The following is a 144,179-nucleotide window of genomic DNA, read 5'->3' as shown; positions in this document are numbered from 1 at the left end:
AATCTCCCTGCAATACAGGAGGCCTGGGTTCAATTCCTGGCTCAGGAAGATCCCCTGGAGAAGGAAATGGCAATCCACTCCAGTATTCTTGCCTGGAGAATTCCATGCAGAGGAGCCCATTAGGCTATACTCCATGGAGTTGCAAGATTTGGATAGGATTTAGCCACCAAACTACCCAGACCCAGCTAATATGAAGTTGTTAAAAATATTAGTCTGAATAAGATTTTGTTTTCAGTGTAAACATATTTACCTGCTTCTTTTTCTCCTTTCTTCTCCCTCTTTGTTTTCTGTTTTCTTCTTACTGAAAGACTAAGCATTCCCAATGTACAGGGTAGACAGATAGGATTTCTTTTTCAATGCTTCTGTTTTTATCTTGTATCTTCTAATCTATATACTGTGGCCCAACAGTTCTCTGCTGAAGCCTATTCTGATAACTGATGTCTATGAAGTCACTACAGAAATTCAACCTATCACTTTTTAAGTCTCAGTTGCAACCTTAGTTTTTACTGTTTTTCTTTAATGTATCAGACAAGCTAAGCAATTTCATAAAATCCAACATGAGGCAAAGTGCTTTTACTTAACGTATGCTAATAAATGCTGTGGAATGAACTAATGAAATAATATTTATTATATCAGATGACCTGTTATGAAATGTACTGTGTCTTTTCAAATTAAGATCCAGTTAGACACACACACAAAAAATCCTAGTATTATAAAAGCTTTCGTTGGCTGACCTTTGCTTGCCTATTATCCTGCTTGCAAACTCCATCTTTTCATCAATTGCCACACCATATATTATGTCTGAATAGCCTTAGGTCTTAAGTATAATATTTCATTATTTGTGCACAATGTTCTTTCTGGGATAATTCTTTCACTAATAATTTATTTCAAATGATACTTTCTCCAAAAATCTGCTTAAAACATACAACTCAGGTTTTTTTTTTTTAGTAAAGTTAGAGTTGGACAACTATTGCTCTATCTAATATAGAACATTTTCATCACTCCAGTTTTAATTCTCTTAATTTCTTTGTATAAATTTGTGTTACCATCTTGCAGTATACTTTTATTCTCACTTGCCTACTTTTATATGGCTATTGTATATTTGTATTAATTGATATGATATAAAATACATGTGTATGTGTGTGTGTATATATATATACCTCCAATAACAATTACATACATATTGTTAAATTAAATTTTTAATTAGAGGAGGGAGAAGAAATATGTAATTACACTTTTATAACTACCTGCATATTTTTTTAAACTAGCACTCTTTGTTTTCTCATGTGACTTTGAATTTATGTCTGCTCTCACTTACTTTGAACCTGAAGTTTTCTTTGATTATTTTATTGATATAATAGCAATTTGTTTTTGTTTTACCTTTAGAACTTTGGATAACTTGTTCACAACTCTCTGGTCTCTACTGTTTCTGATAAGAAATCTGATGAATCTTACTTGATTTTCCTCATATGAGTTGTTTCTCTCTCAACTGAGTTGTTGATGAGTTGTTTTTCTGCTTTTAAAAAATTTTATCTTTGGCTTTCAGCATTTGACTGTGATGTATCTGCATGCGGATATCTTTGTATTATCTTACTTGAGGTTCATTATATTTTTGGATATAGAGATTAATATTTTTCATCAAATTTAGAATATTTTCAACCATTACTTCTTCAAATATTTTTTCTTCCCTTTTTTCTCTCTCTTCTCCTTTTAGCATTATTCATATATCGATGCTGTTAATGAAAGTGTTAGTCACTCAGTCATGTCTAGATCATTGGGATGGACTCCATGGACTTTAGCCCACCAGGCTCCTCTTCCCATGGAATTCTCAAGGCAATAATTCTGGAGTGGTTTGCCATTACCTTCTCCAGGGGATCTTCCTGACCCAGTGATCAAACTGGTGTCTCCTGCATTGCAGGCAGATTACTTACCATGTAAGCTGATGCCCCTCATTTTTTCTGAGGCTCTATTTATATCACTTTATTTTTATCTCTTCTTCAGATTGATAATTTCTATACTCTTTATTCAAGTTTGCTAAATCTTTTTTTTTCCTGCTTATATCTACTATTGAGCATCTAGTGATTTTTCATTTTGATTTACTCTAGAATTTCCGTGCAGTTCTTTATTATAATCTTTATCTTACTATTGATATTCACTGTTTGTTTAGATATTGTCCTCATGATTTCCTTTCATTCTTTATGCACAGTTTGCTTTGATTCTTGGAATAGATTAATCTTAGCTGCTTGGAAATCTGTTGACTTTGATAAGTTGAAAATCTGGTTCCCACAGAAAGTTTCTATTGTAGGTTTCACTTTGTTTTGCTTGTATGTGGTATGTGTTCCAGAACTTTACATGTCTTATAAATTTTTCAGTTGTAAATTATATCTCAAGATAATGTCAAATCTGTGGAGACTGATTCCCACCTGCAAACACCTATGGAGAGCTACTATGGTTGTTTGATTGGTCATTTTTTTGTTTAATGACTTTATTGACCTGAAACATGATGGTTCTTTTCCCCCAGTTGGATTTCTACTCTTTAATGTTGTATATGTGAGTAGTTTGTAAGCTATTTTACAGTTAGTTTTTAGCAAACATTCACTCAGAAATAGTTGCTTGGATGTACCCATTCTGATTACATCTAAGAGGGCCTACCCTTGATCATACACATACTCTTCCAGGTGGATGTTATTTGATTTTTAAACAAATAAAAGTCTTAGTAGTTGTACCATGGTTAGAGTAGCCTAATATTCAGCCAACATTGATCAAAGGTTGAAGTTAAGCCCGCTGTGCTAGTTGTTTTCAGTTAATAAATAAATGTGAGATACAGGGATTGTTTCCGATTGCTTCCTGTTCTGAGATTGGGTGCAGCCTAGTGAATGTGCACAGTCTTCATGATTCCAAGGGTTGAATGTAATCTCATGAGGTATCTTTTACCTTTCCCTATCACTCTCTGATATTTCTGATTGCTCTGCTGTTTCGCCTGCCTCTGTCACTATTATGGAGATACCAGTCAGTTCAGTTGCTCAGTCGTGTCCGACTCTTAGCAACCCCATGAACCGCAGCACACCAGGCCTCCCTGTCCATCACCAACTCCGGGAGTCTACCCAAACCCATGTATGTCCATTGAGTCAGTGATACCATCCAGCCATCTCATCCTCTGTTGATCCCTTCTCCTCCTGCCCTCCACCTTTCCCAGCATCAGGTTCTTTTCCAATGAGTCAGCTCTTCACATAAGGTGGCCAAAGTATTGGAGTTTCAGCTTCAACATCAGTCTTTCCAATGATCTCCTTTAGGATGGACTGGTTGGATTTCCTTGTAGTCCAAGGGACTCTCAAGAGTGTCCTCCAACACCACAGTTCAAAAGCATCAATTCTTTGGCGCTCAGCTTTCTTTATAGTCCAACTCACACATCCATACATGACTACTGGAAAAACCATAGCCTTGACTAGATGGACCTTTGTTGATAAAGTTATGTCTCTGCTTTTTAATATGCTGTCTAGGTTGGTCATAACTTTCCTTCCAAGGAGTAAGCATCTTTTAATTTCATGGCTGCAATCACAATCTGCAGTGATTTTGGAGTCCCCCAAAATAAAGTCATCCACTGTTTCCACTGTTTCCCCATCTATTTGCCATGAAATGATCGGACCGGATGCCATGATCTTAGTTTTCTGAATGTTGAGCTTTAAGCCAACTTTTTCACTCTCCTCTTTCACTTTCATCAAGAGGCTCTTTAGATCTTCTTCACTTTCTGCCATAAGGGTGCTGTTATCTGCATATCTGAGGTTATTGATATTTCTCCCTGAAATGTTAAAACTTCCTCAAAAAAATAACTTGTAAGCATAATTTGAGCTATCTACTTACTCACTTATTTCAACCGACACAATGTTAGCAACAAATCTAATGAGCAAACTCTGAAAATTTCTCCAATAAAGTCAAGGAAAAACATAAGGATATCCTTTATCACCACAATCATTTAAGAGTCTTCTATAAGTAGTTAAAATAAATGAGGAATATAAATTAGGGGGAAATAAAATTATTCTTATTTACATATCATATTGCCATTTACCTCAAATACCCAAGAGACTTAATTAAAACTGCAAGTGATATGATAGTTCAATAAAGAGGTGGGTGACAACAGCCAGTGAGGTAATAAAATTAATGAAACAAATCTATGTATACAAGCAAAAAAAAAAAATACCTAGGAATCAACAAGAAATGTACACGATCTGTTGGAGAAACAGTTTTAAATCCTACTAAAGGTCACAAAAAAGTAGTTAAACAAACAGAAAGACATGGATGTTTGGCTAAAGTAGCAAGACAGGTAGAAGTGAGTGCTAAGCAGTGGGTTATTAGTTAACCGAATAGCCAATCAGTTGGATAACCAGATATTTTCTCACAATGACTGAGTGGTTGCCTGACATCTCTACTTTATCGCACTAATGGACCACTGGAACACAGTCCTTATTTAAGCAAACAGTGAAAAAATAAGCATGTCTGCATTATGAAGACCTATTAGAATTTCAGAGGAGGACATCTCCCTAGAAACTGAGCTGTAGTTGTGGGACTGGGTAATTCTGTTTTTAAACATCATGATTGAACTCCATAGAGATGCCCTACCACCATCACCAACCCAGCCAGGAATGTAATAGTTTCTATATAATAACTCTTAGAAAAAATAAAAAATACTCTAAGCACTGCATTGTTTTCCAGTATAAGGGAGTATATATAGTCTATAATCTTATAAATGAGTTCAGTGCACTCTATTTACTGATGTTAAAAAAAAAAATTGACTTTGGCTTATAAGGTTAATTAACTATATCTTTAAAAGGTATTCATCTTTCTGTATAAATAATGTCCAAAAATAGTGCCTCCATGTTTGGGTAATGTTAATAAAGCATTTTCTTTCTCTGGAGTCCAGAATAGAAATGTTTCTGTGGTTCTGCTTTTACAGAGGAAATTTATTGTATTAGGCCACAGCTGTAAATTTTCTCCCTCCAATCCTATAAATTTCTTCTAAATGTTTAATGGTTTATAACTGTAATTATTCTTGTGTGCCAACATTAAACTTTAAAAAGTTTAATTTGGAGACTATTCGGAGAAACTCATCTTTTTTACAGCCTCATAAATAGTTCTCTGATGAAATGAGCAGAGGCTCTGTGTCTGCCCGAGGTGAATACAAATGACACCACATAGACTGTCCTTATGGAGAGGAAACAAATGCATTGATGTTGAAAGTGATCAGCTGGTGCTCAGTGGCAATGGAGAGTGATATGTTCAAAGATGGGAAATGACATGGTTCTCAAGCTTTATGTCTTTCTCCTTCTCCTCCTCCTTCTCCTTATTTTTCTGAAATTTCTCAATATTCCAAACCAGTTCTAAGAAACAGAGGGTAGGGGTAGCCACCACAGAACATAACACAGATATATAGTTTGTGGCTTCTATTTAGTAAATATGGTTCAGTGCCACTTCTGAATACTGTGTAATGGAGAATATATAGCTATATATTGTATATTGCTGAGATTATGTTTTCTTTGCAGAGTTCAGTTGCTACATCCTATCATTTCAGAAACTTGAGATCAATGAGAATTTCTTTAGTTTCAATGTAGGCCATGAACACTGAGATAAGCATTGGAAACTCTCAAGTAAATGGAAGTATATAGAATGCTTCCAAATGTGAATTTATACATAACAATACTGTAAGTTCAATTAAGATAGAATAACCAGTCAATTTTACTTTATTGAATTAAAGGGAAAAAATGGAAAACTTCTTACCTACAGGTATCTAGAAAGACATAGGAATAAATTGGAAAAGACTCAAGGTTCCATTTCCTTTTTAAATTATTATTTGTTTAAATATATATTTAAACACAAAAATACATTTTTATTTATATAATTTCTTGAGTTGAAACAATTCAAATTAATTCATGATGTATTAACTAACATACTGCCTTAACTGAGAAAACATTTAAGATGACAAATAAAATATACATCAAATAATTATATCATCTATATAGGCAATATACATATATTTGTAGCATATACATTTAAAAAAATTAAAGCTAATACACAATTAAAGAAAACTATGCAAAATTGATATAAGCACAAACAAAAAAATAATCTATTTTTCTTTCCAAAGTAGTCTATTGACATTAAACATATAATTCAAATATGATGGTAAGAATTCTGAGTTATAGAAATCTAAGATAACTTATATGTTGTGTGTAAGAAATGTATCTTAGACATAAATACACATAAATTGAAAGTTATGTATGGAAAATAGATATACTATGGTAACACTAATAATGTAACACTAGTTATGGTAACACTTTTCCTTAGAAGAAATGGAGTAGCCCTCATAGTCAACAAAATAGTCTGAAATGCAGTACTTGGATGAAATCTCAAAAATGACAGAGTGACCTCTGTTCATTTCCAAGGCAAACCATTCATATCGCAGTAATCCAAGTCTATGCTCCAACCAGTAATGCTGAAGAAGCTGAAGTTGAATGGTTCTATGAAGACCTGCAAGACCTTCTAGAACAAACACTCCAAAAAGGTATCCTTTTCATTATAGGGGACTGGAATGCAAAAGTAGGAAGTCAAGAGATACTTGGAGTAACAGGCAAATTTGGCCTTGCAGTACAAAATGGCAGAGCAAAGACTAACGGAGTTTTGCCAAGAGAACGAATTGGTCATAGCAAGCAACCTCTTCCAACAACACAAGAGAAGACTCCACACATGGACATCACCAGATGATCAGTACCAAAATCAGGTTGATTATAGTCCTTGTAGCTGAAGATTGAGAAGTCAATACTGTCAGCAAAAAAAGGACCAGGAGCTAACTATGGCTCAGATAATGAATGCTTTATTGCCAAATATAGACTTAAATTGAAGAAAGTAGGGAAAACCACTAGACCATTCAGAGATGATCTAAATCAAATTCGTTATGATTATACAGTGGAGGTAACAAGTAGATTCAAGGGATTAAATCTGATAGAGCACCTGAAGTATTATGGATGGAGGTTTGTGACATTGTACAAGAGGCAGTGATCAAGACCATCCCCAAAAAAGAAATGAAAAATGGCAAAATGGTTGTCTAAGGAGGCCTTACAAATAGCTGAGAAAAGAAGATAAGCAAAAGGCAAAGGAGAAAAGAAAAGATATACCCATTTGAATGCAGAGTTCCAAAGAAGAGCAAGGAGAGATGAGAAAGGCTTCCTCAGTGATTAATGCAAAGAAATAGAGGGAAATAATATAATGGGAAAAACTAGAGATCTCGTCAAGAAAATTAGTGATACCAAGGGAACATTTCATGCAAGATAAGCACAATAGAGGACAGAAATGGTATGGACCTAACAGAAGTAGAAGATATTAAGAAGAGGTAGCAAGAATATAGAAGAGAACTGTGCAGAAAAGATCTTCACAACCCAGATAACCATGATGGTGTGCTCACTCACATAGAGCCAGACATCCTGGAATAAGGAGTCAAATGGGCCTTAGGAAGCATCACTACAAACAAAGCTAGTGGAGGTGATGGAATTCCAGTTGAGATATTTCAAATCCTCAAAGATGATGCTGTGAAAAGCTGCACTCAATATGCCAGCAAATCTGGAAAACTCAGCAGTGGCCACAGAACTGGAAAAGGTCAGTTTTCATTCCAATCCCAAAGAAAGGCAATGCCAAAGAATACTCAAACCTACCGCACAATTGCACTCATCTCACACACTAGCAAAATAATGCTCAACATTCTCCAAGCCAGGCTTCAACAGTACGTCAACCATGAACTTCCAGATATTCAAGCAGGATATAGAAAAGGCAAAGGAACCAGAGATCAAATTGCCAACATCCACTGGATCATTGAAAAAGCAAGAGAGTTCGAGAAAAACATCTACTTCTGCTTTATTGACTATGCCAAAGCCTTTGACTGTGTAGATCACAATAAACTGTGGAAAATTCTGAAAGAGATAGGAATACCAGACCACCTTACCTGCCTCCTGAGAAACCTGTATGCAGGTCAAGAAGCAACAGTTAGAATTGAACATGGAACAACAGACTGGTTCCAAAATCTGGAAAGGAGTATGTCAAGGCTGTAAATTGTCACCCTGCTTATTTAACTTATATGCAGAATACATAATGCAAAATGCTGGGCTGGATGAAGCACAGCTGGAATCAAGATTGCCAAGAGAAATACCAGTAACCTTAGATATGCAGATGACACCAACCTTAGCACAGAAATCAAAGAGAAACTAAAGAGCTTCTTGTTGAAAGTGAAAGAGGATAGTGAAAAATCTGGCTTAAAACCCAACTTTCAGAAAACTAAGATCATGGCATCCAGTCCCATCAGTTCAGTTCAGTTCAGTTGCTCAGTTGTGTCCTACTCTTTGCGACCCTATGGACTGCAGCATGCCAGGCCTCCCTGTCCACCACCAACTCCCAGAGGTTATTCAAACTTATGTCCATTGAGTCGATGATGCCATCCAACCATCTCATCCTCTGCTGTCCCCTTTTCTTCCTGACTTCAATCTTTCCCAGCATCAGGGTCTTTTCAAACGAGTCAGCTCTTCACATCAGGTGGCCAGAGAATTGGAGTTTCAACTTCACCATCAGTCCCTCCAATGAATATTCAGGACTGATTTCCTTTAGGATGGACTGGTTGGATCTCCTTACAGTCCAAGGGACTCTCAAGAGTCTTCTCCAAACAACAGTTCAAAAGCATCAGTACTCTGGCACTCAGCTTTCTTTATAGTTCAACTCTCACATCCATATATGACTACTGGAAAAACCATAGCCTTGACTAGATGGACCTTTGTTGGCAAAGTAATATGTCTGCTTTTTAATATGCTGCCTAGGTTGTTAATAAGTTTTCTTCCAAGTAGCAAGTGTCTTCTAATTTCATGGCTTCAGTCACCATCTGCAGTTATTTTGGAGCCCTCCAAAAATAAAGTCTGTCACTGTTTCCACTGTTTCAGCATCTATTTGCCATGAAATGATGGGACCAGATGCCATGATCCTAGTTTTCTGTATGTTGAGTTTTAAGCCAAATTTTTTATTTTTTTTTTCTGGTCCCATCTCTTCATGTCAAATAAATGGGGAAACAGTGGAATCAGTGAGACACTGTTTTTTGGGGGCTCCAAAGTCACTGCAGATGGTGACTGCAGCCATGAAATTAAAAGACACTTGCTCCTTGGAAGAAAAGCTATGACCAACCTAGACAGCATATTAAAAAGCAGAGATTACTTTGCCAACAAATGTCCATCTAGTCAAACCTATGGTTTTTCCTGTTTACATGTATGGATGTGAGATTTGGACTATAAAGAAAGCTGAGTGCAGAAGAATTGATTATTTTGAACTGTGATGTTGGAGAAGACTCTTGAGAGTGCTTGAACTGCGAGGAGATCCAGCCAGTCAATCCTAGAGGAAATCAGTCCTGAATATTCATTGGAAGGACTGATGCTGAAGGTGAAACTTCAATGCTTTGGCTACCTGTGATTCGAAGAACTGACTCATTGGGAAAAAACCTGATGCTGGGAAAGATTCAATGCGGGAGTAGAAGGGGATGACAGAGGATGAAATGTTTGAATGGCATCACAGACTCGATGGACCTGAGTTTGAGTAAGCACCGGGATTTGGTGATGGATGGGGGAGCCTGATGTACTGGTTGCAAAAAGTCAGACGCAACTGAGCAACTGAACTGAACACTAATTATAAAAGATTGATCTTGGCATCACACAAAGTGATTATAAGCAAGGAATATTACCCCAAATAAAAAGATTATTTTATAATTATAATAAGTTAATTATTCCAGGGGTTATAACAATTTTAAATATTTATGCATACGACAAAAATTCAAAATATATGCATCAAAATTGTTAGAATTGAAAGGAGGAAAAGCCAAATCTACAATTATAAGGATAGATTTTAATATTCTTCTCTCAACAGTAGGCCACATAAACAAAATCAGTAAGGATATAGAAAATTTGATCAGTACTATTAACAAAATTAAACTTATTGACTTTATAGACTTTCAATCAAGCAGAATACTCACATTCTTTTCATGGATATGTGAAACTTTTACCAAAATAGATATGTTCTGGAATATAAAGCATGTTTCAATTGTTTATAAGGATTCAAGATAAAAAGATTTATGGGGTGCTTGCTGAAGCAGTACGTAGACGAAAACTAGCAGCACAGGCCTATAACAGAAAAGAAAAAATATATAATAACCTATTTTAATGTTAATATATTCTAAAGGTAAAAGAAAGTTAAATGCAGATAAGTATAAAAATAAATAATATCAGAATGGAAATACAAAATCAATGAAGTGAGAAGAGTAGAGACAGTCGCTGAAAGTGAAAGTTGTTTGAGAATATCAGTAAAAGTTCCCTAGTAGACTGACCAAAAAAAAAAAAAAGAAATGAGGAAAGATAGACATTAACAAAATCAGGAATGAGAGAGATAACATCACTATAGATTCTGCAAATAATATAAGTATAATTTAATAAATTATAACTTCTTAGGTGGCGCTAATGGTAAAGAACCTACCTACCAATGCAGGAAATTAAGAGACACGGGTTCCATCCCTGAGTCAGGAAAATCTCCTGGAGTAGATAATGGCAACCCACTACAGGATCCTTGCCTGGAGGCTCTCATAGACAGAGGAAACCAGCCAGCCAGTCCATAAGGTCACAAAGAGTCAAACAGGCTTGAAGCGACTTTTCACGCACGCATGAACAACATCATGTCAGAGATTTTAAAAACTTAGATAGACTGGCCAATTCCTTGAAAGACACCCAAAAGAAATGGATAATATAAATTTATTTTAATAATTGAATTTGTACCTAGACACCCTTTCATTAAAAAATTAAAAAAAAAAAACAAACTCCTGACCCAAATGGTTTCAGTGGTGAATTTTACCAAATATTTAAGGAAAGTATAATAGAAATTACATACAGTCTTTTCAGAGAATGGAAGAAAAGGGAATTCCTAATTAATTCTGAGGCCAGTATTAACCTGATATTACATATTAGACTATATAAGGGCAAAATTTCTAAACAAATATTTAGAAATCTAACAATATATAGAAATATATAATACTTATCAACATTTGGGATTTATCATAGGAATAAAACTTGGTTTACCATGTAAGTAATAAAAATTAATCCACCATATATGCAACTTTTTTTTTTTAAAGAAAAACCATGTACTCTAAATAGACATAGAAAAGGCATTTGGCAAAACTCAACATTCCACTCAGATGAAAATCTCCAAGTAAGAATAGTAGGAACTTTTTCAGCCTGATAAAGGGCATCTTAAAAAAAAATTGCAACCAACAGCTAACAACATGTTTAATGTTGAGAGACTGAATTCCTTCTCTCTAAAATTGATAGCAAGAAAAAATATCTGCTTTTACCATTCCTATCTATCATGGTACTAGATGTCCTACCTAGTGAAATAAGAGAAACAAAGAAAATTAAAAAGTCATATATATAGGAAAAAAAGAAATAACACCCCCTAATTGCAGACAACATGATTATGTATAAAATACCAGACAATCTACAAAAAAATATCACAGAACTAGTAAGTGAGTTTAGTAAGATCACAGAATAAGAGATCAACGTACAAAAAGTCAGTTATATTTCTATTTAGTAGCAATGGACAATTGGAAACAAACATTTTTCTTCTAAAACATCATTTGGTAACTCCTTTAATTAGTACACATATCACAACACATATCTTTGAATTCTCTCCGCCATAATTGTTTTTCCCATTGGCTGATATCTTTCAGACATAGTTGATAGAAAGAAGAGTCTTATTTAATCTCTCTGAGGATAAGAGGCTTACTCCTTGGAAGGAAAGTTATGACCAACCTAGAAAGGATACTAAAAAGCAGAGACATTACTTTGACAACAAAGGTTTGTCTGGTCAAGGCTATGGTTTTTCTGGTAGTCATGTATGGATGTGAGAGTTGGACTATAAAGAAAGCTGAGCACCAAAGAATTGATGCTTTTGAACTGTGGTGTTGGAGAAGACTCTTGAGAGTCCCTTGGACTGCAAGGAGATCCAACCAGTCCATCCTAAAGGAGATCAGTCCTGGGTGTTCATTGGAAGGACTGATGTTGAAGCTGAAACTCCAATCCTTTGGCCACCTGATGTGAAAAACTGACTTATTTGAAAAGACCCTGAGGAAGGAGGAGAAGGGGACAACAGAGGATGGGATGGTTGGATGGTATCACCAATTCGATGGACATTAGTTTGGGTAAACTCTGGGAGTTGGTGATGGACAGGGAGGCCTGGTGTGCTACAGTCCATGGGGTCACAAGAAGTCAGACCTGACTGACTGAAATGAACTGAGGATAAGAGCCCTATCCTTATTTGAACTTAGTTTAAAGTATCTTCCCTCATACTCCTTTGCTGGGTTCACTATCTAACCATTCATATAGATTTAAATCAAATCAAGAATTAGAAATCACACAGTAAGTTAAACCAGGGAAAGTGAGATTTAAAAAACTGAAAATCTGCTAAAATAGTAACTAAGTATAAGGAAACTGAAATATGTACCTGAGGGATGAGAGGTAGGACTCAAGAAAGGATAAACTTGGAAAAGATCAAGACTCTGTTAGAGAAGCTTTATTTTTTAATTTTTTATTTTATTTTGGCGTATAGTTAACTAACAGTGTTGTGTTAGTTTCAGATGTACAACAAAGTTTTTCAGTTATAATACACATGTATCTATTCATTTTTAAATTATTTTCCCATTTAGGTTATTACAGAGTATAGAGCAGTTTCCTATGCTATACTGTAGGTCCTTGTGTGTTATCTGTTTTAAAAATAACAATGTGTGCATCTCAGTCCAAACTCCCAGTCTATCCCTCCCTCCTCCCTTACCCCCTGGTAACCGTAAGTTCAGTCTCTAAATCTGTGAGTCTGAAAGAGTCTGAACCACTGAGTGACTGAGCACGCATGCATACAATTTAAAATCGTATATCCTTATACAGGTAAAATGGAGAAAGAATTATCCATTCATGTGCCGCATAGCTCTATTTCCACGAACCAATACAAACTATTCATTTCCCAGAGATAGTTCCATGAGGACCTTAACAGAACTTAAAAAAAAAAAAATTATATTCATCTCTTTTCATTAGCACAACAAATTTACTGTGATCACTACATTTGCCGCCTGCGTCCTCAGACTTCTTTCATTCCTTTTCCCGTGTCCTTAGGTTTTCCCAAACTTTATACTAATATACTAATTTCCCTTTCTGTATACAACCTCATTCCTTTTACTTTCTGGATTTCTTCATGATCTTTTATCTCTTAGTTTTTAAAGCAGACTTATTGAGGATTAATTGACATAAAATAGGCCATACATATTTAAAGTGTATAATTTAATAAATGACCAAAACTGGAAAACCATGACAATCAAGATAACAAACATAATCATCAACCCCAAAGTCTGTGCAAGCTCTGATATACTCTCATTCTTGTTCCTCCCAACCTCATTGCTCATCTGCTAGCAACCACAGATAAGCTTTCTGTCTTCATAAGATGTCATTATTATCCTTTAATTAATTCTAGAATCTTTAATGATATCACCTCTCTCATTCCTGATTTTGGCAATTCATAGGTTTTCTCATTTTCACTGATCAATCTGGCTATAGGTTTATCAGTTTAATTGATCTCCTCAAAGAACTAGGTTTTCATCTCATCAGTTTTCTTTCTTTTTTTTTTTTGCTTTCTATTTTATTGATTCCTGGTTGACTTTCACTTTCACTTACTTACACTATATTATTTTATCTGAATTTAGTTTGTTTATGTTATAAGATGAGATCGTTGATTTGAGACCTTTCTTTTCTAATATCCATTGATAATTGTGTTTAAATTATCAATTATTAATAAAACGTTCATCATTATTTTATAACTAAAGCTACATTTCACAAATTTTGTGTTACATTTTTATTTTCAATTGATTCAGTATACTCTGTAATTTCACTTTTGATTTCTTCTTTGATGTATTGTTTAAGTAATAAGTATATCATTTAGTTTCTGAGTTTGGGGAAATTTTCCTGAGTTCTTTCTATTATCAGTATATTATCTATTTATTCACGTATTTACCAGCCCCTCTCATTTATTTATGATGTTATTTTCAAATTATTCCATCCCTGTGGGCATGTCTTCATTTATTAATAATGACATAGCAGGCCATTTGAAGATAAATGAGAAGTCAAAGAAAATTATATGTGTTATAAATATAAATGGAAAATTCCAAAAGTAATTTGATTAAATTCCATATGATATTAATTTTAAAAGGAATTAATATAATATAAACTTATTATGTTTACATAATACTCATCACAGACAATTGATCAGTAATCATGCAAGTGTTTAGTTGTTGCACAGCTCAGGTCCCCCAAATACCATATCTCTATACCTTCATGAATTTAATTATATTTCTTAAATAGTATATTAATAATTTAGGTATTTGTTGAGGATTTACAACTGCATACTGGATATATTGCTTTATATACTCATAAATGTCTTTTAAGAAATCATTAAAGTATCTATTTAACCTCAATAATGATCCTGTTAAATTTCAATTTAATGCCTAGTTAAGTGTGTTTAGGGCAAATCACTTAGATTATGCCTATACAGATGAAATGAATTAAAGAATAAAAATAGTTATGTGAATAATTTCAGTCAAAAGTAAATTTTAAGATCTAAATTAACCAAGGCAAATATTTTCTTTGATCATTTATGTTAGGTACCTCTATAATTTGGGTTTTTTTTTTTTTTTGAAAGATAAAGTTTACATGTCATTAAAACAAATGTGAAAGTTCCTCAGGGTAGTAAACCTTTTTTTGTTTTCTGTTTCTTTTTTGCTGCAATATTCTTCCCATAGACCAATTGAATTAATTACGATGTATAGAATTGATGCACAATAAATCCTTAATAAAAACTACATAGCCTGAATTAGAAACACTAAATGATAGCTACATAACATCAATTTTCATGGAGTATGAAATTTTATAGTTTTTATTACGAGTTTTATAAAATATTATTATACTATAATTTTCTAAGTGTCTCTAATGTAAAACCAATTCATGAGGTTTTGTGTTTGTGTAAGAAATGAAAATTATAGCACTAAATACTTTAGACTAAAGTTGTCTCAATTATCTGGCAAAGAAAGCAGTTTTATTGATTTATTATTTGACTACCTAAAATTGTCGCTATTAAAAGATAAAGTGAGGTATATTGAAAATGTTGAGTTTATTTGAGCAGAAATCAAGTTCAATAGGGCAGTGCCAAACAGGAAGTGGTTATGAGTATTCCTCAGATAGGAGCCAAGATAAAGATTTATACAGATAAGGTACAGAAGCAAGGTAAGAAAATTGATTGGCTATAGCTTAAAGCCTAGTTGGCTATTTGTGATTGGTTGTCCTTAGGTTTCAATTTCTTAACCTTAAGGTGTTTACAGGCTTATGTTTTTGTTTGTACATTTAGACCATCAAAGCATTAGAGCCACTTCAGTCTAATGAGTGTCTTGTATAATTAATAACTTATAATGCTTATTTTTTACTTATTATATGAGTACCACTCTTCTGGATACTGAATCTTATTTGAAGATTAAAAGTGTATTAGAAATCTAACCTTTCAGTCTTCATGTTTGCTAAGTCGCTTCAGTCATACCCGACTCTCTGTGACCCCATGACACATAACTCACCGGGCTCCTCGGTCCATGGGATTCTCCAGGCAAGAATACTGGAGTGGGTTGCCATGCCCTCCTCCAGGGGATCTTCCCGACTCAGGGATCAAACTTGGGTCACTTATGTCTCCTGTGTTGCAGGCCTGTTCTTTACGACTGAGCCACCTGGGACTGCTAAGTCACCTCAGTCGTGTCCGACTCTGTGCGACCCCATAGGTGGCAGCCCAGCAGGCTCCGCCGTCCCTGGGATTCTCCAGGCAAGAACACTGGAGTGGGTTGCCATTTCCTTCTCCAGTGCATGAAAGGGAAAAGTGAAAGTGAAGTCGCTCAGTCGTGTCCAACTCTTAGTGACCCCATGGACTGCAGCCTACCAGGCTCCTCCATCCATGGGATTTTCCAGGCAAGAGTACTGGAGTGAGGTGCCATTGCCTTCTCCTGGGAAACCAGTCTAAAATGGTAATCTATATGGAAACAAAAACGTAAAGAAGTACAAATAGAATGTGATAGATACCCAAAAAAGGGATAAAGATGAAAATGTTTGAGTGTTCAGGGGAAAAGGCAATTATTTCCAAAAAATTAAGCCTTTTTTTTTAAAATAAAAAATGACATTGAATCATTTTCTTTAAAAATTGGTGAAATTTGGAAAACATCAAATATTTGAAAATCATTAAAGAACTATAAATAGCTCCAAAATGCTAAGTGGTAGGATAAAAAAGATACTTACTATGAGCCCAAGAAATAGCTCTAAGTTTGATGGAAGTACACTATATAAGAAGGACAATAGTTTAGGACTTGTTGGGGTGGTTTAGTTGCTAAGTCATGTCCGACTCTTGCAAACACATGGACTGTAGCCTGCTAGCTCTTTTGTCCATGGGATTCTACAGGGAAGAATACTGAAGTGGGTTGCCTTTTCCTTCTCCAGAGGATCTTCCCCACCCAGGAATCAAACCCAGGTCTCCTGAATTGCAGGCAGATTCTTTACTCACTGAGCTATGAGGGAAGCCCAGTTTAGAACATAGTTGTCAGCGTTGTCTGGTACAATGAATGAATTGAATGTCCAGTTAAGGAGTTCAAATATTGATGGGATTTATTAAATTGACTATCTTGAGTACAGTTTTTCAAGGAGCAAATCGCATTTATTAACCCAAGTTTTTCATTGACTCTGTATAACTGGCATATTATTTGTTTAAATAAGCTTAGGCATAGAAAAAATCTGAAAACCCTAATTACTTGTTCAGAAAATGAAACCTAAGATCAAGATGAGCCCTGAGAGCATTAATCATGTGTCAAATTTTAGTTTGTAATCTTTTAAATAACTATTGTAAAAATACCTGTTATGTTCAATCCAATGAGGGGGAAAATGCAATGCTCTGAACGTCTGTGTCCAGTTATTTTCCTATTTCCTCTTCCTACACCATATCAGATGCATCATTCACCTCAGGTCCTCACTGTTTTTACAATGCAGCAGCTCCTCTAGTTCTCATGAAAAGTGATCTATAATCGTGCTGAAATTGATGTGTTAGTGACTTAAAATGTAAATCACCACTTTAGACAAAGAGCAGGAAGGGCTAGTGTAATTCTCCATAAGAATTAAATGCTAATGCTGAACTTTTGGCATCAATAAGTTCAGTTGGTATATTAGCTAGAACTCTGGTTTGCAAGTGACATAGAATTCAAACCAAACCATCTTAAAGGGGAAATTACTGGTTGATGTCACTGTAATATTAAGTACAAGGTTACGTAAGAGGAAGTTAGATGGGAAGTATTCCAACAATGTTTCACAGCTGTGCTATTTTTTTTTTTTTATCTTACCCTGTTTCTCCCGACTCACTCCATATTCTGTGAGATTTCATTTCTTTCCTGGACTCTATTAGCAGCTTTAGATCTTACATACCTCTGTTTGAATTGGGTGGTAAAAGTCAGGTTTCTTTCCCAGAAGTTCCAACAATAATGTTACCGTGTTTCATTCATTCTGATTAATTCAAGAACTTCCTCAGTGAACAATTAATGGAATGTTCTGATGTGCTTGGTCCAGAACACCTGCTTCATACCCCATCTGAAGGTGGAAGTAGTTATAGGTAGGAGAAAGTGGTTATAGATAGGAAGTGGTTATAGGTAGAGAAAGGGTAAACTTGGTGGTGTACTTAACAGAAGTCCACGTGTAGAGTCTTCTCTTGTGTTGTTGGAATAGGGTGTTTGCTATTACCAGTGGGTTCTCGTGGCAGAACTCTATTAGCCTTTGCCCTGCTTCATTCTGTACTCCAAGGCCAAACTTGCCTGTTACGCCAGGTGTTTCTTGACTTCCTACTTTTGCATTCCAGTCCCCTGTAATGAAAAGGACATCTTTTTTGGGCGTTAGTTCTAAAAGATCTTGTAGGTCTTCATAGAATCGTTCAACTTCAGCTTCTTCGGCATTACTGGTTGGGGCATAGACTTGGATTACCATGATATTGAATGGTTTGCCTTGGAAACGAACAGAGATCATTCTGTCGTTTCTGAGATTGCATCCAAGTACTGCATTTTGGACTCTTTTGTTGACCATGATGGCTACTCCGTTTCTTCTAAGGGATTCTTGCCCACAGTAGTAGATATAATGGTCATCTGAGTTAAATTCACCCATTCCAGTCCATCTTAGTTCGCTGATTCCTAGAATGTCGACGTTCACTCTTGCCATCTCCTGTTTGACCACTTCCAATTTGCCTTGATTTGTGGACCTAACATTCCAGGTTCCTATGCAATATTGCTCTTTACAGCATCGGACTTTGCGTCTGTCACCAGTCACATCCACAGTTGGGTATCGTTTTTGCTTTGGCTCCATCCCATCATTCTTTCTGGAGTTATTTCTCCACTGATCTCCATTAGTATATTGGACACCTACTGACCTGGGGAGTTCATCTTTCAGTGTCCTATCTTTCTGCCTTTTCATACTGTTCATGGGGTTCTCAAGGCAAGAATACTGAAGTGGTTTGCCATGCCCTTCTCCAGTGGACCACATTCTGTCAGACCTCTCCACCATGACCCATCCGTCTTGGGTGGCCCCACACGGCATGGCTTAATTTCATTGAGATAGACAAGGCTGTGGTCCATGTGATCAGATTAGCTAGTTTTCCCTCTCGGCCGCCGCCCCCGGCCCGGCCTAGGCCCTGTCGGCCGCCGCCCCCAACCCCCAAATCAGATTGATTATATTCGCCCCCAAATCAGATTGATTATATACTTTGCAGCCAAAGATGGAGAAGCTCTATACAGTCAGCAAAAACAAGACTGGGAGCAGACTGTGGCTCAGATCATGAACTGCTTATTGCCAAATTCAGACTTAAATTGAAGAAAGTAGGGAAAACCACTAGACCATTCAGGTATGACCTAGATCAAATCCCTTATGAGTATACCGTGGAAGTGACAAATAGATTTAAGGGTCTAGACCTGATAGACAGAGTGCCTGATGAACTATGGACAGAGGTTCGTGACATTGTACAGGAGACAGGGATCAAGAAAATCCCCATGGAAAAGAAATGCAAAAAAGAAAAATGGCTGTCTGAGGAGGCCTTACAGATAGCTGGGAAGAGAAGAGAAGCGAAAAGCAAAGGAGAAAAGGAAAGATATTCCCATCTGAATGCAGAGTTCCAAAGAATAGCAAGGAGAGATAAGAAAGCCTTCCTAAACAATCAGTGCAAAGAAATAGAGGAAAACAACAGATTGGGAAAGACTAGAGATCTCTTCAAGAAAATTAGAGATACCAAAGGAACATTTCATGCAAAGATGAGCTCGATAAAGGACAGAAATGGTATGGACCTAACAGAAGCAGAAGATATTAAGGAGAGGTGGCAAGAATACACAGAAGAACTGTACAAAAAAGATCTTCACGACCCAGATAATCACGATGGTGTGATCACTCACCTAGAGCCAGACATCCTAGAATGTGAAGTCAAGTGGGCCTTAGAAAGCATCACTACGAACAAAGCTAGTAGAGGTGATGGAATTCCAGTTGAGCTATTTCAAATCCTCAAAGGTGATGCTGTGAAAGTGCTGCACTCGATATGCCAGGAAATTTGGAAAACTTAGCAGTGGCCACAGGACTGGAAGAGGTCAGTCTTCGTTCCAATCCCAAAGAAAGGCAATGCCAAAGAACGCTCAAACTACCACACAATTGCACTCATCTCACATGCTAGTAAAGTAATGCTCAACATTCTCCAAGCCAGGCTTCAGCAATACGTGAACCGTGAACTTCCAGATGTTCAAGCTGGTTTTAGAAAAGGCAGAGGAAGCAGAGATCAAATTGCCAATATCCGCTGGATCATCGAAAAAGGAAGAGAGTTCCAGGAAAACATCTATTTCTGCTTTATTGACTATGCCAAAGCCTTGGACTGTGTGGATCACAATAAACTGTGGAAAATTCTGAAAGAGATGGGAATACCAGACCATCTGACCTGTCTCTTGAGAAACCTGTATGCAGGTCAGGAAGCAACAGTTAGAACTGGACATGGAACAACAGACTGGTTCCAAATAGGAAAAGGAATACGTCAAGGCTGTATATTGTCACCCTGCTTATTTAACTTCTATGCAGAGTACATCATGAGAAACGCTGGGCTGGAAGAAACAGAAGCTGGAATCAAGATTGCCGGGAGAAATAACAATAACCTCAGATGTGCGGATGACACCACCCTTATGGCAGAAAGTGAAGAAGAACTAAAGAGCCTCTTGATGAAGGTGAAAGAGTAGAGTGAAAAAGTTGGCTTAAAGCTCAACGTTCAGAAAACTAAGATCATGGCATCTGGTCCCATCACTCCATGGGAAATAGATGGGGAAACAGTGGAAACAGTGTCAGACTTTATTTTTTTGGGCTCCAAAATCACTGCAGATGGTGATTGCAGCCTTGAAATTAAAAGACGCTTACTCCTTGGAAGGAACGTTATGGCCAACCTAGATAGCATATTTAAAAGCAGAGACATTACTTTGCCAACAAAGGTCCATCTAGTCAAGGCTGTGATTTTTCCAGTGGTCATGTATGGATGTGAGAGTTGGATGGTGAAGAAAGCTGAGCGCCGAAGAATTGATGCTTTTGCACTGTGGTGTTGGAGAAGAGTCTTGAGAGTCCCTTGGACTGCAAGGAGATCCAATCAATCCATCCTGGGAGAGATCAATCCTGGGTGTTCATTGGAAGGTCTGATGTTGAAGCTGAAACTCCAATACTTTGGGCACCTCATGCAAAGGGTTGACTCATTGGAATAGACCCTAATGCTGCGTAGGATTGGGGACGGGAGGAGAAGGGGACGACAGAGGATGAGATGGTTGGATGGCATCACCGACTCGATGGACATGGGTTTGGGTAGACTCCGGGAGTTGGTGATGGACAGAGAGGCCTGGCGTGCTGCAGTTCATGGGGTCGCAGAGAGTCGGACACGACTGAGCGACTGAACTGAATTTAACAGAAGAGAAGCAAATGAGAGAAAGCACATGGTAAGTAAGTAACAAACAAACCTAACTTTTAACTGACCCCCATCTGATAGGTAGAATTTTTCTTTCTGGAACTCTGTTACTTTTGCAACAACATGTAAATGGTGTTTTGTCAAAATGTAAAGTTGACTTTGATTAAAATTGTATGGCTTATGAATTGTTTGTGCATTCAGTAATAGTGTCAAGTATGGGAAATTTATGTAGCAATATGAAATATTCCTGAACTTCTCTCTCAGCCAAAAAACCCTCGTATTTTGTTCAGTGTCAACCTCAGACTTTTAGAAAGGCTATACCTGCTGTCCTACTTCATAATTCACGCAGAGTCACGTTTAATTTATCTTCCTCTTTAACTATTTCTCTGTGACTGCACTATTACATGAGGCCAGGTGGCTCTTGGTACAATTTCTGGATCCAGATACTCCCTCTCATTCTCAAAATACTTCAACTTTTGTAGCAAACATAACTTCTAAAGGTAGTCATTTTAAAAATCAAATTTTTGAAAGAATGTGAAAGTCTTGGTTGAATTTCTATAAGAAAGGGCTTTATTATATTTATTTTGAATACATTAAAAGAATCACTTCTAGTCAAAATTCTTGTACAAGGTTCTGAATCAGGTTTCCTTTCCTCTCCAGCCTCAAAACGTTTGTGACCTCTCATTACACAGAAAAATCCCACCACATTATTAGTTCAAAGATCTAGTGGCAAGAGAGTTTCACATCTTAATATGTAGAATACAGAAGGCATGGAAAGACAAGCATCCTTCTAAAGACAGTCTAAGGATGTTATTAACACTGCCTTGTCTTAATATCACAATATTGGGTGTTTTTGAACTGATTCTGTTACTGTGCTGTTTTCTCCAGATTCTACTTATATTTTAGATACACCACTATTTAGAATGTTTAGAATTAGTATGATGATTTTTTAGATAAATTTGATCTTCAAGTTGATTTCCACTGGTACCATCACCTTTTTATGTTACTCTTGTCTCCTAAATCTGCTACTTATTTCACTATTTGTTGAGAGTCTTTTCTTGCTGGAAATCCCTCTTCTCCCTACCTTCACTGTAGTTATTATAAGGACTCAGTTGATGCTTCTGTGTCTATACTCTTAATACCTTAAATAATACCTTTATGTAGGATTTTGTGACCAGGAACCTAGCAAACTCTGAATATGTCCTCTATATTGTTTGTAAAGACTTCAGGGGAAAAAGCCAAGTCTCTTCTTTCCTCTTTTCTGTCTCTCCCCATCCACACCCCACACCCCCGCCTGGGTGGGTTTTTGTCAGCTGGGAAGCTGGTCACAGGTTCCACACAAAATTTTCAAATCTTAATGTAATGAGACAAAGAAAAGTAGATCACTTATACTCTGTAAAATTTGTATCCCCTTAAAATTTCGCTTTGTTACATGGAGCCATACACATTTACATACATATTTACACAGAGACATATATTAATGTACACGTTTATATTTAGCAAAAGTACTTTTATGGAAAGTTGTACTTTTGTTCATCTATATTTTTTCTATACAGATATAAATAATTTGGGATTTATATTGAGATCATGAAATATTACCCAAAGTTCATTACTGGCCTTAAATGTTGAAAAAGGTTGAAGTCTTCAATGTTGAAAAAAGGTCAAAATTATACAATTTTTTTATTTTTTAGAGAAATTTCAAAGACGTAAAACAGAATGCTATATTCTTCCACCTGAATATTTGCTTAATTTTTTCCTAAGCAGCAAACATGGGGAAAATTATTTCAATTGAAGGGTAGTGGAATTTGTCATTTCAAAATATACTCTTTGACATAAGTATTATTTGAGGCTAAATATGTTTAAGAAGAGTTTCCTAGGTGGCTTGGTGTTAAAGAATCCACCTGCAAATCCCTGGGTGGGGAAGATCCCTTGGAGAAGGAAATGGCAACTCAGTCCAATATTCTTGACTGGGAAATCCCATGAACAAAAGAGACTGGCAGTCTATAGTCCATGGGGTCACAATGGAATCAACAGGACTTAGTTACTAAACAACAACAACAACTAATGTTTAAGAAACAAAGGACAAAGGAAAAGCCCTGAAAACTGAGCAGAAGTTGCCCTTTTGTAGAAGACATTTACATTTATAAGGATATCTCCCTCTTTGTACCAGGAAGAGGGTGGATGACCAAATCTCTGAAAACTCTTACAATAGAGAAGGTACTGACTTAAATCTTCATAACAACCTCCCCTTTGTTTATTCTGCTTTTCCAGGTAACCTACCTCAACTGGCTTACTCTTCTTTCCCCACACTTAACATCTTTATTTTGTCTTTAGCTGGAAATGGTATTTAAGGGGATGGCTTGTATCATTTCAAGGAGTTTCTCAGTTTTCCTGGATATCTCCAATGTATACAGGATATATATATATATATATATATATATATATAAACTTTGGTTTCTTTTTCCCCTGTTAATCTGTCTTTTATTTTAGAGAACTCTCAGCCAAGAACCTTGAGGGGTAGTGGGAAATTTATTTTTCCTCCCCTACCAATCCAACAAGCTAATCTCAGCTGAGGTTTCAGAGTTTGTTAGAGGAATCAGTCTCCTGTTTGTTGTTTTTTTTTTTAATTTTTCACTTTTTTGGTAGATGCTAAACTCCTCTGTTTTTTCTTTTCCTCAGCACCATATATCTAGTAAAAGATTCATTTAACTTTTCAACATGTGTGCAAGCTTCTGATTCTCCTGTGTTGTGCTTTTTGTGAAGAGCCAATGATTTCAGGAGAAAACTGGTAGTGTCAGGCTTATTTCTTAATGCTTCCACTCTCTTTGAGATTTAGGAAACCCAGTTCCTCGTTTCTTTAGCAACCTAGAACTTTATTTATTTATTTATTTATTCTGCCTGACCCTATGATATTGCCTAAAGTGTGGATCACAATAAACTGTGGAAAATCCTGAGAGATGGGAATACCAAACCACCTGACCTGCCTCTTGAGAAACCTGTATGCGGGTCAGGAAGCAACAGTTAGAACTGGACGTGGAACAACAGACTGGTTCCAAATGGGGAAAGGAGTACGTCAAGGCTGTTTATTGTCACCCTAATTACTTAACTTATACGCAGAGAACATCATGAAAAATGCTGGGCTGGATGAAGCACAAGCTGGAATCAAAATTGCTGGGAGAAATATCAATAACCTCAGATATGCGGATGACACCACCCTTATGGCAGAAAGTGAAGAAGAACTAAAGAGCCTCTTGATGAAAGTGAAAGAGGAGAGTGAAAAAGTTGGCTTAAAGTTCAACATTCAAAAAACGAAGATCATGGCATGTGGTCCCATCACTTCATGGCAAATAGATGGGGAGACAGTGGAAACATTGAGAGACTATCTTTTCGGGCTCCAAAATCACTGCTGATGGTGACTGCAGCCATGAAATTAAAAGACGTTTACTTCTTGGAAGGAAAGTTATGACCAACCTAGACAGCATATTAAAAAGCAGAGACATTACTTTGACAACAAAGGTCTGTTTTGTCAAGGCTATGGTTTTTCTGGTAGTCATGTATGGATGTGAGAGTTGGACTATAAAGAAAGCTAAGCGCCGAAGAATTGATGCTTTTGAACTGTGGTGTTGGAGAAGACTCTTGAGAGTCCCTTGGACAGCAAGGAGATCCAACCAGTCCATCCTAAAGGAGATCAGTCCTGAGTGTTCATTGGATGTTGAGGCTGAAACTCCAATACTTTGGCCACCTGATGCGAAGAGCTGACTCATTTGAAAAGACCCTGATGCTGGGAACGATTGAGGGCAGGAGGAGAAGGGGACAACAGAGGATGAGATGGTTGGATGGCATCACCAACTCAATGGAGATGAGTTTGAGTAGACTCTGGGAGTTGGTGATGGACAGGAAGGCCTGGCATACTGTGTTCCATGGGGTTGCAAAGAGTTGGACATGACTGAGTGACTGAACTGAACTGAACTGAAAGCTCTGGTAATTTTTTCCCTCTTGGTACTCACCCTCTACTGGGCATGTTCTATGGGCACTGCAGGCAGCAGAAGAATTTGCAAATACCTTGAAGGGAAAACCATCAAACGCAATTTGGATTTGGCTTAGTGATCTCTTCTTCCTATGATTTTGCTTTCTCAATTTGATTGTTTTTGAAACTCATTAATGTCTGTAAATAGATTAATTTCTGTTTACCTCATTCAGCTTTTGCAGGTCTTCTAAATCAGAGTATTAGTCTATTTAAATCTATCCCATTATAGCCAGAAGAAGCCCTCTAACATCAGTGGCCCTTAGTATTTTTGGCACCAAGGACTGTTTTCCATGGAAGACAGTTTTTCCATGGATGAAGGAGCAGGTGGGGGGATAGTTAAGGGATTCAAGTGCATTACATTTATTGTTCACTTTATTTCTATTATTATTATCATCAGCTCCACCTCAGATCATCAGGCATTAGATCCAGAGGTTGGGGACTGCTTGGTCTAACTTATTGTAAAATATGTGTGTGTCTATATATCTGTTTGGTTTTTTTTTTCCTATTTCTATCTGCTTAGTAAGTTCAGTTCAGTTCAGTCACTCAGTCGTGTCCAACTCTTTGCGACCCCATGAATTGCAGCATGCCAGGCCTCTCTGTCCATCACCAACTCCCGGAGTCTACCCAAACCCATGTCCATCAAGTCAGTGATGCCATCCAACCATCTCATCCTCTGTCGTCCCCTTCTCCTCCTGCCCCCAGTCCTACCCAGCATTAGGGTCTTTTCCAATGAGTCAACCCTTCGCATGAGGTGGCCAAAGTATTGGAGTTTCAGCTTCAACATCAGTCCTTCCAATGAACACCCAGGATTGATCTCCTTTAGGATGGATTCAGGGAGAGGGAGAAAACAACTTTTGGATTGTATAGGTAAGTAAACTATCATCTTTGGAAACACTGGCTACCTTACAAGTAAATATGAAGGTGAAAAAAAGCACAAAAACCATAATGTGGGAAACATCTTTGCTGCATATGATATCCATCTCCTCCCCAAACCCCTCCTAGTCTATGTCAGGAGAACCACAAAACCCCACTTTATTTATTTATGTATTTATTTTAATTGGAGGCTAATAACTTTAAAATATTGTGGTGGGTTTTGCCATACATTGATGTGAATCAGCCACAGGTGTACATCTGTCCCCCATTCCGAACCCTCCTCCCATCTCCCTCCACATCCCATCTTCAGGGTTGTCCCAGTGCCCTGTTTCATGCATCAAACTTGGACTATTGATCTATTTCACATATGGTAATATACATGTTTCAATGCTATTCTCTCAAATCATCCCACCCTCGCCTTCTCCCACAGAGTCCAAAAGTCTATTCTTTATATCTGTGTCTCTTTTGCTGTCTCGCATATAGGATCATTGTTACCATCTTTCTAAATTCCATATATATGAATTAATATACTGTATTGGTGTTTCTCTTTCTGACTTACTTCACTCTGTATAGTAGGCTCTAGTTTCATCCACTTCATTAGAACTGATTCAAACACATTCTTTTTAATAGCTGATGATATTCCATTGTGTATATGTACCACAGCTTTCTTATCCATTCGTCTGTGGATGACCGTATAGGTTGTTTCCATGTCCTAGCTATTTTTAACAGTGCTGCGATGAACATTGGAGTACACATGTCTCTTTCAATTCTGGTTTCCTCGGTGTGTATGCCCAGCAGTGGGATTGCTGGGTCATATGACAGGTCTATTTTTAGTGTTTTAAAGAGTCACCATACTGTTCTCTATAGGGGCTCTACTACTTTGCCTTCCCACCAACAGTGTAAGAGGGTTCCCTTTTTCTACACCCTCTCCAGCATTTATTGTTTGTAGACTTTTGGATAGCAGCCATTCTGACTGGCGTGAGATGATACCTTATTATGGTTTTGATTTGCATTTCTCTGGTAATGAGTGATGTTGATCATTTTTTCATGTGTTTCTTAACCATCTGTATGTCTTCTCTTGAGAAATGTCTTCTTAGTTCTTTGGTCTGTTTTTTCTTTGGTTCGTTTATTTTTCTGTAATTGAGCTGCATGAGCTGTTCGTATATTTTTGAGATAATTCTTTGACAGTTGCTTCATTTGCTATTATTTTCTCCCACTCTTAATGGCTGTCTTTTCACCTTGCTTATAGTTTCCTTTGTTGTGCAAAATCTTTTAAATTTAATTAGCTCCCATTTGTTTATTTTTGCTTTTATTTCCATTACTCTGGGAGGTTGGTCATAGAGGATCTTGCTGTGATTTATGTCAGAGAGTGTTTTGCCTATATTTTCCACTAGGAGGTTTATAGTTTCTGGTCTTACATTTAGATCTTTAATCCATTTTGAGTTTATTTTTGTGTATGGTGTTAGAAAGTGTTCTAGTTTCATTCTTTTACGGGTGGTTGACCAGTTTTCCCAGCACCACTTGTTAAAGAGATTGTCTTTTCACCAAGGTATATTTTTGCCTCCTTTGTAAAGATAAGGTGTCCATAAATGTGTGGGTTTATCTCTGGGCTTTCTATTTTGTTCCACTGATCTATATTTCTATCTTTGTGCCAGTACCATACTGTCTTGATGACTGTCCAGACAAAGATGCTACAAAAAAAGAAAACTATAGGCCAATGTCACTGATGAATATAGATGCAAAAATCCTCAATAAAATTCTAGCAAATAGAATCCAGAAACGTATTAAAAAGATCATACATCATGACCAAGTGGGCTTTATCCCAGGGATGCAAGGATTCTTCAATATTCACAAACCGGTCAGTATGATACACCACGTTAACAAATTGAAGGATAAAAACCAAAAGATTATCTCAATATTTGCAGAGAAAACCTTTGACAAAATTTGACACCCATTTATGATAAAAACTCTTCAGAAAGCAGGCATAGAAGGAACATACCTCAACATAATAAAAGCTATATAAGACAAACCCACAGCAAACATTATCTTCAGTGGTGAAAAATTGAAAACTTTCCCCTAAAGTCAGGAACAAGACAAAGGTGCCCACTTTCACCACTACTATTCAACATAGTTTTGGAAGTTTTAGCCACAGCAATCAGAGAAGAAAAAGAAATAAAAGGAATCCAGATTGGAAAAGAAGAAGTAAAACTCTCACTCTTTGCAGATCACATTATCCTCTACATAGAAAACCCTAAAGATACCACCAGAAAATTACTAGAGCTAATCAATGAGTATAGTAAAGTTTCAGGATATAAAATTAATACACAGAAATCCCTTGCATTCCTATACACTAACAATGAAAAAACAGAAAGAGCTATTAAGGAAGCAATCCCATTCACCATTGTGACGAAAAGAATGAAATACTTAGGAATAAATCTACCTAAAGAAACGAAAGACCTATATACAGAAAACTATAAAACACTGATGAAAGAAATCAAAGATGACACAAATAGATGGAGAAATATACCATGTTCATGGATCAGAAGAATCAATATAGTGAAAATGAGTATACTACTCAAAGCAATCTATAAATTCAGTGCAATCCCTATCAAGCTACCAATGGCATTTTTCATAGAACTAGAACAAATAATTTCACAATTTGTTATGGAAATACAAAAAACCTTGAATAGCCAAAGCAATCTTGAGAAAGAAGAAAGGAACTGGAGGAATCAACCTACCTGACTTCAGACTATACTACAAAACCCCACTTTTGATCACTTACTGAGTATTGTAAAACAAAGAATGTTGCTCCTATCCTTTTACAGGGATTAAATGATAAGCTGCTGCAGTAGCTGACACTATGCCCTGGGAGAAATTAAGGATGAAAACCAAGTGAGGCATTCTGAGCTTTGGAAAAACAGGCCCCTTAGATAGTTAGATGTTATATCTCAGGAAGAATTTTAATGAACCTAGATTATTGCATCTTCCCATACATTAAAAAAAAAATCACTAATTAACTAAGATATCTGTTCCTTTGAATAGAAGTAAACTTTAATTTAGGCATGTGTTTAATTACATGTTTTCCTTAACCAAAAAACATATATATATATATGTATATACTGGCTTTTCCTCCTACCTCTTTGGAGCAGTTCTCTCAGAAGCCACTGAGAGGATGTTTTCTGGCTATAGTCCTCAGTAAGGTCCTGAATAAAACTGATACAACTCTTATGTTGGTATGTTTCTTCCAGTTCACATTATCTATGTGTTTTTAATGGTGTCTTCAACTTGAATGGGTGAAATTCCATTAGTTTCAGCCATACTTGATAACTCTATATTCCTTGCCAATGACAGTATTACAAATAATCCTGTAATGGAATCCTAGCTATGGATATGTACTGGAAAGCCTTCTTTGTTGCTTTAGAGTAGGTCCTCTTCTTCTTCTTCTTTTTTAAAGGCATATGAAGATTAGATGCTAATCTAACCCTCTTCTGAGTTTTGGGAAATTTGATTTGAAAATATGATTTCTGGAAAATTTACAAACAGAAGCCCAGGGGTAAGGGAGAAACAGCATGCTACAAATATCAGAATGAAAAGTTGAAAGGAACCTGCATCCATGAAAAGGTAGTTGAGTTACTAAAGCAACTTGCTTGGGAGGATTCTATCACTGGGCATCTCAATGTGATAAGTGAGATAGTGTGGCTGTGTTGCATAATCCACTTTATTTATTTATTTTTAAATGTTTATTTATTTATTTGGCTACTCTGGGTGTTAGTTGCAGAACACTAGATCTTTAGTTGTAGCATGCAAACTCTTAGTTGTGGCATGTGGGACGTAGTTCCCTGACCAGGGATCAAAGCTGGGCCCCCAGCATCTGGAGATGGAATCAGTCACTGGACCACTAGGGAAGTCCCCATAATACACTTTAAATTATGTCACTTAAAGTCAAAAGTATCCTAATTTCTTCAGGGGCATCTGGGGATATATCTTGCCACCATCATATTTGTATTTCATAAAAATGGAAAACAGCATTACAAAATGCGACTGCTACCTTCAGCTCAATTCATTATTAAGGGTGAACAGTTAGTTAAGGTTGCCATTTTGTCTTTCAGCAGGCTTCTCTTTGCCCTTCATCTTGAAATTTTACCCCTTTCTAGTTCTCTGGCTATTGCTTTGTTTCTAGATGCTTTGATTCAAGATCCATACCTTATGCCTTTGCTCATGCCTCTCTCATACCTGAAGTCCTTTACCCATACCCTGTCACCTCCACACCTGTGAAAATGTGACCTTTGTTCGATGTCCATAACAAATATTTACTCCATAATGAAGTTCTTTTCTTTCCCAATAAAACTGCTTTTTATTTTTCCTGATTTTTCAAAACATTTCTTTTTGGGACTCTCCTATATCCACTCTTATATTTTACTCAGACTTTACATTTTGTAAGGTCAAAGATGGCCTCATGTATACAGTAAGGTTCTTGAAAAGGGGACAGATTTTCATTCATCATTGTATTGACAGTTCCTGGTACATAGTAGGTGTCTAAGAAGCATTTATTGAATGAATTATGTTAAAATGCCGATTTAGAAATTTTTTCTCAGAGACTGTCTCATTTCACCTCCTTACCTAGAAAAATTCACATTGCAGATGTCTGTGAGAGTAGCTACCCCTTTGGATCCAATTAATGTTTAGCTTTTGCTTGCAAGAACAATTCAGTCCTGAAAGTAGTATCAGCCATAAAAATGAGGCACAAAAATTAACTGTTTTTTTTAAACAATTCATTCTCCCTATTGGAGGCATGCAGGTAGAAAAGTAAATGAAATTAGCATTCTTATCTCCTCTCCCAGCATAGATCTTAAGGCACTCTGGATGAGTTTGCAAGATTAACGTGCCAGAATTTCACGTAAGAATTGTTCACAGTTCCATGGATGAATTTAAATGTAATTCAGAAATATCATGAAAGAATTTAATTTCCTAAAAGTGAGTGCAGACTTTGCAAGGATTTGAATGCAAAATACTACCAATTTTCAGTAAGTATTTGCTGGAAGTAACCTTGCTGTATACAACTATTCTATAATTCAGTATGCGCTGGTTACTTTTCTATCAGATGTGGTACTTAGTTTAATTTTTTTCTCTGCACACTTGAGAATGTGTGGTCTCTTAATTTAGAGAAGAACATGGTGCTGGCACCTCCCTTCTGAATAGCTTGACTCCGGAGGGGGCACATTCCATGTGCTTTGAGATCCACAATCTTAACAGCTGCTCAGCAGAAACAGATGGGATCCAAGTCTAGTAGAATCTAAAAGGAAATGAATTTAAGGAGCTTGCAAGTTATTCAGTTCAATTCCCTTGTTCTTTCCTTTAATCACAATGGAAATAGGAATTCCTAACATGTATTGAGTTTGTACTGTGTCTCAAGTAGCTTGCTTAATACTTAGCATGCATTATCTCACTGAAGATCACAGACACAGCCATAGAAAATAAGCTATGCTCCTTGCTTTTATCATTCTTGAAAATAAAGAAGACGAAAAGATCTAGGATCACTGTCTGCCTCCAATCATCCACTGACATCCATCCTTTATTACACATCATTTTGTAACTATAAAAATGAGGGCAAATTAGTTCACAGCATACATTTTATGGCTTCCCTGGTGTCTCATTGGTAAAGAAATACTCCACCAATGCAGGAGACGTGGGTTTGATCCCTGGATTGGGAAGATCCCCTGGAGAAGGAAATGGCAACCCACTCCAGGATTCTTGCCTGTGAAATCCCATGGACAGAGGAGCCTAGTGGGCTACAGATCATGGAGTTGCAAAGAGTCAGACATAACTTAGTGACTGAACAACAACAATATACATTTTACATTTTATTTTAATTGGCGTGTTCCTAATTGATGGTATTCAGTCATGAGGACTTGGAATGTGGGTAATACTCATGAATGAAACTAATTTTCTTCTGATTTATTATATTCAATATCACCAAATCTGGACTAGATTTTTTTTTATTTATATTATCCATAGGAATAACAAAATCACTAATCCTTCAGGAAATAAAAAATAAATAGAGAATGCAGGAAATAAGAATAAAACAATTTAAAATGTTTTCATAAATCAATGAAATAACTGAACAGTATGATTTAGACTTTGAAATGAAATGTATAATTGTGGGTGGCTCTGAGCTTCAGCTTCCTCATCTGTAAAATGAAAGAGATTGGATTCCATCTTCCCTTATATCCACTTAATTTAAAGTTATACATGGTACTAGGGAAGAAAAAGAAAGAAACTGTTTTTTCCTAAAACATGAACAAAGTTGAACAACTTGGTGTTGATTTCTCCTGAATATTTGACACCAGGAAGGAAAAGCAATTTATTTATTTATTTTTTTTTTCCTTCCAGTGTAACTCTGATAGTTTATACTGTAATCAAAGAGAAGTTAGTACACTTGTTCTCAAAAATGTATTGAAAATATAAAATTCAGAAATATTGAGAGAGCAAGCTATTGAATGATACATAGATTTACATTGATTCCTGTTTCTTATCATTCAAGGATAATGCTGTAATAAACACCTGAAAGGAAGTTTACTAGAGTTTTTGCAAGAGTGAGAAAACAGGGCCTTAAGTACCAAACAAATAAATTAGCCTGTTCAGTCCCTAAATCTATGAAGGTTGACATCTTGTGGGACTCACAACCTACACACTGAACCATTCACTTCTAGCATTTCTGCGTGACAGTGGTGTGGCTCAATATTAGGTTTGTCTGCTTCTCTATTCACAGCCTTGGTGGAAAATTTCTACTTTCTATAGCTCCTGGCATAAAAACTTACACACTGAAAGGAGTGGCAGGCCATTTTTCCCATTCAGTTTGGTAAATTCTTCATTTTAAAGAATAAAATGGTATAAAATCACAATATACAATTACTTTACAAACTCAGAGCTCATAAATCTGTCATTTTCAGTTATTCAAATACTGTGGGGGAAAAAAAGAGAACAATAAGTAAAATATCTTCTGAGCCACTGATACCTTGTAACATGTACACATTAATACCCAGTCTAACAAACAAAACATGGAATTTCAGTTCAGACAACATTAAAAGTAACAGCACAGAAATAAATGCTGGAGGCAGACTGTTTTATAACATTAATATATAAACACTTATTGAGCACTTGCTATTTGGCATTTATTGTCCTAAGTGCTATATCACCACCATGAGATAGAATTATTTTGTAAATGATTACCATGAATTATTATTTATTTCTATTTCATAGATAATGAACCTGAGGCTCAGAAAGATGATGTAACTTATCCCAAGTCACACAGCTATAAATGATGTTGCCAGAATTTAATTTCAGGCAATATTAGCATAGAACTCAAACTTAAAGCCATGACATTTTATTACTTTTCTGACATTGGAAGAGTGGACAATTTATGGCCTAAAAATAGAGGTGAAATAAAGAAGTAAAGAGACATTTTAAAACATCCATCAGGGAAAGACAAATTGCTAAAATATAAATAAATATTTACTATTGCATTTAATACAATTGGGTATCAATGCTTTCAGAAAATTATTTTTCTCTTAGATTTCTGTCATTTGTGAGTATTGACTGGCAGAGCGAATTTTCTTAATTTACTGACTATAGTTTTTCTCATACATAAAATTGAAATGTCTTCATTGTGGGAGATGCTGTGATACCTAAATGACTCTAAAAGGTCTAGCACAATGTCAGGCATATTTTGAACACTCCATACATGATGACTATTCAGTTCAGTTCAGTCGCTCAGTCATGTCCGACTCTTTGCGACCCCATGAATTGCAGCACGCCAGGCCTCTCTGTCCATCACCAGCTCTTGGAGTCTACCCAAACCCATGTCCATCGAGTCGGTGATGCCATCCAACCATCTCATCCTCTGTCGCCCCCTTCTCCTCCCGCCCCCAATCCTACCCAGAATTAGGGTCTTTTCCGATGAGTCACCCCTTCGCATGAAGGGGCCAAAGTATTGGAGTTTCAGCCTCAACATCAGTCCTTCCAATGAACACCCAGGACTGATCTCCTTTAGGATGGATTGATTGGATCTCCTTGCAGTCCAAGGGACTCTCAAGAGTCTTCTCCAACACCACAGTTCAAAAGCATCAATTCTTCGGCGCTCAGCTTTCTTCACCGTCCAACTCTCACATCCATACATGACCACTGGAAAAACCATAGCCTTGACCAGACCGACTTTTGTTGACAAAGTAATGTCTCTGCTTTTAAATATGCTACCTAGGTTGGCCATAACCTTCCTTCCAAGGAGTAAGCATCTTTTAATTTCATGGCTGCAATCACCATCAGCAGTGATTCTGGAGCCCAAAAAAATAAAGTCTGACACTGTTTCCAATGTTTCCCCATCTATTTCCCATGAAGTGATGGGACCAGATGCCATGATCTTAGTTTTCTGAACGTTGAGCTTTAAGCCAACTTTTTCACTCTCCTCTTTCACTTTCATCAAGAGGCTCTTTAGTTCTTCTTCACTTTCTGCCATAAGGGTGGTGTCATCCGCATATCTGAGGTTATTGATATTTCTCCCAGCAATCTTGATTCCAGCTTCTGTTTCTTCCAGCCCAGCGTTTCTCATGATGTACTCTGCATATAAGTTAAATAAGCAGGGTGACAATATACAGCCTTGACGTATTCCTTTTCCTATTTGGAACCAGTCTGTTGTTCCATGTCCAGTTCTAACTGTTGCTTCCTGATCTGCATACAGGTTTCTCAAGAGACAGGTCAGATGGTCTGGTATTCCCATCTCTTTCAGAATTGTCCACAGTTTATTGTGATCCACACAGTCCAAGGCTTTGGCATAGTCAATAAAGCAGAAATAGATGTTTTTCTGGAACTCTCTTGCTTTTTCGATGATCCAGCGGATATTGGCAATTTGATCTCTGGTTCCTCTGCCTTTTCTAAAACCAGCTTGAACATCTGGAAGTTCACGGTTCACGTATTGCTGAAGCCTGGCTTGGAGAATTTTGAGCATTACTTTACTAGCATGTGAGATGAGTGCAGTTGTGTGGTAGTTTGAGCATTCTTTGGCATTGCCTTTCTTTGGGATTGGAACGAAAACTGACCTTTTCCAGTCCTGTGGCCACTGCTGAGTTTTCCAAATTTGCTGGCATATCGAGTGCAGCACTTTCACAGCATCACCTTTGACTATTAGTCATTAGTTAATAACAGTGTAACATAGAGTGTGCTCAGATTCTAATATTGATTCAAACAGATCATATCACATTTATTTGACTGATGCATCATACCCAATTGCCTGATGCTTATGCTTATATATGTATTATTATATATAATTGGAGAAGGAAATAGCAACCCACTCCAGTATTCTTGCCTGGAGAATCCCATGGACAGAGGAGCCTGGCGGGCTACAATCCATGGGGTCACAAGAGTTGGACACGACTTAGTGACTAAACCACCACCATATATATATAATACATCAATAGTAATACAAGAAAAAACTGAAAGCAATACTCTTTTAGAAAAAGTTTGGAAAAGGAATCATTTTCAACCTCCAACATACTTAAGAATAAAATGAAGTGACATCCTCTATTTCAAAGATTTTAAATAAGTGATTCTTAGTCTGAATCCATCAGATATAGGTAGTTGGTTGTTTGAGGTCATAGTCTAAAATGCTGATGTAGTGTAAGTGCTCATATGAAACATAAATTGCCCATATCAGAGGCAAATCATTCGCACAGCACATAACACAGATCGTACTGGTTATTTTACAATTCCTTCATAAAATCTGTTATAAATACTGAATTTCTCAAGAAAAAGATATTTTTCACTGTCAGCTTAACCTGAAAAAATGTCTTTTTCTTTAATCTTATAGTGTAAAGCCTTTTAATAAAAAGTAGACATACTTTTTTAAAATAAAGAATGATATTCATTGTGGCTACATTTTTATCTATTTGAGAGAAACTGCTAAAATGCTGGATAAATATAGAAACTTTTATTTTGACATATGACTAGTCTCTTGAACACAAAGGAAATTTTGGTGACAAGAATAAAACTAGATAATCATTGTAGCTGGAAGTTGCCCAAAAGGTATCTGATGACAGCTTTAGTGGATTAAGATATGAATATATTTAAAGGTGTGTCCAAACAACAGGGACAACATGGAACCTGAGACTATATCAGAGCAACCTGTTAATATTTACACATGAAGCCAGGGCCCAGGACTCCCTAGAGACAACACTTGCAGTAAGAGAAGTATTTCCACACATGCTTCCCCTCCCCTACCTCCCATGAAATCTGTGAAGGGAGATGTAAAGATACACAGTCTTAGTCAAGGCTGGCTTTGAGAATTCTAGCCAGAGTACTACACAAATGAGGGTTAAGATGACTTAGAAGTTTCTTCCGGATTGATAGTATTTCCAAGGGTCTGGCAAAGCCTACTGTAGAGGAACTCACTTAAACTGGTATCTCAAAAGCTTGCCACAAAGTAAGTTGCAAGGAATATGGCTCATCTTCAAAGCGCACTAAAATCATAGGAAAAATAGGTCATCATGAGTCAATAAGAAAATGAATTACAAAATCAGAACTGCCAAACTCATAAATGTTAGAATATCAATAACAGACATTATATAAAAATTATACTTAAGATATAATTTAACATCAGGTGAAGAGGGTTGAGTTAATCAAGGTCCTCAGTTCATAGAGTCGCAGCAACGTTGGTCTCTGTGAAGTCCCTTCCATGTTTCAATTATCCCCCTTTACCTTAACTCCTTTCTGTATCCTTACAGACAATGGTTGAGGTATGTGGATACATGTCCTTGAATTGGTGTATATTATTGTAAATATGTGGTGAAGTTCCAGGCTATGATTTTGATTCACATATATGCTACTTTTGTTTAACATGATTACTCTGTGTTTTTTATTTTTAAATCTTTCCACATTGTATTTCCATAATTGCTTTCCGTTTTGAAATTCCTATATTTCATGTAACAGTTCTCTCTGTTCACACAAACACTTCTTGATGAACATCTTACATGTTCCCTTTTAGAACTTTGTGGAAATGTGTGTGTGTGTGTGTGTGAGTATGTCTGTGTGCACATGCGTGCAAGAGGGAGAGAGAATGAGAATAAACATGAGTCAGTAGAGGAATGCTTGCTCCTAGGTACTTACTGAACATAAGTAAGTTACTCTTAAGAATGGCTGTATATGTCTTTTCTTTCCTCCATCTGACTTTAGTAATTAGAACTCTAAAGTTAATTGTGTTTGAACAAAAAAGGCCAGTCCCTAACCTGTTGAAAATTTAAAGTTTGTTTACACAAGACTGGGGAAACAGATTCTTGGCAGGCACAAACAGAACCTTGTGCACACCGGGACCCAGGAGAAAGGAGCAGTGACCACACAAGAGACTGACCCAGACTCGCTGTGAGTGTCCAGGAGACTCCAGTGGAGGCGTGGGTCAGTGGTGGCCTGCTGCAGGGTTGGTGGCACTGACTGTAGCAGTGCATGTATGGCATCTTTTGTAGGAGGTCACCATTATCTTCATTACCTCCACCATGGTTAGGCCCCAGGTAAATAACAAAGGGAACACAGCTCCACCCATTAACAGAAAATTGGATTAAAGATTTACTGAGCATGGCCCTACCCATCAGAACAAGACCCAGTTTCCCCCTCAGTCAGTCTCTCCCATTAGGAAGCTTCCATTAGCCCTTATCCTTCTCCATTAGAGGGCAGACAGACTGAAAACCACAATCACAGGAAACTAACCAATCTGATTACATGGACCACAGCCTGTCTAACGCAATGAAACTGTGAGCCATGCCATGTAGGTCCACTCAAGACGGACAGGTCATGGTGGCAAGTTCTGACAAAATGTGGTCCCCTGGAGGAGGGAATGGCAAACCACTTCAATATTCTTGCCTTGAGAATATCATGAACAGTATGAAAAGGCAAAAAGATAGGACACTGAAAGATGAACTCCCCAGGTTGGTAGGGGCCCAATATACTACTGGAGATCAGTGGAGAAATAACTCCAGAAAGACGGAAGAGACAGATTCAAAGCAAAAACAACATCTAGTTGTGGATGTAGTGATGGAAATAAAGTCCAGTGCTGTAAAGACCGATATTGCATATGAACCTGGAATGTTAGATCCATGAATCGAGGCAAATTGTAAGTGGTCAAACTGAGATGGCAAGAGTGAATATCAACATTTTAGGTATCAGCAAACTAAAATGGACCGAGATGGGTGAATTTAACTCAGATGACCACTACATTAACTACTGTGGGCAAGAATCCCTTAGAAGAAATGGAGTAGCCGTCATAGTCAAAAAGAGTCCTAAATGCAATACTTGGATGCAGTCTCAAAAACGACAGAATGAACTGTTTGATTCCAAGGCAAACCATTCAATATCACAGTAATCCAAGTCTATGCCTCGACCAGGATTGCTGAAGAAGTTGAAGTTGAACAGTTCTGTGAAGCCTACAAGACCTTCTAGAACTAACACCCAAAAAAGATATCCTTTCATTATAGGGGACCAGAATGCAAAAGTAGGAAGTCAAGAAATGCCTAGAGTAACAGGCAAATTTGGCCTAGGAGTACAGAATGAAGCAGGGCAAAGGCTAATAGAGTTTTGCCAAGAGAACGCACTGGTCATAGCAAACACCTTCTTCCAACAACACAAGAGAAGACTTTATACATGAACATCACCAGATGGTCAATACTGAAATTGTATTGATTATATTCTTTGCAGCCAAAGATGGAGAATTTCTATACAATCAGCAAAAACAAAACCAGGAGCTGACTGTGGCTCAGACCATGAACTCCTTATTGCCAAATTTAGACTTAAATTGAAGAAAGAAGGGAAAACCACTAGAACATTCCGGTATGACCTAAATCAAATCCCTTATGATTATACAGTGGAAGTGACAAATAGATTCAAGGGATTAGATCTGATAGCCAGAGTGCTGGAAGAACTATGGACAGAGGTTTGTGACATTGTACGGGAGGCAGGAATCAAGACCATCCTCAAAGAAAATAAATGCAAAAAGGCCAAATGGTTGTCTGAGGAGACCTTACAAATAGCTGTGAAAAGAAGAGAAGCTAAAGGCAAAAGAGAAAAGGAAAGATATACCCATTTGAATGCAGAGTTCCAAAGAATAGAAGGAGAGATAAGAAAGCCTTCCTCAATGATCAATGCATGAAATAGAGGGAAAAAATGGAATGGGAAAGACTAGAGATCTCTTCAAGAAAATTAGAGATACCAAGGGAACATTTCATGCAAAGATGGGCACAATAAAGGACAGAGATGGTATGGACCTAACAGAAGCAGAAGATATTAAGAAGAGATGGCATGAATACATAGAAGAACTGTACTAAAAAGATCTCACGACCCAGATAATCACGATGGCATGATCACTCACCTAGACCAGACATCCTGGAATGCAAAGTCAAGTGGGCCTAGGAAGCATCACTATGAACAAAGCTAGTAGAGGTAATGGAATTCCAGTTGAGCTATTTGAAATCCTAAAAGATGATGCTGTAAAAGTGCTGCACTCAATATGCCAGCAAATTGGGAAAACTCAGCAGTGGCCACAGGACTGGAAAAGATCCAGTAAATAAAAAAAAGGAATAAAGTAATAAAAAAAAAGTTTTTATTCCAATCCCAAAGAATGGCAATGCCAAAGAATGCTCAAACTACCGCACAATTGCACTCATCTCACACACTAGTAAAGTAATGCTCAAAATTCTCCAAACCAGGCTTCAACAGTATGTGAACCATGAACTTCCAGATGTTCAAGCTATTTTAGAAAAGGCAGAGGAACCAGAGATCGAATTGCCAACATCAGTTGGATCATTGAAAAAGTGAAAGAGTTCCAGAAAAACATCTACTTCTGATTTATTGATTAGACCAAAGCCTTTGACTGTGTGGATCACAACAAACTGTGGAAAATTCTTAAAGAGATGGGAACAGCAGACTACCTGACCTGACTCTTGAGAAATCTATATGGAGGCCAAGAAGCAACAGTTAGAACTGGACATGGAACAATAGACGGGTTCCAAAATCTGGAAAGGAGTACGTCAAGGCTGTATATTGTCACCCTGCTTATTTAACTTATATGCAGAGTACATCATGAGAAACGCTGGGCAGGATGAAGCACAAGCTGGAATCAAGATTGCTGGGAGAAATATCAATAACCTGAAATGTGGGGATGACACCACCCTTATGGCAGAAAGGGAAGAAGAACTAAAGAGCCTCTTGATGAAAGTGAAAGAGGAGAGTGAAAAAGTTGGCTTAAAGCTCAACATTCAGAAAACTTAGATCATGGCATCCAGTCCCATCAGTTTATGGCAAATAGATGGGGAAACAGTGGAAACACTGTCAGACTTTATTTTGGGGGGCTCCAAAATCACTGCAGATGGTGACTGCAGCCATGAAGTTAAAAGATGCTTGCTCCTTGGTAGAAAAGTTATGACCAACCTAGAAAGGATACTAAAAAGCAGAGACATTAGTTTGCCAACAAAGGTCCATCTAATTGAATCTGTGGTTTTTCCAGTGGTCATGTATGGATGTGAGAGTTGGACTATAAAGAAAGCTGAGTGCTGAAGTATTGATGCTTTTGAACTGTGGTATTGGAGAAGACTCTTGAGAGTCCCTTGGACTGCAAGGAGATCCAACCAGTCCATCCTACAGGAAATCAGTCCTGAATATTCATTGGAAGGACTGATGCTGAAGCTGAAACTCCAATACTTTGGTCACCTGATGCGAAGAACTGACTCATTGGAAAAGACCCTGATTTGGGGAAAGATTGAAGGCGAGAAGAGAAGGAGATGACAGAGAATGAGATGGTTGAATGGCATCACTGACTCAGTGGAGATGAGTTTGAGTAAACTCCAGGAATTGGTGATGGACAGGGATCCTGGCATCCTGCAGTCTATGTGGTTTCAAAGGGTTGGACACGGCTGAGCGACTGAACTGAACTAACTGAAGTGAAACGTCTTTAATCATCGTTGCCCAGAAGGAAATTTCATGTTGTCCTTATAACAAAACAAGGAATTGATTTTTGTGTTTTAAGGATATAATGCTACTAGGAAGACATAGAATTTGGTTTCTGATCTGAACCTAATCTCTACATCTACCACCTTCTGTGTGTGCAACACTGGGCTGGTGACTTAACTGACTTTGAGCTTTGATTTTATCATCTGTAGTTATGAGAATAAATACCTATTTTATATAATTATCATCATGATTAGTAAAAAGAATATAATTTCATTCCCCTTCACATATCCCCTCTTTTTGCTTTTCATGATGCTTCTCTTAGTGTCCCTTCATATTTTGAGGCATGGACTGCTTTGAGAAGTAAATAAAAGCTTCTAACAGCTTTGTTTTGTTTTAAAAGTCACATATATAGTAAATAGCTTCCCTGGTGGCTCAGTGTTAATGAACCCACCTGTCAGATGTAGGAGATGTGGGTTTGATCCCTGGGTCAGGAAGATCCTCTTGAGAAGGAAATGGCAACCTACTCCAATATTCTTGCCTGGAAAATCCCATGCACAAAAAAGCCTGGAAGGCTGCAGTCCATGGGGTTGCAAAGAGTTGGACACAATTTAGTGACTAAATAACAACAGCAACAACATATATTAGATACAAAATATTACACAAATTGTCAGGGTGATCATAGAGACTAAATATGTGTTTAGTCTCTTAAAGACCTCTTTAGAGACCTCTAAAGACTGAATATGTTTAGAGACCAAATGTGTTTTTAAAAATGTTTTCTGAGCCTCTGGCATTTACCTCCTTCCATGGAGGACAGCCCTCAAATATAAATTAGATTCACAACCCTCATGATTGGGATAAAAGAACTCTTTACTGGGAACTGATGTAACTTGTCCAGAGTTAGGCTGGCAGTAGCAGCACTCCAGCCTAGCAGAATTCTTTCTGCTCCATTCCACTGTCAGGAGATAAAGAATGAAAGCTTTCTGCATACCTTTTGCAAATTACAGTTTGCTTTATATGGAGCATTCATTAATGGCTTTTGTTTTCTTGTCCTGAGGCACACATTTCTGTCTATGCCTTTGGTAAATGGTTTCATTTTCTGCCATTGTTTATTATTTGTACTTGTCAGATTTTTAATTGTATAATTAAGATGCTATTGGTCTTCACTAAAAATATCATCAAAGTGTTGTGACAGTGTTGTACCAAATAAATCCTGAAGTCACTGAATATAAAAGGAAATTTAAAGATTCTAAGCTACAAGATATGTAACATATTTCATTTATAGACATCTTAATCAGGTCTAGGAAATAACCAGTTTTGCTAATAGCCATTGAAAAGCAGACAGTTATTAGTTCTGTATCATTTAATGAAATACCATTATATCAGTGACCAATGTTTGAAATGGGGAATTTTAGGAAGATAATATTCAGGAAAAACAAGTAGATAGTTTTTCCAGTTTCTTTCTATGAAAACAGTGATATTGAGAAGTAAATAAAAGTAGTTTAGAACTATAGGGAGAGGACAAAACTGAGGTCTAGAAAATGTGTGTCATTTGCATGAGCTTATGTATTAATTGGGTTTTCTAGTCACCTTGATGGTTTAGTTTTAGTTTTGTTGTTGTTGTTGTTCTGATTTCCTTTCTGTCTGTACTTTGGGCATGCCACTGCTTGGCCCCAGTGGTAGTATTATTAGTTTAGACACACGTGTCTCCAGGATATGGAGGTTCTGGGAATGCAGATTAAAATATTTACAGCAAATTCCATACGGCTATATATAATTTTTTTTTAATTGAAGTAGATTTTCTTTCAGGTGAATATTGATTTATACAAATCCAAACTACCTAATTACAAAAACAAGAAAAAAACTTCTGAATTTGTGTTGATTAACATTATAAACAAGTGCTAAAACAAGTGCTCCCAGGTACTACGTAGACAGGACAATGTATAGCTATTTGATTATAAATTATTTTTATCCTTGGGATAAGTTTTTCTAATTTTTTCTTTTGGATACATTGTTTCCAAGGCTTGTCTTTTTTTCCCCCACTGTTCTGAAATGAGGCTTTTAAAAAAAATGCCTTTATATTTCTTCTTGTATTCATTGGAAGGACTGATGCTGAAGCTGAAACTCCAATGCTTTGGCTACCTGATGTGAAGAACTGACTCATTTGAAAGGACCCTGATACTGGGAAAGATTGAAGGTGGGAGGAGAAGGGGCTGACCGAGGATGAGATGGTTGGATGGCATCACTGATGGACATGAGTTTGAGCAAGCTCTGGGAGTTAGTGATGGACAGGGAAGCCTAGCATGCAGCAGTCCATGGGATCACAAAGAGTCAGATACGACTGAGAGACTGAACTGAATTTCTTCTTGTATATCAATTGTATTGTGCATCTGGTTTGGGGCCTTTTCCCCCTTTTAATGTGAATAACTCTGAGACAGAAAAGTAGTGGAACAAAGCATTCCCAGTTCTCCTTATGAGAAATCTACTGACTCCTGAACTGGCTTCTATTGGAATTTTTTTTTTGGCTGATCTTTACATGACCTTTGAAATTCTGGCATCTAACCTGCCTGGAGCTTGGACTCTATGGCTCCAAGCCTAATTCCTTCAGGGACCTTGTCCTCCCGATCTCGTATTTTCTGGACCTTTCTGTCTATCTTAACTCTCTGGAAGTTCAGATAGGAGAAACTGGAAGCTATTTTCTGGGTCTCTTTGTTGGTCTTAACCCTATGAAAGATAAGATGATATGTAAAGCAAAATACAACAAAACTCTTTTTAGTTTTGTTGTATCCCAGTGAATGTACCAGTGCTGAGAGAGATGCTTATAGAAGGGAAATAATGAGTTAATTGGAAAACGCCAAAGACTGGGAAACTTCCGGCACTGACATCCAAAAAAGGGCTTCAGCCAGTGATTCAGTAGTTTTAAACCATTCTAAATGAGAGATGGCCAAAGTTAACAGATTAAAATTTTCGGAAACTTGCAAGAGCATGAGTCCAAAAAATAATATTTTTAATAATACGTCTTTTCACACTCTGGTGCACTTTTTGGTTCTGGGTTGGGCTATTGACAGATGTGCCAACATTCTCCCAGGGGGGAAAAAATATGCAGTCCTCACAGGGCTCCTGCCCAACTGGAAAAGGGAAATTCCAGCCATCTCTTAATAAAGCATGTGCTCCAGAGATTTGCAACTCAATTTTGTAGACCTAATGAGTTTGAAGATGATTGGAATAAACATTGAAACTTTGGTAGCAGCTTAGCCGAATTCTGGCTAATCTCTGTGTCCTTTGTGGTTTTGCCCTTCACAGATGCAAACTCCACAGGGCTAAGGCTCACCAAGATCATTAGTGCCATACAAAGCCAATTGAAAACAAGTCAAGTGACAATCCTTGTTTTGCATCTTTAATTTACAAAAGGGAATTCTCTGGGCAGTTTCATTAGCTTCTAGCAAGTTTAATTGGATGAAAACATTGCTTTCATGATCTTTGATACCATGTGTTGGTACAAATTAAAGCATAGTGGCTCCTAGTCACGGAATTTTGCTCCTCAAATGCCTCCAGAGGGTTAGACTTGACAAAGGAGGGTCCTTAACAGAATTATTACAAATCTCCCAGGGTGTAAATTGAAGCTTGTGAATGTCAAGATTCAGTACCAAACAAAAGAACAAAGTTCAGATAAACACATGCATAATCAAAGATTCATGAAAAACATATAATGTGTTCAAGATAGATAATGATGTAGGAGTTCTGCATTGCATGCAAAGGGGGCAGGTACTTTTATAAAAAGATTGGTTTTAATGTAGCATGGTATATGAATCTTGTCCATTTGGTATCATAACATATTGAGAGTTTTCTTACCAGCTTGAATTTGTATGATCACTGATGGCCTATTAAGTGAATTTGGTCAATAAGAAACATTGAACCCTGATTATTCTGTATGCAATTTTATTGATTACCCCACTGAAGTAATCTTTGGGCTTGAAAAATAAATTAATCTTCTTGAATTAGAGAAGGTAAAGAGAGGAGGCAGTGGAATAAGATTTGATATATTTGTCTAATAAGATAATCATAGAAACAGTCATGTCTAGATTTTTCTGGTTGAGAAACACCATTATGTTGATAGTTGTAAGGGGCTCAGTCTTCAGAAGGTGGGTCATCACTAACCAAAATCATGAATTCCTGAAGCAGCGCTAGGATATATGCCTGCTTCTGCAGACCAGGCTACTTAAGATCGGCGTCTCTTAATGAATTCCTAAAAGAGAGCAAGGGGGAATCCTAAGGGAAGTGTCACAGTAAAAGCACAGTAAAAGTGCTTTTACTGTCTCCAGTTTTATCTGCCAAACATAGTAAATGTTTGTGTCACCCACTGACTCTAGTGGGTATTGACATATTCAGACCTTTTATCTTCCATTGACTAGACTTAAGTAGTTAGACTTGTGACTTCTTGTTTTGAAGATCGTCACCTTAAAAATAACTCCTTAATGAGTCTATGAATAATTTTTGAGACATAACAAATATGTATCATGGATGTCTCCACACCCTGTTCCAATGGTCATGACTAAAGGCATGTGGTCCTAAAAGTGTTTCAGGTGTTTCAGGCTGCCAGTACCAGCCCATCAGGATGCATACGTGAGTAGAAAAGTTTTGGTCCTGCTCTAACTATGTCATGAATTTTATAAAGCACTCTGGTCTTATTAGGAAAACATGTCTAAATCGTCTCATAGGGAAGAATCTCCTTGTAAATGATTCTTAGTAATCTAACGATACTGCTGCTGCTGCTGCTAAGTCGCTTCAGTCATGCCAGACTCTGTGTGACCCCATAGACGGCAGCCCACCAGGTTCCCCCGTCCCTGGGATTCTCCAGGCAAGAACACTGGAGTGGGTTACCATTTCCTCCTCCAATGCATGAAAGTGAAAAGGAAAAGTGAAGTCGCTCAGTCGTGTCCAACTCTTAGTGACTCCATGGACGGAAAATCCTCCATCCATGGAATTTTCCAGGCAAGAGTACTGGAGTGGAGTGCCATTGCCTTCTCCCTAATGATACTAATTCTTAGTAATTTCAGATTCTGATGGTAATATTTTCAGGCTTGTCCCTAACTCTAGTGTGTGTTCTCTATCTGGATACTAGCATATATATTTTATGATAGATTCAAATTTCAGTGGTCATTTTAGCAGAAAAGTTAAAAAGTTTGGAAGTATTCATTGCCTTATGACTCAGGGAACTCAAACCGGCCTCTATGACAACCTAGAGGGGTGGGATGGGATGGAAGGTAGGAAGGGGGTTTAAGAGGGAGGGCTCATACGTATACCTATGGCTGATTCATGTTGACGTATGGCAGAAACCAACACAATATTGCAAAGCAATTATCCTTCAATTGAAAACAAATAAATTTTAAAAAGTGTAGAAGCCTTCAAATGATGTCAGGAAACATTTTAACCTTTTTTTTTTTGTATAAGTTATGCATACATTTAAACTATTGCTAATAATTCATTTGCTTGAATAGTCATAAACTTTAAATATAATATGTAGCTATTGGATTCAACTCCACTTTTTAATTAGAAAAAAATGAAATCATTTTAGCATTAAAAATCGTTAATAATGTTTTAAATGGAAGATCGTGCCAGTGGTTGTAAAGAATTAATTCTAATCTCTAGAATAAAACAGTGAAGCACATTTTTGCTATTTAGAAAATGTTTCCTAAAAAGAAAAAAAAAAGCATTTGTATGCAAGCACTTGTATTCTCTTCTTATGCAAATCTCAAAAATGTTTTAATTTTCCTGAACACTTAATTGACATTATACATAGCCATGAAAGACTCATACAGAATCATGTTTATGTGAAAGCAAAGGTTCCTGTTGAACAGCACAGACTTGAAAGCTGAACCAGGAAATCATAATAAGCAACTAGGTAAACATTGAAGTCAATGTCTGCTACGATGATGGTGGTATAATGGGATGAGTCTCAGTCAATGATAGAAAACAAAAAAAGAAACACTACTTAAATCCTGTGACACCAAGTTTATCTTTCTCATTGTTCCCAAATATTCACAGTAGGTGAGGGGGTGTTTCTTCCATCTTTTCCTTTTCTTTCTTTCTTTTTTTTAAATATGTATTTATTTGTCTACATCCGGTCTTAGTTGGCGACATGTGGGATCTTTCCTTGTAGCACATGGACTCTCTAGTTGTGGCACAAGGCCTTTGGAGTACAAGGGCTCAGTAGTTCTTGTGCGTGGGCTTAGTTGCCCCCTGGCATGAGGGATCTTGGTTTCTCAACCAGGGATCAAACCTGCATCCCCTGCATTGCAAGACAGATTCTTAACCACTGGACCAGGGAAGTCCCCATCTTTTCCTTTTCTATGCCCACCCAATGGAAGAAAATAATTTCATTATTTCTTATGCTCTGCTTTCAGCTGCTCCTTGTAGAATACTCCCCAGATACACGTGGACCTAGGTTAGCAATGAATGGGAAGGGCAGGCGTGGAGGGGTCCGTTCATCGCAGTGAGCATCCCTGTGACGTTTTCTCTGGCTACTTACTGAAACTGCTTCGCTGGGCATTACTTCTCTCTCTCAACCAAATAGGAGAAAATTTATCATTTCACCCTTTGCGCCAAGTTTTTTTTTTAACTCTTTTGATTCATAAAAGGCAAGATTTAACTCTCCATTTCACTGTAAAATTGTACTGGATTCCCTAGGATCCAAGCCAGGAAGCTATTCTAATTATCACAAACTTTGTACAGTACCATTAGCTTTTCTAATTCATCCTAATCTTGTGTTGTCAAACTGAGCTCAAAACTCCCGGACTCACCCCTACCCTGGACCTTGCCTTTCTATAACACCTTCTTCTTCATGGCTCTAGACAAACTTATTTGAAGGCCTTAATTTGAATCACTTAGGCTTGTATATTATTGGTACCTCACATTATAAGAAAGCTCGGACATGTGAAAGGTAAATAGGGATTTAATGAACATGTTTGTATGTCATTTGTCATACCAAGGATCACAGACTGAGGTGGAATGGGCAGTGAGGAAAACACAGGGCCTAGAATTGGGTTTTCTGGGTTTGAGCACTGACTCTACCTCTTACTAGCTGAGTGACCCCAGGAAAGTTACTTAATCTCTCTGTGCCTCAAAACTCTTATCAGCAAAATAGCACTTAAACTTAGAAACAAAACCATAAACAAAAACAAAATCATTGGGGGAATAAAAGTATTGGTATATGTAAAACACTCAGATGTCTGCCCAGCATTTAGTAAAGCATAGTGTACTTCTTAAGAAAGAAAGAAAAACTTGATCCATTTGCTTTTTTTTTTTTTTAAATACTTATTCCTTTATTTATTTATTTTTGGCTCTGTCAAGTCTTACTTGCGGAACACAGGATCTTCCTTTGTGGTGTACAGGCTTCTCTAGTTGTGATGTATGGTCTCAGGAGTTGCAGTACATGGGCTTAGTTGCCCTGTGACATGTGGAATCTTAGTTCCCTGACCAAGGATTGAACCCACATCCTAACTTGGGAAGTCCCAAGTTTGTCTTGTTCTTGATTTTGTAGAATATTCTTTATAACAATCATTATTGTTTCTGTGTGTTTCAAATGTGTTAGATAATAGCTTATGTTTTCATGATATTTTCAGTGGCATCTGCACACAATTTTACATTTTAATATAAACACAAACTTCAGTATTTTTTTAAATAATTTATCTTTTTGGTATTTCATCTAATAAATATTTAGCTTATGTTAAAGTAAAATAAAGACAAAATACAACATTGTATACATAACTATTTTGTTTGTCTTAAAAATAATCATGGAGAAGCTTAAAGTAGAAATCTGATATAAATGTTAGTAATGGTGCTTTACATTGAGTGTGTCTCCCCAAAATTCATATGTTGAAATCCCAGCCCTCAAGGTGGTTGTTTTAAGGTGAAAGGCCTTTGGGAGGTGATTAGGCCATGATGGTGAAGCACTTATGAGAGGCTTAGTGTCCTTATAAAAGAGACCCCAGAGAGCTCCCTTGCCCTTTCTACCATTTGGAGTCGGAGTGAGAACCAGGAAGTGGACTCACATCAAATCTGCAGGTCCTTGATCTTAGAATTCCCAGCCTCCAGACCTATAAGAAATACGCATTTGTTGTTTATTAGCCACTGAGAATTATGGCAGCCCAAACATACCAAAACAAGTGTTTTATACTGTGTAATGATATTTTCATCCTCTGTACCCTGCTTTTTTTCTTGGCTGAACTGGGTCTTTGTTGTGGTTCACTGGCCTTCTCTAGTTGTGGCGTAGATGGGCTTCTTTCTAGTTGTGGTGCACAAGCTTCTCTTCATTCCCCAAGCAGGGATCATCCCTCATCCCTTGCATTGGAAGGTGGATTCTTGATCATTGGACCACCAGGGAAATCATTATGCTCTACTCCCCACAAAATTCTATTATAACTATACTGCCAGGTATTATGTAAGTAATAATAAAAGTTTAAGAGACAGTGAGTGGTCTGCAGACACAAACACATAAACACACTCACGTGGACCAAAGATAGCAATCTGATTGTCAAGATGGAAGGCACTGAGAAAATACAATCCATGGAGAATGACTTCCTCTTCACTTGGAATCCCATGGGGAATCACAGTTACTGAAGATCCTCCACTGATTAAAATAGCAATCTCTTTTAAATCAGTACACAAAATACACCCTACAGACTTCATCCAGATTCTTCAAGTGTTTTGATAAATAATCCTCTGATGGAGTGTTTTGAAAAGAGGAACTAACTGATGAATGTGAGCAGAATGGTGACTAACCTGGAAAGAAGGAGACGGTTATCAAACAGCAAGTACCCTCCATGTAAATAATGTATCTCTAAATTACCCTTGCTTTGACAGCTTGTTGCTGCCTCTGTCGAGCAAGCTGAGGTCTCTCCTCCTGATTCGGTCACCTCCTTTGATGATCATAATTCTTAGTGTCACAATAGCACAGAGACAACAATAAAGCAGTGATAACAACAAAGCCTTCTGGGCATTGACATAGCTTTCATCCCTGCACATTGTATGGTTTCGTAAATTGTCTTCACTTTGTAAATGTGCAAAAGCTGACGATTGGGTTGCTTTTCAAACTGGACTTTTATCTAATGAATGATAACCATCAAAATCAGACAGTGGTAGGGGTTCCTGTATCGCTCTCCTGGCAAAATGCTTTTATCATTATGCTCCAACTGATCAAGTTTGAACTGTTTGCTCCAGAGGGGGATTAGAAAGGATATAGTTGATTTTTAAGGATTCTCTGTTGGTCTAATGTGGAGTGGAGTGTGGAGATTCTCTAGTGAGTCTGGATAGGTTAAGTTGTTGTTCAGTCGCTAAGTTGTGTTTCTGTCCATGGGATTTTCCAGGAAAGAATACTGGAGTGGATTGCCGTTTCCTTCTCCAGGATAGGCAAGTAGTTCATCCACTATAGTCTCACCACCAACATATCCTTTGTGGTTTTTTCTCTGTATGTGTCTACATAGAGAAAGCATCTCTCCAGTTTCTTCCTTGATGTCTATGGGATCCCAAAACTTAGACCATTTTTTTAAACAGGGAAACAGACAGTTATATAGGAAATTACAAACTTGGGGATGTTAAAAAAAATGTTCCAGACATGCTCCTTGATTAATAGTCCCTGATTCACTTCTGGGATGGTAACTAGATACCATATTGTTTTTATGGCTCCAAAAGGACCTGTTCTTCCCCAGTGTAGACTGAAGAGGCAACCCAAGGGAGAAAAATAAATGTCTCTTTTTCTCATTTGGGCAGTTTGCATGCCTAGGGATTTACACTGGGTAATACTAATTTTCTTAAGCCTTTACACCTCACTGAAGAACTTTCTGAACATTTCTTACCTATACAGAGTATCCAGGAGAAAGTAGGTTCTTTGTGCCCCCTTTTTTTGCCTAAATGATTTATATGGGGTCGAATGTATTTTTGATGGCTTAGGGAATTCTTTAATATTTTTATTTATAGGAAATATGTATTTTTTAATACAAAATAGAACTTTTAATTTAATAAAAACAGGTGCCTCCTATACACACACACAGGGACATACAAAGTTTATATAAAGTAGACATAACCATAGTGTATTATAAAGGCAAAAGAAATCTATAGATATCATATCATCATTTATTATAGCTGTCATATATCTCACAATTTTTTACACAGCTTTTTGTTTAAAATGTATGGGACAGGAGCTTCTGATTTTATCATTTTGAATTTAAACAATTCAGGTAACTTTATTTTTTATTTGTTATAAATTTACTATTCATTATCTCTGATGAGTTTTGCCAGCATTTATGATAACATTAAAATTGTTATTTTCAACAGAACCATTAAATTATGAAATTGAAAATTAATCTAGTCATGTTCATGTATTAATAGTTCACTTACCCTACTAACTCATGTTAGCCTTCTGTTACTCATCAAAATTATATATTCAGATTGTATGGTGTATATCCAAAAGTAAAAATGAGTGAGCACAAAAAGTCCTATGTATTTTTTAAATATTGGTTTTCATTAATTCAGAGCATATTCACATTAAATTGGGCCTTAAATAAATTAATGTTCAAATTACAGATGAGAAAAACAAGACTGTAAAAGTTCGGTGACTTTGTACAGACCTATGACCAGAACTCTGGTTTATGGATTTCTTGTCACCAGAACTGTTAGTCTATAACTGATGGTAGTACCAGCTCTGTCACCTAATAAGTTGGCTAAGTCATAGAAATGATTTTACCTTCTATTACCTTCATATATGAACTACAAAGTATGGAGGCCACCTAGATACTTTCTAAAGTAATTCTGGTCCAAATATTCTGTGATTACATTTCTACCCATTCTACCAAGCCTGTTTGCCCTCTTAATTTCCAGATTAAATTTAAGAGTGCCCATCCCCTAGAAGAATATTTCCTGCCAAAGAATTGGGAATTCTATTTTATTAAGGGAGAATAGTTATTATATGAGCTTTCAGATAAAAATAATATTCTAACCTATGCATTTATCACACACACTTCAGATACAGAAATATAAATTCTATAGTCTCCTCTTCAGAGTTGAGGAGTAAGCAGTCTTTCTGTAGAATATTAAGAATGCAATATTGATTTTTTGGCTAAGTAATTTGATCCTTTAGACACATTAATCAATGAAGTTTTCAGAGTGCATTGAGTAACAGGTAATCAGTGGTATGGTAAGCATATTCAGTCAGTGGTCAAGACTGGCAGCAAGATGGTAGGCAAAAAATGTGTCTAGAAACCTTATAGTGGTTTGATATCCCTAGGATGGTTGTATTACTGTTGAACCAATAAAAGATATTACTAAAGTGAAAAGGGCATATGGTGTTTCTAGCTTGGGGAAGTATTTCTACTTTGGAGAAGACAGATTCCTGAGTTGATACTTCCAAGATTTTCAGGAAAGACATTCAGGTAAACCCAGGCAGAAACTAGTTTATTCTTGTAATTGACATTTATGACAATTACATCAAACAAACCCTTTGTGATAGGCAAAGTAAAGTAGCATACTCAGTGGCTACATCCTTTGTACTTAAAATATAATCCACTGATTTTATCTGAAATCTTTTAGAAATGCAGACTCTCAAGCACCACCCCAGCCCAGAACTATTAAATCAGAACCTTCTTTTAACAAGACGTTGTTGTTCACTTGCTCAGTCGTGTCTGACTCTTTGTGACCCCATGGACTGCAGCACACCAGGCTTTCCTGTCCTTCAGAGTCTGCCGGAGTTTGCTCAAACTCATGTCCATTGAGTTGGTGACACCACCCAGTCATCTCATCTCTGTTGCCCCCTTCTCCTCCTGCCTTCAGTCTTTTCCCAGCATCAGGGTCTTTTCCAATGAATCAGCTCTTCGCATCAGGTGGCCAAAGTACATGCATTTTAAAGTTTGTGAGGCATTTGTTTTAAACCTTTATGACTTTAACAATCTTATTTTCCCAAATTCAGGCCAAAATAACTAATAACTAATGTCCAGTTTTTCTCAATGTTGTGACTAATTTCTTTAGTATGGAGGACACCTTTTTACAGAAGAGGTATTTGTCATCATCTCATTTTCCCCTGAAGGTCAGAGGCCAGCAAGCAAGGTGATGCTCCAGCCAAAAGCTGCTGTTCTAATGCACCTGCCCCCGCCCCCACCCCTGTTTTCTACTCTGAGGTTTGCATTTGGAAATTTCCTTCAGGAGAGAAACAAAACTGCCAGCTTTATCATCTTTCACCTCAAACACGTCTCTATCAAATCCTAGTTACAGGCAAACCCTTTGACACTGAAAATTTCAAATTTTTAAAGAAATAAAAAGTGGTTGCTTTCAATATGAAATTAGGGAAACTTGGGGCTTTTTTGGTTATTCCATTTATTTCTTGATAAGAAAGAGGGTTTTTGTTTTGTTTTGTTTTTGTTTTTTTAACTTCTTATAAACCTCCATGACTCAATCACAAGTTTTTGTTTTGTTTCCCTGGCCAAAATGCCATTTTATTTCTGAACTTAAGACAAATTCTTTCCCCTCTATAGTGCAGACTAAGCCAAACTTGTTTTCACTGACTCTCAGAGAACCGTGCTCCTTTTTATACCACTCATCTAAATGTATAATACACTCTCAAGCAGCAAGTATGTCTTACTTCTGTGTCATTTCCTCTGTTTAATACAATGCCTGACCCATAGTAATCATTTAATAGTATTTGCTGATTAACAAAGGGATGTAAGACTCAGAAAGTAATTATTCAAAGTGTCACACAAACTTGAGATGTTTCTAAATATGAACTCTGTGCTTTTTCTTCTGTACCAATATTTTTTCCAATCTGGCTATATCCCAAAACAATTAAATCAGAATCTCTGGATACGGAACACTTGTTTTGGTATTGTTAAGGTCCTCCAAATAGTCTAATGCGAAGTGAGCCTTGAGAACCTTGCTCTATGCTTGGCTCTCCCTTTAATATAATGGCATAAAATCTAGAATGATAAAGAGCGGCAATTGAGGAAGTCAAAATACACTTGTCAATTGGTAGGAAAATACAAGGAGTGAAAAGTATTCAGTCTAAAGTAATGAAATCTCAAAAAGAACTGGCTATCTGTTTTTAACTATTTGAAAAGTGTTCTTGTATAAATGGGATTAGATTTACTCTATATATTCTCAGAAATCAGAACCCAGCTGTATGCATGCAAATTATAGGAAGACAGTTTAGGGCTCAGTATGAGGAAAAAGCCTCTTAGAACTTAACACTAAAAATATATTGCACTATTTTTGGAGGTGATGAGGAACACATTGAGGGAGGTATTAGGTAAAACCAGATGGTGAATTGGCAAAGTCCAAATGCTGAATTAAGTTAGTTAGAATATGACTGCATGGGACTCTGTGATTTTGTGTCTATCAGAATGTTTATTCGTTTTATTTTGACATTGTTTGGTAATAATATTAAAAATAATGATAGTGAATATTTGTTGAATGTTTATGAGTCAAGCCCTATCTTAAACAATTTATATCATTATATTACCTCTACAACCCCCACAACAACTTGGTGACATTGGTGTAATTTATAGCCCCATTTTACTGAAGAGGTAGCACAGTCAGAGATTAGTAAACTTGCACATGCTAATTAGCCATAAATTATTGAAACAAAGATTCAGACTCAAGCAGTCCAAGCTTGAAGCCTGAATGCTAGGTTACTTGGCTCCAATCATCCATACAGATTTCTGTACTTGTCAAACAATTAAATACTGTTACTTTTATAGACATAAATGATTCTCACACATAGGTTCAAGCTACCTACTTTAAGATACAAGAATAAAGCCACTAGGAAAATAAATATTAAGTTCTGGTCTTTAAAACTGAGGTATTGCATCCATGTGTTTGAAGCAGCTAAGGATGGAACTTTGTTTTGTTGGCTAAGATGTTGAAGAGATATGCTTGATTCCTCTATCAAATTATAGAAAGACAAGCCCTAGAGGAGAAAGAGGCAACCCACTCCAGTATTCTTGCCTGGGAAATCCCTTGGACAGAGGAGCCTGGTGGGCTACAGTCCATGGGGTCACAAGAGTCGGACAGGACTTAACGATTATACCACCACCGCCACTGCCACTAGGCTGAGGTGCTGCTTCTCAAAACCTGAACTCAGAAGTTTCAATTAAAATGTTTTATACTCTTCTAAATAATGTTTCACCCAACTTTTAGAGACAATAAAATACTTTCTTTGTTTGGGTCTTCCTAGATTTTTCTGTTATTAGATCTGTACTAAAATTGCAATTGAATTAGTTTTGGTACTCAGAAGCTAGTGTGGCTTGTCTTATATGTGTCATCATCTGGTTGAACCTACTTAAGGTATAAATATGTCACTGTTTATCCTTGTAAGACTGGTAGTCTGGGACTTGTATGATCTCGTGATCATTCCAGAAACTATATCCTCTAAGTTAAATACCTCTGCTTCATGTAGTGGGGAAAAAAAGATATCTTCCTGATTAGCTTTGAACTTTTGTAGTTTATTCTTAGAACTTCAGTTTACTCATTGCTCTCAGAAGTGGAAAAAATTATGCCAAGTTTGACAGACTCAATGAGAATTAAATGAAATAATTATCTAAAATACTTGGCAGAGTTCCTGGTTCTCAGCATATGTTAAGCAAGTTTTAATTGCTTTTCTTTTTCCCTCTTATATCCTTTGTTCCATCACCTTGAAAATGGGGCCAATAAAACTCCCTGAGTTAAGCCATAGTACAGTTATGAAGATAAAAAATGAATTTATGTATATTCAAGCTATGCATACTGTAATTTACTGTTTAGAGCTATCACTAATAGTCATTGTCCTTTTAATTATTTAGTTGTCTATCTATCACTATTGAGTTGCTCTTGTATTTTGATTCTCCAAAATGTGTGTCACCTCTGAAACACTGTAGAAATATTTCTAAGAAGAAAAAAAAAGGTCATAAAGTTAGATATGCACCTACGCTTTCACAGGGAGACAAAAAACTGTAAAGTACTAAAGAATACTGCTGTAGTAATTTCCATCTGTATCCTGTTTAGTTGTGCTCTTATCATCCTACATAGTTTCAGCATAAAGAAACTATGGGAGAAGCTAAAGAGGCCACTCTTCCAGCCCAAGGAAGTCTCTCTCTCTCTTCTCACCTATTCAGTCTTACTTGGAATTGAGTTCCCTGCCACCATCATCTGTTGTTGTTGTTGTTGAGTTGCTAAGTTGTGTTAGACTCTTTGCAACCTCATGAATGGCAGCATGCCAGGCTTTCCTGTCCTTCACTATCTCCTGGGGTTTGCTCAGACTCATGTCCACTGAGTCAGTGATGCCAACCAGTCATTTCAACTTCTGTTGCCTGCTTCTCCTCTTTCCCTCAGTCTTCTCCAGCATCAGGGTCTTTCCCAGCATCAGGGTCTTTTCCAACGAGTCAGCTCTTCACAGCAGGTGGCCAAAGTATTGGAGCTTCAGCATCAGTCCTTCCAAGAATATTCAGGATTGATTTCCTTTAGGATTGACTAGTTTGATCCCCTTGCTGTCCAAGGGACTCTCAAGAGTCTTCTCCAGTACCACAGTTTGAAAGCATAGATTCTTTGATGCTCAGCGTTCTTTATGGTCCAACTCTCACACCCATACATGGCTACTAGAAAAATCATAGCTTTGACTATGCAGACTTTTGTCAGCAAAGTGATATCTCTACTTTTTAATATGCTGAGCTTTTCTTCCAGAGAGCAAGTCTTTAATTCCATGGCAGTCACCACGGTGATTCTGGAGCCATTGTCTACAGCCATTGTCAAATATTTCTACTAGTATCAGGAAAAGTGATGCATTTCTCTTCTTATTCAAGCTTATTCAGGCCATGCTCTTTCAAATATTTTTACTCATAAATATCTGCTTCATTTCCACGCATACATTATTTTGTTTCAGATTGAAACTTTTAGTACAATGATGAACAGCTTGTGTTTGTGTTTTCTTTGCTAGAAAATGCATACACAGAAAGGATATAAGTTTGATGTAATGTTAGGCCAATAACTCTAACAGAAAACTCTTCAGAATAAAAGCAATGTAGGTATTTTCCCCCAAACAAATCATGTTTGCAGTCAACTGATAGTGACAAAGAGACAGCATAACCATGTCTGAGAAAGCATGTTTATTATTAGGAAGTTTTCAATACATAGGGCAAAGAACAAGCTGTGATGATTTATGTTTTACTTAGGAGTACATTTTCAATATTGTTAATAAAAGGAACTTTGACTTCAAATGAAAGGCATAGTACTTAGTTATTTTGTATATATATCATCAAGAAAGAATGACTACAAATAGGTTTTACGCCAATCCTTTATACTAGCAGAAATAATGGACTTAAATTTTCTGGGGAGTAGGACTCAATTCTCATGTAACCAAGTTAAAGAAACTACATAAAGCATCATCATAAATATAAAGAGTAGTTTGGTGAATATATCCTTCTGTATATGATTTTTCAAACTTTTTTTTATTCAATCAGTGCAAATGTGCAGCTTATAAAACCAATGGTATCTTTTATTTACCCCAAAGGAGAAAATAGCTACATATTTTCTGAGCAGATGGGATCAAGCTGCCTTGGTTTTAAATATAGGGAGAATGGAGTCTTGTCCTTCATTTGGAAAGTACATTGTGGAAATGTGAAAGTTCTGCTGAATGTCACATTTTATATTTTTCAACTATCCAAACTCCCATATTGAGGGCTTGTTTACACACGGATTGATTTGTTTAAACCAGAGGAGCTGGCTATCTCACCAAAAGTCATTCAAAATCATCAGAGCTTTTAAACCTTAGCCAAGGTGACTTCCACAATATCCACAGTTTAAAAGGGATGAAGGATTTCTTCACAAATACTCAGGAATATTTAGGAACTCATGTCAGTCATCCAGAATCATCCTGGTAAATTTCTCTTATAAACAGAATACACATTGATGGTGACATTCCAACTTCCTGCAGCTGTTTTAGAGGTAGTGTCTTTACATCTGTTACAGCACTTGAGATCTGTGCTTTTTGTCTTTTTTTTTTTTTTTTTGGTTTTGGTTCGGTGGCATTTTGAAGAGGACAGAGCATCTTTGGTTAGGTAGAACTGAATTCAAGATTTACTACTCTTTGTGACTTTGGACAAGCTTCTGAATCTCAGCATTTTTATTTATAAAACAAGTGGAATAAAGTCAGTCTTGCACTGCTAGAGGTAAGCAGGTCAGCTTTGTACCACTTTGCAAGTGCTGTGTTATCATTATCTGAGTAAATGAAATAAAGACTAACACTTAATTACCAGGAATATATGAAGATGTACAATTTTGAGGCATAAGAAATGGCTAATGAAATGTCTATGAATTTTTCAAATAAAAAATGTTTTCCAGATCTCCAAAATATCCATTGATGAATTGGATTATTACAATAAAATTTAGAGCATACACTTGCATAAAGAGAAGTTGTTTGTTTAGTTGGACTCATAAACTGTGTCCATTAAGAATTTAAAAAATTTCTCTATTTAAGCTTTTCTAAAACTGTGATTCCCTGTTCCACTTTTTTTCTCCCTTCAGGAAACCCTTATATCAAGCAAGTAAAAGACAATTTATCCAGAATCATTCTAGCATGTCACAGTTCTATTTAGCGTTGAGGTGAATGAAATGACAGCTCACAAATCCCAACTCTGTTTTTTGGTCAGGATTTTCAGTACATAGTTCAAATGAAACTTCAGCATTTTCCTTAATGCCCAAAGTAATTTGGCAAACAGAATTTGAGAAAAGAACATTTTTGCTACTGCTAAGCAAGGCCCATATGCTCCATAAATATTATTTAGCATCTCCATGGTGCATTCTGTGTGCACTGTGCTTTATAATCATCGCTACAGCCATTAGCATAAAAATGCTTTTCTCCAGTCTTTTTTTTCCATGCTTTGGCTTTCAAATTTTATCCTTATTCATAGTTCAAAAACTTTGCAAACAAATAAGATGCTGCACAGAATACTTTAGACAACTTCGATCCCAGTACTCATCTTCACTCTGTAGCATGAAACAAATGTTAAGCAAGCATATGGCCAAGACTGGAGCACAGATAATATTATGCCACGAGACATAAGAATGGGAATATTTATTAATTTCATTAATTATAATTTATGTTCCTCTTACAAAATTTAAAGCTGATCACAGAAGTAAGCTTGTTGTCCTGTGTATATATGTGTGTTATACATATACATATGTATATATATATAAACTTAGTATATTTACACATATACACATATATAGTCTTGTTATATTCCTTTTTACATTTATATTGATTATGTTTTTTATATGAAAGGTTAATAGATATTTATTAGGGAAATGGCCAAATAAAGACAAGGATAAGCTTAGTTTGGAGAAATGTATATATAGGTTATTTTGTAGTTTATAAATGTCGGGTAAACATTTGTTGGAAAACAAAGCAAAAAAGGGGACCCAGTCTGCCACGAAAGCCATAGTTGCCATTGGCAAAAAAACTAATCCAATTGCCCAGCACAGAATTTCCTGATTTTGATACTTGAAGGAAGCTTTTTCGATGAATTATCTAAAAGATAAACCATGAGTAGAAGGTAGAGAATAAGTTTTTAATAGATTTTGACCATTGACAGTACACACAAAATAGACAACTATCAATGAGTGGGTTGCTTTTTCTAATACTGGTGTCTTTACACAGATTAAAAAAAATACCTATCTTTGAGTCAAATCTTCCTCTATAGAATGTTATTACCATATTGCAAAGCTGCATTTTTATTAATAGAGGCATTTTTATTTCATTTAACAGACATAATTCTAAAGATTTGAATGAGAATCAAATTTTGGTAAAAGAGATTCTATATTTTAAATAATAAGATGTTTTTATTTAAAAATTCACAATTGTGTCCTTTGTTATACAGAAGTTCTTAATTTCAAAGAAGTCTGAAGAAAGGGAAAAGAAAACCAACTCACTTTTTTTTAAAGGCAAAATTGTTGCCTCATCAAAAGTGATAACCAAATAGCTCATCAACCTATCAACATGTGCTTAATATCATCAGTTGTTGAGAAATATAAATTGAGACAACTGCCAGATATACTACACATCTACCATAATAACTAAGATGAACTGAAAAGCTCACATGCATTTATAAGATAAATATATACAAGGATATTAATAGCATTTATCATACTAGCTTCAAAGTAGAGACCATCCAAATGTCCATCACCAGTATCATGGGTAAACGCCTTCTGGTATATTGATTCAATGAAGTTGATATGGCAGTAACGTTTCACAAAATCCAGCTACACAAAACAATATTAATGACTCTCACAAACGTGGTATTATTAATAAAAAGTCAGACTTGGGACTTCCCTGGCAGTCTAGTGGTTAAGATTCTGTGTTTCCAAAGCAGGGACCATGGGTTCAATCCTTGATCAGGGAACTAAGATCCCACATTCTGCATGGTTTCCGTCACCCCCCCCCCGCCCAAAAGTATAGTTAAAATGTCAGACTTGAAAAAGGACATACTGTAGGATCCTATTTATATGAAGTTAAAAAAACAGGCATCGCTAATCTATGGAGAGGGAAGAGAACTGTGGTTACCTTTAAATGATGATTGGGGAATACTTACAGGGAGGAAACATGAGGGAGGCTTCCTGTGTTTTGGTAACGTCTGACTCATAGGTGTGTTCATTATAAAGCTTCATCTAGCTGTACAGATCTTATTAGTGTATTTTTCTGCAATTTAACATGGGGTCTTAAAAATCTCAAAAATAAAGGGACCTCCCATATAGAATGGGCTTCCCTGGTGGCTCAGATGGTAAAGAATCTGCCTGCAATACAGGAAACCCACGTTCTATCCCTGGGTCAGAAAGATCCCCTGGAGAAGGGAATGGCTACCCACTCTAGTATTCTTGCCTGGAGAGTTCCATGGACAGAGGAGCCTGGTGTGTCCACGGGATCACAAAGAGTCAGACACAGCTGAGTGACTAACACTACAACTGCCATACAGAATAAATCACAAGTTGGTTAATAAAGCAAAATAAAATATAACGAATAGAGCCTTAAGAGTGTATGCATCTTTGCTGTATAATGCAATTTCTGAGTTATTCTGATGACTGTCCTTTGTGTCCACCTTTCTTATGGCACTTATGCCACAGCATTGTGTTTATCTGTTTACATCTTTGCCATTTTGGGTTAGCCTGGAAATTTTTCTTGGGAAAGGAAAAAGGTAATACAAATACATGAAATTGTTAGATTTCTGTGCTGTACTGTTTAGAAAGAGGCAACATTGCAGCAAGCCCTGTCATTCCTGTGGCCTGTGCTAGAACCTCTCTACCAAGCCTCAAGTTCTTGGGGCTGAGCTATCATCACTGAACCCACACATGCCAATAAGTCATACTCCATGTTTCTGCCCTCAAACCCTAGCCCACTCCTACTACCATCAAGTTTGGGGAAGGTGATGACCTGAAAGCCAATCAGACTATCTCTGTTGAAATTTTGTTCAGGAGATTTAGGACTGGAGATCAGTTGACTTTTTTTTTTTTTCTTCTTCTTCTTACTGAAAATGAGAAAAAAAGATTCCTCAGCTAAACAACCTTTTTCTGACAAATGCATAGCCAGGAAGGCCAGTAAACATGTAGAATCAAGAATGAAGCAGAGAGATGAGATGAGACCATGTTACCCTAAAATACAGAAGAGACCATGTTATCCTGAAAGCTGGAGGAAATTAGCTCCCTTTGTTCATAACTTTATTTTTCACCTTCTAACTATATTTGAAGACAACTACACTTCCCTTCTCTAAGCAATAGCTGCATCATTTTAACTTGATGCCACTTCTCTATGCTTCTGTTACTTGCAAAACCAAGCAACCCTAAACTCTTACATATATATATATATGTATATATATACATATATATATACATATATATATATACACACACACATATATATATGTATATATGTATATACAGACTATCTATATACATTGTTTCAATTACTTTACCAGAGCTTGGAAATTTGTTCTATATGTATAAATTTATTTTTTTTTAAATTTGTACCTTGTTGATTTTGTTCATCTGAATTTAAATAAAGTAGCATCATAATTTATCATCTCTCTTAGGTTAACCATGGGCTTCCCTGGTGGCTCAGACGGTAAAGCGTCTGCCTACAATGCAGGAGACCTGGTTCAATCACTGGGTCGGGAAGATTTCCTGGAGAAGGAAATGGCAACCCACTCCAGTATTCTTGCCTGGAAAATCCCATGGACGGAGGAGCCTGGTAGGCTACAGTCCATGGGGTTGCAAAGAGTCAGACACGACTGAGCAACTTCACTTTCTTTCACTTTCTTTATGTTAACCATAGAAAAAAATCTGGTTTACTAGAAGGCGAGTTTGTTGAAAGCAAGAAAATATTATTCTAAGTCTCATGCCCAATATTTAGTGGGGCTTCACGTAAAGAGAACGTAAATATAGATGAGAAAAATGAATTATCCTGACATGCAGAAAGTCTGCCTACTGTGGAAACCAGAAGAATCCTCTGCAAGGCATGGTGGTGGGAGTGGCTGTTAAGGGGGAGAGTTTAGGGTGAAACCATGGGTATTTGGTGAGTTTCAGTTTCAGTTCAGTTGCTCAGTCATGTCCGATTATTTGTGACCCCATGAACCACAGCACGCCAGGCCTCCCTGTCCATCACCAACTCCTGGAGTTTACACAAACTCATGTCCATCAAGTTGGTGATGCCATCCAACCATCTCATCCTCTGTCGTCCCCTTCTCCTCCTGCCCTCAATCTGTCCCAGCATCAGGGTCTTTTCAAATGAGTCAGCTCTTCGCATCAGGTGGCCAAAGTATTGGAGTTTCAGCTTCAACATCAGTCCGTCCAATGTTTAACACCCAGGAATGATCTCCTTTAGGGTGGACTGGTTGGATCTCCTTGCAGTCCAAGGGACTCTCAAGAGTCTTCTCCAATACCACAGTTCAAAAGCATCAATTCTTCGGCGCTCAGCTTTCTATATAGTCCAATTCTCACATCCATACATGACCTCTGGAAAAACCAAAGCCTTGACTAGATGGACCTTTGTTGACAAAGTAATGTCTCTGCTTTTTAATATGCTGTCTGGGTTGGTTATAACTTTCCTTCTAAGGAGTAAGCGTCTTTTAATTTCATGGGTGCAGTCACCATCTGCAGTGATTTTAGAGCCCCCCAAAATAAAGCCAGCCACTGTTTCCACCACTTCCCCATCTATTTGCCATGAAGTGATGGGACTGGATGCCATGATCTTAGTTTTCTGAATGTTGAGCTTTAAGCCAACTTTTCACTCTCCTCTTTCACTTTCATCAAGAGGCTCTTTAGTTCTTCTTCACTTAATGCTTTAAGGGTGGTGTCATCTGCATATCTGAGGTTATTGATATTTCTCCCGGCAATCTTGATTCCAGCTTGTGCTTCTTCCAGCCCAGCATTTCTCATGATGTACTCTGCATATAAGTTAAATAAGCAGGGTGACAATATACAGCCTTAATGTATGCCTTTTCCTATTTGGAACCAGCCTGTTGTTCCATGTCCAGATCTAACTGTAGCTTCATGACCTGCATACAGGTTTCTTAAGAGACAGGTCAGGTGGTCTGGTATTCCCATCTCCTTCAGAATTTTCCACAGTTTATTGTGATCCACACAGTCAAAGGCTTTGGCCTAGTTAATAAACCAGGAATAGACCTTTTTCTGGAACTCTCTTGCTTTTTCGATGATCCAGCGGATATTGGCAATTTGATCTCTGGTTCCTCTGCCTTTTCTAAAACCAGCTTGAACATCTGGAAGTTCACGGTTCACGTATTGCTGAAGCCTGGCTTGGAGAATTTTGAGCATTACTTTACTAGCGTGTGAGATGAGTGCAATTGTGCGGTAGTTTGAGCATTCTTTGGCATTGCCTTTCTTTGGGATTGAAATGAAAACTAACCTTTTTCATTCCTGTGGCCACTGTTGAGTTTTCCAAATTTGCTGACATATTGAGTGCAGCACTTTCACAGCATCATCTTTTAGGATTTGAGATAGCTCAACTGGAATTCCATCACCTCCAGTAGCTTTGTTCGTAGTGATGCTTCCTAAGGCCCACTTGACTTCACTTTCTAGGATGTCTGGCTCTGGGTGAGTGTGAGTGATCACACCATCATGATTATCTGGGTCATGAAGATCTTTTTTGTACAGTTCTTCTATGTATTCTTGCCACCTCTTAATATCTTCTGCTTCTGTTAGCTCCATATCATTTCTGCAGAAGCAGTGCTTTGCTGGAGCAGTCATGAAGAGATACCACATGTCCAAGGTAAGAGAAACCCATGTACAATGGCAGGCGCTGAGAGAGGGCATCAGAGGGCAGGCAGACTGAAACCACAATCTCAGAAATCTAGCCAATCTGATCACACAGACCACAGCCTTGTCTAACTCAGTGAAACTAAGCCATGCCGTGTGGGGCCACCCAAGATGGACGGAACATGGTGGAGAGGTCTGACCGAATGCGGTTCACTGGAGAAGGGAGTGGCAAACCACTTCAGTATTCTTACCTTGAGAACCCCATGAACAGTATGAAAAGGCAAAAAGATAGGACACTGAAAGATGAACTCCCCAGGTCGGTAGGTGCCCAATATGCTACTAGAGATCAGTGGAGAAATAACTCCAGAAAGAATGAAGGGATGGAGTTAAAGCAAAAACAACACCCAGTTGTGGATGGGACTGGTGATAGAAGCAAGGTCCGATGCTGTAAAGAGCAATATTGCATAGGAACCTGGAATGTTAGGTCCATGAATCAAGGCAAATTGGAAGTGGTCAAACAGAAGATGGCAAGAGTGAACGTTGACATTCTAGGAATCAGTGAACTAAGATGGACTGGAATGGGTGAATTTAACTCAGATGACCATTATATCTACTACTGTGGGCAGGAATCCCTTAGAAGAAATAGAATAGCCATCATAGTCAACAAGAGTCTGAAATGCAGTACTTGGATGCAATCTCAAAACGACAGAATGATCTCTGTTTGTTTCTAAGGCAAACCATTCAATATCACCGTAATCCAAGTCTATGCCCTGACCAGTAATGCTGAAAAAGCTGATGTTGAACGGTTCTATGAAGACCTACAAGACCTTTTAGAACTAATACCCAAAAAAGATGTCCTTTTCATTATAGGGGGCTGGAATGCAAGAGTAGGAAGTCAAGAAACACCTGGAGTAACAGGCAGATTTGGCCTTGGAGTACAGAATGAAGCAGGGCAAAGGCTAATAGATTTTTACCAAGAGAACACACTGGTCATAGCAAGCACTCTCTTCCAACAACACAAGAGAAGACTCTACACGTGGACATCACCAGATGGTCAACACCAGAATAAGATTGATTATATTCTTTGCAGCCAAAGATGGAGAGGCTCTAAACAGTCAGGAAAAACAAGACTAGGAGCTGACTGTGGCTCAAATCATGAACTCCTTACTGCCTAATTCAGACTTAAAGTGAAGAAAGTGGGGAAAACCACTAGACCATTCCAATATGACCTAAATCAAATCCCTTATGACTATACAGTGGAAGTGAGAGATAGATTTAAGGGACCTGATCTGATAGACAGCGTGCCTGATGAACTATGGATGGAAGTTTGTGATATTGTACAGGAGACAGGAATCAAGACCATCCCCAAGAAAAAGAAATGCAAAAAAGCAAAATGGCTGTCTGAGGAGGCTTTACAAATAGCTGTGAAAAGAAGAGAAGTGAAAAGCAAAGGAGAAAAAGAAAGAGATACCCATTTGAATGCAGAGTTCCATAGCAAGGAGAGATAAGAAAGCCTTCCTCAGTGATCAATGAAAATAAATAGGGGAAAACAATAGAATGGGAAATCTAGAGATCTCTTTAGGAAATTAGAGATACCAAGGGAATATTTCATGCAAAGATGGGCTCAATAAAGGACTGAAATGATATTTGTTGAAGTGTGAGGGAAATCTTGAACAGAATTGAGGTGGGCCTAGCCTTGATGATTTTCTTCTCCCAAGAAACTGACTCCATAGCTCCAAAAATAACATCAATTTTTAAAGTATATTTGCTGTCCAAATAGTGACCAACATCTTTTTTTTTCTTTCTTTTATTCTTTTTTTTAATATTCATAGAATCAAAAAACAAAATGTAGCCATTAGAAGAGGCTGTTTGGACGTTTACGTTTGAAAAACAAATTTCCTCTCTTATTTCTGCTTATGCTCCAGAATGCCTAATTTGAAGGCTCGTGATTTGCTGAGGCAATGCAGCAGACTGAGCTGTGCATAGCAGCTGCATGTTTATGTCTGATCCACAGACAGGAAGATGTGTCCATAAAACATGAGAATGTGATTATCAAAGCTTTGAAATGAGCAGTAGTGTATAAGCAGGCACAAGACTGACTGTGCCAGACCCACTGTGGGCCCTGGATGACAAAGACAGTGTAAAACACACAATTTCAATTTTAATTTCCAAAAGGCTTAATTGATTTAAAACTGATACACAACCATGATTTACTATTTATTCCACTTCTGTTTAGTTAGTCTTTCACTTAAACCCCACGGTTTCCTAAAGATATAGAGGGCCTATACCAAAAATGTTAATTAAGGCATACATTCTTATATGGCTGTTTTATTCAGACTATTTGTTGTTGTTGGGCTTCCCACTAGAGAAGCTGATAAAGAATCTACCCGCAATGTGGAAGACCTGGGTTCGATCCCTGGGTTGGGAAGATCCCCTGGAGAAGGGAAAGGCTATCCACTCCAGTATTCTGGCCTGGAGAATTCCACGGACTGTGTAGTCCATGGGGTTGCAAAGAGTCGGACACGACTTAGTGACTTTCATTTTGTTATTGTTATTGTTTATTGCAAGGGAAAAATGTGGATGAGTATAAGAGATAGGGAGAAAAGATAATGAAATGGAATGAGGCATAGTTCTGAACTGCAGGCTCCAAAACACCCTGATATATCACAATCATCCCTGAGGTAGGTGATACTGACTTGGTACAGATAGGGGTCAACTTAATGAAAACGTTTTATGATTTCCTTTTTAAAACACACTATATATTTTTAAGTTATATTTTCGAGATGTTTTTCCAATTGTATTTTTCAAATCTTCTTTGAGAGAAGCTGAAGTTGTGGTTAGATCACCAGGTAAAGGTAGGGTGAGGGGAGTACCATATTGTAGGAAAAGTCAACTCCTTCCTTCATTTATCTGACACGAGAGAAGAAGCTTCAAATTATTGAAATGAAATGTTTCAGGATTTCATTACTGACATTCTTTATGTCTAAATACATCCTTAAAGTCCACAGCAGATGCCTTTCATTTCTTTCTCAAAAGATCATTGGCTAACTGAAATCAACACGGTGTCCAATGTTTGGGGGGAATGTAGGTTTTTGCCATAACCAGCTTATGGACAAATCACAAATAATTTTATTATAATCAAATATTGGGATAAAATTGCTTCTTAAAAGTCTTTAGACAAAGGAAAGACTTTGTCATCTGAAGGCTTTGCCCCTTGAGGATGGGGACCAGGCAGATGTGAATAGAGCAAAGGTTTAGGCTGCCTTTTCCCAATGGACTGCAAGGTTTGTTCCACCAGAGTGGAATGTATGGCAAAAGTGATATGGATATGACACTGTGAAATTCTCATCATGGTTATTTTTGCTTTGTATCTTCTGAATATTTGAAAGTGTTTTTTCTAGCATTTGGGGCCCAACTTATTACTTTATTCTAAAGAAGAGACATAAGTTTATTATGTAGATGTTGTGACCCAAAAGATGGGTACAAACTGGATGAAAGAGGATTGTTATCACTGCTGTTGTGGTTTGTTTTTTTTTTTCCTTTGCTATATCTCAGTGCAAGAGACAATTTATGTTAGAAGTTAATGTTTAATGTTTAGAAGTTTAAGTTACATTTTCTTAAGTTCATAGTTCATGAGGCCAATACAAAAGAATGTTTTATAGAATGCAGAAGTTTTAGAAGCTGGGATAATTAGAAAAGACTTTAAGCAAAGGTATTTCTCCTGGTGGCTTAGCAGTAAAGAGTCCACCTACAATGTAGGAGACGTGGGTTCAAATCCTGGGTCGGGAAGATCCCTTGGAGAAGGAAATTGCAATCCACTCCAGTATTCTTGCCTGGGAAATTCCATGGACAGAGGAGCCTGGTGGGCTATAGTCCATGGGGTCACAAAAGAGTCAGATATGACTTAGCAGCTAAACAACAAAAACAAATTGCTCAGAAGACATCAAGTTCTTTAGGTAGATGTGGTGTGTTTTAAGTCAACTCACATTTCTATAGTTCAATATATGGTAATTGTATAATTTTAAAGTCTTGTTTTTGAATAGAGGATGCAATGGTTTGTTCTTGGGAGTAATGATTTTATAATCAAATAGATTTAGGTTTTCATCTTTTTCTATTTACTGCATGGTTCAGGAAACCTCATAATATTCCAATATTTTGGTCAAAATGATGATATTATGTCTGATTCATAATTTATTATGAAAAATAAACTATATAAGATGTTTAAAATCTCCATATAGTAGTAACCCATAAATGTTTGTTTATATTTTCCTTATAATTAGAAAGATAAAACTTATGTAATCTCACACAGAGACATGAATGTCTGTGCTAATGTTAGGTAATAAGAGTGAGAAAATATTCATAGTGTTTATTACAGTGAGAAAAGCATTTAATGGGGATTTCTCTTCTGATCATCATCATAACCTTAAGAGATAAGTGCTATTTTTGTCCTCACTTTACAAAAGAGAAAGTAGAGAAAATATTTCATAACTTGTCCAAGAGCACATAGTGATGGAGGGAGTGTTTAGTGTTGGCAATTTGACTCTTCAGCATGTAACCTTAAATACACACCACATCTAGAAATATATTAGGTTGGTGCAAGATTAAATACGGTTTTACATTGTTGAACTTTGCTGTTTCATATTGGAATATTGGAATACATTCTTAAATAAGTGTGGTTATGTCAACATCATTTTAATGCAAATTCTTGCTTTTTTTTTTGCTAATGACCTATTGCTGTTTATTTTACATCTATTTTTGGCTAGGGAAATGATGTTAGGCAAAAGCAATTTGAGTGTTTTTCTTATTTGAGTTCAAAATCAGTCATAAAGCAATGGAGATAACTCGCAACATCAATGCATTTGGCCCAGGAACTGCTAGTGAATGTACAGTACAGTGGTGGTTCAAGGAATTTTGCAAAGGAGACAAGAGCCTTGAAGATGAGGAGCATAGTGGCTGGCCATCAGAAGGTGGCAACAACCAACTGAGGATCACTGAAGCTGCTCTTCTGACAACTATACAAGAAGCTGCCAAATAACTCAGCATTGACCATTCTCTGGTCATTCAGCATTTGAAGCAAATTGGAAAGGTGAGAAAGCTCAGTAAATGGGTGCCTCATGAGCTGACCTCAAATCAAAAAAAATAATTGTTTTGAAATGTCATCTCTTATTCTATGCAACAACAATGAACCATTTCTCAGTCAAAACATTGATCAGATTGTGACATGCTAAGAAAAGTGGATTGTATATGACAACCAGTGACTAGCTCAGTGACTGTACTGAGAAGAAGCGCCAAAGCACTTTTCAAAACCAAACTTGCACCAAAAAAAGGTCATGGTCAGTGTTTGGTGGTCTGCTGCCGGTCTGACCCACTACAGCTTTCTGAATTCCGGCAAAATCATTACATCTCAGAAGTATGCTCAGCAAATTGAGATACACCAAAAACGGCAGTGTCTACAGCTGACATTGGTCAACAGAAAGGGCCCAGTTCTTCTCCACAACAATGCCTGGCCACACATTGCACAATCAATGCTTCAAAAGTTGAACAAACTGGGCTGTGAAGTTTTGTCTCATCCACCATATTCACCTGACCTCTTGACAACCGACTACTACTTCAAGCATCTCAACAACTTTTTGCAGGGAAAACACTTCCACAATCAGCAGGAGGCAGAAAATGCTTTCCAAGGGTTTGTCAAATCCTGAAGCATGGATTTTTATGCTACAAGAATAAACAAACATTTCTTGTTGGCAAAAATGTGTTGATTTGTAATGGTTCCTATTTTGATTAATAAAGGTATGCTTGAACCTAGTTATAATGTTTTAAAATTCACAATCTGAAACTGCAGTTACTTTTGTACCAACCTAATAATAATCTGGCTGTAGAAAAATAAAAATAAATCTTAAAAAGTGCCTCAAAGATATGGAAAGAGAATTAGGATGGATATAGAACTTCATACTTCTAAGTACGTACTTTAATATCCCACTTTGCAATTATTATTAAGCCCATTCAGAGAATTGTTCATTCATTTTCTGGTTTAGATGTTAAAATTTCCATCTTCTTATAATTGCCTTTCTTCTGTTAAGCTTCCCTATCTGATTGAACATTAAGACTGTACTTTAATTTTTTAAATATTCTTGAAGTTTACTTTTTAATACATTTTTAAGACAAAATTTATATCCTATACAATTCATGCATTTAAAGTACACAATTTCATTTTTTAAGTAAATTCAGAGCTATGCAACTATCACAATTCAAGTTTGCATGCTAAATTGTTACAGTCGTGTCTAACTCTGTGTAGCCCTATGGATTGCAGCTTGCCACCTCCTCCGTCCATGGAATTCTCTAGGCAAGATACTGGAGTGGGTTGTCATTCCCTTCTCCAGGAGATCTTCCTGACCCGGGGAATCAAACTCGTGTCTCTTACGTCTCCTGCATTGGCAGACAGGTTCTTTACCACTAATACCTCATGGGAAGCCCACAATTCAAGTTTAGAACATAGCAAACTCTGTAAAAGAAACCCCATATCCTTTGTCAATCATTCCTCATTTCGCAATACCACCCCATAGACAACTACTAATCTACGTTCTCTTTCCATGGATTTGCCTTTTCTGGATACTTAATATAAATGGAATCGTAGAACATATGATTCTATGTGACTGCCTTTCTTCACTTAGTATAATACTTTTAAGTTTCATCCACTTTGTAGTAGGAATCAATATTTCATTCCTTTTTAGTGCCAAGTAATATTCCATTGTATGCATATTTTGCGTTTCATTTATCTATTTGTCAGTTAATAGACCTTTTCTTTCTACTTTTTGGTTTTTATGAATAATGCTGCCAAGCACATTTATGAGCACATTTTTGTATCTATCTATATATATTTTTAAATTTTTTCTTGCATGTATACCTAGGAGTGGAATTGCTACTGTAACAATTATCACAAACATATTGACTTAAATTAATGCAAATGTATGATCTTACAGTTCTAGGCATCATGGGGTTAGCTGGACTCTTTTCTTTCTAGAGCCTCCAGGTGAAAATCTATCTTTCTTGCCTCTACCAGATTTTGAAGGCCATCTGCATTCCTTAGTTTCTGTGCGCTTTACTCATCTTCAAAGCCAGCAAAGTATGACGTTTAAATCTCTGAGCCTTCTGTTTCCCAGCTTCACCTATAAAGGTCCTTATGATTTCACTGGACCCAACTAGACAATTGAGAATGGTCTCAAATCCCCCACCTTCTTTACATCTGCAAAGTCCCTTTGCCATGTAAAATAGCATGCTCACATATTCTGGAGTTTAGGACATGTATACCTTTGGGGAGGGGGCATTATGTTCCATACCACAGTGGGTCATATGGTGATCCTGTGTTTAACATTTTAGGAATTGCTTATTTTCCAAAGTGGCCACTCTACTTTATAGCCACACATGCAATACCTAAGGGTTTTATTTTTTCTGTATTCTCACTAACACCTGTTTATCGTCTATTTTTTGGTATTAGTTATCCCAGAGGATATGATATCATATCTTGTAATTTTGACTTGCATTTTCCTGATGAGTGATGATATTGATACTCTAGTAATGTGCTTATTGACCTTTATTTCTTTTATGAAGAAATGTCTATTCATATCCTCTGTTTATATTTTCTTGGGTTGTCTTCTTATTTTTGAGTTGTAAGAATGATTAATATGTTAGACTATAAGGCCCTTATCAGATATATGATTTGCAGATATTTCTCCCAATATGCACTTTGGATTTTCACTTAATGGATGATATTGTTTGTAGTACTAACATTTTAAATTTTGAGCAAGTCTAATTTATTCAACTTTTCTTTTGCCACTTACACTTTTAAGTTGTATTTAAGAAACCATTACCTAACTTAAATTCGTGAAAATTTCTACCTATATTTCCTGTCATTCTTTGAGCATATTTTTCTTTAGCTACTTTTAACATACTTATTATAATTTCTTTAAAATATTTGTCTTTAAATCTGTTATTTTGTCACCTGAAATTGATTACTGTTGACTTTTTACTTTTTTTCATGAGTATAGGTCATGTTTTTCTTTTTGTACTTCTTATAGATCTTGACTGTACTCTAATCCTGCTGATAATTCATTGTGGAGACTCTTGTTTCTCTTACCTTCCTGTAAAGACTTTTGTTTGAGCCAGTCACTCTTTTAGCAGATAATCACTTTTCACTTGTCTAGACTGGATCTCCTACTTTATTAAAGCTATTTCTGGGAAGTCAAAAGAATTTTCAGGGCTGTCGAATTTAGAGGCACTAACCATCCATATCTTGGTTCCTCTTTGGTACTTCAGGTTTGATTTTAGGCTTCATTTGGACAGATCCAGAATAAACCTGGTTCTACGATATAGTCTTCATTCTGAAGGCTTGGCTTTACTGATAGCTCAGATAAATTCCTGCAGCCGTACTGCAGGGGTATGTAAATATCTCCACTTTAACTGGGTTGAATCTTCAATGTCACCCTCTATTGCTTACCATTTCATATCCTTGTCCCATTTTCAATTGTATCACCTGCTTTTTGGAAAGCTTTGTGTAATCTCATCCTGCATGTGTGCAGCCCAGCCATAATTCAGGGAATCGCAGAGCTCAATAACAGACACTGACACTTTCCCATGTACATCCCTTGACTGCTTTGTTTTGCACCTTCGAGCCACTTTCAAATTCTGAACTCTTCTTTCCTAGTTCAGTAGAAATGCTAGGCTCTGCTGAGATTCCAACTCTCTGTGTCATAGTTGGAAAATCTCCCCCAATAGAGAATAAAAATGATTATAGAGCTCACCTAAAGTTTCTTTCCTCTCAGGAATCATACTGTTTTAATGCCTCTTGTCCAATGTCAAAAAACTTTTTTTCACTCATATATTTTCCCCTTTAATTAATATTATAATCTGATACAACTACCTCCTCATTACTCTTTACTTTAAAATTTTACTGACTATTCTTGTGAGTGTGTGTGTGTCTGTTTCCAGATAGACTTTTAAATCATTTCCTCAAGATCCAAAGTATATTTAAATTTTGTCTTTGAAGTTGCAATTATTTTATAGATTTAGGAGAACTAATGTATTTATACTGTTGAGTTCTCTGAACTGAGAAAAATATTATGCTGTTCCCTTTTTATTTTCACTTATGTACCTCAGCAGTGTTTAATACCCTCTTTATATGTGTTATAAACATTTCTTCTATACTTCCTGTCAAGGATCTCACTATTTTTTGCTTGTGTAAAATATTAATATGATCATTTTGAATTACAACAATTAACTTACTGCCATTTATCATTTAAAATATTTTATATAATTTTACAACCAACTATTATAATAATTTTTTTTTAATTTTTTACATGTCTTTATAGTTTCCTAGCTACTTGTCTTAAATTTCCAAATAAACAGTCAAATCTTCTGCTACTTATGATAATGTTACATTCTATTTTCAATCACCCCTTTCTTAGATAAAATATACTTTGCTTTTAAGATATTACTAAGACATAGGTGTTTGATTTTTACCTAGTATCATACCAGCACTACACCTATGATCATGTGTTACTCATGTTGAATATTAATTTGATGTATTCCATTAACAGATATCCCAAAATTGTGACATAATTTTATAATTTCTTAATGAAAACCTGCTTTTCATTTCAGTGTAGATGTTGATGCAACTGCTCTTTTATTAACTTCTTTCTATAGCTAATAATCTTTAATTTTGCATATGTAGAAAGCTAAATCTCTAAAGTATTCTTTGGGGTTTTTGAAAAATTCCAGAGTACATTAATCAGTAGTACTTTGTCATTAGAATTAGTATTTTCCTCCTCATATTTTTCTTCTTATTGGTAGTAACTATTCAAGATAATTCTGTTTTCTTTCTGTTTGTTACCCCTCCTTGAATGGAAGTCCATTCTTTGTATTTGCTTGAGAATTTCCTATTTACTCTCTTTGCTCTCACTTTGCAACATTTCCTTTAGAACTTAGTTAAAAGATTGGAATTTGACTGTTCAATATACCTCTTGCTTGAAGGGCAAGGAAAGAGAAAAAATAAGCTAGAGTACATCAGTTTCAATTTAGATATGTTATCTAAAGATTAACACTTTTCTGCAAAACATGACAGATGCTTTGTCTGCCTCAGTGTTTGATTTTGTGTTTTTTTTTTTTGATTGGAAATAAAAACAGAGGCTTGAATTAAACACGTATCACATGCATCTTTTATTTGGTTGTTTGTGTGTATTTAAGTCTGCTGTTTATCTCTGAAAACTTAAGTTAAATGTGTACTTCTCATACCTGTCTGCTTTAACAAGCCTCTAAATTCTTATTTGGATAGCCAGTTGTGCAGGTAGGGCTTGATTGGGGAGGAGACAGGGAAGAGAAACAAGAAGGTAGGTGTGCCCCCTCAGGAGCAAGGGAGGAAGGAAGGTGACCTAATGCTATCTACTAGTGAGAGTTCTGTGTATGCTGGATGGAAATTATTTAATAAATATAATACTGTGTGGTGATAAAGGTTGTGAAAATCTAACTTAAAAATCTGGTCCTGTGTGTTAATTCATCTCTGTTTCCCTCCTTCCTGAAATCAACAGAAATCTCAGGGATCTCTGGTTCTTTTCAGTGCATGATAATATATGCTTTTCTATCAAAAAAAAATAAACAAAATCATCTAATGTAAATTCTCTGTTCTAAATGGTTGATGGTGTTCAGTCACTAAGTTGCGTCCGACTCTGCAACCTCATGAACTGCAGCACACCAGGCTTCCCTGTTCTTCACTATCGCCTAGAGTTTGCTCAAATTCATGTCCATTGAGTCGGTGATGATATATAACCATCTCATCCTCTGCCGCCCCCTTCTCCTGCCTTCAGTCTTTCCCAGCATCAGGGTCTTTTCTAATGAGTTGTTTCTTCGCATTGGGTGGCCAAAGTATTGAAGCCTCAGTTTCAGCATCAGTCTTTGCAATGAATATTCAGGGTTGATTTCCTTTAAGATTGACTGGTCTGCTCTCCTTGCAGTCCAAGGGACTCTCAAGAGTCTTCTCCAGCACCACAATTCAAAAGCATCGATTCTTTGATGCTCAGCCTTCTTTATGGTCCAACTTTCATATCTGTACATGACAACTGGAAAAACCATAGCTTTGACTATACGGACCTTTGTTAGTGAAATGATGTGTCTGCTTGTTAATAATGTTTTGTCTAGATTTGATTTGATGAATTGATGCCTTTGGAGTGTGGTGATGGAGAAGATTCTTTAGTTCCTTGGACAGCAAGGAGATCAAACCAGTCAATCTTGAAGGAAATGAACCCTGAATACTCATTGGAAGGACTGATGCTGAAGCTGTAACTCCAATATTTTGGTCACCTGATGCAAACAGCCGACTCATTGGAAAAGTCCTTGATGCTCGGAAAGATTGAGAGCAGAAGGAGAAGAGGGTGTCAGAGGATGAGATGGCTAGATGGCATCATTGATGCAATGGCATGAACTTGGGCCAACTCTGTGAGATGATGAGGGACAGGGAGAACTGATACAATGCAGTCTATGGGGTAGTGAAGAGTCAGACACGACTAGGTGACTGGACAACAGCAACTAGGTTTGTAATAGCTTTCCTTCCAAGGAACAAGTGTCTTTTATTTTCATAACTGCAGTTACAATCCACAGTAATTTTGGACCCCAGGGAAAGAAAATCTGTCCCTGTTTCACCTTTTCCCCCTTCTATCTGCCATGAGGTGATAAGACTGGATGCCATGATCTTAATTTTTTGAATGTTGAGTTTTAAGACAGCTTTTTCACTCTCCTCTTTCACCCTCATCAAAAGACTCTTTAGTTCCTCTTCCCTTTCTGCCCTTAGAGTAGTATCATCTGTATATCAGAGGTTATTAATATTTCTCCCAGCAATTTTGATTCCAGGTTGTGATTCATCCAGCCCATTTGTCATAATATATTCTGCATAAAAGTTAAATAGACAGTATGACAATATACAGCACTGTCATACTTGTTTCCCAGTTTTGAACCAGTCTGTTGTTCCATGTCCAGTTCTAACAGTTGCTTCCTGACTGGCATACAGGTTTCTCAGGAGACAGGTAAGGTGGTCTGGTAATCCCATCACTTTAAGAATTTTCCATGGATTGTCATGATCCACATAGTCAAAAGCTTTAGAGCAGTGAATGAAGCAGAAGTAGATGTTTTTATGGAAATCCCTTGCTTTTTCTATAACCCAGCAAATGTTGGCAATTTGATCTCTGGTTCCTCTGCCTTTTCTAAGCCCAACTTTTATATCTGGAAGCCTTCAGTTCACATACTGCTGAAGCCTAGCTTGAATTTTGAATTTTGAATATAACCTTACTAGCGATGCTAAGTTGCTTCAGTCGTGTCCAACTCTGTGTGACCCCATAGACGGCAGCCCACCAGGCTCCCTTGTCCTTGGGATTATCCAGGCAAGAACACTGGAGTGGGTTGCCATTTCCTCCTCCAGTACATGAAAGTGAAAAGCAAAAGTGGAGTCGCTCAGTCATGTCTGACTCTTTGCAGCCCCATGGACTGTAGCCTATCAGGCTCCTCCATCCATGGGATTTTCCAGGCAAGAGTACTGGAGTGGGGTGCCATTGCCTTCTCCTGGATGAGTACAATTGTGCGGTAGTCTGAATATTCTTTGGCATTGCCCTTCTTTGGGACTGGAATTAAAACTAACCTTTTCCAATCCTGTGCCCACTGCTGAGTTTTCCAAATTTGCTGACATACTTAGTGCAGCACTTTAACAGCATCATCTTTTATTATTTGAAATAGCTCAGCTGAAATTCCATCACCTCCATTAGCTTTGTTTGTAGCAATGATTACTAAGGCTCACTTGACTTCACACTCTAGCATGTCTGGCTCTAGGTGAGTGCTCACACCATCATGGTTATCCAGGTCATTAAGATCTTTTTTTGTACAGTTCTTCCATGTATTCTTGCCACTTCTTAATATCTTCTTATTCTGTTAGGTCCTTACCATTTCTGTCCTTTATTGTGCCCATCTCTGCATGAAATGTTCCCTTGGTATCTCCAGTTTTCTTGATGAGAACACTAATCTTTCCCATTCTCTTGTTTTCCTCTTTTTTTTTTTTTTTTTTTGCATTGTTCACTTAAGAAAGCCTTCTTATCTCTCCTTGTTATTCTCTGAAACTCTGCATTCAGTTGGGTGTATCTTTTTCTCCTTTGTGTTTCACTTTTCTTCTTTCCTTAGCTATTTCTAAAGCCTCCTCAGACAACCACTTTTCCTTCTTGCATTTCTTTTTCTTTGGAATATAGTTTTGGTTACCATCTCCTGTTCAGTGTTATGAACCTCTGTCCATAGTTTTTCAGGCACTCTGTCTACAAGATCTAATGCCCTAAATGTGTTCATCATCTGCATTGTATAATAAAAAGAAATTTGGTTTAGGTCATACCTGAATTGCCTAGTGGTTTTCCCTGCTTTCTGCAATTTAAGCCTGAATTTTGCAATAAGAAGCTCATGATCTGACCAACAGTCAGCTCTAGGTCTTGTTGCTGACTGTTTTGAGCTTCTCCATCTTTGGTTCCAAAGAGCATAGTAATGTGATTTCAGTATTGACCTTCTGGTGATGTCCATATGTAGAGTAGTCTCTTTGTGTTGGGAGAGCATGTTTGCTATGACCAATGTGTTCTCTTGACTAGTGTGTTCTTAAAATAAAATGGAGTTTTATTATTTTCTCATATTACTAGACACTTTTCTTTTTTGTGTTTGTTTCTTTATACATAACACCTTACTCTTGGGACTTATTTTATATTATCTTTAAAAGCCTTTCCTCTTTTTGTTACATTCCTAACAATAACCATGTTATATTGGAAATATAATAGATGAAGAACTTAATATGGCCACAATTGGAGCTTGAGGGCTCTACACAACTGAAAGAAAACATAAACAAAAGAAGAGGAATAGGTAACTGGAGTGTAAAAAAAAAATTGAAAACTCCAGAAATTTGTAAGAGCATTCACTGGCAAATATATCAGATTTTTATTTAAACTTAAAATATTTACTGAGCTTATTTGATGCCAGAAATTGTACCAAAGACTCATCTTATAATTTTTTATGAAAGCGATTTCATAATATATTGGTAGAGTGTTTGATGCAGGGTTGACTGAGCCAAGCCTTTTTTAGTGGTCCACATTTCTTTTGATGCCAGCTAACAGTGTAACTAAGCCAAAAATAAGCTAAAAGAATATACCTCCAACCATCCACTCATCCAATAATCAGTTGTTTATTGCTGCTGCTAAGTCACTTCAGTCGTGTCCGACTCTGTGTGATCCCATAGATGGCAGCCCACCAGGCTCCCCTGTCCCTGGGATTCTCCAGGCAAGAACACTGGAGTGGGTTGCCATTGCCTTCTCCAGTGTTGTTTATTGAGCAGCTCTTAAATGGCACATATGAAGTTTATGTATATTGAAAATAAATAAGCATTGTTAATATCTTCACAAAGCTTATAGTCTAGGGAAAGACAATGCAATATAAACATACAAATAAATACATATGATAAGTTATGATGAATACTCTGAAAGAAGGAAATTGTTTAGGTGACAGTGGAAGAAAGACATCATTCAAGATGGAACTGTATTATCATAGTTGTGCTATGTTGATTGAAAAAAAAAAAGAACAGGTGCCCATCACCAAAAAGAGTAAAAAGAAACTTTACAACAGTATGTTAAAATGTTTGGTTGCACCTGGTCAAAGTAGTTTTGTGCTTAGAAACAGCATTTTATTTCACAGTTTCTTTATAGTATAGTTTCTTTAATGTTGATGGAATTCAAAATATTGTAGCACTTTCAAGTACTAAACAATAGTGTAATATATTCTTTATGACTTTAAAAGAAAGCACTCAGGAGAAATTAAAGAGCTCCATAAGTAACCCACATGTGTGGCAGACAAAAGGAGCACCTCACCCCTTTCAGTCCTTTAGGTTACAGAAGGTCCTTATAACACTAGTTGAAAAGGGAATCAATGAATGTCACATGTTTTAAGTGACAAGTACAAGAGTATATATTATTCCTGTTCATCATTGCAACAATGACAGAAGAACCATGCTAAGCTAATGGATAACTTTTCTTCAACAGATATTTGGCAAGAGTTCACAAGTGATATTTCTTGCTACTTGGTGAAAAAGAAAATGATGAGGCTACTTTCCCATTTAGTATATTCAGCTGATTTTCTGTGGCAGAAGAAAATGCAGACTGATTATTCAGCCCCCAAATGAGTGTGTCTTGAACTTGCTCATTCCATAAGTGAGTGTTAGACACATAGCTGCCTTCTATAAATGCCATAGGAATAAATGAGAACAAAAAGAGAAAATAAGAGGAACAGGAAGACAGGAAATAACAAGCATTTGGAGTACTTCAGTCATTATTTTCTCTTTCCAGTTTGGTTGACATATAATTAACATATAACATTGTGTAAGTTTAAGGTGTACAACATAATGCCTTCATGATATATGTCAATATTGTGAAATTATTATCACCATAGAAACATTTAAGATTTACTCCTTGATTCTCTGTCAAATATATAATCTCGTTAACTATACTCACAGGGCTTCCCAGGTGGCACAGTAGTAGAGAATCCAGCTGCCAATGTAGGAGATGCAGGAGACACAGGTTCGATTCTTGGATCGGGAAGATCCCCTGGAGTAGGAAATGACAACCCGCTCCAGTGTTCTTGCCTGGAAAACAGCTGACAGAGGAGCCTGGTGAGCTATAGTCCATGAGGTCTCAAAGAGTTGGGCATAAGTGAGCGACTGAGCACACACACCATGCTGTACATTACACCCCCAGAAAGTATTGATCTTACACCTGAAAGTTTGTCCCTTTTTCCCACCTTTGCCCCATTTCACTGCCACACCGCCACCTCTGACAAACACCAAACTGTTCTCTGTTTCTATGAGTTTGCTTTCTTTAGAATCTACTTATAAGTTAAAACGTATGGTATTTGACTTCCTCTGTCTGACGTTATTATTAATTTGAAGTAACAAATACGTGATGGTGGCACAGGGGCAGGGAAAGAAGGGAGACAATTACATGTCATTAGTTAACAAGCTCTGAAATAAGCCAGCCCGAACTTGTGCTGTGTTAATAGTACTGGAAACAAAAATAGGACATATTACAAAAGATGCATACACATTTTAAAACAGACATGTTGGAAAAGATTAACAGAAATAAGTAATCAAAATGAAAGTAGATATATCTGTATGACACACTGACAGTCTTCCAAGGAATCTCTATTTCTCTCCCTCTCTTCTGAGTAAGAAGCATATTGATAAAATATTCATGTAAGATAAAGAGTATGTCTTTATTATTATTATTCTTTTTCTGAACAGAACTGTAGGTGTGGCAGGGACACCCATGGAAACATAGCATGACTGGATGTCTTAGTGAGGTTTATGAATGTTTAAACATTTGAGAATTGAGACTCCTGAGTATGAAAGTCTAATTCATTTTGGCATTTGACAGTTTGCTGGCAGTTTACACTTGGTAAGTGCACCTGACTCTGTCAGTCTGTTTTCACAAGCTACCTATCTGTCACGTTGTAAGAGGCTTTTCCTCCACTTTCACACAGGCTGTCTTTTTTATATTGTTTTCCTCATGGAGATTTAAAGAGACTGCATGGTGAAAGGCCACATAATCAGTCTTTGTGATGACACCATGCTTGCTCTCTAAATATCAAAATAGTAAGAAAAATGCATACTGGTTCGAAAACTGTGATTTAAGTTGCAATCCAGTATTGAATGGGCATTAGAACTTCAGGCACTTGTTAGCAATTTGTAGTTCTGTTTGTTTGTTATTGTTCATAATTTAGAATCTAGTCTTCCACAATACAAGTAATGAAGCACAATGTGAGGAATAAAAATGATGCAAAGATAAATGGAGAAATTATTTGTAATCCCTAGAAGGATTGCAATTCCTCTTAACATTAACCCTCCCAAGAAGGTCTGTGAAAGTTGATTTGTCAGTCCTGAGATCTGTAATATAATAGACTGTGTATCATAAGGAGAGTCCTGGTGTCCTTGTGATGATATAGCTAGCAGAGTTACACATAGCTGGACTTCCCTCATGGCTCAGAATCTGGCTGCAGTGCAGGAGATCCAGGTTTGATCCCTGGGTTGGAAAGATCCCCTGGAGGAGGGAATGGCTACCCACTCTGGTATTCTTGCCTGGAGAATCCAATGAACAGAGGAGCCTGGCAGGCCACAGTTCATGAAGTTACAAATAGTAGAGCATGACTAAGTGACTAACGTTTTCACTGACTCCAAACGTAGGCTGGGCTGTGAAAAATGATATGGCACCATGAAAGAAAAAGTTCAGAGAAGAAAGGAAAAGAATCAGAAAGCTCTTGGGTCATTACATAAGATATTTTATCTCCTGACAACATAGCCTGAAAATGCACTAGGATATTTTTGTGCTGTAGAGAGCCACTTGACTATTTGGGGAATGTTGAGTAAACAGACATCATAACAGGCAGTATGTCTTGCATCATATAGGAGTTGAGAGGTGTTATTGTTCGGTCACCCAGTGGAAAGAGCAAAGGGAGGTTTTACGTCAAAATTTACCTCATACAGAATTAGCCTGGCTTGAACATAACTTCTCTGCCTTAGTAAGTCAAATAATATATCTTCTCTGAAAACTTCTAAAATGCCTGGCCATGCATATAACTGTAAAAGTAGGGTTGGAAAATTTCATATCACTAACAAGAAGAATTCCTAAAGTCCTTTTTTTCTGCAGAAATTTTTTCACCAGAAGTTAAGGTTGTTAGTAGAAAATTTGTAAGGGTAATGCATTCATATTTTCAGTCTCCTTAATGAAATCATGAAACGTGAAAATTAAACAAAAGATGTTTGTAGGCTAAAAGTAGATGTTTAACCATGCCATTGTGTAAAGAAAAAGTTGCAGTGCTCTTGATCAGAAGTTAATATTAATATTGGTGAAATATTTTCTCATCCAACTGTCCAGGTAACATTTATCTACTAACATTTACCTGGTAATTTTAAGTGATTATCATATATCAACTATATGCCAGGCATGAAAAGAGTTATTTCATAAGAGAGTTTTTAAAAAGACCGAAACACACTCTATATTAGTCCCATTAGAAATTATGAGGATTAGAAATACTTTACTCTGAGAAGAGAACAGAAAGATAAAGATTTTACTGTTTTAACAACTAAATTATCAGTCTACAGTTAATTATTAAAAATAAAACTGACACTGACTCTATCAATAAATAATTCATTACTGCCAAGAGCAATGTTATTAAAATTGAAATTGAGGATTATCAAAAGAACAATGATAAAGACTATGTATCAAGAAGTGTTTTATTGTGAAGATTAAAAGCCATGCTAAGAGAAGAGATAATTTAGTTTGTTTCGACACACAAAAAAAGAAATAGAAACAAAAAAACACTCTTGTTTGAAAAATAAAAGTCTGAGAATTACTTCAAGCAGGCAAGACAAACTATGCAAACTGCCAGCCAATTTTTATTAAAAATAAGAAAGGAGATTAAAGGAAAAATGAAGAATTCAAGCACAAATCACAACACATCAATTATTTGAACGTGAAGGATGGCAAGTAGATTGAAGACTTTCTAGACCCCAATTATTAAGATAATATTAGATATATGCACTTGAAAAGCCTATATCAGAGAAGGAGTTTAGCATTTGCTTTGAGGATTCTGATAGATCATTTTGTGATATGATCAAAAAAGTCAGAAGTTTTGTCCTTTTTTGTTTTTTTCACATATCCATTTTTTTCAAGAACTCCTTGATGACTCATACAGACTACAAAATGTCATTCCATATACTGAACCTACAAATCATGCTGAGATGACAGTTATTTACATCACGTATTTTATGGTTCAGTTCAATTCAGTTCAGTCCCTCAGTCATGTCCGACTCTTTGTGACCCCATGGACTGCAGCACGCCAGGCTTTCCTGTCCAGCACCAACTCCCAAAGCTTACTCAAACTCATGTCCATAGATTCGGTGATGCCATCCAACCATCTCATCCTCTGTCGTCCCCTTCTCCTCCTGCCTTCAATCTTTCCCAGCATCAGGGTCTTTTCCAATGAGTCAATTCTTCACATCAGGTGGCCAAATTATTGGAGTTTCAGCTTCAGCATCAGTCCTTCCAATGAATATGCAGGGCTGATTTCCTTTAGAATTAACTGGTTTGGTCTCCTTGCAGTCCAAGGGACTCTCAAGGGTTTTCTCCAGCACCACAGTTCAAATTCAATGCTGCACCACTCAGCTTTTTTTATATTTTATATTTTATGGTAGAGAATGGAAAATGGAATTAAGGAGTATAGAAGAGAAAAGAACAAAGGACCACAGAGAAAATTTAAATGAGAGAGGGAATTTAAAATTCTCTGTAGCAGGGGACATTGGCATGTCTTTTTAGTGAGTTATGGAGTAACCACACCATCTGGGTGAGAGAGGTCTTTAAAATTCTTTTATTTAATGTTTACAGTGAACTAGATCTAAGAAACTCACAACCAGAAAGCTCCTTTTTCCCCAGTGACTTCTGTTTCATATTCAGTTTCTAATCAAAGCAGCAACCCTTCTCGTGAGCTTTATAAATTGTTCTTTAATATCTGGTTAAACTAATTGACTGGTCATCTACTTATGACAAGATTGGAAAATTTTAGTTACGTATCATTTTAGAAAGTTAGACCTTATTTTGATTACAAATATACCTTCTTGTAACTTTCTTACATGGTTTTATTTTGAGCTACAGAAATCTAATTACTTTCACATGAATGGTTTAAAATATTTGAAATTACATCTGTCCTCCTTTTTAAATTAAATACCCTTGGTTATTTTCTATAATTTATTCAGTGGCATATAAATTTATCCTGTATAACATTGAATTGCTATATACCAAGAACATCATTTTGAATTAGATACATCATTTGTATAAACTAAAGATGAAAGTATAAAAAAAACTTTAAAATTGGTATTCTATTTCCCCTTTCAGCTATGAGGAATTAGTTTTGTTGGATCAATCATTATTCTAAGAACAAATAGAAATTAAATTCTCTCTCTTTCCCTCTCTCTAGATAGAGAGATAGACATACACATACTAATATCTCTGGAACCTCTGAAATCTTGGGTGAAAGGGAAAAAAGGGTTCATGAAGCCTAAAATGAATCTTTCAAACAGTTCAATATCATATGTTTGTATAGATGATTTACTTTTCATCTAACTGCTTGTCAGAATCAGAAGTGCATGCTTTTTTGATCAGTAATGCACAATTCAGATACTAGGTTTTATTATAATTTCTGCATAAAATATGTAATGTTCAATAATAAATGTCCAGGCATACAAGAAAATTTTACCAAGAGAAAAACAAGAGAAGAAACCCATAGGCAATTCAGACTATGGTGTTACTAGAGGCAAAATTTTAAATAATTCTGATTGATATGTTAAATGTTAAGAAGAGTTAGTTTTGCTGAAAACTGGAAACTGCTAAGAGATATGTCATATGGATATTGTATAAAATAAACTATGAGAGCTAAAATTTAAAAGCAAATGAATGGGTTTAATGGCAAAGTTACATGGAGTTAAAAGGAAAATTAATTAACTGGAAGATAGATTAGCAAAAAATATTCAAATGGAAGCATAAAAAGTCAAAAGGGAAAAATAGAGAAATGAGTGTGTTCTGTAGAGCATAGTAACAAGTTTAGCTAATGTATAGTTTGTTATCAAGTTTTAAGAGAAAGGAATTGAGCAGATCAAGTACTTAAAAGGATAATAACTGGTATTTTGTAAAATTGATTGAAGAATTGTAACACAGATTAAAAATGCTATAGTGCTTCTGCTTCTGATTATGACTAAGAGAAACTAGATATATTCCCACATGTTAAAAGAAAAAAACATATACAAAACACACATTTGCCAGGCATTGGACCATGAGCAACAGAAGACAGTGATTCTTGAAGGAAGAAAATGAATAAAATGAGGCTTCTGATGGCCAACCTTGTAGCCTAGCTAGAATTTCCAGGGTGCAGTGTGGGAGGGCACCTGGACAGAGATTAGCAATGTTCTTGAGTTGAGCAGTAGAGTTCATCCATTGTTTGTTTGTTTATTTATTTGGCTGTGTCAGGTCTTGGTTGCTGCTTGTGGGATCTTCATTCCATCATGCGGGATCTTTTGTTGGGGTACCAGGGACTCTTTAGTTGGGGTGCATGGGCTCCAAAACACAAGACCTTCACTAGTTGCAGTGTACAGGCTTAGTTGCTCTGAGGCATGTAAGATCTGAGTTCCTGACCAAGGATGGAACTCTCATTCCTTCCATTTCAAGAATTCTTAACCACTAAACCAGCAGGGAAGTCCCAAGAGTTCCTAATTTGAAGCAGAAAAGAAAGGTAGAACTTGTGAGGCAAAGTGCTGGAGAAATACTGTGCATCATCTTAAGAAATCAAAATTACAGTTATATATCTTTCCCTCAGAAAATCAAAACACACACACACACACACACACACACACACACACACACACACACACACACACACACACACACACACACACACACACACACACACACACACACACACACACACACACACACACACACACACACACACACACACACACACACACACACACACACACACACACACACACACACACACACACACACCAAAGCAAGAGTACTATGACAGGACCAGATAGCTATGCTGGCAAAGTGAATCAAAAATCTAAAAAGGAAATAACACCGAATCTGTGTAATTGTTTTCGGAAAACAGAAAATGAAGAAATACTTCTCAACTCATTCTTGTCAACATGTATTACCCTGTGGTACAGTCAAAGAACACTGCTGCTGCTGCTAAGTCGCTTCAGTCGTGTCCAACTCTGTGCGACCCCATAGACGGCAGCCCACCAGGCTCCCCCATCCTTGGGATTCTCCAGGCAAGAATACTGGAGTGGGTTGCCATTTCCTTCTCCAGTGCGTGAAAGGGAAAAGTGAAAGTGAAGTTGCTCAGTCGTGTCCGACTTCTAGCGACCCCATGGACTGTAGCCTACCAGGATCCTCTGTCCTTGGGATTTTCCAGGCAAGAGTACTGGAGTGGGGTGCCATTGCCTTCTCCGCAAAGAACACTAGCAGAAGAGAAAACCACAGATTCATGAATAAAGCTATACAGATTTTCATCAAAATGGACCAAATGGAATCTAAAAATATATAAAAAAGTATAGTTGATTGTGACTAGGTGAGATTTGTCCCAAAATTCAAGATTATCTTAAAATGTTAAAATTTATTTTTTAAGATGAGCCTCAGTTGCTGACAAAAATAATTTTTTATATTGGAAATGAGTGTTAGTTGCTCAGTTGTGTCAGACTCTTTGTGATCCCCATGGACTATAGCCTGCCAGGCTCCTCTGTCCATAGAATTATCCAGGCAAGAATACTAGAGTGGGTTGCCATTCCCTTTTCCAGGGAATCCTCCCAACACAAGGATTGAACCTGGGTCTCCTGCATTACAGGCAGATTTTTGACTGTCTGAGGCAGTATCATTAGGTATATTAGATACGAAGTTGTCATCTTATTCACTGCCCCTTTTAATGTCTTTGTTCATGGTTGTTCAGTTGCCTAGTCATGTCTGACTCTGTGACCCCATGGACTGTAGCATGCCAAGCCTTCCTGTCCCTCACCATCTCCCTAAGTACTCCCAACTCCATGTCCATTGCATTGGTGATACCATCCAGCCATCTCATCTTCTGACACCCTTTTCTCCTTCTACCCTCAATCTTTCCCAGCATCATGGACTTTTACAATGAGTCGGCTCTTTGCATCAGATGACCAAAATACTGGAGCTTCAGTTTCAGTATCAGTCCTTCCAGTGAGTATTCATGGTTCATTTCCTTCAAGATTGACTAGTTTGATCTCCTTGCTGTCCAAGGGACTCTCAGGAGTCTTCTCCATCACCACAGTTTGAATCACAAACTGTGTGGATCACAGCAAACTGTGAAAAATTCTTAAAGAGATTGGAATATCAGACTACCTGACCTGCCTCCTGAGAAATCTGTATGCATGTCAAGAAGCAACAGTTAGAACTGGACATGGGAAGACAGACTGGTTCCAAATCGGGAAAGGAGTACGTCAAGGCTGTATATTGTCACTCTGCTCAAATTATATGCAGAGTAATCATGAGAAATGCTGGACTGGATGAAGCACAAGCTGGAATCAAGATTGCCGGGAGAAATATCAATAACCTCAGATACGCAGGTGACACCACCCTCATGGCAGAAAGTGAAGAAGAACTATAAAGCCTCTTGATGAAAGTGCAAGAGGAGAGTGAAAAAGTTGGCTTAAAACTCAACATTCAGAAAACTAAGATCATGGCATCTGGTCCCATCACTTCATGGGAATTAGATGGGGAAGCAATGGAAACAGTGAGAGATTTTATTTTCTGGGGCTCCAAAATCACTGCAGATGGTGACTGCAGCCATGATATTAATAGACACTTTCTCCTTGGAAGAAAAGCTGTAATCAACCTAGACAGCATATTAAAAAGCAGAGACATCACTTTGCCAACAAAGGTCCATCCAGTCAAAGCTATGGTTTTTCCAGTAGTCTTGTATGGATGTGAGAATTGGACTATAAAGAAAGTTGAGCACTGAAGAATTGATGCTTTTGAACTGTTAGAGAAGACTCTTGAGAGTCTCTTGCACTGCAAGGAGATCCAACCAGTCCATCCTAAAGGAAATCAGTCCTGAATATTCATTGGAAAGACTGATGCTGAAACTCCAATCTTTGGCCACATTATGTGAAGAACTTCCTGATTGGAAAAGACCTTGATGCTGGGAAAGATTGAAGGCAGGAGGAGAAGGGGATGGCAGAGGGTGAGATGGTTGGATGGCATCACCAACTCTATGAACATGAGTTTGAGTAAGCTCCGGGAGTTGGTGATGGACAGGGAAGCCTGGTGTGCTGCAGTCCATGGGGTCGAACAGTTTGAAGGCACCAGTTCTTTGGTGTTCTGCCTTCTTATAGTCCAGCTCTCACAACCGTATGTGACCACTGGGAAGACCATGGCTTTGACTATGCAGACTTTTGTTGGCAGAGTAATGTCTGCTTTTCAGCACACTGCCTAGGTTTGTCATAGTTTTCCTGCCAAGAAGCAATTGTATTCTGATTTCAGGGCTGCAGTCACCATCGCGGTGATTTGAGAGCCCAAGAAGAGGAAGTCTGTCACTACTCTCCTTTTCCCCTTCCCTTTGCCATGAAATAATGGGGCCAGATGCTATGATGTTAGTTTTTTAATATTTACTTTTAATCTGGCTCTTTCACTCTCCTCCTTCAAGCTCATCAAGAGGCTCTTTAGTTCTTCTTTGCTTTCTGCCATTAGAGTGTTATCATCTGCTTATCTTTCTCAATTTTTATCATGCCTTTTGCTTATCTGGGTTTCTATCCATTATTCTTTCCCTTCAACCTGAAAAAATTCTACTAGTTCTTGCAGTGCAAACCTTTTGAAATTAATTTGAAAATTATGTTATTATTTTTTTTTCTGTCTAGAATAGCATTTTTTTGCCTTCATATTTTTTAGGATAAAATTCTATCTAGGTTGATGGGTTTCTTTCAACCTCATACAGATACTATGTCATTGTTTGTGGTGACAAACTAGTTATTTGTTTGTCTTAATACCACTTTTCCCTTGCATATAATCTTTTTTTGCCCTCTGGTTATTATTATTATTATTTTTTTATTGAAGTAGAGTTGATTTCCAATGCTGTGTTAGTTTCAGGTGTACAGCAAAGTGAATAAGTTATGCATATATCCACTCTTTTTTAGAATCTTTCCACATACAAACCATTAAAGAGTATTGGGTAGAGTTTTCTGTGCTATATGTTAGGTCCTTCTTGTAAAACTATATCTCTGTTTTATATATAGTAGTGTGTCTATGTCAATCCTAATCTCCCAATTTGTCCCTCCCCACCCTTTACCTCTGATAATGGTAAATTTGTTTTCTACATCTGTAACTCTGTTTCTGTTTTGTAGATAATTTCATTTGTATCCTTTTTATTTCATGTATAAGGCATATCATATGATATTTAGTTTCCTGATGAACCTTCATATTGTTTTCCACAATGGCTGCATCAAATCACATCTCACATTCTCACCAACAGTGTAGGAAGGTTCCCTTTCCTGCACACTCTTTCCAGTCTTTGTTATTTGTAGACTTTTTGATAATGGTCATTCTGATTCATGTGAGGTGATTCCTGATTGTAGTTTTTAATTGCATTTCTCTAATTAGTAATGTTGGGCATCTTTTCATATGTCTATTGGCCATCTGTATTTCTTCTTTGAAAAAGTGTCTATTTAGGAGTTCCTTTGTGGTTATCGTCATATTATACATTTGTATGTGTGTTAGTCGCTTAGTCATATCCGACTCTTTGCGACCCCGTGGACTGCAGCCCACCAGACTACTCTGTCTATGGGATTCTCCAGGCAAGAATACTGGAGTGGGTTGCCATGCCCTTCTCCAATACATTTATATAACACACACAATATTATTGCATCAATTATGTCATTAACTAAGTGGTAAAATTACTTATTTATATTAAATTTTAAAAGCTCAGGAATGGGTGTTATAATATCTAGGATAACCCTTAAGAGACTAGAAGGAGAATGTATACTTAGTAAGCTGATAAAAGAGTAAATAGAAAACTGAAAAAATTTTTGATTACTTATAAATGAAGAAAAGAAAGGAGTAAAAAAAATATAAAAAAGATGGGGCAAAGAGATAATAGTATTGTAGCAAATTTAAATTGAAATATATCATTAAGTTGGAGAAGGCAATGGCAACCCACTCCGGTACTCTTGCCTGGAAAATCCCATGGATTGAGGAGCCTGGTAGGCTATAGTCCATGGGGTCGCAAAGAGTTGGACATGACTGTGCGACTTCACTTCACTTTCACTCGAGTAAAGCAACAGCAATCAAACTCGATTAAGCACAAAAACTTGATATAGTCCTAAAAAGAATTCCTACTTTAAATATTATTTTAAAAGTTTTTATATTTAAGGGTTTCAGTTTACAACCTTTGAGCAAAATAAATATTTGTTGAGTATTCAACTTGGATCAGACTCACAGATTCATACTATGTAGGATAAAAACGCATGTTATTTGTTCCTAAGACCTCAGTTTCTCCCAATAAAAAAGATATAATTTCAAAATATCAGAAAAGAACTAATGACACCTATTTTTAATTATATCAACAAATCAAATGGAAACTCTTTTCCAATTTTGTTTGCATTTAAACTCTTTTGGGGGGATCATATATATATATATGTGTGTGTGTGTGTATATATATATATATGCCTCAAAATATATTGCTGTGATTCTATTTTGAGCATGGCAGATAAGCATATTTATGCAGAATTAGCATGAATGAACCAATGTGCAGCATCTGCGTAGTGCAGCGTGGCTTTCCTCCAGGGTTAAAATGTCAACAGAGCATAGCAACTTTTTTAGAAAAGGGAAAAGTGAACTTTCATTGTTTCTAGGCGGACATAAATATCATAGGTAGTATCATGAAAGACAGATTAATGGACTTAGGAAAGAGTGGAGAAAACAGAGCACTTATCATTTGATCAGTCTTGCATATTCTTTCCTAATTTTATGGTTGTGCCAAAACATACTTTTTTTTTTTTTTAAGATTGAAGAATAAATCAAGTTATTCATTGTGTGGACTGTACATTAAAGACTGTGATGTTATCATATGACAGTCTACAGTAGAAGATGCTGAAGTACTTATGGTCTAAGTACATGATTCCATGTTTAAGGAACAATATGCTCTGTTAGATAGTTTTCATATGCATTTATAATATTTCATATAAATTCATACCTAAGAAATTATATGCAAATAAATATGTATATTTATATCTAAATACATATACATTATATACAAACATATATGTATGTATATGGATATACATGGCATTCCTGATGGCTCCAATGGTAAAGAATCTGTCTGCAATGAAGGAGACTCAGGTTTGATCCCTGGGTCAGGAGATCCCCTGGAAGAGGGCAGGTAAACTCACTGCAGTATTATTGCCTGGAGAATTTCATGGACAGAGGAGCCTGGCAGGCTACATGGGGTCGCGAAGAGTCAGACATTAGTAAGCGACTAACACTTTGAACTTTTTCCACTTTCATGGGTACATATATAAATAAATATATAAATGTTAAAATATATATTCATTCAGTTCAGTCGCTCAGTTGTGTCCAACTTTTTGCAACTCTATGGACTGCAGCACACCAGGATTCCCTGTCCATCACCAACTCCCAGAGCTTACTCAAACTCATGTGCATCAAGTCAGTGATGCCATCCAACCTTCTCACCCTCTGTCATCCCCTTCTCTTCCCGGCTTCAATCTTTCCCAGAATCAGGGTCTTTTCTAGTGAGTCAGTTCTTCGCATCAGGTGGCCAAAGTATTGGAGTTTCAGCTTCAGCATCAGTCCTTTCAATGAATATTCAGGACTGATTTCCTTTAGGATGGACTGGTTGGATCTCCTTGCAGTCCAAAGGACTCTCAAGAGTCTTCTCCAACACCACACAGTTCAAAGCATCAATTCTTCCGCACTCAGCTTTCTTTATAGTCCAACTCTCTTATACATATATGACTACTGGAAAAACCATAGCTTTGTCCAAGCATTAATTATGACTATATAAATATACAAATACAAACGCATACACATACACAATTCTTAATCAAACTAGAGTTTTTCACAATACGAAACTCTCTCCTAAATATCATTAGGAATTTGTATTGCCATTCATAATAAATGACTATTGCTCTTTGATTTGATTTATGAGCATCAAAAGTCTTGGATATGACCCATCTTTAAATTAATTTAGCTTTTATCAAAGTCAAAATGAGCTTTGTTTGACTCTGTTTTTTAACCTATCTTCTTAAATGTACTTTGCTCAATCCTCCATTTTCAGTTCAAGTATGAAGTCTTTTCTTTTCTGAAATAAAAATTTGTCTTCTGAAAGAATATACTTTAATAAGTCACAAGGAATAGAACATGTATGCTTCTAGAAACTTAAAAACAATATGATTAGTCATTGAAGTTTGGATTTAATAGCCAGGAAAATTATAATCATTTTAAATTTTTGAGAGGGCTAACATGAGGGAAAGTAATCTTTACTATTGCCAAAAGAGATGTTTTTTGTTTGTTTGCAACAATATAAATTATTTTCTACACAATTTATTTTGCTCTTAGTTTCTTACCAAAGCACCTTGTTATTTCACCTGTTTGTCTCCACTGGTGATTACACCTTATTTAAAATTTTGTGAACATTTGTTCAGTGTAGGATAGGAAATACATCAACTCTTTCATATTTGAACATGATTGAAAGCCTGAAAATTACACATTTTAAGCTATGACTTGGGCTGTAAGCTTCTTATGAAATCTTAAAGTGACTAAAATCATGCTTCTTAAATTTATCATGGAGAGCAAAAATAATTTCATCATAAGTTATTAGTAAATAAATCAGAAGTTTGTGGGTTAAACATAGGCAACAGTGTTTTTAGTGTCAGGATTAATTGGGAGGTAATTGCAGTTCAGGTTATTTAAACTTTAGCATACTTTATAATGTTTTGAGATAGTAGCCAAACATGAAGTGCTTTTTTTGTGGTTTATCTAACTGGAGATAATGAGAAATCAACTTTAGTGTGAATCATCAGCACTAATATCATTTTATTATCATTGTCCCCATCTCTGTCACATAATAATGTTATATTAGGGACTAGTATAGATCAACATAGCTTTGTATTTATGGATTTGTTATAAAGAAAAAGATTCAAAGGAAGAAAAGTGTTTGTGGAGGTGACATACCGAAAAAAGTGTTACTATTAACTTAGGTAAGAAGTGAATTATTTCTTCTTCTTGCATTTTTTCCTTCTTTCTTTTTTTTTCATCCTTGTTCCTTCATTATTTCTTAAAATTTTCATCCTGATGCTTTGGCACAATGTGGAACATATGGCCTCTATTCCTTAATAATTTCCCCTTATCCTTACAAGTCAATCTGTTTTCTCCTCTTTCTGTTTCTAATAGAAAGTAAGATAGTGTTAAAAGTTACTGGTTCTAGGATAAATATTATTATTCAGGAAACTTAGAGGAAAAGGTTATACTTTTTGCTATATAGAATTAGCAATATTACCTTTAACTTCTCCCTCAAAAACAACATGCCAGTATATTTCCTTCCCCACTCAGAAATAGCGTCTGTTCAAAACTTATGTAAAATAGGAAGCTGCACATGAGAGTTGGGTCTTAAAAGAGTTTTAAGAATCACACAAAGGCAAGAGCTTAGCAGAACAGAGAAAGGACTTAAAGAAGAGCAGAGGGAGATGAATCTTCTGCCAGAATAAGAAAAACACATAAAATGCAACTTCTGATTTTGATTCTGAAACTCAAATGTGTCTTCCCTGGCACAGAACCAGAGAGGAATGAAGCAAGCGGCACTTTCTGTTTGGCACAAGTCTCAAAATGTGCCTCCAAAAAACCAGATTTCTGGCACAGTGAGACCCCAAACATCCAAATGAATGGCTGACTTTTTCTCTTTTTCCATGAACTGAGTGATGCCATCCCAGCCTCTATGCATGTGAAGCCGCCTGCCCATGTGCATCATGTTTCAATCCCCAGGATTTTCACTCCCCTATCTTTTTTGATTATACAGACCAGTAGTTTCCAGTATTTGTTGATATGATGTGTGTGTGTGTCCAGTGTCTTGGCCTGAGAAATCACATGATGAAATATGTAACATCTTATGTTGTCAAATTGGGAAATCATGTCAGAGAATGATAGGAGACCTACCAACAGAACATACTTTGAAGGAGTTTCTGTTAGACAGCTCTGAAACCATTTGGACATAAAAACATTATAAACCTTTATAACTTTCTGATTAAAATGGAAATCTATAGGGGAAGAATAAAAGTAAAACTTTTCTTACAATGGAATGTCCTTAAACATAAAAAGATTGACAGATTTAGAAAATCACCACTTGAAAACCATAAAGGTATCATTTATTCAGACAAAACTAATCAATGCATTTTAAAATTATTTGATAAGTTATTCATTACAGAAAGGACAATTTTATAGTTGTAAAACCAAGGCAAATACTACCTCAAGTGACCAAAGTTAAGACCATCAGCAATGGGATAAATTTATATTGTGACATCCTGACATGAAATACTAAGAATAATCAATATGACTCATGAACAAGAGGGAATATTAGATAAATCTAAATTGAGGTACATTTCACAAAATAATCACTGTGAGGTCTTAAAAACATTGCAAGGTCATGAAAGGCAAAGGAAGAGGGACAATTAGCTCCAAATTAAAAAGAATTAAAAATTCATGACATCTAAATGTTATACATAATCTTGGCCAGACACTTTTCTTTTGCTTTGAAATACATTATTAAATTTTGATAAATTTAAATAATAAATATACTTCCCTCAGTTCTTGAACTCCTTACCTCTAGTCTTGATGTAGACATGAGTTACTTAAGTGAAGCACAAAATATATTATATCATCCACCTATTCAAACTATCAGTGACAAGTTATTAAGGTAAAATTCAAACTTCTTACTACAATCATGGTGACTTATTATTCCAAACTGGGACACTTTTGAGAGTGAATACATAGTTTTAATATTCACCCCTAAATAACGGCATAAAATTGGGTAAATGATCACATTAATTACAAATTCTCATGTAGCCCCCATTAATTCTCTGGTCTTCTCCTATTGTGTCTCCCTAACTACACTGTTGCAGTTACTTTGGCCTTTATGCTCCTATGAACAAGCTAATAAGTCCTCCACCAGAGTCTTTGCCAACATTGCTTAGCCCTGCCTGGAAGGCTCTTGCCACAGATTTCCTCACAGTGAGCTCTTTTATTTCCTTGAAGTCTGTACAGCAAAGTCACTTTCTCAGCAATGCCTTCTCTGGCTGTCTTATGTAAAATTTCAATATCCCATCTCTAAAATTTCATATCTCTCTTTTCTGCCTTATTTTAGGCATTTGCTTATAATTTATCAATATGTAATGGAATATGTACTTTAGTGATTTATCTTGATTGCTATCTGAATTCCATATGAGAATATAAGTTTAAAAAGGGCCTACCTAAAAAAAAAAAAAAAGGGAAGTATTTTTGTTTGTTGGATACAGTATATATCCATATCTCTTACAATAATGCCTAGCATTTGATAGGCAATCAATAAATATTCCTTGAAAGGACTAAAGACTGTGTTTTATCATTGCAATGAAAAATACTAAATTTACTGACTGTTTAAGAAAAATAAAGTCATGAATTATATGAAGAGTCAATCTGCTGCTGCTGCTGCTAAGTCGCATCAGTCGTGTCCAACTCTGTGCGACCCATAGACGGCAGCCCACCAGGCTCCCCCATCCCTGGGATTCTCCAGGCAAGAACACTGGAGTGGGTTGCCATTTCCTTCTCCAGAGTCAACATAGAGTCAACCTAGATCTTTACTATAATACATATGTTTATTCATGGCAATAAAAAGAAATTGAGCATTTGTTATATTAAAATAATAACATATATTTATGTCAGAGTCATAATAATAAAATATAGTGTATTCTGAGCAACATACAGTTATTCTTCATCCTCAGATTGGGTTGAATGGATGTTATTTTATTGTTTTGCTTGCATCTCACTGATTGTTAGGTAGAGTATTATTTTTTCATGTTTTGTGAAACATTTTTTGCTATTCAGAATTGTGTCTTTCAAGTCCTTTTTGTTTGTTTTTTAGTAATGTATTTATTTTCTATAAAATCATAAGCTTATTCATTGTGGTTTATATTAAATACAACATTTTATATTATTCTTCCATAAAGAATATGTAACAGCATCTTATGAAGTTTAGGGACTAGAAACATGTTTTAAGGATTCAAATGTAAGCTTACTTTCCTAAATGTGGATTTGAAGTCAGCAACCTGGGTTCCAGAACCGTACTGTATTCCTGTATGATTATTAGACCATTGTGTAAAATCTTCAAGCTTCAGAACCTCTTTCCATGGTTATTATAAAATGGAATGAAATAATGAATTCTAAGCACTTAGTGTTACATTGTTTTTTATTAACTATATAGTAAGTTTTCTCCTTTTAAGGTACTCTCCTACTATTAGGTTTTATTTTTATTGGTTATCATCTTTGTTGAATAATCTCCATATGCATACACAGTTGCAATGATGGAGTATATTTAATTTTATATCATGTGTTTTGCTTAATAGCATATCATCAATAAGCTTAATGCAACAACATAATATGCATAATTTTAATTTTAATGAAATGCATATTATTCCATCTAGTGATGGTATCATAACTTATTCAAATATTAGACTAGTATTAGGCAGTTAATTAAAGTGCTTTTCAAGTTACAAATCAGATAGGGTGTAGTGAGAGGCATAATCATAAACTCATGATAGGTGTACAAATATGATCATAAAGCCTTTTAGGAAAGCAAGTTTGGACTGATACCCAAACTTTAAACATATTCATTCTGATTGACTCAGCAGTTCTATTTCTGGGACTCTGTCCTAAAGAAATTATCAGAAATGAAGACAAAGATTTATGCACAAAGATTTTACCATGTCATTATTTATGGCAGCAAACAATTGGAAGCAATCCAAATGTCCTGCAATGAATGATTACCCATTTATCAGTGCAGCTATAAGAATAAAGAATAAGCAGCTCTTTTAAAATATACTTGGAAGAGTATTAAAATAGGGAAAGTGCTCAATATATAATGTTAAAAGAAGAATAACAGATTTTATATGTGTAAACTTTTAACATGTACATAAGCAGCAAGATGTTTGCAGTCTTATCTCTGAGCAGAGAAATCGTAGATGATTTAAAAAAATTTGTCAATTTACCATATCTTCTACAATGATCATGTATTACTTTAAAGCTAATTGTTTAAAGAAAGTAAAGCTACTGTTAAATACTAATAGTGACATCTATGTTGAGGTGAGGAATTTTGAAGGATTTGGCATGCTGTGTATTATAGTTCAACACTTATGGCCTGACACCTTTGTTGGCGAGCATGATAATGTATTCCAAAGGCAATGGCAAGCCTTAGCCACCATTTTCAGCTTTTCTCTGCTCTGTGGAAAGTTTCCACATTGCAGTGCTATAAAATGAGAATAAAGTTAAAGTCTTATGAAGTTACAGACTAATGAACAGTAGCAGCAGGTTCATCTACAATCCAATTACTTGGAAAGTAAATGTACCATATCTAGTTAGTGATATTGTTTAATATTTAATCCTGTGAAACGAAAGCACGAACATTAAAGTTCTATAGCAAACCCTAGAAGCATGAAAATAAAGTATAAAGGTAGCAGGTCTTAATATTTCTACAGAAGAGCAAAACTCTGTATAAAAAAATTACCCTGCACATGTGCTGTTACAACAGGAGAAATGAAAACTGATTCAGTTCTCATTTTTTCCTTCTGTCCAAAATAATTAAAACTGTACTAGGTCTGTCACAATCTTTGCAACTGTCTTCTCAGATTTTTTAATGACTGGCAGTCCATTTAAAATGAGCATTATTTAAGGTCACATAGTTTTGAATTTGAACTTTTAAAAATAAGTTTCCAATAAAAATATAGTAGGAAGATGATTTAGACTTATTATTATAGGAATCATTATTTCCTATTTCTCCTGACTCCTCATAGCTGGAGAAACCGAGACCTCCGAACTGCAAGCTCACTCTCATCAAGACTTAAACCAGTTCTCATCTAGGAAGCAGAATGTAGTAAGCCTTATCCTTACCAATGGTAGAATTTGGAACCATCATTTTCTTCTTATTTTAATGTATGGGTATAGAGGGTGAATCTACCAATGAATAGCAAGTACACTCAATTGCAGAGTAGTTTACAGAAATGCCACATTTGCTTATTTGCTATAATTAGATCCAAGCTGCCACATACAGGATTATTCTAATATGTATACATAGAACAACCAAAGAACTCTTAAAATAGTGGTTTGAAGTACTCTTAACTTGAAATATTAATGTAAATAAATTGTATTTTGTTATTTATTTACTTTTGTTTCACTGTAAACATCCAAAATATACTAATGTTAGGCAAACTGAATGTTTCCTAAACATGAAGAAAATTGAATTTATACCTAATGCCTGTAGGAAAGTATCTTTGTGACTCCTATTCCTACCCTGGAGTTTATCTGTGCTAAGATATTATAGTAAGGGATAGCAAAAAGGTAAGAGAGTTTGAATATTGCTTAACCATTTATTAACTGTAAAAGGCTATTGTTAGTGTTAGTCGCTCAGTCGTGTCTGACTCTTTGCGACCCCATGGACTATAGCCCACCAGTCTCCTCTGTCCATGGGATGCTCCAGGCAAAATACTGGAGTGGGTTGCCATTCCCCTTCTCCAGATCTTCCTGACCCAGGGATCGAGCCTGGGTCTCCTGCACTGTAGGCAGATTCTTTACCATCTTGAATATTGCTTAACCATTTATTAACTGTAAAAGTGTAGTTCAGTTCAGTTCAGTCGCTCAGTCATGTCTGACTCTTTGTGACTCCATGGACTACAGCATGCCAGGCTTTCCTGTCCCTCACCAACTCCCAAAGCCTGCTCAAAGTCATGTCCATTGAGTCAGTGATGCCATCCAACCATCCCATCCTCTGTTGTCCCCTTTTCCTCCTTCCTTCAAACTTTCCCAGCATCAGGGTCTTTTCCAGTGAGTCAGTTCAGGCTAGAGTTACTAAATCTTTGAGTCTGTTTCTTCATCAGTAAAGTACATATGCTTTCTTCTGCCACATAGGATTTCTAGAAGGATTAAACTAGGTACCATATAATGAGCTAGTTGAGTGTAACACATAAAATTATTATGCCCAAATACTGTGATACACTAAATTTGAGGAAGGTGTTAAGCCAGGATCATAAATATCTCTGACTCCTTCACCTCCATCATTAATTTAATCATTTCAGGAAGATTTAGTGTCAGAAAGTTTGCATTGCATCTTAAATTTGTGTTTACTTCTCAGAAATTCCATATGAAGATGGTGTCAGTAATAAGTGTACCTCTTAAAATATTAAGGTAAATTATAAATGTTAACAATAAAGTAAAATTGAAAAGGCCACATTGTGCAACTTTCACTGTTCTCAGAACCAAAGTTACTTGACACTTCAATAGAAGCAGAGTTGAAATCTGGAATCTGTGATGGAATGTACATACATGCAAGTTGCCTAGACCATGGAATCCATGATTTGCTAGAACTTTAGCCATTTTCTGCAAAAAGCGTAAGTTCCTTTCCACAACTTGTCTGTTTTGCCATTAGAATCTCAGCCTACCTTTGTGACTGATACAGAATCAGCACCACCCATTGCTACTTCACCCACACACTTTAAGAACTAAAAACACCTTTTCCTCACAACCCTTCCTCTGGGCCCACATCTCTGCTCTTAGGGAATGAGGGGAAATCCTTGACACACTCCTGGACATTTCTGCTCCCTTTGCAATTTCTTTTCCCACGTTCCCACTTCTCAATAACTTGCTCATTGATTCAGGGAACTCCAGCAGCATTTCATCTAGTAAACTGTCCCTGATATACTGGTCTAAATTAAAGTCTTCTTTGTGCCTGCTGTTACATCCCTTGAAAATTCCTACTCTTGAACTTAACGTGTTATTAAGTGAAAATAAATTAAGATTTAGTGCCTAGCCAAGAATAGGGGCTCAATGATTATGCATTGAATGAATAAATAAACAGGAGTCAAGGCTAATATAAGAGCTGATGTAAGAGCTGAGTGTACTTTTTCCATAGCTGAAATCTTATCAATAACATATAGCTTTCTCAGAATGTCCCCTGAAACTTAGTTAATACAAAAGGCTGCTAAACTAGAGTTTTACTACACAAAATGAACACACAATCATTCTAATATTTAGGTTTTACTTTATTTGAAATTTCTAGTTGGCTTTGAAAAAAAAGCTGGGTAAAAGAATTAGAATGGCAGTCAGCACCTTCCCCACCCCCCACAAAATCTTAAGGAGCAACACAGTTACAAAATTTATTCTATAAAATTCAGTGACTGAACAGTTCTAAGAACAGGGAAAAATCCTCTTTTATTCTTAGTTCAAAGAACATTCTTATACAGATGGGAGGTATATGAATATTTTGAAGTTAAGAATAAAGATATATTGTACTTTGTACATATAAGATACATGTATATCTGACTTGAAATTTAAGATATTTACCATGTCACTGCAGATATTTAGCTATTGAATAAGTTAGCTAGGCAAATTTCAGTGTTTATTACTTAATCACAGAAATAATCTAAAGAAAAATGTTTTAACATTTCATTAATTCATGTAATTTATGATGTATTGAAACAATTATGTCTTCGACTGTATAAAATTGTCCATTTCATAAACCAAGGTTATAGAGTTCAAACAGAGACTCAACCTGAGGATCAATTCTTTCCTATAATACTGCAATAAATACCTTTTGTTGATGTATATCTGACATTTGCTATCCCATTCTATGAATTGCTTAAATTCATTGAACCTCAGTTATTCATCAATAAGATGAGAACAGTTCAGTTCAGTCATGTCTGACTCTTTGTGACCACATGGACTGCAGCATGCCAGTGTTCCCTGTCCCTCACGAACTCCTAGAGTTTGCTCAAACTTGTGTCCATCAGTGATGCCATCCAACCATCTCATCCTCTGTCGTCCCCTTCTCCTCGTGCCTTCAATCTTTCCCAGCATTGGGGTCTTTTCCAATGAGTCAGTTCTTTGCATCAAGTGGCCAATGTATTGGAGGTTCAGCTTCAGCATCAGTCCTTCCAATAAATATTCAGGACTGATTTCCTTTAGGATTGACTGGTTTGATCTCCTTGCAGTCCAAGGGACACCTGATTCCTTTCCAACACCACAGTTCAAAAGCATCAAAAAAAGATGAGAACAATAAAAATATATGTCAGCATTGGTGTGAAGATTAAAATGAGAAAATATATCTGGCACATGAGAGAAGTCAAATAATCTTCCTTCAGGTTATAATGTAAATATGTTGGAATTGGCTAGGGGAAGAAAGTTAGCCTTCAGCAAATTTGTCTGATTCATCACCCTGCTCTCTACAAAATTCAGGAAAATTATGAATGAACATCCTTGTCTGCATAGAATTTGTAATTCTGCTCTTTAATGTTCATAATGTCCCATCAGCTTTATTTAGGAATCTGCACTATTTTAGTTCAAAACTAAATTTAAACAAATGTTACAGAGTGTACAATTGAATCTTGTATCTAGATTGAGTCAGCAGTCTATAGCCCACAAGTCAAATCCAGCCTGCTCCCTGTTTTGTAAATAAAGTTTTATTGTAACACAGCAGGCTCACTGTCTATGGCTGCTTTTATACTTCAGTGGCAGAGTTGAATTGTTGCAAAGAGATCATCTGGCTAAATACCTTATATTTAGCCCTTTAAAGAAAATGTTTGCTGAGCCCTCGTTTACACAATTGAGGAAAAAAAGCTATAGTACAATTAAGAATGGCTTTATTTGATTGAAGGGGATAATTTTGAATAGAGTTATGATTTGGAATATATATGCAGGAAACTCAAGAATAATTCAGTTTCTTTTCCATTTTCTCAATGAAGTACAGTTGATTTACAGTGTTGTATTAATTGTTGATGTACAACAAAGTGATTCAGTTATACACATATATACACTTTTAAATATTCTTTTCCATTATGGTTTAATCACAGAAAATTGAATATAGTTCTCTGTGCTATATTTGGGACCTTATTGTTTACCCATTCTGTATATAAAAGCTTATATCTGCTAACCCCAACCTCTGTCTCCATCCTTCCTCCAATCCTCTTCCCCTGGAAACCAACAGTCTGTTCTCTATGTCTGTGATTCTGTTTCTGTTTCAGAGAAGATTCATTTGTGTTATCTTTGAGATTCTACACATAAGTGATATCATATGGTATTTGTCTTTTTGTTCCTGATTTACTTCACTTATTATTATAATCTCTAGTTTCATCCATGTTGTTGCCAATGGCATTATTTTTTATAGCTGAGTAGTACTCCATAGTAAAAATATACCATGTCTTTTTTATCCAAACATCTGTTGATGGGCATTTAGGTTGTTTCTGTGTCTTGGTTATTGTGAATGGTGCCGCTATAAGCATAAGGGTGCATGTATCTTTTTGAATTATAGTTTTGTCTCAATACGTGCCCAGGAGTGAGATCCCTGGATTGTATAGCAATTCTGTTTTTTTCTAAGGAACTTCCATGCTGTTTTCCACAGTGGCTGAATCAACTTATATTCCTACCAACAGTGTCAATACCCTTTCTAGCCTTTGTTATTTGTGGACTTTTTAATGATGGCCTTTCTGACTAGTGTGAGGTGGTACCTCATTGTGTTTTGATTTGCATTTTTCTAATAATTATTGATGTGGAGCATATTTTCATGTGTCTTTCTGTATTTCTTCTTTGGAGAGATGTCTGTTTCTTCTGCCCACTCTTTTGGATAGGGCTTTTTGTGTTGTTGCTGAGTTGTATGAGTTGTTTGTATACTTTGAAAATTAAGCCATTGTCTGTCACATCATTTGCAACCATTCTGTAGGTTGTCTTTTTGTTTTGTTCATGATTTCTTTTGCTTGTAAGTTTGAATGGGTCACATTTTTTTTTTAATTTATTTGCTTTTATTTCCATTGCCTTGGGAGAGTGACCTTAGAAAACACTGGTAAAAATTTACATCAGAGAATATTTTGCCTATGTTCTCTACTAGGAATTTTATGGTGTCATGTCTTATGTTGAAGTCTTTAAGGCATGTTGAGTTTATTTTCATATATGGTGAGAGGGTGTATTCTAACTTTATTGATTTACATGTGGCTGTCCAACTTTCCCAACACCACCTGCTCAAGAGAACATTGTCTTGCCATTATATAACCTCGCCTCCTTTGTGGAAGATTAATTGACCATAGGTGTATTGGTTTATTTCTGGACTCTTTATTCTGCTCCATCAATTCACATGTATGTTTTTGTGCCAGTACCATGCTGTTTCGATTACTGTAGCTTTGTAGTACTGTCTGAAGTCTGGGAGGGTTATGCCTCCTGCTTTGTTCTTTTTCTTCAGTGTTGTTTGGCAATTCTGTATCTTTTATGGTTCCATATGAATTTTATGATTATTTATTCTAGTTCTGTGAAAAATGTCATAGGTAATTTGATAGGGATCACATTAAATCTGTATATTGCTTTGGGTAGAATGGCCATTTTAATAATATTAATTTTTCCAATCCAAGAGCATAGGATATATTTGCATTTATTTGAATCATCTTCAATATCCTTTATTAATGTTTTATAGTTCTCAGTGTAGAAGTCTTTCACCTCCTTGGTCAGGTTTATTCCTAAGTATCTTATTTTGGGTGTTGTAATTTTAAAAGGTATATATTTTTTAACATTCCCTTTCTGATATTTCATTGTTGGTATAAAGAAAGTGAAAGTGTTAGTCGCTCAGTCATGTCCAACTCTTTGCAACTCCATTGACCGTAGCCCACCAGACTCCTCTGTCCATGGAATTCTCCAGGCAAGAATACTGGAGTGGATAGCCATTACCTTCTCCAGAGGATCTTCCTGACCCAGGGACCAAACCTGGGTCTCCTGCATTGCAGGCAGATTCTTTACCATTGAGCCACCAGTTAGTATAAAGAAATGCAACAAATGTAGGTTAATCTTGTATCCTGCTACCTTGCTGATAATTCAGTTTCTTGAAGCAAATTTTGAGCCTGACTGTAGATTTAAGCAGCAGTAAAATGTGACAGTTTCCTTGTGGATCACTCAGAGTACACATGATTGATTCAGTTTAAAGGATTTCATCTTTGGGGCAGTTAAAATTGTTCAGTGTGCTCAAACTTGGTTGAAAAGCAGTATCTTCGGCACATGTTATTATAATCATATGATTGTCAAAAATCAATAAACTGGACAATAATAGTGACTTATGGGTAAGAGGTCTAACACTGATGTTATAGTTTTGCAGTCAAACTGGTAGTTTATCATAAGACAGTCTTATTTAAGGGAATATTATTTAGTTCCCTATTTGCAATATAGATAGATAAATAGATAAAGTAATACATCACTACTTTTCATGCCCTGATTCCTCTTTCATTAGCTATACAAGGACTGGAACTGAAAAACTGAGCAATTATGACTGTCTAGTTTTAATATCTTTTGTATTTAAGGCTCTCAGTAAATGTTTTATGATGGCAATACATCAAATTTATTGTAGTTGTCTTATGTGGCTGACTCAGGGTAGATTGTCTAATCCTGTCTATGGAAAAATCTTAAAAGAGTATATACATCCCAAAATGCAGTACAAAAGAGAATAAAAGAAAAAGAAAAATCCTATGTAATCCATCTGACAGAGGAATAACAAATGTTAATATTTTTCTCTGAACAAAGTTGATATTCTCTGTGTTTCTGTATCTTTTTCTCTTGTTTCTATTGTACAAACACTCTGTTTTTTTTTTTTTCAGTTACACTATATTGTACAAACCACTCTATCTCTGCTTTTTTTTTTCCCAGCTAGACACTATATTGTCTATCAATACACTTAGACACATATTTTTAGTATTCCAACATAGAAGTATGTTATACTTTATTTTTGAAACTTCCCATTATTAGTGCACACATTCTATAGTGTTTTTATTATTTGCAGGTGTAAATAAAGCTGAGATATCTACCAAAGGCTTTTTTCATCCACATTTCTAACTTCTTTTGACAAATTCCTGAAGTAGCAATACTGGTTCAAGGTATATTTATTTATTAATTTGCTAACTTACATGTGGTTTATAGAATAACTACCACTCCACTTTTCTCTGTTTGAATAAAACCTTTGAATATTATAAATATATCAAAAGATCTGTTATTATAACACCAAAAAGACTGTGCAGACTTATTATTCTCATTTATAATTCAGAAATCCAGACATCTAGAGTTCACACAAAAATATGCTAGAAAATGTTTGCTTTGTTTGTACTGGGCCCTGAAAGTATTTATCCAAACACATAGAACCTCTTTAGTGGCATAAAAGTGGAGAGTATATACTATTATTCCACTTTTATATCCTTGCATATATGAGTGTAGTAATAGCAATATGCAAATACTTGCATTATGTCTAATATAATGGGAGCTGATCTACTATAGGAATTGATATCATCAGAGAAATTGATGATCATGACTTCCTAAAGGTTATTACATGGAAAAAGGAATGAAATAAATCAAAATTATTACTCTACAAAGAATGAATATTTTTAGTTTGATTTGACTGAAATAGTCTTATGTTTCCTTTAAGGTATTTTTCCAAAGATTTATAGTATTCTAAAATACTTTCAGTACATTTTTAAAGCAAAAATAGTGCTGATTTTCCACAAGAAGCAAATGAAATTTCTTAATTTCATTTAAACTAAGCTATCTTATTGCCTATTTAGTAAAGTAGCAAGATCCTTACTGCTTTACATACAAAATAGAGGCTGTTGAGTGTTCTGTAAATTAGATAATGAAATTGCCTATCGTATGAAACAAGCTATCTTTTTCTTAATCAGACTGCCATAACTTACACATTTATAGATATTTTATAAAAATCTAGATTGATATTCCTTCAAATTATATAAACAAAATGGAAAATTTTATTTTTACTGACTAATCATTGGAAAATCAAAAAGCAAAAACCAAGCCATTTCCTTCTCCAGGGGATCTTCCCAGCCCAGGGATTGAACCCCCATCTCTTGTGTCTCCTGCATTGCAGGCAGATTCCATACCTGCTAAGCCATTGAGAAATCCCAGTTATTGATCTAACCATCTTCAATATAGAAAATATGACCCTGAAATTTTACAAATTAGCATTATTTATCCACATAAAAATTATTACCTATACCAAAACCTGTAGTAAACTATTTTTGTCATTTGAAAAATTATGACGCTGCCCCTTTCTGGCCACATTCCCACATATCTTCTTTCTCCTACAGCTCACTTGTTGCCAGAGTCTATTCTTGAGGTGCATTACTATGATAGAACAAGTGGTCAGACTGTAGCATGTGTCTAGTGGAACCAGTAAGATTTTACAGAGGACATAAAGTCCAGGATGGTTAAGGATTTGCTTTGGGGCCAAAAGGAGCCCAGACACAGAGTAATCAGTAGACCTAGCTGGTCTCTCTGAAAGACAGGTACAATAATGGAAATGAAGCAATATATCTTTAATCCTCCAATAATCTTTATTTTGTTATTGTGTGTATCTTACACACCTAACCCCATACCCTAAAACGTAACTTCTGTGTTCCATAAATGAATGCTCATTTTGTTTCATATTTTTCCCAGGGATTTATGCAGTGGAGAATGTATCCATTTTTGGAGATATTTGTGTTTAAACCTGCTTAGAAGCTGGGGATGGACTGGAGTTATATATTACATAGTCTTCATGGCCTGAATTGCAGTAATTTTCTTAAAATTTATATAAGCTATATACATATAAAAGAATAGTTTGTCAGTTTTAAGACTCAAAGACCAAGATCTTTAGTAATTTATGTTCATCAACTCATTTAAACCCATAACAGCTGACGAAATAACTACTTCTTTGAAAAACTACATATTTGTAATGAGATAATTGAGTCGGAGTATCAAGTGTCACAATGCAAATCCATGCTGTCTCACTTCTAAATACTGAATATGCACCTAAAATAACAATAACTAACCTTTATTGAGTTCTGTCTATGCCTAAGAGACTTTGATATGCATTAAATGGATTGATTTATTTAATCCTTAAAATGAGCTTTAGAGGTAGGTATTAATACCACAAGTATCACATTTAGTGCAACATAACTATGAAATAACAAAGATGGAAGAAAACCCAGCCAGTCTTTCTTTATTGTGCAGCCTAGAAAAGTGGATTATTTATTATAACTTTGAGTTAGAGCAAAGACTGCCTGCTCATTTTTCTCTCCCAAATTATCTTGGTTATTGTAACATTTTTATTCCTACATAGAAATTTGAAAATCAATTGAAATATATATTTTAAGCCTTTAAACACCACTCTTTACCAACCATAAATTCATTTTTTATTCAGTTCACATTAAGATTTTATAATCACAAATATTATAGGAATAAAATATTAGTAACCAAGATATTCACTGTGCATCTTTTATATTAAAAGCAACAGCAGTAAAAGATACCTGTGTAACAGTTTTGGAAATCATTAACAGAAGCATGATCTCGGTATTGGCAAAAGATGGTAATTAAAATTATCTTATGTTAATTTGAACTGTATAAGATTATCAAATTTGACCACTTTTGATCTACAAAAACGCTTTGCCTATGTTTCAGCCTAATACTGTGAATGATTATATAAGCTGTAGAAGATACTCATAGATTTAGATGCAGAACTTGCAACTCTATCCAAAACTGAGATTAATTATGCATTATTATATCTAAACAAATTTCTCTACCAATTGATTAAACTTCAATAGGTATAGCTACAATTTTTGTAGCCAATGGATGGTCTGAAATTTACTGAATGTGTGTTGCTTGAAATACAGAATATATAACCATCAGCAACTTATAATATATAACAGGAATCACAAATTGTATTCATGAGAACTTCATGAACCATGAAGACCCAGTTTTTTTTAATTATTTAATTTTTTTAAATTGAAGGATAATTGCTTTATAGAATTTTTTTTTTTCTGTCAAACCTCAACATGAATCAGCCATAGATATACATATATCCCCTCTTTAAGAGTCAGTTTTAATAAAGTTCAGGGGTAGAATTTATGTAAGAATTTGCAAGCCCAACAATGAATTGATCCCACAGACCTCTTAAAGGTATACTGTATAACTTAGTAAATGTTTCTTTTTGGCATTGAACTGAAAAAGCAGAGGTTATTAAGAAGAGTAACAGGCCACAATATTTGTGTTTCACATAGCTTCTATAATTACCCAACACATGACATATATTTCTTTTAATTAAAGCATGGTAGAAGACCAGAATTTGGTAATCTGTCTCATAATGCTCCTAAGCTTAGTACTAATAAACTTTGCTAAATACTAAGTTTGAGAAAATGCTGTGCAGGCAGATGGTGACTATGAGCCTCGAGTCTCTCCCAGAGCTGCAAACAGTACCATCTGCTGCTCTGCTTGTTCATTGGTATCAAATTTAATGGGGCATCACACTTCACATTTTAATTTTACACCCTGGCCACAATGGTGGGAGCTCTTTTCTCCCACAATATATAATTATTCAAGTAAATAAGGAATTTTTTTTTCCTTAAAAACAAAAGCCGAAAAACAAACAAACAAAAAAACAGAGACTTCCACTTTTCTGTTCATGATGGAGCAATAAGAAATGGATTAAACCCTTCTGTTTGAAAAAAACTAACACATCACATCAGGTATATCAACAACACTTTTTCAGATGTTGGACAAGAGTTTCCAGGTCAAGACATGTAGAAGAAAAGGCTAGATGAAGCTCAGCAGACTTCCTGAGTTAAGGATCGAGACCTGGAAGTCTGAGAAAATAAGGAAAGTAGAAACCATAGGGGAAATTATTAGAGAGGAGAGATCAATTCAGAGTGGTAACTCTGGATATCTGCAAAAATATTGACTCTGTATTTAGCAGAGTACTGATCAGCAAACCTGAGAGAGGAAACACTGGAAACTTGAGAAAGACCCATAAGAAAAGATTTAAGGTAACAATGCCTATACTTACATTGAGTTAAGAATAATGTCTGTCCATTCCCACAAATAAGGCTGGAATACTATTTTATTCACATTGCTTTGGGTAGCTTATACAGGAGTATGTTATAACAGTTACTAAAAGTGAGACCTAAAGTGTCAAACTGCTTCCAATAAACTACTTTCTAGATGAAAGCTCAATAACATTAATAGAATTTTTTTAAAAAAATCCATAACTCAAATAGGTAAAGTTCATAATGTTTTGTCATTACAAACAAAAATTAGCAGAAATGCAAAGAAAGAGGAAAATAGGAGAAAGTCCAATCAATTGAAACTGGCACAGATATTAAAATTAACAGATAAGAACATTAAATCAGTTATTAAACCAATTCCCATATGTTGAAAAGTTAAGTAGAGGCAAGATTATCAAAGAGCAAATCTTTTCCCCATAGCGATTTCAAAACTACAAAGTTGACAAAATTAATCATTAGACACTCTGTAATTCAAGCAAAGTGTACACCATTATGAGAAGTATTTGTGTTGGTAAACCTGCCAAACTTAACAACAGTGAAAATATGTGACTTTCTTCTTTTAATCTGCACCCAAATTTTCCCCAGTATGACAAAATAGAGAATTACCACATGGGACAAGCATGAAGACTAGCATCTTCTACACACAGTTTTAAGGAACTCACTGAATTTAGAGCATTGGATAATACTCATGATCAGTGGCATTGTCAATGGATCAGTAGAAATTATGTAAGCTAAGATGTATATCAAAATGGAAAAATATTTAAAATTATCAGAGACTCAGAAGTTTGTACAAAACCAGCAACTACACCACCATATATGTAGTTGGAATCAAGAAGGAGAGGAGAAAAAATATTAGGAACAAATATTAAAGAAATAAGAAGTAAAATATTCTCAGAGGAAAGGAGGGAGGTAGGGAGAGAGAATGAAAGAGACAGATAGAGTCAGGAAAGGAAAGGTATGATAAACACAGAGCTCTTCTCATGGATATATTATAAGTAAAGAATTGAAAGAAAAAGGCATAGAAAATAAATTGAAATCCTTAAGAAAAAAACTAAACCATCATGTTCAAACAACCCACAACAAGATTAGCATCCAACTTTTCATCAGAAACAAGGAGGCCAGAAATGAATGAAATGACAAATTGAAACTAGTGTATGAGAAACAAACAAAAAAAAATCAACCAAGAGTTCTGTTTCTAGCCAAACTATCCTTCCAAAGAAGAGAAATAAAGATATTCCCCAAATAAAAATAGAATGGGGAAGTTCATTGCTGGCTGACCCATTTTATAAGGATTAATAAAGAAACTCCTTCAGACTGACACCAGATGTCAGAATGGTTATTCAAATCTTCAGGAAAAAAATTAAAATGATTGTAAGCACTATATAGGTCACCTTAATATAAAAGACTCAATAGACATATGTATTTTTCATTTAGTCTGTTGACTTCTTTGACACAAGATTGCACAAAGTAATATTGTAACACTGTGTTGTTTGAATTCTACTGAAAATAGTAGCATAAAGGATGTCTCAGGAAGTTGAGCTGAACTTGAGCAAATTAGCTATATTTTACGCAAAATAAATAATTATTAATCTGTAGTTGTTTGTGATAAGGTATACCTTATATAATGTTATATCTTAAAAAATAAAAGCACAGTAAAAATAAAATTAACAAATCGATAAAAAAAACACACTAAGATAGAATTTTAGTAGAAACAAAAAGGTGCATTTTATAATGATAAAGGGGTCAGTACCTCAAACACATAGGACAGTTACAAATGCATGTTCATCTAAATCAGAACCTCAAAGTACTTGAAGAAAAACTGATAAAAAAGAAAAGAGGAAGATACAATTTAACAACTAGAATTGGAAGTTTCAGTGTCCTGCCTTCAGTAATTTATTTTTCTCTGTCTATAAAATCTAGACAGAGCTTTAGTAGATATATAGAATATTTGAAAAATATTTGTATCAATAACTAACTTCACATAATTTATATAACATTTCACTGAAGAGTACAATAAACATTATTTTTTCAAATATGTATGAAACATATACTAGGCCATAAAACAAGATAAATTAAGATTGAAGTTATACAAAGTAAATTCTCAACCTACAGTACAATTATATTAGACTAGAAATTAGCAAAAGAAATATTTAAACTTCTCCAAATATTTGGAAATTTGAACAGCATACTTCTAAGTAATCTATGATTCAAATAAGATAATGCAAGATAATTTAGACAATATTCTGACTTAAAAATAACATATCAAAATTTATAGGAAATAGCTAAAGCAGTATTTAGAAGAAAATATGTAACTTTAAATGCCTTTACCATAAATGAAGAAATTTTTTCAGATAAATAACCTCCTGTATGTTAATATATTTTAAAAAATAAGAATAAGTTAAGCTCAAAGCAAGCAGAGAGAAGAAAAGAAATATAGGAGACATCAAGGAAATATAAAACAGAAAATTAGAGAAAATCAATAAATCTAGAAGTTGATTCCTTCAAATATCAATAAAGCTGACAAATATTTATCTAGACTAAGAATGAAGCAGATAAGATGCAAATTATCAAAATCAAGAATGAAAGATAACACATTACAACAGACCCTATAATTTAAGGGATTATTATAAATAATTTTTGGCATTATATTGGACAGCTTAATGAAATAGACAAATTCCTAGAATCACACCAGTATCAAAACTTATTCTAGAAGAAAAAATATTAAAATAGACCTAAAATAAGTAAAGACATTGAATTACTAATTAAAAATATTCCCACACAAGTGATGCAGCACAGATGACTTACTGGTGAATTCTATCAAATATATAAAAAAAAAAATACCAAATCTTTAGCAAACTCCAGACAAAGACATTGCAAAAAAAGAAAACTATAGTCCAATAGCCATATGAACATAAATACAAAAACATGAAAATATTAGAGGTGAAAGCTAGCAATATTTAAATTGGGTTAGATGCCACAACCAAGTAAAATTCATGCCAGAAATGTGAGGTGGTATTAACATTAGAAAATTAACATAACACACACTATTAATAGAATAAAAGACAAAAAATACTAATTTCAATAGATACAATTAATGACATTCAGTTAATGTCAGATTGCAAATGCATTTGACAAAACTCAATACTCATTCAAAATAAAAACTCTCAACAAAAGTAAAAAGGAAATTTCATTTACCTTATAAAGGGAATCTAGGAAAACCCCACATCTAACAGCATAATTAAGCATAAAAGACTGAATCTCTTCTAAGATCAGGAGCAGGCAAGGATGTCTACTTGCACTACTTCTACTGAACACTGTACTGAAAATTCTAGCTACTTCAACAACAACGAAGAAAAAGTTAAAAGGTACTAAAGATATCCATGGTGAAAAGGGAGGGAAAAAAGATCTCTTTAATTGTAGGTGACAAAGCAAATTCTGAGAAATATACACATAACAAATTCTAAGCAAATTCTATATAGAACATTCTAAGAAATGTACACATAACAAAACTGCTATAACTAATACAACACTTTAGGAAGCCCATACAACACAAAATCAAGATACAAAAATCAATTAATTTATGCTAAAAATAAAGCACTTAAAGAAGAAATGAAGAAAACAATTTGATTTATAATAACATCAATATATAAAGTACTTATGAGCAAATTTAACTGAAAATAGTGCAAGATTTGTGTATGGAAAAATACACTGAGAGAAATTAAAGATGTAAATGAATGGAAAGCCATTTCATGTTCAAAAGATAGAAGAAACAATATTGTCAGGAAAGCAATTTATTCAAAATTGACTTACAAATTCAATGCAATTGTTATCAGAAACCCCAGAGAATTATTATGGAGTTCAACAAGCTGATTCTTAAATGTGTTGGAAATTCAACACACTGAGAATAGCCAAAACAATTTTGAAAAAAACCAGTAAAGTTGGAGGACTTCTACTACATGATTTCAAAATCCACTATAAAGCCACACTAATAAATGCACTGTGTTATTTGTACAAATATATGCATATAAGTCAGTGGAACAGAATTGAAAACATTCAATGGAACATTCTGTCCTTCTGGAAGCAGAATGTACTTGTGTGGAATTACACTTCCAATATGTGCAGTTTATTATGTTAGCTTTACCTCAGTAAAGTTGTTAAATAAAGCCCAGCTACAGTGTCATACTATACAGTCTAATATTAATACTTCAAAAAGTGAGATATGTGTATTTTATTCATAGCATTTTTATTTGCTGCATGTGTATTCTTGTACTTCCCATGTGGTGTAGTCATAAAGAATCTGCCTGTCAGTGCAGGAGACACAAGAGATGTGGGTTCAATCTCTGGATTGGGAAGACCCATAGAGTAGGAAATGCAACCCGCTCCAGTATTCTTGCCTGGAAAATTCCATGGACAGAGGAGCCTGGTGGGCTATAGTCCATAGGGTAGTATATACATACTAATTAGGGATCAATTTTGTTTTTCAGGTAAAATTGAGAAGCATCTTACTTTAGGGCCTAATCCAACCATCCTAGAAAATGTAAAAAGTTTTTGACTGTCTGTGGCTGGAAGCATGACAGAAAAGAAAACTGACTTTCCTTTCTTGCTAACTCTTTACCTTGTTTTGGTGAAGTCAAAGGAAGACCTGATATTAAATGTGTAGTTTTAGGAATAAGACAATAAGAGAATATGTTTCTTTGAACTGAGAGATTTTATGAAAGTCATCTTCATGTATTGTGAAGTTTGGTATGAAATAAAAGATGAAAGTATTTATTTAAACATTGTTCCAAGTAATTAAAAATCTGTGTTCCTTGGAGCTCCAATGACTATCTACTTTTGAGTAAAAACACATCACTAAATTGTTTCCTCATACATACAATGAGGAATTTGGTCAGATAATAGCAAAAAATATTGTCTGTTTGTAAAATGCTACATTTCTAGAAAGTATGCTGTATTTCTATTCCTCTTGTTAATGCATTTCTTTAAGATGAGCAAGGTTTTATTTTTCATTTTTATTGAATTATTTCTCTACACTTAGTTTAAGCAATTTATTTTATATTGTATTTATTTTTTAATTAATTATTTATTTTTTACTTTACAATATTGTATTTTATATTTTAGACATATTTTTTGATGAATGAAGAGTCAGGGTGAAAAAGTTGTCAACAAACCACTTTGTGTAAATAAAAATACAAAAACCATTTAAGGACATGAGATACCAGTCTAAAGGAACTTTAACATGTTAATTGTAAAGGAAGAAAAAAAAAAGACATATCACCACCTGAACAAAATTGCTTTGTTTTAAAAATAAGTAACTCTCAAAATGATTAGTTTTGTTATTTTAATTATCTTAATTATGAAATTATCTTAATTATGAAATTATCTTAATTATGAAAACTAAAATCTGATTTTGATGTGTTAATGGGGTTTTGTGGTTTTCTTTTGCTAACTTCTGTCTGACTCTTTGAGACCCCATGGACTGCACATCCCAGACCTCCCTGTCCTTCACTGTCTCCCTGAGTTTGCTCAAAGTCATGTCCATTAAGTCGGTAATACTATCCAACCATCTCATCCTCTATTGCCCCCTTCTCATCTTGCCCTCAATCTTTCCTAGCATTAGGATCTTTTGTAATGAGTTGGCTCTTTGCATCAAGTGGCCAAAGTATTGGAGCTTGAGCTTCAGCATCAGTCCTTCCAATGAATATTCAGGGTTAATTTCCTTTAGAATTGACTGGTTTGATCTCCTTGCTATCCAAGGGACTCTCAAGAGTCTTCTCCACCACCACGATCTGAATGTATCAAATCTTTGGTGCCCAGTCTTCTTTATGGTCCAACTCTCACATCCATACATGGGTACTGAAAAAACCATAGCTTTGACTACAGATATTTTTCAACAAGGTGATATCTCTGCTTTTTAATATGCTGTCCTGTTTTGTCATAGCTTTTCTTTCAGGGAGAAAGCATCTTTTAATTTCATGGCTACAGTGCAGTCCACAGTGATTTTGGAGCCCAAGAAAATAAAATATGTCACTGTTTCCACTTTTTCCCCTTCTATTTGCCATGAAATGATGGGACCAGATGCCATGATCTTAGTTTATTGAATGTTGAGTTTTAAGCCAGCATTTTCACTCCTCTTTTACTTTCATCAAGAGGCTCTTTAGTTCCTTTCCACTTTCAGCCGTTAGAGTGGTATCATCTGCATATATGAGGTTGTTGATATTTCTCCTGGCAATCTTAATTCCAGTTTTGTGATTCATCCAGCTTGGCATTTTGCATGACGTACCCTGCACAGAAATTAAATAAGCAGAGTGACAATATATAACCTTGATGTATTCCTTTCCCGATTTAGGACCAGTCCCTTGTGTTGTTCCATGTCCAGTTCTAACTGTTGCTTCTTGTTCTGCATACAGGTTTTTCAGGAGATTGGTAAGGTGGTCTAGAATTCCCATCTCTTTAATAATTTTCCACAGTTTTTTGTGACCCACACAGTCAAAGGCTTTAGTGTGGTCAATGAAACAGATTTTTTTGGTAATTCCCTTGCTTTTTCTATGATCCAATGGATGTTGGCAATTTGATCTCTGGTTCCTCTGCCTTTTCTAAATCCAGCTTGAACATCTGGAAGTTCTCAGTTCACATACTTTTGAAGTCTAACTTAAAGGATTTTGAGCATTACCTTGTTAGTAATGTGAAACGAGTGCAACTATGTGGTAGTTTGAAATGTTTTTGTCATTGCCCTTCTTTGGGATTGGAATGAAAACTGACCTCTTTCAGTCCTGTGGCCACTGCTGAGTTTTCCAAATATGCTGGCATACTAAGTACAGCACATTAACAGCATCATCCTTTAAGATTTGAAATAGCCCAGCTGGAATTCCATCACTTCTACTGTCTCATAGTATGCTTCTGAAGGCCCACTTGACTTCACATTCTAGGATGTCTGGCTCCACTTTAGTGGCTGGGCCATTAAGACCTTTATTGGATGGTTCTTCTGTGGATTCTTGCCACCTCTTCTTAATCTCTTCTGCTTCTGTTAGATCCTTGCCATTTCTGTCCTTTATTGTGCTCATTTTGCATGAAATGTTCTCTTGGTATCTCCAATTTTCTTGAAGTTTTTATTATTTATATTTGCTTTAATCCAGTTTTTCTAATGATACCTATAATATATTGATTAAATCTTCTTGTGTTAACAATTGAATCATCTTGTTTTCTAATACCATGGCAAAGTTACTCTAAGCAGAATGTCCTCCTGTGGAATTCTACCCTCAACATAAACTTAACTGGAATCCAATAAATTTCATTATATGTACAGGGTAATAAAATCATGTTTCTCTTTCTCATTTGAAGCATTGTGATAGTAAACTAGACCAGTTTGATGAATGGAGTGGTTGAAGTCCATATAATCTTCCCATGAATCTATATTATATGTTCTGTTTCCAGTAGGGTTCAAAATATCTGGATTGTCACAAAATAGAATTGCAAATTTTGATTTTATTGCATTGTTAAATACATTTTCTCTGTCATGTTGCTTGATGTTCAGTATATCTAAATAAGAGAAGCAATGTTTTCTCAAGATTTTATATTCAAGCACTTCCATTTTGGTGGACTATTTTTAAACACTATCATGCATAGGTTTCTGAGATATTACCGTTTTGAACTTTCACAGTATGCTGTTATTCTTATACAGTGTAAAATTTTTTCACAACAACAAGAGCAAACATGTTTAATTGATGTAAAATATCAAGTAGAATTCAGTCACATTTTTTTCCTAAAATTATTTTTACACTAGATATTTTATACAGGATATTTAAAAGTAAAGAACATAGAGAAACTCATGTAGGTCACTTTTTACCAGCATCCCAAATAAAATAATATCATGATATTGGAAGGGAGCTTTGATATTAGAGGGTCTCATTTTACTTTATATGTAACTGAGCATGGAGAAAAATTTACTGTGTTGAAACAAATACTTTATTACACGTTTGATTTTTTTTTTATTGTTCAGCTGCCTTACATAAAAAAGATATCATTCCTTTATGATATCTGGGGCATTGTATAGCCAAACATTAGTCTTGCCAATGTGATGTGTTGTCCTCATAAATATTCCAACTGCTTAGTATATTTCAATTTCATTTGTCATTATTAACTTCCTTTATATTTGGGAATATTAATTTAGGTAAAAATTTGAAGTTAACATCTCATAAATAATGATTTGATGCTGTATCTCTTACCCAATGGAGATAGACAACTTTTACATATTTGCCCACTCTAAGAAATCCTCTCTGTTTCATAATTGTCACTCATTCTCAAAATCTGGGGTTCTCTTCCAAGTTTGCTATACCTGTTCCAACTGACTAGAGACCAGAAGTATGAATAAGGAAAGGACAGCTGAGCCAGTTAGACACTCCCTGAAAGAAATTTGAAATTGGATTTGAAATGACAGATATCAGGTCATGTAAACTTTAGAGAACCAGTTGTGATAATACAGTAAATAAGATAACCTGTCTATTGTACAAAAAATGGATCAAGATATGAAAGAGACATGCGGCACCCGACAGAAGACTTACCTTAGTTCCCAGCATGTTTTTTTTTTTTTTGCCTCAACCATTCTGTGTCTTGACACTATTCTTTCTACTTGATTTTTTTAACCTGAAACTTATCATTATAAGGAAATTATTATAAGGTCTTAAGCTAGTTTTAATGAAAGATAAAAATAAGAAAGAGATGTATTGCTTTCTGTTTACCATGCTCTGTTCTAAAACCTTATTCATATTAACTCATTTAAGTGTTGCAGCTCCTAGAGTTAGGTATTATTACTATCCTCACTTATAGATAATGAGGATACTAAGGCACGTTGTTGTCATTTAGTTGCTAAGTCATGTCCAACTCTTTTGCAACCCAGATTGTAGCCGAGTAGGCTCCTCTCTCCATAGAATTTCCCAGGAGAGAATATTGGAGTGGGTTGCCATTTCCTTCTCCAGGGAGTCTTCCCAAACTCCTGCTTAGCAAGTGGATATTTACCACTATGCCACGGGGGCTTCCCCTCATAACTTATGCCTCTTTTATATAAGGCAGTTGAACAAAAAAAATATGGAAAGTATAATAAAGAATTTATTTAAACACATTAAAACTTTTGTCCATTCTCTATTAAACATACACTCCTATACTTGCAGCTAGAAAGTCTAAAATAGGTTTCCTGATACTAAATAAATAAAACCAAGCAAAATTAAACAAACCAAACAAGTAGACAAAACAGGAACAATCTTAAATAAGGAACCTAGTGAAGACAGTTACATGAAGCAGAGAAGACTCTTGAGAGTCCCTTGGACCGCAAGGAGGTCAAAATAGTGAAACCTAAGGAAAATCAACCCTCAATACTCATTGGAAGGGCTGATTCTGAAGCTGAAGCTCCAATACTTTGGCCACTTGATGTGAAGAGCCCACTCATGGGGAAAGACCCTGATGCTGGGAAAGACTGAAGGCAAAAGGAGGAGGAGGCTGCAGAGGATGAAATGGGTAGATAGCATCACTGACTCAATGGACATGAATTTGAGCAAAATCCAGGAGATAGTGAAGGACAGAGGAGCCTGGTGTGCTACATTCAATGGGGTTTAAGAGTTGGACATGGCTCAGTGACTGAATAACAATGGCATTTTTTCCATACAAAGACCAGAAACAAAGACACTCCCTTTGCAAATTATCACTTTAAGCCATTAATTCTCAAAGGAGATGGGTGATATTGTCCCCAGTGGAAAGACAATTGGTTCCTGGGGTGAAAAAAAATTTTTTATGTATATAGGCATATGTATATTGTATTCATGGTATCAAAATTACATGTGAAAGGCAGTTAGAAAAAGCTGTCCTAAAAAGCTATTTAAGGTGGCAATAATGAAAAGAAAAAAAAAAAAAAAGATTAAGAAACATTGCTTTAAATTAATTGGTTTTTCCTATGTATATGGAATTCAACTTTCTCCATGATACAAACTACACATTTTTTTTCCTCAGAATTTCCTAAGAATTTGTACTTCTAGAATTTGGAATAAGCTTTTATCTACACTTCTCAAGTTCAAAAACATTATGCAAGTTGTTTTCTGAATTAAAGAGCTGAAAAAAATATTTATGTTTTTCTGTCATTAAAAAGCATTTCAAAAATAACACTTTCTTTAAGCTCTCATTTGACCAAAAATAGCTTTCCTTTTAACTGATGAAACTTGTCACTGGCTCGTTCTTCCATGGGAACAGCTGCTCGTTGTATGTTTGAACATATTTGCTTAAGAAATACAAAATTATTAACATTCTAATCCTCTAACCTTTTAAGGCTAGCCAGCTGTGATTATTCACAGCTAGACCAAAGCGTTTGGTTTCAACTTTGTAGAAATTTCTTCCCTTTATTTCTCATAGAATATTACCTGAACAATTTGATTTTCTGAGTAGGAGCTATGTCATATGTAAAGCAACCTCAACTATTGGCTCCAAGAACTAGGGAAAATATTAAAAAAATGTATTAGTCTGTTTTTGCCAACAGTAAACATTGTTCATTGCATTTTCACCTTATTAAAAACGTATAGCACTTACTATGTACTATGGTACTGTTTTAAACACTTAAAAATATTAATTAGCTTAATCTTCATGAAGTAGGTACAATCATTACCTTTGCTGTTTTTATAATTTAAGAAATAGAGCCAAAGAGTGGTTAAGAAAATTGCCAAGGGCTGCACACATCTGGTAAGCTCCAATGCCACATTCAAATAGAGGCCATCTGGCTCCAAACCCTGTGCTAATTATCATTAAACTCCAATATTCCAAGCACCTAATAAATTATCTTTCCTACTCTTTCTTATCTACCCTCACAGAAACTCAAAGAGGTAGCATGGTTATTACTCCACGTTGATGGATGGAGAACATGAAGAAGATGGGGTTTGAGTGCTTGGCCCTAAATCTCAATATTGTTAAGAGGTAAGCATCAGATTTGAACCCACATCCTTTCTGACTCCAGAACCCCTATGCTGCACTGTGACAGGACCTCACACCAATTGCTTCTCAACATATCAAGGTAATATGTATCATTCATGGAAAATCACCACACAGGCTTGTTTATATCACTCTAATAGTTTGGCATGAATAAATCCATTAGTCACTGACTAAAAGTTTGTCACCTGTAATAGCATTTTCGCCCAAGGGAATAATTGCTCTATCAAGTTGGTTGACGCTCTGGCCACAGAGTTCCCTTTTTATTTACAAGAATTGAAAATATCTGTCTCTTTATAGTTTTGAACTATTACTGAAGTAGCCTTTTAATTTGACTTTGTAGATTCCAATACAAATGGTAATCACTCACATCTTTCCCAGGTTCTAAGTATAATGGGTCCTATCCCAGCATGTTTAGCATGTTTACCATGTTCTGAGTTCGGATATGAAGAAGGCTGCCATCTACAAATATATGTACCATCTTGTCACCAAAGAAAGTGATTTATTTCAGTTCAGAGTGATAAATATTCATCTAGTAGTATCATAAGTTATGCCATACCATGCTTGTATTGAGTAACTCACTTAAAACCTCACATCGCAATCCAGTTATGTTGGCAAGATAGATATTTTACTACCATTTTATAGATGTTGAAAATGATGTCCAAATGCTCCAATGATGTCTAATGAAGGCAAAGTTAGAGTTGGGACTTGTTTGCCATTGTGTAGATTCTATTAAGTATATATTTGATGGAAGAGTGAAGACAAGGATGCTCCTTCCCATTGAAAAGATTAGTTATTGTTTTTCTGTAATCCAGTATGGACCCAAATAATATTGGTATCTATAATACAACAACTGGGTAAAACATTTAAAAACTGAAAAGTGAATAGGTATGTTGTTTTGTGAGCAAATTAATAGGTTCCAAATAGTTCATATGCACTATCTGTATCTCTTATATCCTCTCTCTGACCCACCCTTCCCATTACTTATTTCCCAGATTTGTGTTCACTTGAGTATCTATCTATATGGGCTGTACCTCCACATACACACATGAGAACTTAAGGAAGTTTTACCCCTTCTCACGTGCTATCATTTGATGCATTCAGGCTCACATTATAGAGAAACACTGTGTGATGCAGATATCATTATTCACTTCCTAACACTGAGAAAGTAGTGAGAAAGTAGTTGTCTTAGAGAAATAAAACTAAGAGATATTCCACAGAAGCAGGAATATTTGACTTTAGTTATATCAATGAATTAATTATAAAGTCTTATCTCTAATTTATTCTTGTTCTTTTTATCCTCATAGAATGTTAGAATGAAGTATCTGTGCATTCAATATAGTAAGTGCCTTTTGTGGAAAGTCATTAAGGTCCATCTGTGGCCCAAGACAGTGACAAGGAGATAGCTTCTCGGGTCTGGATCCAATCTTAGATTTAAGGCAGGGTCAGAAAATGATTTTAATATTATATTGTCACCTGTAATCATTTAGAACTGTCTTTTGGAGTGCTCTGTTGCCATTCCTAGCTCATTAAGAATATTATTATTAGTGAATACTAAATTATTTCAAAGTTTTGTATGATAAAATATATAAACTTTGTTCCAAAAATTCCAGCTATACCTTAAGGGAATGAGTTTCAGGTGGATCCTTGAAAATCCCACGTGTCTCCATTTAGCTCACTTGGATAATACAGATACCAACAATGGGCCACATACATTGAATGCATATTTGAATGGCAGATCCATTTTTTTTCTAGAAATAATTATCTAATTTAATGTACCTAATGATTACCTTAGGTACCTTGAGCTATTCCCTTAGAATTTCTGATTCATTAACAGGGAACCATTGTGATCCAATGAGAAAAAAACATGAAAAACATAATGTTTCCCTAGGGAATATAAGAATGATAGCGGTTGAATTGACTACAAAAAAAAAAAAATTGTTCATAAAAACCATGCTAAATACATTTCTTCTTAGGAAAGATAATTACTTCAGAGTAAAAAAAAAAACAGTTAAATTCAAATATTTATATGCATATTTATTTAACTAAAATAAATTATATTTTATTGCCTTGATTAATAATTAAATGAGCATTCATTAACTCTATATGCAATCCAAGAATGAGAATATCATTTATAACTTGGATCACAATTCTATTCTCCTGTGCTATCTGTTTTCCCTTTAGAGGGAACAAGTATATTGTCTTCTGTGTTTTTACTTCCTTTTTTTCTTGTTCTTACTTTTGTTTTAATTTTAGCTTGCATATATGAAGCATAAACAATATATAATGGGATATTTCCTATTTGAGAACTTTATACAAAAATTATCAAATTGTGTAGTTTTCTGGCAATTCAGTTTTCTCTCAATGTTATGTTTCAAAGTTTTCTTTATCTTGTGATATATAGCTGGAATTCAGTCATCTTCATCCTTGTGCAGTAGTCTATTGTGACACATCATAATTTCTTTAACCATTCCTTTGTAGATAGCTATTAGACTGTTTTTGGTTTAATTTTGTTTTTTAATATACAGTGCTGCTATACATGTTTTTGTCTCCATCTTCTTGTGTGTATGCAAAAATGTTGGATCAATGGATATGTGAATAGTTAATATTATAATGTAATAATAAAATTTTCTCCCATCCAAGTACTAGCCAGCCCTGACCCTGCTTAACTTCCGATATCAAATGAGATTGGGTGCGTTCAGGGTGGTATGGCGGTAGACAAAATTTTCTAAAGTTGTACAGTTCATACCCAATCTGTATATTATCACAGATGTATATTCTTTTAATCTTTGGTATTTTCAAACTTCTTAATTTGGAATTTAGTAAATGTAAAGTTCTGTTTATTTCCACACATTTTTTTTTTGAAGTATAGTTTTATTAGATACACAATTCTAGGTTGATATTTACTTTTCACAACATCTTGGTAGTATTTTCCACTTTCTTTTGGTATCATTTGTTGATGCTAAAAAAAAAAATGCTGACTTTCTAATTGTTGCTCCTTTATAAATGACCTATGTTTTCTCTATATCCATTTTTAAGGCTCTTTGACTTTGTTCTGAAGCTTCAATGTGATGAATTTGGACTTGACTAATTTTTTATTTGTGCCATTTATAATACAGATTCATGTGTTTCATGAATTTATATTACCATTTCTGTCAGGACTGGGAAATTTGTAGCTATTTTTTCTCAATTCAATTTTAAAATTTTCTTCCCCTTCAACACAAATAAAATGTATACTGTACATTTTCCTTCTGTCCCCTGTATCTCTTGATTATTTCCCAATTGTCATCTCCTTTTCAGGGAATTACTTAAATCTGGGTGATGTCTTCAGATACATTTTCCAGCTTTCTTATTCTTTCTTCAGTTGTTTACTATCTGCAGATTAATAAGTACATTGGCTTTTTCCCCAAGGAATTTATTTTACCTCTAAAAGATCTTTGTTTATAGTTTGTTTTCAGATCTTTCTGTTTCAGTTCTGATGCCCCTTTGTTGCAATTTTTCTAGTTGCATTTATTCTTTAAATATTTCTTACATTGTTGTTTTATATTACATGTTTGATAATCTCAAAATCTGTAGTCCTTCAAGGTCAAAATCAGTTATTTGCTTTCATGCTTGTTTTCTAGTGTCTTTATTGGCCCTTGGCTGTGAACTCATTGCTTGACCCTAATCTCTGTGAATATAAAAGGGATTAAATTAAGGAAACTATTCCAGAGAGGATTTAACTTTACTTCTACCAATATCCATCCAATGGATCCATTACTGAACTGAAAGTACTTTAGGCCCCTGCAAAATTAAAGAATCAGTGTTGGGTCCCAGAGTCAACTTTTGTATTTTTCAGCTGATTTAAGACTTAGTACCTAATCCACTTCAGCTACTAGCATTTTCCTCTAAGGAAAAATTAGTCTTATTGGCAACCAATCTGCTGCCAACAAAAAGCTTTCCTGGAAATGAAAGGTAATGTTTCTGAACCGTGAAAGACACCAGGATTCTTGGCCTCTGGAGGAGAAGAATTCAATATGGGGCCAGAGACGAGGCTTGATCGCTCAGAGCTTTTGTGTAATAAAGTTTAATTAAAGTGTAAAAGAGATATAGAAAGCTTCTGACATAGACATCAGAAGGGGGCAGAAAGAGTGCCTCTTTGCTAGTCTTTAGCCAGATGTTATATAGCTACTAGCAGTCTGCTGATTAGAGAAAGGAAATGTCTCAAAACTCAGAGAATGGCACCAGGCCTCTCACCCACAACATGCATTGAGATAACATTGGCACAAGGTGAGTTGTCCCAGGCCATAAAATGATTGACATGAATCTTGAAGAAAGGCAGATTTCCAAGCAAATACAAGTCTCATTAACATAGCTTAAGAGAACATTTGCCTGAGTAAAACATACTGGTTTGTCAAGTCTGTTTTGAGTCTTAGGGAGAACCTACTTGAAGACAGAGTCTAGGGTAAATACATAGTTCGTTAACATAGCTTAAGATAAACATTTCCATAAGAAAAATGGATTGGTTAGCTCAAGGTTTGAGAAAAGTTAAGTTCAGGTGGAGTCATGTATCATCATGGCAACACAGAATTTTAAGAGAAACCTCTTTTCAAATTTGTATAGAGAAGGGGAAAAAATCTTAACACTTGTAGTTTGTTTCCTCCTATCACTTAAGAGAGAGAGAAAAAATGTCTGACACTTGCAGCCTATTTCCTCCCTTTGGAGACCCCTGGCCTTCCTCCTTGTTGCCCTCTCAGAAGTAAGATGGGAAGGGGATTGTAGTTGGATAACTATTTTTCACTGTTTAAGAGAGAGCGGTGCTCCATTGTGATGGTCTACCCATGGTACTATCTCAGTGAACACCTTTTTAATCAAAAGGCTGGAAAATAAATTTAAAATAAGGTCATTACTAATGTCTGCACTACAAATTTAAAATTTATAATTGAGGCATGGAAGTTGAATCATTAACCCTTTTACAGAAAGATATGTCTTTCTGATGAGTTTATGTCTTATAAAAACTGACATATATTGCTGTCTTTGGAAAAAATTATTTCTAAAAACAATTCTTTAATCTTCCACCTTTTCCCATCCCACTGGCTGTTTGTAGAGGGAGTTGATTAAAAAGATAAAAATATTTGAGAATGAAGTTGAATAGACAAAGGTGAACCAAAGAAGCTGTCTTGAAGGCTAATGAGATTTAAAATTATGCAAATAAAACCTTGGTTGAATTTGCATGACAATTTCAACATGATGGCATATACACACTGTAAGTTCAATATTTAAGAAAAACAATAAAATTACCAATCAATTCTACTAGATTTGATAAGAATCCCCAAAGGTATGCTGGGATGTGAGAGGTTAAAACTGACTAAACTGAAGAGCTAATATTTTTTTTTTTAGCTTTATCTATTTACCTTCAGTAGTTCTTAAATTTTCCTCCCTAAATTTTTCCAACTAAGGGGTTAGGGAAAAAATAAAATAAAATAACGTGGTGTCAGTGTTCATTCTATTCAGGGAGGTAGAACCATTAGCAGTTATCAGATAAGATATTAAATTTTACACAAATGTATAAACAAACTAGTTATAAGTTAGTCTTACAGAGATAGGAAGAAGACCAAGGGACCCAGGCAGTGAATCTGACAGGCCAAATGGGCCTGCAAAGGAGAAGGTGGTGGAGAAATCTGAGTGAAGTCTGAGGATCTGCAGCAAAGCATCTTGTCATGGGCCTTGGCCCTTTACTGGTCAGCAGGGTCAATAGTTTGATAACCCTTGAAACAGAGGGGAAGAAAGCAAGTGACAGAATCTGTCAGCGCTCCTGTGTCTGTGTGTCACCATAATGAAGCACTAGTTCCTGTAGAGAGCAGAGTGTTGATTCACTCTGCCTCCCTGTCCTCACAATTGTACCTTGTTTACCCACATTCCAGATCGTAAAGAATCTGCCTGCAATGCAGGAGTCTTGGGTGTCTTCCCTGGATTGGGAAGATCCTCTAAAGAAGGGAATATTTCCAATATTCTTCCCTGGAAAATTCTATTGACAAAGGAACCTGGTGAGCTACAGTCCATGGGGTCACAAAGAGTCTGACATGATGGGGTGACTAACATTTTCACTTTTTTTTTTTTTAAACCCACACTAACCCAAAACAGTACAGAGTAGGAGATTCTATGAGATGTAGTTCCAATTAAACAAAACTGATTAAAGAAAATTCTATGACAATCACTTTCAATTGAAATTAGTAGTTCTAGACATTTCTCACTTACAAAAGAATAACAGTAATAAAATTATAAGATATTAAATTTTATTGGAAGGTATAATTTCCTTATTAAAGGTTAAAATTTTTTTCCTTATTAAAGATATACATGTAATTTTACATATATTAAAGATAAATATATATAACTTTACATATATAGTACATATAAGTTTAAACATACACACACACATATGTACATATACACATACATCTAACAGAGAAAAATTAACTTTACAAAATGTTATAGGCCTGGGTATAACAGAATCATGAATTATTTAATATTGATATGAATTTTTCTATTCACCATATGATTTTCCATTTTTTGCACATAGCACAAGAACTTTCTTTATAGATTTATAAAGTCTTATTATTAAAAAATATGCTTCTCTGAGGAAAACTAGTATGTTCCATTAAATGTAAAAATTTTAGAAATCTGATAGAAGGCTTCAATTTAATGTTCTATCAAAAGGCAATAAGGAATTTCCCAGAAGAGTTATATAATATAAACATGTATTCATTCATATTTTCTGAGTTTTTTTCCTTTCATTCTAATAGGAAGAATTATTTAATTTGTGTTATCTTAGGCTCTTGAAAATATGTGTAGATTTTATGGCAATATAATCTGATATTTAAAACATTATACTAAATAAATTAGTATTTAAGCACGTAAGAGAGATAAATTTGTATCTAAGTTAAAATAAATATGCTTGCATTTAAATAAGTAAAGATCTGTTCCTCCACATTCTTGACATGTTATCCAAAATATAATATTTAAAAGAATTTATTTAATCAACAAACATGTGACTCCCTTATGTTATTTCTCCAATACATGCTTCAGTAGCTCTGCATCTCCCTTGGGATAGCACACAGAATCTTTGGTATAGGCTTCATATGTTGTGTAATGTGGCTAAGCTATAGTTTCAGGCTTATCCTCACACTTTCTCATAGGCACACTCTCTCCAGTATCCTAACATATTTGTGTTTCTCTGAATGACTCATACATTTCCTTGTCTGCCAGGCTTATCATCATGCTTTAATAATTAATTCCCATATGCTCTGAAAATTCTGTAAGTGGCAATGTCAACTAGCAGTTTAAGCCAAAGAATTTGAAGGGCAACCCACTCCAGTAATTTTGCCTGAAGAATTCCATGGACAGAAGAGACTGGCAGCCTACAGTCCATGGGATCGCAAAGAGTCGGATGGCATCTAGTAAATAGTGAATTTTATGTTGCATTATTTTTATCATTATACTTTTTTTTTCTATTTTTTAATTGAAGTATTATGGTTATCTTGGTCATGAAGATCTTTTTTGTATAGCTCGTCTGTGTATTCTTTCCACCTCTTCATATCTTCTGCTTCTGTTAGGTCCATACCATTTCTGTCCTTTATTGTGCCCGTCTTTGCATGAAGTGTTCCCTTGGTGTCTCTAATTTTCTTGAAGAGATCTCTAGTTTTTCCTATTCTATTGTTTTCCTCTATTTCTTTGCATTGATTACTGAGGAAGGCTTTCTTATCTCTTTGTTATTCTTTGGCACTCTGCATTCAGATAACCATGATACTTCAGTTAAAAAATAATATAATATTGCAAATAAGAAATAATATAACATTGCTTTGCAATATTATATAAGCTGTGCTGTGTGCTTAGTCACTCAGTTGTGTCTGACTCTTTGTGACCCAATGGACTGTAGTCTGGTAGGCTTCTCTAACCTTGGGAATGAAAAAAAAAAAAGAATTAAAAAAAGAGTACTGGAGTGGGTTGTCATGCTCTTCTCCAGGGGTTCTTCCCAACCCAGGGATTGAACATAGGTCTCCCACTTTGTAGCCAGATTCTTTTACCATCTGAGCCACCAGGGAAGCCCATTATATAAGCTACAGGTGTACAATATAGTGATTCCCAGTTTCCAAAGTTTAGGCTCTATTTGTAGCTATTATAAAGTATTCACTATATTTCTTTGTTGTAGAATGTATCCTTGTAGCCTACTTTATATATAATAGTCTGTTCTTAATCCTCTACCACAATATTCCCCCTCTCTCCTCTTTTCTCTTCCTTGGTTAATACTGGCTACTTCTCTGTATCTATAAGTCTACTTCTGTTTTGTTATATTCACTAGATTGTTATAATTTTTAGATTCCACATGTTAGTGATATCATCCAGTATTTGTGTTTCTCTGTCTGACTTATTACACTTAGTACAATGCCCTTCAGGTCTTTCCATGTTGCTGCAAATAGCAAAATTTTATTTTTTATGACTGAGTATAATTCCAAAATGTGTGTATATGTGTGTGTGTGTGTGTACACATCTTTATGCATCCATCTGTTGATAGACATATAAGTTGTTTCCATATCTTGGCAATTATAAATAATGCTGCTCTGAATATTGGGGTGCATGTATTTTTTTCTAATCAGTGTTTTTACTTTTTCAAACATATACTCAGGGATGAAATTGTTGGGTCATATAGTAGCTCTATTTTTAGTTTTTTGAGAAACCCCCATACTGTTTTCTATAGTGGTTGCACCAGTGTACATCCTCACCAACAGTATAGGAGGGTTCCCTTTTCTCCACATCCTCACCAACATTTATTATTTGCATTTATTTTGAGGATAGACATTCTGACAGGGGTGAGGTGATATCTCAGTATGGTCTTGACTTGCATTTCCCTGATGATTAGCAATGTTGATCATCTTTTCATGTTCCTATTGGCCATCTGTGTGCCATTTTTGGAAAAGATCTATTCAGGTCTTCTGACTTTATTGAGTGGTGGCTTTATTTTTATATTGGGTTGTATGAGCTGTTTATATATGTTGGTCATATTATTTGCAAATCTTTTTTCCCATTCATTAGATTATCTTTTTATTTCATCAATGGTTTCTTTTGCTGTGCAGAAGTTTGTAAGTTTACTAGGTCTCTTTTATTCATTTATTGCCTTGAGAGAATTGACCTAAAAAAATTTGGTATAATTTATGTCAGATAATGTTTTGCCTATGATCTCTTCTAGGAGTTTTATTGTGTCATGTCTTATGTTTAAGTCTTTAAGCCATCCTGAGTTTATTTTTGTTTATGGTAAGGGGGTATATTCTAACTTCATTGATTTCCACATGGCTGTCCAAATTTCTCAAAACCACATGCTGAAGAGACTTTGTATATTCTTGCCTCCTTAGGCAAGAACTTAGGTGTTTGGTATGGGTTTATCTCTAGGCTCTCTATTCTGCTCCATTGATCTGTATGTCTGTTTTTGTGCCAGTACCAAACTGTTTTGATTACTGTAGCTTTGTATTATAATCTAAAGTCAGGGAGTGTGATTCCTTTAGCTCCATTCTTCTTTCTCAAGACTGTTTTGACTACTCAGTCTTTTTTGTTTCCAAGCACATTTTTAAATTACTTTTTCTAATTCTGTGAAAAATGCATTGGTATTTTGATAGACATTGCATTGAAGTCCTAGATTGCTTTTGATAGTATGACCATTTTAACAATATCAGTTCCTCAATCCATGAGCATGGTATATCTTTCCATATGTTTGTGTCAGTTTCTCTCATCACTGTCTTGCAGTTTTCTGAGTAAAGAACTTTTACCTCCTTAGATAGGTTTATTCCTAGGTTTTTTATTCTTTTTGATGTGGTGGTAAATGGGATTGTTTTCCTAATTTCCCTCTCTAACATTATGTTGTTAGTGTATAGAAATGCAACAGGTTTTTGTATATTAATTTTGTGTCCTGCAACTTTACCTAATTTATTGATGAACTTTAGTAGTTTTCTGGTGGCATCTTTAGGATTTTCTATGTGTAGTATTCTGTCATCTGCAAACAGTGACAGTTTTACTTCTTCCCTTCCAATCTGATTCCTTTTATTTCTCTTTCTTCTCTGATTTCTTTGGCTAGGACTTCCTATACTTTGTTCAATAAGAATGGTGAGAGTGGGCATCCTTGTCTTGTTCCTGATCCTAGAAGAAATACTTTTAGCTTTTCACCATTAAGTGTGATGTTAGCTGTGGGTTTGGCATATATGGCCTTTATTATGTTGAGGTATAGTTCCCTCTCTGCCTACTTTCTGGAGAGTTTTTATGAACAATTGATTCTGAATTGTGTCAAAACTTTCTGTGTCTATTGAGATGATCATATCATAGACAAATAATACCTTTGTCTAGTTTTGTTATCAGGTGATGGTGGCTTCATAGAATGAGTTTAGAAGTTTCCCTTCCTCTGCAATTTTTTGGAAAAGTTTGAGAAGGAAAGGTGTTAACCTTTCTCTTAGTGTTTGGTAGAATTCTATCTGGTCTTGAACTTTTGTTTGTTGGGAGTGTTTTAATTACTGATTCTATTTCACTACTGGTAATTGGTTTGTTTATATTTTCTATTTTTCCTGGTTCACTCTTGGGAAATTGTACCTATTTAAGAATCTGTTCATTTCTTCTAGGTTGTCCATTTTATTGGCATATGATGAACAGGAGATTTAGCAATAAATAAAATGGGAAAAGTTATGCACTTGTGCCCTTGTGAAACTTGCATTCTAACAGTAGAGATATGCAACAAATAATGAAGTAATACATATTTCTATTAATTCTTTGTATTTCTTACTTAAAGTTACTTTTAAATATCCCTATTAATGTAAATGGAGAATATGACAGGGTAGGGAAAATTTTGTTCCTTTTCCTCTATACTTTCCATAATACCCGGTCCAAGGTAACCATTCAATAAGTAGTTGCTGAATAAACTCATTAATAAATGATTGATAGCTACAGAATCATAGAATTTCCCCCACATTTTTAATATATAATTCCCGACTCATTCTCACATGTACATTGGGTGATGTCCCAACTGTGTACAAAATATATTTATTTTATAAGTTTACATATTCAGGATTTGAAAGGTTTACAAATGCTGTATATTATTGTTGTTCAGTCACCTGGTCATGTCCAGCTCTGCAATCCAATGGACTGCAGCACACCAGGTCTCCCTGTCCCTCACTATCTCCCAGAGTTTGCCCAAGTTCATGTTCATTGCATCAGTGATGACATCCAGCTATCTTATCCTCTGATGCCTTCTTCTCCTTCCCTTGATATTTCCCAGCATCAGGGACTTTTCCAATGAGTCGTCTGTTTGCATCAAATGACCAAAATACCAGACCTCAGCTTTAGCATCAGTTCTTCAGTGAATATTCAGGGTTGATCTCCCTTAAGATTGACTGGTTTGATCTCCTTGATGTCCAAGAGACTTTCAGAAGTCTTCTCCAGCACCACAGTTTGAAGGCATCAATTCTTTGGTGCTCTGCCTTCTTTATGGTCCAGCTCTCACAACTGCACATGACCACTGGGAAGACCATGGCCTTGACTATACAGACTGCTGTCAGTAGAGTAATGTCTCTGCTTTTCAACACACTGTCTAGGTTTGTTATTGCTTTCCTGCCAAGAAGCAATTATCTTCTGATTTCATAGCTGCAGTCACCATCCACAGTGATTTTGGATCCCAAAAGAGGAAATCTGTCACTACTTCCACATTTTCTCCTTCTATTTGCCATGAAGTAATGGGGCTGGATGCCATGTTCTTAGTTTTTTTAATATTTGGTCTTAAGCTGGATTTTTCATTCTCCTCCTTCACCCTCATCAAGAGACTCTTTAGTTCCTCTTTGCTTTCTGCCGTTAGAGTGGTATCAGCACATCTGAGGTTGTTGGTGTTTCTCCTGCCTATCTTGATTCCGGCTTGTAACTCATCCAGCGTGGCATTTCTCATGATATGCTCAGCGTATAGATTAAACAAACAGGGTGACAGCAGACAGCCCTTTCATACTCCTTTTTTTAGCTTGAACCAATCAGTTTTTCCATACAGGGGTCTAACTGTTGCTTCTTGACCCACATACAGGTTTCTCAGGAGACAGGTAAGATGGTCTGGTATTCCCATCTGTCTAAGAGCTTTCCACAGTTTGTCATGATCTATACCATCAAAGGCTTTAGCATAGTCGATGAAATAAAGATAGATGTTTTTCTGAAATTCCCTTGCTTTCTCTGTAATCCAGTGAATGATGGCAATTTGATCTCTAGTTCCTCTTTCTTTTCTAAACCCAGCTTGGACATCTGGAAGTTCTTGGTTCACATAATGCTGAAGCTTAGCATGCAAGATTTTAAACATGACCTTACTAGCATGGAAGATGAATGCAATCGTCCGATAATTTGAACATTCTTTGGTATTACCCTTCTTGGGAATTGGGATGAGGACTGACCCTTTTCCAGTCCTGTGGCCACTACTGGGTCTTCCAGATTAGCTGACATAATGAATGCAAAACCTTGATGGCATCCTCATTTAGCGATTTGAATAGTTGTGCTGGAATTTCATCGCATCTACTAGCTTTATTAATAGCAGTGCTTTCTTAAGGCCCATTTTACTTCACACTCCAGAATGTCTCGCTCTGGGTGACTAACCACACCATCATAGTAATCAGGTTCATTAAAATCTTTTTTATACACTTCTTCCATGTATTCTTTCCTTCTCTTCATGATCTCTTCAGCATCTACTAGGTCTCTACCATTTTTATCCTTTATTGGGTGGAATGCTCCCTTGATATTTCTGTTTTCCTGGAGAGATTTCTAGTCTTTCCCCTTTTATTGTTTTCTTCTATTATTAAACACTGTTCTTTGAAGAAGTCTTTCTTGTCTCTCCTAGCTATTCTTTGAAACTCTGTGTTTAATTGGATAGACCTTTTCCTCTCTCCCTTATTTTTCACTTCTCTTCATTCTTCCACTATTTGTAAAGTCTCCTCAGATAACCACTTTGACTTCTTGCTTTTCTTTTTCTTTAGGATGCTTTTGTTTGCTGCCTCCTGTATAACACTGTGGACCTCTGTCCATGGTTCTTCAGGTACACTGTTAACTAGATCTAGTCCCTTGAGTCTATTCATTACCTCTACTGAAAATTCATACAGAATTTAAGTCACACCTGGGTGGTCTAGTGTTTTTCCCAGTTTTCTTCAGTTTAAGCCTGAATTTTGTTATGAGAAGCTGAAGATCTGAGCCACAGTCAGCTCCAAGTCTTGTTTTTGCTGATTGTCTTCTCCATCTTCAGCTACAAAGGATGTAATCAATTTGATTTCAGTATTGACCATTTGGTGATGTCCATGTGTAAAGTCATATCTTGTGTTGTTGAGAAAGCGTATTTGCTATGACTTAGTGCATTCGTTTGGCAGAATTCAGTTAGCCTTTGCCCTGCTTCATTTTGTTCTCCAAGGCCAATCTTGTCTGTTACTCCAGGCATATCTTGACTCCCTACTTTTGCATTCTAATCCCCAATGATGAATAGAATACCTTTTTTTTTTTTTTTTTTTGGTGTTAATCTTAGGAGGTCTTCTAGGGCTTCAAAGAACTTATCAACTTTAGCTTCTTTGGCATTGGTGGTAGGGGTATAGGCTTGGATTACTGTGATGTTGAATGGCTTGCCTTGGAAACAAACTGAGACCATTCTGTTATCTTTTAGTTTGTACCCAAGTGCTGTATTTCAGACTCTTTTGTTGATTATGAGGGCTACTCCATTTCTTCAATGGGATTCTTGCCCACACTAGTAGATACAGTGGTCATCTGAATTAAATTTGCCCATTCCATCCATTTTAATTCTCTGATTCCTAGGATGTCAGTGTTTATTCTTACCATATCCTGCTTGACCACATCTGATTTTCCTTGATTCATGGGCCTGACATTCCAGGTTCCTATACAGTACTATTCTTTGCAGCAATGGATTTTACTTTTGTCATCAGCCACAACTGAGCATCGTATGTGCTTGGCCCAGCTGCTTCATTCATTCTGGGGCTGTTGGTAATTCTCCTCTGCTCTTCACTAGTAGTATATTGGACATCCTCAGACCTGAGGGGACTCATCTTTTGGTGTCATATCTTTTCGGCCTTTGATACAGTTCATGAAGTTCTCACAGCAAGTACAATGGGGTGGTTTGTTATTCCTTTCTCCAGTGGATCACATTTTGTCAGAACTCTCTGCTATGACCCGTCCATCTTGGGTGGCCCTGTACTACATATTCATAGCTTCATTGAGTTACACAAATCCCTTCGCTACGACAAGGCATTGATCCATGAAGGGGACAAATGCTGTATTCTTAAGTGTAAATTTTCATACAAAAACATCAGTAATATTAAAATGGATATTTTCGAATGTCTATATCCATATATTGTATATTTGTAAGTCTGTGTGTGGAAGCACATAATTCCAGAAAAATATAAACATCTATGAAGTAAAAATGAGTATTTCTGACTGATCATACAGGTAGGAAAAACTAAGGGTTGAAATATACAGAGAAAAATTGGTACATGGTTGTCATCAATTCTAAGTGTTATCTTTTATTCTGTACAAATGTGATTTCCCCCTCACTTTATAGTTTAGAAAAATAGTTTACCATTTAAGGCTCTAATCCTTGCTTTATTAGAGGGGAATCACAAAATAAATGTGCTCATATTAAGAGATTATTATCCTACATTAGAAAAGAAAAAAGCAAGGTTAGTAGAGAGTCTATTATATGCAAATGAGTGGTTATATTCATGAAGTTATAATACCACAATGCATTTATAAGCATTTGTAGCATGTTCTTGGCAAGATGAGCTTCTTGTTTATCTACTTTTCTTATCAACATTCAGTTTGCATTTTGTTCCAGGTTGTTTTCTTTTTCTATTTATTTCAAGCAAATCTATAGAAGTCAATTCTTCACTACTTGCAGTAGGAATGTGAATCTTAGTAAACTAGATCTAAATAATTTCAGCTTATTAGAAAGACAGGGTATGCTAGATATACTTCTTCCTTCTCCATCCATCTATCACCAGATTGACCTATTCATATATTTATTCCTCACCTCTGGCTCCTCTTTCAGTTCAGCAAGTGGGGAACAACAAAGTGTTCTAAGTGAGGGAGGAGAGTGATGCATTGGGATTTTTTTTCCTCCTGGGCAAGTCTGGCTTCATGGATGTGACACCTGTGCAAGTCACACATGGTCCCCCACTATAAAGGACTGGACATTGATTCAAGCAATAGCTCAAGGTGAAGAAAGGATACCATATATTTTTAAGCAAATGCAAGAAATTCTGAATGTCTAAAATGGTTGTTCTCACTAAATATGTTTTGGTAGGCTGTTGTAGCTCCAGTTTTTTTCCACTGAAAAGTAGAATGAAGCTTATAAGAATAAGAGTTGTAAATCTGCATGACATCACCATACACGCACATACACACATAACTAACAAGGACAAACTTTGCCTCTAGATATTTGTATGGTTCAATGGGGTATCTCATTGCTAAAAGATGACAAGAGTGACTTGTGTTCTAATAGTGAAAGTTTGTGTAAAGTATTTGAGATATTATACTGCATTAGAGATTGAACTATAATCCCGGGTGCTATTTAGTGTTGATTTGAGTGTTTTATACCTTTGAATATGCTACCCAGAGCCCTTGATTTTGAGTGTGCCACATATCAAAAGAAGTAATCAACCTCTGGTCTACAGTATATTCAATTATGACTGAAAATAATTGAAATTTATTCCTCAATGTTGAACTCCAGCCAAGATATAAAGAGTTTTCCTGATTATACTAAGTAGCTTGGAGTCCACCCTGTTGGCATAGAGAAGACACAGAAAAGTTTTAAGCAAAGGAGAGCAATGAATCATTTTATGTTGTGGGAAAAATAGCTCTGATACATGAAGAATAAAATCCTAATTCAGAAGACTTGGAATTTCAGTTCTGTGACAGTTTCCATGCCAAATAATGGTATAATAGTGTTTGAACTTGTCATCTAGCCTAAAAAGGAACGAAAGAAAAGGAGAGATGGGAGGAAGGCAGGGAATAAATAAAGAAGGAATAGATGCATTAACTTGTATATTAGCTGATGTGAACACAGTGTTTTAGAAAGGCAAGTCTTACTTCGGTCTTTATTCCTATATTGGAGAAGGGTATATTTTACAGTATTTGAAATTTCTCCCTTTCATTTACAATTCAATATATCTCTCCATATATAAATATATATTTATTTATAAATATACATACATACATATATATATATATATATATATAATCATTCAAAAATATCCTGGAAAACGTTTCTAAATAAATATTATCAGGAACAAGATCCTTAATCCAATAAAGTCCTTCACATCCTAGTTTATCTTCAATTTTCCAAGATATGCCATTTTTACTTCATATTTATCATTTTTGAAATCCTTTTCTTCAACGAACATATCTCAGAATGACAGCTTTTCCCTTCCAGTAGTTCAGCTTTAACCTCGGTGTTATTTATTTGACAAAATACCCCAGAAACTGCTGTTGTTCCATTGATTCCTGGTGGACTGATAAAGCTGTCATCCTTCCTATCTGTGTCCAGTAAATGGATTCTTATCATAATTGTCACAGGACATTTGAGCCAGAGTAACTCTAAGGGAGTAGAGCAGGTCTCACTTTAGTTTGTATGCCTGGGGTGGTTTTGAAAACTAGATTTGATATAGTTTCTATAAATTTAAGAACATAACAATTAAAAAAACATATTGATAAAAGTAATTTACTATTGCTATGAGTTCCTAACTTCTGTCTCACTTCTTCTGCAAGGTGTTTCCTTTCATCATAAAAATAATAGTAGATAAAGAGATGCCCTCTGTAAATAATGTCTGGTTGTATACAGGTTATGTCTATATCTTAGAGGAATTTTTATGCATATGATGTGTTAAGAAAAAATGTGAAACAAAAGAAATAGAATGCATTTATTAATACCCTTTATTTGAAAGAATTAAAGGTATAGATTTTGACAATAGGGAAAAATATCTTTGTTGGGAAAAATCTATCAGTAAAAATGCTTAATTTATTAAGGCAAACTCTGGTTTTCTCTACTGATGTTATCATGATTTAGAGTCTGGAGACTTTATTCATAATACTGATGATTATATATGGCTTATTTTTCTTAAAGGCTGCCACTCTATAAAATAAAAACAAAGGATGAGAAAACTCTAAAAGGACTGTTTTTTGGTTATATATCCTTTTTGACAATATTTTTTGAGTATTTTAGCAGAGAACACATGCTAAAATAAATTATTCTTTCTTCCCAGAAATAGATCCTTAATTTAATAGTTTCATCTTTTTTGAAAGAGTGTATTAAATATCTAATAAACAGAGCATCACTTTTCTTCTTCAAAATGTGATCAGTTTTGATTACCTGATCACATTTGTAAAGTAGAAAAGGGGAAATAAGGAATCTATTTGTAAAGAAGGAAAGGCCTTCTGGGTGGCAGTCGGGGGGCAACCAAATTCTTCACAGCTATGTTCTCCCTTGAAGAACTTTAATAAAGTAAAGAACTGATTTATTTGCCTCTTTGGGAGACAAATAATTAAGACTATTTTAACTATTGTATCCTGGGACTTATATATAGATATTTATATTTTCAAGCAGTAAACATGTGTTGCCCTTTTCTGTTCATCAGTTTTACATATTATCCATTGACTTTCTATGATTACAAATGACAGCTGTTACACTGTTGTCCTCTCTGCATTTCATCCAGTATTCCAGATATCATTATAATATAATCTTTGTTTCAATGTATGTTTCATGTTTAGGCTTCTTAGGTGACTCAGTGGTAAAGAATCTGCCTGCCAAGAAGAGGATGCAGGTTCAATTCCTGGGTTGGGAAGATCCCCTGGAGAAGAAAATGGCAACCCATTCCAGTATTCTTTCCTGGAAAATCCCGTGTGCAGAGGAGCCTGGTGGGCTGCAGTCCGTGGGGTTGCAAAAGAGTCAGATACGACTGAGCACACAAATAATCCATGTTTACATTTTTATGTCTTCCTAAATATTATTCACAATGGAACAGTGGTGTATTATCTTTATTTTTCTCTTGTTATTTTCTGTTACACTTGAAGTTAAAATTTTTCTTTCTTTTTTTCATTGAATTTTCCTTTTGGATGCATGTGTGCTAAGTCACTTCAGTCGTGTCTGACTCTTTGCAACCCTATGGACTGTAGCCCTTCAGGCTCCTCTATCCATGGGATTCTCCAGGCAGAAATACTGGAGTGCGTTGCCATTTTCTTCTGCAGGGTATCTTCCCAACCTAGGGGTCCAACCAGCGCATTGGAAGGTGGATTCTTTACCACTAGCGCCACCTGGGAAGCCCTATTTTCCTTTTACCTATTAATAAAGAAGATTTTAAAGAAGATTTAAATTGATAAATCTTCTTAAAGTAAACTGTCTAATATCATTTCAGTGCAGCTTTGCAGAAAAAAACATCATGTCTGCCACTCAGTTTGTTTTTTCTTCTTCAGAGATAGCCCTTTTCATCTCAGAGCAACCTATTCCCTTTGTCTCAGGATTGGAGATCCTACTTCCCTAAATTTAGGATTTTTTCTTTGTTGGTTTTCTTGTTTGTTTTGGAATAAAGTAGTCTATGGTAGTTTTTCAGATTTAAACTATGGCACAGTAAGGCATAGTTCCATGTTGAATGGAACTATTGAATTACATGGACATGATCTAGACTGGTGTCCTTTCTGCCTGAGGTACCACTTTCACTTTACTATCTTGGGAAAGATCTAGACCATCAAACTGAATATCCGCTTTACTTCTTTCCTTTATTGGCTATTTTAAAATTAGAGAATATAGGTTTCTGAGCAAAGAGAAGTTTTGGGAACAAAGAGGGACTTTCATGGTATTAAAGGGGTCAATTAATTAAGAAGATCCTTAATGTTTCCTAATAGACATTTCAAAATGTAGGAAGTCAAACTCATAGAAATGAAAAAATAAATTAACAAGCTCTTAATTACAGTAAGATTTTAGCATAAGAGATTTCAATACTCCTCTAGCAATGGCAAACAGAGCAAAATACACACACACACACACACACACGCACATACACCACTTAGAAAACAAGTTTGAAGTTTCTTTAAAAATTAAGCACACATCTGTCATTGGGTCCAGTCATTCTTCTTCAGAATGAATCCCTCATGGCTCAGTCAGTAAAGAATTCACCCCCAATGCAGGGGATATAAGAGACCTGGGTTTGATCCCTGGGTTGGGAAGATCCCCTGGAGAAGGAAATGGCAACCCATTCCAGTATTCTTGCCTGGAAAATTCCACAGGCAGAGGAGCCTGAAGAGCTTACAGTCCATGGGGTTGCAAGAGCCAGACACCACTGAACAACTAAACCACCACCAAACCACCACATTCTTCTTCTACCCCCAAAGTGATGTCTACCTAAAATAGATGTCCATACCAACTTTACTTGTAAAAGTAAAAGCAGGAAACAGCTCACATGTCCATCAATATGGAAATGGAGAAGCAAATTATGGTTTTTACATATAATAAAATAAGGTCATCAATAAAAACTAATAAAGATATAACCCTATGGGATGACCATAGAGCTAAAGTGCCTTTTTTTTCATATTATATCAAGGGTACATGCTTTCAACCCTTATCACTGCTTATAGTGGCCTTTGTCACCTGACTGAGGTAGTGCTTGAGAGGGTTCTCCACTGTAATATTACTGTCTTTTTCTGTTTTTCATGCATTCTCTGGAAAGAAGTTAGTATGCACAGCCCATATTTATGGAGGAACAATTAAGCTTCACCTCCTCTAGGGCAAGTGTCAACATAAGTTCTTATGGTCCATAGGGTCCTAAAGAGTCAGATGTAAGTGAAGTGACTTGCTTTTTTTATTTAATCTTAGAATATTTTTGTTTGTGGTGTTTAACAGAATTTGTGTTTAATATGATTATTGCTATGATATATTCAAATCGATCATTTTTCTATTTGATTTATATGTGTCCTATTGGTTCTTTGTTCCCATTTTTATCTTTTATTCTGCCTCTTTTGTACTGAGTACTTTTGAAGGTTTTATTTCACTCCCTTCATAGGTTTCATGGGTATACCTTATTTTCTTAGTGTTTTTACAATATATAGAATACACAAGTAATTTATCTCATTTGACTTTCTAATAATATCACAGAATTTTACATAGGGAAACTTGCTCAGAAACTTTACAACTATTTACTCTGATTTCTTATCTCTTAGCCAGTGTGGTTGTGTTGACATACAAGTTATTGATCCAGTTTTGAAATTATCTGTGATAAAAATTAAGGGATTTTTCTGCCAACAAATATATTAAAATGGATATTGAAAGAAATGGACTTTGAGAACAAAAAAACATGGGGCAGAGAGGTATGAAATAGAAAATAAATAAGTATATATATTAGAAAATTGTTATTATTTTGCCTTAAAATGTCAGTTTTCTTTAAAAGGCATTCTCTTCCTGTTTATCTTTACCAACACTTGATTTCTTTGTTGAAGTCTATCTCTATCAGGTGTCATTTTTTTCTTCTTTAACAGTTCTTGGCATACTACTACTCTACTATCAATAATTTTTTAGCAATTTTATTTCTAAAATAATCAGCATTTTGCCTTTGTTTTTAAAAGATATTTTGCCTGAAACTACAATTCTAAGTTGATAGTTTTTTGTTCTGTTTTATTTCCAGAGCTTCAATGTTGTTTCTGGCTTGCCTTCCAGGTTTTGTTGTTTCAAACAAGAAGTCAGCTGTCATCTTTATCTCTGTTCCTCTGTGTAACGTGTTTCTTTTACTGTGAATTCCTTTAAGATTTTATCTCCGTTTTTAATCAACTTGATTATGATATTCCTTGATAAAGTTTTCATCACATTTCTTCTACTTGGGGTTGGTTGAGCTGCTTCAGTCTCTAAATTTATTATTTCCAAAAGATTTGGAAATTGTAGTTACTTTTCCTTTCAGTATTTTTTCCTATGCCTGTCCTCTATGAGATTGACAATTATAACTATATTAAGGTTCTTCAAGATATCTTATTATTTCTTGAAACTGATAATTTTTTAGTTTTTTCTTCTCTTTTTCATTTTAGATTGCATTTATTGTTATGTTCTCAATTTCACTAATTTGTTTCAATGTTTCTTCTGCTGTTTATCATATCCATTGAGTTTTTTTTAATCTCCATTATGATTTTTATTGCTATCTTTTAAATATCTGCCATGTCTTTCCTTAATAGACTCACACCTTCCTTTAACTTAACAAAATATGGAGTATATTTATTATAACTACTTTAATTTTTTTTTTACAACTCTTTTAACATCCTCATCTATGTATCATTTGTGTCAATTCTTCAATGGTTTTGATCAATTGCTTTTCTTCCTTTCCTCAGTTATATTTTTGAGCTTCTGGTATTTTTGATTAGATGCTAGATATAATGAAGTTGATTTGTTGGTCTCTGTTCATCTTCCTATTACTATAACTATTAGTGAGCTTTCTCCTGGGATGCAGTTAATTGTAAACAGTCCTTTTAAAAAAAAAAAAACTTGTTTGAAATTATTGTTAGGTGGTACCAGAGCAACCTCTAGTCAAGGGCTACACTGAGCCTACACTGAGGCAGCATACTTCCAAGTACTCTTCCCAGTAGCCCATGTATTATGAGAATACTTCAGCAGCTGGAGAAGTGAGTTATATTCAGTCCTGTGTAAGTTTCTTATATTGTTTCCTTTGTTCCATTTCTGTTATTCCTTTTCAAACTTCAAATAGTTGTCTCACATGCATGCACTTACCTATATTTAGATGCTCACTTAAGAGGAATTCTCTGAAGATTTCCAAGCCATCACTCTAAGCTGCTTACTTTCTTCAAGCACAATGCATTGGAAACTCATTCTAGCCACTTTGGTCTTCCCAAATCCTCAACTCTGTCTTAATTTAGGAGGCCCAGCAAGTTCTATGCTTTCTCTCATTTCAGTATTACCTGGAAACTCTGTGATGATTATAAACTGAGGCAAATGTTGGGCTCTTCGGGTTTGTTTCCCCCATCTTAGTGTTTGCTGCCCTTCACTACTTGATATTCAGTGTCTGGATAATCATTGTTTACATACTGTCTGGTTTTTATTTAAGAAGGTAACAGAAAATCTGATCTCCTTTGTTCCAACTTGTCTAGATGCAAAAGTCCTCATTCTTTTGTTTTGATAATATGAGAAATTAACCTATTGCATCAAGCTAGTAAAATTTTGAAATATCTTTATTATATCAGCAATATTAATGGAACTTAAACATAATACCTAATCTATGTGTCACAGAGTTCTCAGAATGTGTCTTGGCATATATAAACTATCATTAGAGCTCAATGAACTCTAATTCAGCAGCTGTGCCTTAAATAATTTGTACATTTTTGAAACATTTTGTTTAGAACGTTTGCTTCAATGTTTCTTTTTTCTCTCTAGTGAAACTAACATCTCTCAAAGGAAAAAGTTGAAACACTCTAATTTCCTATATCCAAACCGACTTAATTTCTGATTCCCAGAACTCTGTTCTCTTGGTTATAAACATTATCAGATCAAGATGATTCCATAATAAAATAAAAGTAAAGTTGCAATTGAAAGTCCAAATTAACTATTTGGTTGACAGAACAAGAATAAAGGAGTTTTTAAAGGGACAAAGTTTACACAATAATATATTATAATACAATTATATATATATGGGCTTCCCTGGTGGCTCAGATGGTAAAGAATTTATATATATTAATAATATATTATATTACATTATTATATAATATTATATGTTACATTTAATATATAAAATGTAATAGTATGTTAATAGTTACAGTGGAAAGTCAAGGATAAATCATATCTAAATACTGTTACCTTTCCTGGATGGGAAGATGTGAGAAAATTTTATGTATATCTTTATGCCAGGGTGTACCTGCTGAATTTTAGACATTGTTTTTCTTTACTACTCATATAAGGTGTGCTGTGTGCTCAGTCCCTCAGTTGTGTTTGACTCTTTGCAAACCTACGGCTTGTAAAGCAATTACATATACAAGTGTAGGGACTGGATTTTTACTGTGACCATGTATTTGGTGAAATTTGAGAGGAAAAAAGGGAGTCAGCACAATTACTTCATGCTTATTTCCCTTATATCCACTTTTGAAAACCCAGTCCATTGATCATGTAACAGTTCAAGGGGCATCGGAGGTAGTTTCAAGTCGAAAACAATTGATTTTGAAAAGGAAAAGGAAAAGAAAACAGGAATGAGGATAGTCGAAGGTACTAAGCCAGCCAGAACAGATGGTTGTAAGGAAACAGACGTAAAAGACTTGCTTCCTCATCTGATTTTCACCCAAGAGTTTAGAACAAGATAACTGGGTTATATTCCAAGATTCATGCTAAAAATAGGGACTGCATGAGAATTCCCATTACTGGTATATTACTAGAGAAACTAGCTTTTTCAGCACTGGGGAAAGAAGAGACTCCATGTTTCCTCAGGGCCTATATAGCAGGATTGCTTTTCTCTGTAGTCTGTTGAGCAGCCAACATGATTCCAATGAATTCTGGACTTAGTCCCTGAAAGAGTGCCAAGTATGTTAAATAAGTTTCACATTGGGAGCATCTAAGATCGCATGATCATAGCATCATTAGATTTAAAATGCTCATGAGGCCAAGTTCTAAAGGAAACAACACAAAATTATCAGGCTTTTTAAAATGCCAACTGTGAGGACGAATTGACTTAAAGAGTGCTTATCAGAAGCATGGTGTATGTAGGATTCATCACAAAAGAAAACAAAATGGGAAAAAAAAAAAACTTATCAAGCAATGAATAGGAAAAGCAGAAAGAGTACGATTTCATGTATTCTATTAAAATCTGTACTAAAACACAAAAAAAGGTCCAATGAGGTTTTAGGGATCAAATAAAAATTAAAGAGAGTTGTTGAAATCTACAAAGAATAACAAAGAAGTTAGGTAAGCAGCTGTCTCATTGAAGTGAAAAGATTAGCTATTATCCACCAGTTAAGAACTTAAAAGTGTGGTGTAAACTATCCCTCTATTATTTCTTTTCTGATTGGGTTTTAGGGAAATCTGTTTTTGTGGATAAAGTCTGATCAAGGTCAGCCCAGGTGGTGGCCCACATGCTGCAATTTAAGAATGGTTGGATTAACCTCATTTCCTACAACCCCAAAAAGGACACATCT

General features: G+C 35.8%; 1 long non-coding RNA gene across 1 annotated transcript; it reads left to right on the top strand.

The window, feature by feature from the left end:
• Window positions 1-58,043: 58,043 nt before the first annotated feature.
• Window positions 58,044-121,925, top strand: LOC145509487 (uncharacterized). Its single transcript, XR_014056112.1, has 3 exons — window positions 58,044-58,176; window positions 79,830-79,985; window positions 119,873-121,925. It is a non-coding gene; the product is annotated as an uncharacterized LOC145509487 (long non-coding RNA).
• Window positions 121,926-144,179: the final 22,254 nt, after the last annotated feature.

Source organism: Giraffa tippelskirchi, chromosome 1 (assembly GCF_054371585.1).
Source record: "Giraffa tippelskirchi isolate mGirTip1 chromosome 1, T2T-mGirTip1v1.2.pri, whole genome shotgun sequence".
Taxonomy (NCBI): domain Eukaryota; kingdom Metazoa; phylum Chordata; class Mammalia; order Artiodactyla; family Giraffidae; genus Giraffa; species Giraffa tippelskirchi.
This window is presented reverse-complemented; position numbering and strand designations above follow the sequence as displayed.